Genomic DNA, 121,896 nt, shown 5'->3' with positions numbered 1-121,896 from the left:
GTAAGATCAATAATCTGTGTTTCTCTGATGTGCTCATTAAAGCTATCTTAAGATAATATTCTTTTTCTGTGTACAGCTTCTCCGCTGTGTTAAGCTCTGCTCCATTTCAGTGGTTCTAGCAGGCCACTAAATGGCTTCAGGGGTAAGCTCCACAGATTTGCTATTAACAAAACAGATGAGAATTTAGGAAAATAATTTGCCCTGCCTTCTGTCTGCTGGGAACATGTGAGCCAAAGTTATTCTGAAGAACAAGTGCAAGCATTTTGAACTGTGCAAGGGTTAAAAAGGAGCTGGTTTTCAGTGGATGTGCCGTTTGTTGATTTAAAGCTCTTTGTAAATGATTGCTGGAAACCTGTCATGTGTAACAATACATTTAGAAAGCGTATCACAAGCATGGTTTGCTCCTAAGCAGAGTTCTTATCTATCAGCATCACCACTTTAATTTGAATTCCCGGAGGAACAGATAATTCATTGAGTTGTTTGTCATGGAAAATGGGGAGCTTAGCAATGTATATGAAAAAACAGAGAAAACTAGGTTTTATGAAATTCCAAATTTAGAGGAAGGAGAATGTGAACAAGTTTCTAATCAGAGCACTGGAGATTCACCCTCTCCTTGTTTAATTGCCATGCTAGACAACATGGACATCAGATGTAAGAATAGCATAGAAATTAGCCAGCAAAACTCTTGTTCCTCCCAGCATGGCTTTGATAGGGGAGAAGAAACAGATTCTCCACAAGATGGTCCTGAAGACCAGCAACACTGCGACAAAGATAGAGAGGACAGAGCATTTGAAAGAGCAATGAATACTGAGGGCATTTTCAAAAGTTTTAAAACTACTGTCAGATTTCCCTGCAGCCAGAATTCAGAAGAAAACAACAATTTTCCAAAAGAAGAACATAAGATTTTCCTTATTGTTAAGGTAAGTGCTTTTGCTGAGTATAAATACAATTATTTAGGCTCAGACATTACATAGTTTTCCCCTAACAATTGGGGAAAAGCAATATCTTCATTATAGGATTGTAATTTTACTTTTCTGGCTGGTGAAGGATTGAACCATATTCTTGCATGTTCACATCATGTTGATCCAATAAGAAATAACACCTGCCTCATCCCTATCCAGGATCAAAATGGCAGCAGTTGCCTATAGCTAATGAAAACTGCAATACTATATCTGTTTTTCAGGGAATAAGATTAATTGAGAAAACAGAGAAATTTGTGGTAGTTTGAATGTTTCACCGAGTTGTTAAGCTTCTTTCAAAGTATTAGAGATTTGTAATACCTTTACAAACTTCACATGCATACTGTCAAATCACTTCTCTGCTATATCATAGTTTTTTCCTTTTCTGAATTTATTGTTTGTTGGGAAGAGCATATACTTTACAGTATTTAAGTCAGTGTAGTGCCTTCTCCAGCAGTGTGTGTGGAATGAGAAGGCATAGTGAGTGTCGACTCTCCAACTTATTCTCAGAGTAAAAACAGACCCTTGTTGTCATTCAGTTACTGCAGAGGAAGTGTACAGATGTTAAGGGGATGGATTTGTTGGTGCTCATAGAGGAGCAAAATGAGCAAAAGTCATTTCCTTGATTGCATGTTTGGAACTTAATCTGTTCTATAAATTATGCAGAATGTGTCTTTGCAAGCCTGCTTTCTCTCCTCTATACACAAGTACGCTGGCTGCAATCTTGTACTCACTATCCTTGGAGAAAGCCATTGAACTGAATGGAGTCTACTTCCCAGTAGAGATGCCTACAATCGCACTTTAAATTACCTGGTGATATTTGCGTGGTTTTAGGAAAGATGCTTTTTTTCCCCTACAGATTGATCTCTGTCACAGGATAAGTAATCTGGGAAGAACTTTGGTAAATCTATGGGTTCTTCTTCCATAATTTGAAATAGTAGCTAAGTTATCAGATACAAGGGAGGGCAGAATTCCTCTGCTTCTAAATGGTGGTGCAGAAAAAGGAATTTCCACAAGTTTAAGGCTGAGAAAAGGTTTGGTGGTTGAAGTTCTATCACCTTTTAAAATATGATAGTAATGGCTTTCCTCCATTTTACTGTATTTTTATTAAAGTACACATGAAAGTGTTAATAGATTTAACCTATTAATATTTTTTTAATTACAGAATTTAAAAAGGCTTCATGTTAGTGACATCAAGGAAACAAATCTTTTAGATTTTTAGGGAAGCATAACATTTTCTTTCCTTGGTACATATTTGGTATCTCAATTCTTTACTGTGTCTGTAATATAATTAACAATCCTAAGAACAGAAACATTTTAATATACTATTAGGATAAAAATGATGGAGAATAATGGATGAGGTTGGTTTACCATCAAGGAATAACCAACTAGACAGGTTCTATCCAGGTTTTGAAACTAATATGCACTGCTCTGAAAAACATATAAATGTTCCCTCCAGTTGGTGGTGGAAAAAAAATTATTTCTTATATTTTAATAGTTTGCAGTGCAACTCTATAAAATGTGGTTTGCTTCAGAGGTGATAAGAGTATTCAGGTTATTGCTGAATAAATACAATGATCTGAACAGAACATGTGAGATATAAGTACAATACGCACATGCTAATTTATAGTCTACTCAGCTGTTACAGAAAACTTCCTTCTCCATTATACCAGGACATTATTTATTTAAAACTCATGATTGTCATCTGAATATGCTCTTAAGTATTTTATATGTAACAATGAGCAAATCATGTTTTTTCAGATTATTTCTCTGCTAAACAGTGTAATGAATATAATATTTTACCAAAGGGTTTGGGGGAAGACAATATTAACAAGATCTTTAGCAGCACAGTTCTATTTTTGGTTATTTTGGAATAGCCATGAGATAAGACTGAATTCCATTCTGTACCTAGATAGTCCTCAATTATACTAGTTCATTATTCAGAGACTGTTTGCAGATAGTGGAAGACTAACAAATAGTTTCTGGGTGCTTGAGGCAAGTTTGAACTTGCTAGACATGAACAAAGGTTTCCATGGGTTATGTTTTATATACAAAATGAAATGGTTCCCAGATAAGTTTCTGTCCATAGATCATACTTCCATAATTTCATGAATAGTTATAAGATCCCTAATCCAGTGTTTATTACTGTATGTAAAATAAGTTAACATTAATGCATTGAACAAAACATTTGTATATTAAATGGAGGCATCATATTGTTAATGATTGTTCAATTGTTCAGGGAGAAATAACTACTGCATGCTAAAGTTATGAATGTAAAGAACAAAAGAAAGTACTTTCTAATTTTTTACTCTCTGTTTCTGAAGTGTATAATTCCCTTTCCTAGCAGGAGTTGAGCTATTTTGCAGGTTCAAGCTACATATTGACTAGGCCCTTCAGATATTGCTGAACTAGAACCTATAGTAAGCCGAGCATCTTCAGCTTATCAGGGGCTCCTGTATGCAATTATCACACAGGGATAGGAGGTCAGGAGGAAAGAATGCCAACATCTTGCCAGTCTACTGACTGTTGATAATCGTCTTCTGTCAAGGTTAGTCCCTGGGCTGCTCCCATCCTGCAATAGGCATTGCTGTCTGCCTGTATAAGTGCTTAATGCAACTTCTTTCATTGGTACAGTCCCAGGAGGCTCTTAGGATGGCAAAACTAATTTGAGGACTGCATGTGGCTTGCATGGATTGTCTACTTCTGCTTTATGCCATATCAAATCTTATGCCATACCAAAGTGTGATTAACACTCTACCCTTGTGCTGTGGGTTCCACTGAGGAAGTTAGCCTCTTTCTTCCCAAGAGGAGAATCATTGAAAAGGCAAAGCACGCACTGGCCAAAGAAGGGGCAGTTTGCTTCACGTATTTTAAGACTGTCTTTATTTTTCAGGGACGTAGTTCACACAATACTCAGCCCTATTTTGTTTAACCATGTTTTATTGAAGAAACCTTAATTGACTAGTTCTCACATTATGCTAGGCTAAACTGTGGCTCATGAGCCACAATGACTAGGTTCGCTTACTAAGCCAAAGCCAAACAAATCACTTTATGACTTAGTATAATGTCTGAGCCAGGTAATATATTTTTACAGGGCTTTATGTGTTAAATAGTTCTGGTTCTCAGTGGCTTTCCCCTGGAAATCTGATCAACTTCACGGTGAAGAACCTTGTTCAGTTTATATATAAAGAGAGAGAAAGAGAAAAAGATAAAATGACTGAAGTATTACATTGTTGGATATTATATGAAATTATTGTTGCATATTGCATATTGCTAGAAAGCCAAACAGTACCATTAAGATGAAAAATATAATTTTAATGAACAAGCAAGTTAAAGGAGCCAGTGTGGGGTAGTGGCTAAGGTGTTGGACTAGGAACAGGGAGATCTAAGTTCACCCCAAGCCAGGGAAACTCACTGAGTGATTTTGGGTCCATCATTCTTTCAGCCCAGCCTACCCCACAGGACTGCTGGGGAGGGGGAAATTGAAGGTAAGTGTGGCATTCCCACCATCTCATATTCCTGAAGAAAACATGAACCGGTAACTAACAAATATTCAAAATAAGCTGGTAATGTATAATTTTAATGTGAAACAAAAATTAACGAATTGTGTAAGAAATTATACAAATGTGATTATATCATAACATTAATATGAAATGAAGTAACTGTCATGCACTGATAAAGATGTTTATGCATACAACACCGTGGTTTCAGTATAAAGATATCTGTAGGGTTAATTTGAAAGGAGATGGCAGAGATTGAAGAAATCCTGTTTACAATCTGAGACTGTACAGTTAGGGTTATCTAAGACTTCAGAAAGAAGAAATAGTGGATTTCTTTGTTGTTTTCTTCTTAAAACTGGTTCAGATATTGAGTTTGAAGAGAATCAAACTTGTTATTATCTGTGTAGTATTCATTTATTTATTGTGCAGCTGCTTAAGTGACTGTTTATCAGCTGTCTACATCCATTACTGGCTGAAGTAGTTCCTTATGCTATGTGTTGAGATGTGAAATTTATTTTTAAATTATAAATGATTTAAAGCTGGAGCTGAAATAGAAATAAAATGATTGCCCAAGCATTAAAATTAAAGCTTTTGAATCATGCACTGTTGCATTGCTCATGTTAGACTGTTTTGAAATGCTCAGTAGAGGAAATAAAATGAACTAATTAGTGTGACAAACTGTACGGAAACTTTAGCACAAAAGTATCAAGGTGTGTCATTAAAAATAAATAAGGTCCGATCTCTAAGGAAAACAAGAAAGTAATACATCTTACTAAATCAACATGCAGGATATTATTCATTTATAAAAGGTATGCAGCACCATTCCTACCAGATCATAGTATATCAGAGAATTAAAAGTATGCTTTTGTTTCTTCATAATGCATATTAATTGAAACAAAAACAGAAAAATAGCTCATTTAATTAAATATGGCTTTCCTTTTCTTAACAAATAAACAATCCACAAGGCTTGTAAAATTTTAAATTCACTGATAGAACTTGAGCCTAATTCTCACTGGGATGCCAACCAGGTTTATCACCTCCATTCTTACTGAGATATGGTATCTCAAGTTTATTGCTTCAGATTGGATTGTTCAGTATTAAAACAATCTGAACCACCAAAATTCTGGGTATTAACAACATGAATCCTATGGAGAATCATTACTTTTTTTTTTAATTTTGAGCAAGCTTCTTCCTGTTTATTTTTAATGGACTCAGAAGTGACCTTATCTTTAATGCAATTATTCAGTTATTTTCTAAGCCAGTTCAGTGTTTGGACTTACACACATCTCCCTCTACAGCTGCCCCATATCCACAAAACCACTTATACCCATTTCCTTTAAAGTGGGGGTGCACAACCTCTCTCATTTCAAGGGCCATGCTGAAGAGCCGATCTAACTATTGCTATCTCGCTTTTGTAATACGTTTGCACTAGGGACAGAGGAGATAAGCAAAATCGCTATTGAGCCGAGGCAAAGACCTGAAGGTAGCTTTGTGATTGGACCATGCCACCCGTTAGGGGACATGCGTCATGTCTCAGGCATATATAAAAGCTCCCGATACCTTCATCGTGTGTGGGTCATGCGGTTTCCCAAGAGAAGCCTGTATTGAACACCCAGCTGTTTGCTTGATCAAATAAACTTGTTGGAGTTAAATACGTGTTGTCTGAAGTGTCTGCATTGGGAAGTAAAGGTACTTCAGACGTTGGGACTCTACATTTTTGGCACCCAACATGGGGCTCGAAGGCAAATTCCTTCGGGCCATGAAACCGACCTTTAAGGTCGGTTTGCCTTCGTCTATGGATCCTGGGGAAAACCGCCCTCGGTAAGCAACGACGTGGCGGCGCGCCCCGGACCAATTGTTCGGCCACCTTATTGAGTAGAGGCGGGCGGCAGACCTCGTGGATTCCGAACCCGAACACCAAAACAACATGTATTTTAAAAGGGAAGAAGGGAGGGGGCAGAAAATGCATTGGGACACCAGGATATTCAGTACAGGTAAGGCATTTTTATTTTATATTTCTCCAAGATAGAAAAGGGAGGGGGCGGTGGTTGAAAAGGCCGATGGGCCCACACCTCGAGCTGACGGAAAGGCCTGAGAAACCTCCAAGGGTGGAGAAATAAGGATTTAACAGAGGAAGATGGGTAATGAAGCTTCGAGTTTGAGGAAAAGGACTTGTGGGAAGCCAGGGAAATCGGTGGGTGAGGAAAACACCCCCCTATCATGTATATTAAAGCATTTTAAAGAACTATATCCCCAATTGGTGTATAAAACGAATTTGAAGCCTGACAGTTTGAAGTTCTTGTGCAGCCATGTTTGGCCACGCTACTTCCTAGGGACAGGCCGCAGAAAATGGCCGCCTGGCGGGACCCTATTGGAAGAAATTATACATGATATGGAGGTCTTTTTGGCAACCCAAGGGAAAACGGAGGAACAAGACTATCTGGGATTCTTTTTGAATTTAGCTGAACAAAAGGATCTACAGCATGAGTGTAACGTTAGGGAAAGGGTGGATAAAACGGCTCTAACTTGTCCCGCGCGGGTCCGTTTGGGAATTTCCTCTGCCATATCGTCAGCCCACTGCTCCCCTCCCTCAGGACTCTTTACCCTCTCCTGCCGCGGTAGAGCCCCACGCACCTGGAGAGTCTCTTATTGATTTTTCTAGCCCTCCCCACACTCGTTCCGGCCATCCCTGTGCCTCAACCTCGACGGCTCACTTATTGGCACCCTTGAGGCAAGTGCCGACGGGGGACGGATTGACCTTCATGCATACCCCTTTCTCCACCACCGATCTCTTTAACTGGAAGGAAAGTCTTCCCCTTTACAGGGAATCACCCCAAAGATACATGGATTTAGTGGAGCAGATAATAGCGACCCACTGCCCCACTGTTCCTGATCTCTTTACCTTGTTGTCTGGCCTTTTAGGGGCTGAAGATAAACGATAAGTCCTAAAAGCCGCTAGTGAACATTACGCCCCTTTACAGGCCGCAGCAGCCAAACGGCATGATCCTGACGCTGCCTGGCCATTGCCCCACATGCTTTTGAACCCGACATACGAGGCGGACGCCAATAACCCGCATGGTCTTATGGCCTTTAATCATGCTAGGCAGGGCATCCTCCAGGGGTCCCCAAGACGGTGAATTTCCACCGGGTTCACCAGATATTACAGGAGCTGAAGGAATCTCCCACTGATTTCCTTAATCACCTGAAGGATGGTTTTCGCCAGTACACTGATCTAGACCCGGACGCCCCTGGCAATGAGGTTATCTTAAAAATGACCTTCATAGGGCAGTTGGCCCCAGACGTAAGAAGAAAATTGCAGAAGTTGAAGGCCCCCACCGCAGAGGGCCTAGAGAAACTGATTCAGTTAGCCTTCACTGCATATGCGCTCTGAGGTGAGGAAGAAGAGAAGAAGGAGAAGAAAATGCGCCATCAGGCACATTTATTAGCTGTCGCCCTCCAGAGTCCCCCACACCCCTCTTCGGGCTAAGACCTCCGCCCATGACAGCCTAGACCCCCGATTGTGCAGGGAGGTTTCCAGGCACCCCTCAGGAGAGACCAGTGTGCCCTCTGTAAGCAAGTGGGGCATTGGCGCAATGAATGCCCCTGGAATCGGGGCCACCAGGGCCCACCCCCACGACTTGGGAAGGGAGGGCCATCTCGTCAGATGTTTCAGGGGGAGGTAGAGGACATGCCCAATTCCTTCTGATGTTCCTCCAGGGGCAGCCTTCTTCTCTCCTCCCCCGAGCCCCTGGTGGAGTTGGAAATCAGGGGAAGGTTATGTAAATTCCTCATTGATACGGGAGCAACTTTCAGTGTCCTCTGTGACGCTCCTTCCCAAGCATATTCAGGATGTCAGGTTCCTTTGACCGGGATATCAGGAGAAGATTGGCAAGCCGTCGTGACCACCCCCTTACCGGTGGATTCGAAAATCTGGTACTCCGGAACCCCTGGATTTGCCAAATTCGCTATCCCCCACCAGGCTAAACTGTTGCCTGGGGCACTGCCTGTTGCCATCCAGCAATAGCTCATTTTGCAAAATGCTAGGAAAGGGATTCAGCCCCTCATTTCCTTGTTTCAACAAACTGGCTTACTAGTAGTGTGTGAGTCACCATGGTCCACCCCTATTTTTCCAGTTCCTAAGCCTGACGGAACCTGGAGGTTTGTCCAGGATCTGAGGGAGGTAAATGCCCGAGTGATTCCCCTCCACCGCATGGTTGCCAACCCATATACCATTTTGACTACCCTGACCAGGTCACAAGTCTGGTATACGGTGATAGATTTAAAGGATGCATTCTTTTGCATCCCCCTAGCCAGCCTTTGTTTGCCTTTGAGTGGCAGGAGCCCTATACCCACCAGACCACTCAGTTGACCTGGACCCGGTTACCCCAGGGATATAGGAATAGTCCCATGGTGTTCGCAGCGGCCTTAAGCCGAGATCTTGCAGAATTCTCGGCTGCCCCAGCCTCCCTCCTCCAGTATGGAGATGACCTGCTACTAGCAGCTGAGACGAGAGCGGTATGCACCCAAATTGGGATCGGACTTCTGAACCATCTGGCTGAGCGGGGATACACAGTCTCCAAGGGAAAGGTCCAATGGGTTACCCAGGAGGTTCAGTACTTGGGATATGTGATAAAACAAGGCTTTCGCTCTCTACACCCTAGTCGCTTGAGAGCAGTAGCATCCTTACAAGAGCCCCCAAACCTCAAACAGCTGAGGTCGTTCCTGGGTGTTACTGGGTTCGCCCGTCTGTGGATACCCGGCTACTCCCTGATGGCTAAGCCCTTATACGGCTTGACTCAAAAGGATGTGGCATGGGATTGGACGGGAGAGCACAGACAGGCCTGGGCTAGCCTTAAAAATGCATTAGCTCAAACAGCAGCCCTTGTGCTTCCGGACCAGAGCTGACCCTTTTCTCTCTATGTTACCGAGCGACGAGGATATGCCCTGGGGGTGTTGATTCAACACCTGGGGACGGAGTGGTTACCCATGGCCTGTTTGTCACGGACTCTGGACCCGGTGACCCTTGGTTGGCCCGCTTGCTTAAGGGCTGTGGCGGCCACGGCCATTCTGATCCAGGAGGCCCAGAAGATAGCTCTGGGAGTGCCTATGAGGGAGTACAGCTCCCACTCAGTAGCCACCCTGTTGGAACAGAAATTACCTGCCTGGGCTACTGCGGCCCGGGTATCCAAATACATGAGCTTGATCCTAGAGCAGGAGAATGTTTCCCTGTGCCGCACCAAACAACTCAACCCTGCCACTTTGCTGCCTGTACCCGAAGCACCGAGCCAGCCGCACGATTGCCTCCAGGCCCTCGAGACCGTGGTGAGCATCTGCCCAGATCTAGTCACAGAACCCCTCAAACGGGCGGATGGGTATCTATGGACTGACAGGTCGTTGTTCGTGGAAAATGGAGTTTGTCACACGGGTTTCGCCATCGTTACTGAAGATGGCTTGCTGTACAGGGAAAAGCTGCTGACCCATTTCTCTGCCCAAGCGGCCAAACTGTTGGCGCTCATCAAGGCATGTGAGCTATCTGAGGGATTGCGAGTGACCATTTTTGTTGATAGCCATTTTGCCTTCCTAGCGGCCCATACGCATTGTGCTTTGTGGAAGGCCCGGGGTTTCCACGGGCCTGATGGGAAGCCATTGAAATTCAGGATCCTACTGGAGGGAAACGTTTCCCCATATATTCATAAATTGTCGCAGGTCCTGTCTGATTTGCATTCCCAGGATGCCGCTGCATTACCTCTCCAACATCTATTGTCCATACTGTGTGTGCCCCCTGGATCCTGGGTTCGAGTGAAGGAACTGGATCCAGAGGCAACCGAGCCCAAGTGGTCATCACTGTGACAGGTTCTACTCAGCACCCCTACGGTGGCGAAAGTTGAGGGTCTTAAGTCGTGGGTATATTGCTCCAGGCTTAAGAAGGTTGAACCACCAGCTGAGGAATGGCAGTGTTCTTCGTTGAGCCCGCTCAAACTTAAAATACGACACAGACATTCTGATACCCACTCGACTCTAGGAGAACTCTTTGAAGGGCCTCAGTAGTGTACTTAACTCAGTTGGATGGGGCTTGAGCATCTTTACATGTAAGGAAGGGATAGGGGTTGTGATGTGTTGCATGTTTCTATGTGTTTTTTTCTGAGGTCAGACTCCTTAAGCTTGTAATGTGGGCGAAGGGACTACCACAGTTTCTGGGATCCTTCTGCCTTTATTGGCACCAGGATGTTCAAAAGCCTAAAACTCGTGGGATGGTACCCCATCTTAGGGCTCCTCCTCCGAATACCCTGGAACAGCTCGGAGTGCAGCAGGTGCTATAAGACTCAATGTATAGGGAGGCAAATCTATCGTACCTTCGAATATCATACCCTGATCCAATCCCCTTGCTACTCCATATTGGAGGAATGTACTGATAGTGGCAGACGATACTATCAGGTGCAATTGAAGACCAGTACAGGGAGCATTCATGGAATTCAGTGTCCTAAACCCATTTTGGGTAACCAACACCCTTATTGGGCGTGTAAGACCGTGGGAGGGCAGTGGGGGGCTGGACAGCAAGTGCTCAGAGATATACAGAGGGAAATGGTTGTCCAAAGGGGCAGAGCTAAACCTGGCCCCTCGCCAACCCAGAGATCCCCTCCGCCCCAGCCTTGGAGGGAATTGCTAGAAGAAATCCCTTTACCACCCCCCGAGAAGAACTTATATATAGATTTGGCCCAGCGCATAATCCAAGCCTTAAACCTTACGTCCTGTTGGATCCGTGGAGGTTTAACCAATGGAAGACAGTGGCTGTGGCACCCCATCCCGGTAGAACCTGATGACCTTAACCTCACCTTGGCCCAGAGGCCTCTTACGGGACCACAACAATGGCAAGTTGATCCAGGAATTGAAGGCCTGCATTGCATCCAGCGGGAAGGGAGAGTCCACATAAGATCGAGTTCCTGTAAATTCACCCTCGTCACCGAGACCCAGTCCCAGAACGCCACTTGGGTGCCAAAATTGGCCAATGAAACTACACCCTTTGCCAACTCCCCGATTAGCTACCTATGGGCATCCCCCTGGAACTCATCAATTCCTTGGGATGCTCCCCTGGGGTTTTACTGGATTTGTGCGAAGGAGGCCTTAGAGCAGTTACCTAAGGAATGGGGAGGGTCCTGCTATTTAGGGGCTCTAAGGCCTAACTTCTTCCTCCTTCCTCAGAACAAAGGAGGTGAGTTAGGAGTCCCAATCTTTGACGACCTTAGGCGAGCTAAATGTTCCGCCCCCATTAGCACTGATTTAACGGCGGGAGGAAGGCAAGTCTGGGGAAAGGACGATTGGCCGCTGGAACGTATCATTCAGTATTATGGACCGGCCACTTGGGACCAGCACGAAATAACTTATGGGTACCGGACCCCTATATATATGTTAAATCGTATCATTCGGCTTCAGGCGGTTTTAGAAATCATCACCAACCAAACAGCCGAAGCGCTGATACTGCTGACCCAACAAAGCACCCAGATGCGCACCGCAATCTACCAGAACTGTTTAGCCCTGGATTACCTCTTAGCAGAAGAGGGGGGCGTATGTGGTAGGCTCAATCTCTCCAATTGTTGCTTGGAGATAGATGATAATGGGAAAGCCGTGACCAATATTGCAGATAACATCAGGAAGCTGGCCCACGTGCTGGTCCAAACATGGGTCACCAAATGGCCTGATTGAGGGGGCAGCATTTTCAATGGGGCTTGGTGGAAAAAGGTTGTGTTCATCCTCCTCTGTGCAATGACAGGGCTCCCTTTTCTCCCTTGCATTGTCATGAGTGAGGATGGGAGCCCCCTGCTCGCCATCCTCACTCATGACATGCATAATCCCTTGTTTTATGCGCCTAGTCACCCATGTGGTCCAAGGTATGCAATTTGCTACTATGCCCTCGGACCCCAAGACGGCCGTATCCGGGAGGGGCACGCTTATGCTCATCAGAACTCTACCTCCAGGAGATCCCAAAAGGATACCCAAAGATGTCCAGTGGATGCTGCGACAACAGGGTTCTTGTAGATCTGTAGCTCTCTCTTAACTGAACAAGCATGTCCGGAAAAAGGAAAAGGGTGGAATGAAGAGCGGACCTAACTATTGCTATCTCGCTTTTGTAATACGCTTGCACTAGGGACAGAGGAGATAAGCAAAATCGCTATTGACCTGAAGGTAGCTTTGTGATTGGACCCTGCCACTCCTCAGGGGACATGCGTCATGTCTCAGGCACGTATAAAAGCTCCCGATACCTCCATCGTGGGTGGGTCATGTGGTTTCCCAAGTGAAGCCTGTATTGAGCACCCAGCCATTTGTTTGATCAAATAAACTGTTGTTGAAATTAAATACGTGTTGTCTGAAGTGTCTGCATTGGGAAGTAAAGGTACTTCAGATGTTGGGACTCTACAATGCTAGGTTTAATGTGGCATGTTGAGGGCCACTCCCCAAAAGTGGGCTGAATCAGGGTCTAGTTTGGGATGACATTCAGAACTTTTAAAAGGCAAAATGGGTGCATTGCATTGCAAGTTTTAATGATCCCGTTCCACCTCTTAAAGCCTTCAAGTCACCTTAAAAGCAAATGAGGGCCCAGGTTTTGACCCCATCACTCTGGGGATACTGATGGGTTTCATGCAGCCTTTTTCTTTTTTGCAGCTGTTCTTTAATGGCTCCAGCAAGAATTAGCAATGGTAGTACATGACAAAAGGGAGGGAGGTGTTTAATGTCTACCAGTATGTCTAATTTGGTTTTCACCAACTTGATGTTCTCCAGATATATAGTAATCATTTCGAGAATTCTCAGCAGGTATACAACCATATTCTCAGTTCATCTGGAGAATACTATGTTGGGAAAGGCTGCTGTAGGACACTGAAAGGGTTTTTCTGATAGCTACAGTAGAGCTACATCTCTGACAGTATCAGTGACCTACCTGCCAAATTTGGGCCAGCTCTGAGAACCTCTTCCTTGCTTGCCAGTGGTGCCAAATTTCATGGCAAACTGCTGGGATCTAAGCTGTAGTTAGATGAAAGGCTTAAAATTCAGCTTAGGCTAAAGATGACAAGTAGAAAATGTCTATGGGTGAATTTTATATAAAATTAAGTAATAATACTTCAGTAATAGTTTAGAATGAATTGCTTATCTTCTATGTTCATTTCAAATGCCTCATGTGATGACAGAATGCTTTAGGGTTTTTCTATGTGTGATTCAGAACAATTACCAGTTTGTGGGGGGGAATTGAGATAGACAATGATCTAGCTATTTATCTAGTCTGTTTAGGCTTTCATCATCTCCTCCTGGATTTCTTGGAAGCAAATGACTTCTAGCCACTGCTTCAAGAAGAAGGTTTATTTTATTTAATAATGCAAGCCAAGAAGTATATATTTCTAGCTTTGGCTTCAGTTCCTTTTTGAGTTCAGCCATCAGCATGCCAGAACACAGATTGTGGGACTTCCGTGGTCACCCACCTATTTCCTAAAAGCCACAGGAATTTTCATCCTTTCCTTCCTTATAATGCAACTGTGGCTCTACTACAGGCTGCTATGCCTTTCAAAAGGGTTTGGGAATCAGAGGAGTTGGCACAGAAATACCATACACCTGGCATTTCACAGACAAGCCTGGTTCTTAAACTCTGAATGCCTCATTCAGCCAGGAATTTAAGAAGGTCTAAAATGTCTGGGATTGCTTGTTTATGTTTAAAGTGGGTAGCACAGCCTTGCTCCCAACCACTTCCTCCAACTTTCTTCCTTCTCTTTCCATGTCTGTGTACCATCTTGCTCTAATGGCACAACCTCTTCAGTAAAACATATGCCACTTCAGAGTGTCTTCTTCTTTCTTTAATTACATATGGTAATCGTAACTTGGCACAAAGTAATGAATTCTTCCCTGGTTCTCAGATCTGACCCCAAAATTTGGGTCTCACAAGCTTGCCACATCCTCCAAGAAAACTGCAGTATTTCTTTTTTTTTTAATAAGAATTTTATTAAGTTTGAAAAAAAAGATAAAAACTACAAAAAACTAAAAACTAAAAAAGAAAAAAAAATGCGAGAGATTACATAAAGTGACTTCCGACTTTCAACAACAAGAATATACTGCAATTTCCATATTCAAAACCCTTACTCTATATCAAACCAAAATCACATTATTTCTGTAAATCCTTCCACTGGCACATATACAAATCACTAATGCAATTGCTCCTTCCCCTTATAGAAAAAACAAAAATAATATATAAATCTCTAAATCAATTTCCCTCCCCCCCCCAAAAAGAACATTTATTTGATTCTTTCCTTCCTATCACTATTCTATATATTTCTGTCCACTATAACAAAAATCAAATTATAAAAACATATAAATTGTCTACTTTTATAATTAATAATACTACAACAATCTTATCCCTATTAAACCTAAAAACCAATTATTATTCTACCTTATAGATGCCTTATAAATCTTATACTGTAGATCAAACAAACCTTTTAAAAATCCGTCAAATCTTTAAAGAAAAATGAAATCATATAAGCCTTAATATCAAACCAAATACATATTCTTAATTTTTTTTTATCCCACATCAAAATATAGCAGAATGTTTACTTGTCTCCACATAAGGCATTTTTCATAAAGACATCAAACAGCCCAATTGCCCCCTTTAATAAATCAAACTTCTCAGCAGAAAACCTCCCACAGAATACAGCCATTTCATTCCCTAAACAATCCCTTAGAGAAACAACATCAGTATCTTGCAAGTCAGACTGTAACTCCTTCATCACCAAAGTGTATTTGTCACCTGGTGTTTCTTCAGAGAATCTATTCTCACTGTTGGGAAAAATATCTTCCTCTTGATAACACTCTTCCTCTCCCTCCAGAACATCCACAACCAGCTGACACAGTTTAGAGGAGATATCCCGAGTGTCTTGTAGAATAGCTTGAAAGGTATCATGGAGAATCTGTTTGAAATCACAACGAAGCCAGAATGAAGCTCTGAGAAAATTTCCTTAAGGTCGTCCATGTTTCAGGCAGTAGATTATAGTGCCCCCTGGATACTTGACTAGCACTAATAGAAGCTAGTCAGTTAACAAAAGGCTTCCAAGCGTTATTGGGTGCTACTGACAAAAGAAAAGTTATTAAGTGATATTGACAAAAGAAAAAGTATAGGAACCAACAGTTGGGGGTTCAAGGAAAGTGAACAGAAAAGACTCAAGACAGATTCAACATGTAGGAAAACACTAAATCCTTCAAATTAAATACAAAAATAATAATGGAGAGATAATTATTCTCAGTTGTCCTTAATATTTAAATGGGAAGTAAGCCAGAATTTTTTAAAAAAACTTTTTAAAATTAATCCAGAAATAACAATAAGCACCAAGAGATTTCACTTCTTCTTGTAAAAAGCCTTTCTTGGGGTACATAAACTTAAAAATATATAAACTAGGTGATTTAGAAATGGGGAAGGCTCAACCTAGTGTCCCATTAAGGCTGCAGCACGGTCCAGAAATGATGGCGTCCCCGACTCCCATCATCTATTACCAAATTAGCGCCAATGCTGTTGGCTATCCTCAGCCTACAAGGTGACATTCAGGAGTACAAATAGGATAATTCCGAGCATTTTCTGTCCATGAAAATGCTCTAGGGCATCAGGAAAAACCTGCCTTTGTCCCCCCCATCCAAAAAACAACACCAGTGCTGCCAGGTCGGCCTGCTGAGCTCATGGGCACAGCTGTTCAGTCGGCCATATTCCCACCAGAATCCAAAACTACAGTATGGAGTCTTTGGTGCTCTCTGAGCCTTGTTTCATTGCCAGACTAGGCAACATCTTCAGTGCGAAGAGGGAGTGGCCCTTGCTCTCAGTTTACATTCTGTGGCTTGCCCTGCTTGTCCTTGTGGGGGTGTCGTTCTCTCCTTGGGAGTTCTTTGATTGGGCTGTTGTTTGCTGCTTGGTTGATTGCCTGAGTTAATGGTTCCTTGATTAGGGTGTATTGTGCTGTTTGATGGTTCATCTGGTGTTAATCCTACTGTTGATTTTTGCATATCTGAGTGTTGATTGCTGGCAAGGGAGTGTACTGGTCTTTTGGCTTTTCTATTGTCTCTTTTGAATGGTATGTAAATGTTGTTTACCTCTATGTGTCTGTTGATAGCTCTTTGTCTGAGTGCCAGGCTTCCAGGAGTTCTCTGGCGTTTTTGGATTTGGCTTGGTTTAGGATGTTCACAGTTTCCCAGTTGAAACTATGGTTGAGTCCGTCCATGTGTTGTGAGCTTAAGTTCTCATCGTGTCTTCTGACTGCTAGTTGGGGTTCGTGGATGTGCTCTGCTAGTCTTCTGCCTGTCTGTCCCACATAGTGGCTGTTACAGTCTTTGCATTGTACGTTGTAAATAACTCCTGTTTTTTCTTCTTGGGCTATTGGGTCTTTTGGGTTGCTTAATATGTTTTGAAGAGTTTTAGTTGGTTTATGTGCTACGGTGATGTCATGTGGTTGTAACAATCTGTTGGTGGTTTCTGAGATACACCCCCACCGACACTGGCAGGGCAAACTACTGTATATAAACAGGGAGCAAACCCCACACTCACTCGCACTGGTGATGGTACCTAGCTGCATAGTGAAACGTCTGCAAGCAAACAACCAAGCTCAGTTTTCTCTTCTATTGGACAGTTGCTCATTAAAAGCTGGGAAATCTTTGTCATGGCATTGTGTATCTTTATGGTGGGATATGATCAGGCATACTGAAGCTTACCTGATTCTCGAAGTGAGCCTGATATAAACTGTAAATGCAATTTTAATTGATTTCCACATAATGACTATCATGTGTTAATCAGGCACTTTGTTTTAATTTTAGCAGACCATAAGGAGGCAACCATTTATTGCTAATTTAATACAATGCACATTCAATTATATGGAGATATTTTAGGGGAACCACAACTTTGCTGTCAAGTGCACATGAGGATCTAGTGAAATTCTCCTCATGCAGTAACCGAAGCAAGAATCATCATTGCAAGTGTAACAATATGTGGGAATGACCTTAGGAGATAGGAGGGAAAGCCGCAGACTGGACAATGGGTGTGTAAAAGGTATCTCAGCCTACAGAAGGAGGGAGGGCATGGGAAGCATTTCAGAAGGGACCCTCCCCAGTTTTCTGGAGAGTAAAAGGAAAGGAGGGGAGAAACACTTTCAGTCTTGCAAGATTCTGTTAATGTAACCTTACAATAAAGATAGAGCTAGATAGAAGCACCTGGTTATGCTTCTTGTCTGGACTACCTCAAAGGGCTAACAGAAGGAAGCTGCAAGGCATCTAATGAGATCCATCTATAAGATCTTGCAGGAGTCTCATAATTCATGTGAGATGCTGAAAATCTTCAGGTGTTAATGATCTTACAAGATTGTGGCTATTTCTTTAAAAAGAAAATGAAAATGATTTAATTTTGAGGTTTGCTGGTGCCATTTTAAAATGTTGAGAATCTATCATAAGCTGTGATATAGAATTACGGTTGGACCATACAGTAGTTTATGAAAACAAGCTCTCCACATCCGTCTTCCAGGTTCATACACTTCCCCTCTAATGCCTCTGCAGAGTTTCGTTTCATTTCCACAACAGATTGAACGCAGCCTCAGAATATGGCAGCTCTGGGTAGGCCAATCTTCTTTCAACAAATCCTCCTGTTGCCCTGAGCCGTGTCCCTGTACTGTATATTGCTCAGAGAATAAGGGAGGCTGGAAAAAGGTGTTTCGCTGTTACAGGTTCAATATTCACTACTGCTGGCTTTTCTCTGTTGCCAACAGTAGTGAAGATTTTGCAGAGCTTGAAAACTGCTGGGTCTCCTCTGTTTAGAACTCCTGGAAGAGACGTGTTCCTGTTACAGGGTAGTTGCTGTTAAAATGAATTTATCAGGCAGTAGCATGTGTGGCTTCAGGCTCACCTTCCCAAGAATTAATCTTTGCTCTGGAGCAAGTCTTAGCCTAGGCCTAAGAAATGTGATAGCACCTTAAAGGTTAGGCACAATAAAGCTTTCCTGCACAAAATGTCACAACTCCATTTCCAGAGCTGCTCCTCTGTTTTATTATTAATGGGTTGATGAGATCATATTCAGTTGTCTATTCCTTAGAGGAGAAACTATAATGAAACTCTTGCAAAAGGTGGCCCTAATATTCATTTGTGGTGTGTAATTTTAAACCTTTTAGTACTGGATTGGTAGGGCAACACCCTGTCTGTGCTAAATGATGTTATTTCTTGCACTAACTTGAGAATGCAGTATTTGCTTCCTATTATATTATTTTCAATGTGTTGACCAAAGCAAAATTGATTACCATAGTGTGGCAGAGACTGTTTTGCTGATATTTTTACTTGTTGTTTATTCATTTAGTCACTTCCGACTCTTCGTGGCTTCATGGACCAGCCCACGCCAGAGTTTCCTGTCGGTTGTCAACACCCCCAGCACCCCCAGGGACGAGTCCGTCACCTCTAGAATATCATCCATCCACCTTGCCCTTGTTCGGCCCCTCTTCCTTTTGCCCTCCACTCTCCCTAGCATCAGCATCTTCTCCAGGGTGTCCTGTCTTCTCATTATGTGGCCAAAGTATTTCAGTTTTGCCTTTAATATCATTCCCTCAAGTGAGCAGTCTGGCTTTATTTCCTGGAGGATGGACTGGTTTGATCTTCTTGCAGTCCAAGGCACTCTCAGAATTTTCCTCCAAAAGCATCTCTCTTCCTTCTCTCAGCCTTCCTGATGGTCCAGCTCTTGCAGCCATATGTCACTACGGGGAACACCATTGCTTTAACTATGCGGACCTTTGTTGTCAGTGTGATGTCTCTGCTCTTAACTATTTTATCGAGATTTGTCATTGCTCTTCTCCCAAGGATTAAGCATCTTCTGATTTCCTGACTGCAGTCAGCATCTGCGGTAATACCAAGTCTTTCACTGCTTCTATGTTTTCTCCCTCTATTTGCCAGTTATCAATCAAGCTGGTTGCCATAATCTTGGTTTTTTTGAGGTTTAGTTGCAAGCCAGCTTTTGCACTTTCTTCTTTCACCTTCATCATAAGGCTCCTCAGTTCCTCTTCGCTTTCAGTCATCGAAGTGGTATCATCTGCATATCTGAGACTGTTAATGTTTCTTCCAGCGATTTTAACTCCAGCCTTGGATTCCTCAAGCCCAGCATGTCGCATGATGTGTTCTGCGTACAAGTTGAATAGGTAGGGTGAGAGCATACAGCCCTGCCGTACTCCTTTCCCAATCTTAAACCAGTCCGTTGTTCCGTGGTCTGTTCTTACTGTTGCTACTTGGTCGTTATACAGATTCTTCAGGAGGCATACAAGATGACTTGGTATCCCCATACTGCTAAGAACTTGCCACAATTTGTTATGGTCCACACAGTCAAAGGCTTTAGAATAGTCAGTAAAACAGAAATAGATGTTTTTCTTAAACTCCCTGGCTTTTTCCATTATCCATCAGATATTGGCAATTTGGTCCCTAGTTCCTCTGCCTTTTCTAAACCCAGCTTGTACATCTGGCAATTCTCACTCCATGAATTGCTGAAGTCTACCTTGCAGGATCTTGAGCATTACCTTACTGGCATGTGAAATGAGTGCCACTGTTCGATAGTTTGAACATTCTTTAGTGTTTCCCTTTTTTGGTATGGGGATATAAGTTGATTTTTTCCAGTCTGATAGCCATTCTTGTGTTTTCCAAATTTGCTGGCATAAAGCATGCATTACCTTGACAGCATCATCTTGCAAGATTTTGAACAGTTCAGCTGGGATGCTGTCGTCTCCTGCTGCCTTGTTCTTAGCAATACTTCTTAAGGCCCATTCAACCTCACTCTTCAGGATGTCTGGCTCTAGCTCCCTGACCACATCGTCAAAGCTATCCCCGATATTGTTATCCTTCCTATACAGGTCTTCTGTATATTCTTGCCACCTTTTCTTGATCTCTTCTTCTTCTGTTAGGTCCTTGCCATCTTTGTTTTTGATCATGCCCATTTTTGCCTGGAATTTACCTCCAACGTTTCTAATTTTCTGGAAGAGGTCTCTTGTCCTTCCTATTCTATTGTCTTCTTCCACTTCCACACATTGCTTGTTTAAAAATAATTCCTTATCTCTTCTGGCTAACCTCTGGAATTTTGCATTTAATTGGGCATATCTCCCCCTATCACTGTTGCCTTTGCTTTCCTTCTTTCTTGGGCTACTTCTAGTGTCTCAGCAGACAGCTATTTTGCCTTCTTGGTTTTCTCTTTCTTTGGGATGTATTTTGTTGCTGCCTCCTGAACAATGTTGTGAACTTCTGTCCAGAGTTCTTCCGGGACCCTATCTACTAAGCCCCTTAAATCGATTCTACACCTCCACTGCATATTCCTTAGGAATATTAGTGAGCTCATATCTGGCTGATCTGTGGGTCTTCCCTAATGTCTTTAGTCTGATCCTAAATTGTGCAAGAAGAAGTTCGTGATCTGAACTACAGTCAGCTCCAGGTCTTTTTTTTACCAACTGTATAAACGTCCGCCACCTTTGGCTGCAAAGGATGTAGTCAATCTGATTTCGGTGTTGTCCATCTGGTGAAATCCATGTATAAAGCCGTCTCTTAGGTTGTTGGAAGAGAGTGTTTGTTATGCAGAGTGAGTTGTCTTGGCAAAATTCTATCAGCCTATGTCCTGCTTCATTTTGTTCTCCCAGGCCATGCTTACCTGTAATTCCAGGTGTCATTTGACTGCCCACCTTAGCATTCCAGTCTCCCGTGATGAAAATAACATCTCTTTTAGGCGTGTTGTCCAGTAGGTGCTGCAGATCCCCATAGAACTTCTCTACTTCAGCTTCTTCAGCATCTGTGGTTGGGGCATATATTTGGATCACTGTGATGTTAGATGGCTTGCCCTGAATTCGAATTGAGATCATTCTATCGTTTTTTTGGATTGTATCCAAGCACTGCTTTAGCCACTTTACTATTAATTATGAAGGCTACTCCATTTCTTCTGTGGTCCTCTTGTCCACAGTAGTAGATCTGGTGGTCATTTGATGTGAAGTGGCCCATTCCAGTCCATTTCAGTTCAGTTCAGTGTTATTATAGAAACAAGTCAGGAATTGGCGCCAATAGAAAACAGAAGTAGCAAAATGGATAGAAGAGTTGAAATTTGATAAGGGAAGGTAAAATTTGAAGCTCCTTGAATGTTTGACATGCTGATTTGATGGTCTCTCAATGGACATGTTTCTGAATTTTATACAGGGTTCATACACTATGCTTCTAATGTAAGTCAGATTTGCAGTTGAGCATGCCTTATACTCTGCCTTTTAGCATGTTGATGTGTACAAGCAAGATCCAGAAGATCTTCAGTTTAGATAGTTCCACATGAGCAACATTGGAACAAAGATTTATGCTTCTTCAGGTAGTACTGAATCCCTCTGAAATAAATGCAACATCTGTGTAAGCATTGTTAAAGTTAGATTAAGAAGCTGCCATCTTACATGTAGTTACCTGAAAGTGAATTCTATTGAAATTTGTCAGTTGTGCTGGATACAGCATTCTTTCAACATGATACCAATTAAATGGTGCCTTTGTAATGACTTATTTGTATCTTTTAAATAATCCTTCTGCAGTCATACAAAATAGAATGTTGTTTGCTTCATATCAAGGTACTGGACATTCTCTGCAACGCATAGGACAAGTGCTTTGGGTTGAGATGGGAGCATTAACTTTCACTTTGTTGGGATATATGCAGAACTGCTCAGGTTAAAGTTCTTGAGTTCTTAGGGAGGAACTCAGAAACAACAGATATGTAATTACTGAATGTAGATAACTGCTGAATCCTAGCATTCTTATTTAGTACTACTGCTTAATTAAAAACCTGTTTCCAGAAGAAACATAGACCCCCATAAGCATTTTGACCTGTGCTATTCCTAAAACGCTTTTCCATTTAGCAAACAGACTACAGAATATGTTTTGGATCTGTTTGGTTAGAATTAAAATGAACTGGGTATTTATACCTTGCTCAGTAAGGGACAACAGAGTAAAGCAGGGATAGGAGGGCAATTAGTACAGTCTAACTGAACATATTTCTGATGTAGTTTGTTCATACGTTACAGTATGAACAGTATATTGTGTTTTTGTAGAGGAGTGGAATGATATGAAAAGTTGGATGTCATCCATCTACTGGTGACACTAGACCCCAAACCTTGAATGACTTATTCCAACAATGTCATTTAGATAGAACCTTGAAGTCAACAACCAAGGTATTGAAGAGAAGTCCTAGATATCACTTGCAAAACTTACTTTATTCTTATTTGGTGGACCATCAGCAGTCAGTGATGTGCTTTCACATTATTTTTGAGATCTTACAAAAATGCTATTTTTTTTTCAGAGTAGTGATAGATTCCAAATTAAAGTGGTAGTATTCTGTCAAACAAACATCTTAATGACATGAAGTAGTTGCAAACCTAGCAAAGTTATCCTCTTTTCACTATGTGCATTTAGTTCAGTTGCTTTGGATAGAAGAAAAAAGAAAAAATCCATGTTTATAAGTGGCTGTAATATGAGAGAAGGGAGTATGCAAAGAACAAGCAAAGCAGGATAGTGCATTTTTTTAAAGGAAGGGTGCATGAGCTGAAGAGAATAGATACCATTTTCTCTTTACATTTGCCCCATCCTCAAGAGGCCTAAACAATGCTTTGAGGTTGCTGTTTCAAGCTGGCTGGAGCCTTTTCCTTATGGGAATGCCATTAGTTCATAATGCACTCTCCCTACACACACAGAGGGCGCAGGATGCTTTAGTCTAAACAATGGAAATAGCAGCAAATAACTTAGATAATCATGGAAGTTCCTACCAGCTTGCTTTACTTGTTTATTTATTTGATCAATTTATATGGCTGCCCAACTTGCGAATTCTATCTCTGCATGGCTAACATAAAATGGAAAACCACAACAGCACTAATACATAAAACAAACCACAACAAAAGGATAATGTAACTGAGGCCAGCCCACAATTATTCAATTTCTACCCACTATAGATGGGCTTATCCACCACCCAGGAGAAAAGTCAGATCTTCAAGGTCTTATGGAAGGCCAACAGGTTGGGGCCATCCAAATTTCAGGGGGTATGCTGTTCCAGTGGGCAAGTGCCACAACAGGCAGGGTTTGCCTCCTGGGTATCACCAGATGGCACTGTTTTACAGAGGGGACCCAGACCATGCTCAACCTTTCAGATCTTGTGGGATAGGCAATTGGAGGGAGATAGTCCCACAGATAAACTGGCTCTATGCCATGAAGGGGTTTATAGATGGAATCCAGCAGCTTGATTGCACTCAGAAGCCTACTGGGAGTCAGGTCAGTTCAGTTCACAAAGCAAGGGTATTACACTGGTGTATCAAGGTGTGCCCTTAATGATCCATGTCACCACACTGTGGTTCAGTTACAGCTTCTGGATGGTCTTTAATAACAGTTCCATGTACAGTGCATTGCAACAGTTTGGTTGGGAGATGAACAAAACATGAATGACTATAAGAAGAGCCTCCTGATCCAGGAATGAGCATAATCAATGTACAAGAAGGATTTGTGCAAAGGCTTTCCTGGCCATGGCAGCCACTTGATCTTCAATCAGGAGCTGAAAATCCAAGAGGACAGCCAAGTTGTACACCAGTTCTCTCTAGGGGAATGAAACCCTATCCAGACCTAAAGTTGTAAAGTCTTCTGATGCAGGAGGCTTCATTGCCTGTTCTTCCCCATGTAGACCCCCATAGCCTCTAGAGACTCAGAAAAACCCTTGGCAGAATCACCTGGTTCGCCAGGGATAAAGATATATAGCTGGGATGATACTTAATCCCATGCTGATGGATGATGTCACCTAGCAGTTCATGTAGATGTTAAACAGGAATGGAGAGCATATGGAGCCCTGAGGGACTCTGCAGAACAGGAGTCCAGGGCTAGATCTTTCCCATCCTACCACTGTCCACTGGAACTGGCCCTGAGGGGAGAAGGAGAACCACCACAATCCTGTGCCACCCACTCCCAGCCCCTGGAATCAGTCCAGAAGAAAACCATGATTGATGGTGTTGAAAGCTGCTGAGAGATTAAGGAAGATCAGGATGGATGCTCTACCCCATTCTGATCTGGCCAGAGATCCACAAGCTTGGATCTCTGTATTGCTTACCTCCCTCTCTCTCATTCACGTTGCCTTCCATTCCCTACTGCCCAGTCGGATATTTGGGTTTTACAAAAGTTCCCTTTGATATCAGCATTCAATTAGCACCCTTTGGTGAGTGAGTGAGGCCTTTGGCTTTTTGCTTTCTGTGCCAGGAAAATGTTCTGTATTTGCAACAATCAGAGCAATCACGCTGTTTTTACTTCAACCAAATGTGTTTGGGGAATAAATGAAGACTTGAGGAAGGCTCTCATGCTGTTTTGCAAAAGTGCTGCATGTGAGAATGCTAAAAAGGGGAGTGCAAGAAAGAACTATTTTGACAGAATGGGATTAAAAGAAATGGTTTGTTCTGAGGTACCACGGGCTGCGCATTAACCCCACCCTCCTCTCTTGCACTGGGCTATTTTGGGCTGGCAGCATGAGCCAGAGCTCTGACAGATGAGCACTCGGAAACACAACACAGCACCGTGGCACTTGTTGCTCCCAAGGCCAGTGTAAACCTCTTCTGCTTTGTCTGTCTTGTCCTTTCTGGTTTGTTTTGTTTGCAGTTTCATACTTAGGAAAATTATTGCCTCGGTTGGTGGAAGTTTCAAAAGCAGCAGCAGGAGCAAAGGGATTGTGTAGAGAAAGAGCAGGAAGCCTTGCAAGTCCTCTGGGTAAAAGGAGGCAGAGCTGCTCACGGCCCTGGACCCTGTTCTTGCTTTGCAGAGCAAGGAGGACGGCTCCTTACCGGGGGCCGTCAGAAATGAGCGACTCATCTCCTGCCAATGGGGAAGGAAGGGACCCTGAGATCGAACTCTTCGTCAAGGTAGGTGAGACTTTCTCAAGCCAGCCACCCTTCCCTTTGCAGCCCTCTGGACGTCACGGCGTCCAGCCTTCCGTTGCGTTTTAGGGCAGACTTTCTCCCCTCTCCCTCCCCGCTCTTGTTTGCTGTCCCGCCTGCTGTTGCTCGCGGGGCCGTATCCTGCTCGAACGCCAGGCCAGCCACGGTGGTTTCCTCTCCGACTTTGCTGTGGGGAAAGAAAGCAGAGCGCGAGGCACTCTGGAAGCTTTAGCATCATACCACTCTGCCCAAGGGAGCCCTGCAGGGTGCTAGAGGGAAGCCTTTATGTGTGCAGTCAGACGTGTTAGCACGGAAAGCAATGTGACGCTTGGCACGGGATCACACTTGCATGTATGTAATCCGAGGTTATTTGAAATGTGAATAGTAACATTAGCTGATTAGGCAGACTGCCCCCTCGGATAAGGATGCCAACTGAGGCAAAGTGAAACATTTTTTTAATAGTGTATTTCTGATTACCTATTTACACGTGCAAGCCATTATCGGATAGGTTTGCAGTCATTAGGTAATCAAAAATGCTCACTGTCAGACAAGGGCAACCATATGGGTGGCGGGGGGTGGGGAGAAAGCCTGTGATCTTTCAGACATTGTGAACTTTATCTTTCAGCAGCCATAACCAACAGGGACAATAGTGAGCATTGCTAGATGTGTAGACTTCATGGCATTTTAACCGTCTTCAAATACAAATGGTAACAATAATGAAAAACAACAAGGATGGTATACCATATAGTATACTGCCCTCTAAGCAGGCTGAAGAGCAAGGGAGAAAATGCAGAGAAGGGCAAACAATTGCTCATTCAGAATATGAGGAAGGAGTGCAAAACATATAGTATCATTTCCAATCATACGTGAGCAAAGGCTGTTGAAATCAGAACTGAATCTAAATAAATAGATTCCTCACTGCATGTTCAGATGAGCATTTTAACATTGCGAACCCATTTCAGGGATGGTGCAGATGCTCTGCTCCTTGGAGAACTGCGTTACCACCTAAGGTTAAAATCCCAGTATTAATTTCAAGCCTATTTGCAATCTACATAGTTCTGGTTCCAGAGGAAAAATACAAGTCTTGCACTCCTTCAAGCCTGGTCAGTTATCATGCATGATGTATCTGGTGGGAATTCTCCATGGCAATGCTTAGGACTTTGGAGCTATTGATCAAAAGGCCAGGCAAGCTCCTTCTGCGCTATCCTTCTGCTGATGTGCAAACACCCCCCCCCCCTTTTAAGGAAAATTAGGTAGGCCTTAAGTAACTAGCAGGCTTGACTGCTGAGTTGGATAAGATTGTGTCTTGGTTATACTGCTGGTGGAAACCTATAAAGCAAACACTGGTTTTATTATGATAAGTGTTCAAAAAGGAGTTGGAAGGACAGAAAGAACTGGGATAGACAAGAAGAAAAGCCACTTAAAGTCTGACGACAGAATGGGACCAATTGCATAGACAGTATGGAGCTGTGTCCAGTTCTATATCCTGCCCCAAGCATACTTAGATTCATGGATATATGGGGCTGAAGGGACTTGTATAACATCTGGGAGGGAGGAGGAACTATAAGATTGTAATTATCTGTTGAAAAGAAGGTTGGAAGTCATTTATATATTCTTTAGTTTCTTTTTCTCTCTTTTTTATTTCTTGCACTTCTCTTCACTTATTTTTTATTCTGCAAAAAAATTTTTTAATAAATAAAATGTTCCTCTTGTATTTCACTAATGTAGTGAGTATCTATTGGCATGTCTAGGGATACAGAAGCATAGCTTATAGCTGTTCTTGTCTAGTGTGTGAGTGTGACCACTGGCAGAGATGTACAAAAAGGGATACAGAATTCCCTTTCAAGGTCAAGTGTGCAACTTGCTTTGACCTCCCTCTCGGCCAAAGGAAGAGCATAGAATTGTGTCTTTCTATGGATACAAAATATCTCTGCTGGCTGAGGTATATCATTTTAGTAGGCACTGATGTCTCTAGGAGAACTTCTGGCTAGTCAGCATTAATGGCATATAAGATGCTACCCTCAGCTTGTTGTGTGTACGGTGGAGGAGAAATTCTTATATTAGTACTCCTAGCTCACTTATTCTATTGCTATATACAGTTGCTGAGTCCCCCGCCCTTTTTTTTCTTTGCAGGAGAAAACTTTGAAACACAGAACAAAACTGTGTTCAAAGCAAATAAAGAAATTGACATTTTTAAATTCTGAAGCCAGCAGATTGGCCACACATATTAAAATGGTTCCCTACTGCTGCATTTAGAAGTGACAATCACCAAGAATTTGCTGGATTTTTGTATGTTTGGATATAACTGCAAGAGTCCTGCTGAAGAAGCAAAGCCAATAAATAAATGGCCACCTTATGTGGTTTATTTAGTTTTTTTCAAGAGCCATTTACAAATGAAATGAAAGCTGCTTCTATTATAATGGTACAAATCTGGGCCTACTGGCAGTTGGCACCAAAGCAAAACTAAAAAAATAATGCTCCTAATTTTTTACCTTTAGTTAGAATAAACCAGTCAGCAAAACCTCTCGCCATAACAATGGCAACCTTGGCTAAAAGTAATGCTCTTTCTCCCTTGCCTCACTGATGGGGCATCTTAGGGAAACTAAATTTAGTCAGTTGAGTAGTCAAATATTGCCAAATAATCTACAAGTATCACTCTGTAGGCAGTGGCTTATCCTATTTTAATGGCATCACTTCATTTCATGCTGGTATCCTTTTATTATTGTGAGCAAGGTTTGATTGATTGTGTCATAGCTCTGATTCTTTGAAACCAAGTTGCAGACACAGTGCAAGAAGAGATTCTTCTAAGAAAACTGTATAGTGGATAGCCACTATGATGACTTTGATGGGTTTGTCTGTTACTTTTTTTTACAAGTACCCAAGCTGATAGTCATCGTCACATCTTGTGGTGTAAAGTTGAGTTTGACTGGGTGCTGTGCGAAGAAGTGCTTCAGAGCTTTCACCAAGAGGTGCTGCCCAATCCAGTGCTCTGTTTCATCTTCCTGCAGCAACTGTTATGGGCTGCTATGGATTTTATCTTGACATGAATGTATCTGCTTGCTTGATAGTATTGCATGAAGTTACCTTCTCACTTCAGGCTGTTTACTGTCAAAACACAGAGATGACAGTAAAGCTCTAGTCAATGTCACGAGTAGATGTGTGTAACTTTACAGATTGCAGGAGTCATTCCAGAACAGTAAATGTCACCAGGATCATCTGACATTGCCTCCCAAAATATGCAAGGGGATCAGCAAGGGGCACTGTAGCTCATGAATAACCAGTTGAATGCCATCCCAGCTTGACTGGCAATGCCAGGATTAGGAGATTTGATATTTGATGTCAGGTCTGCCCTGAAATAAATGGCAGATGTAAATATGCCATTGTGGGTCATGGCATGTCATCCAAAATGTCTGAATTAATGTTATAAAATACTGACTTTTTGAAGCTACAATAACAAACGTAGTGAACATGTGGCAAAATTGATCTAGACCAGTGGCACATTCTCAGTGGAAGAATTGTTCAAGAGTACCTACACATTATTGCCCAGCTTTGCTATAAGATCTCCCCCTATGCCTGCAAACATAAGATGGAGGATGTGTTCTTGGGTTGTGATCCACAGTTTGTGTATTTACCCATAAAGGTGGAACTTTTTCCTGCCATTTCTCTGTACAGGCAAGTTCAGAAATATTTTGGGTGGCTTGGTTAGAATAATGACTCAACGATCAGAGAGGCATTGGCAGGAAATTACACTTAGTATAACAGCTGAAGTTGTTCCTAGTGCTCCAATTAACTAATTTATTCATTAGAGTCAGCAAGTGACAACTTTCTTACTGAGGCAGATCTTAACCCTTTGCTTAGCAAGTCCTCTGGAGCAAATAAAAAAGAATCAGTGGATGTGAAGCACGTTTCAAAAATATCAGCACCTTTGAGTTCTTCAGTAACAGCAGTCAATGGGCAGTATAATTGATACCCAAAAAAGGTGCAAATCTTGGGAAATGGAAATTACAAATAAGTTTCTGGGAAAATGTAATCAGCAATTTGCTTATAAAATATTACTGTACGATCAGATTTTTAAATGCTTAGATTACTTGGATTATTGCTCTTCATATGGTTTTCTAACTTACTGATCCTGGCTGATCTCAAGAACCCTAAGCAGAGCGGATCAGAAATAAGGACTAAAAAGTAGTTGGGTGGGAAATCACAGGACGATAGGTTAGACAGGGAAGTTGGAAAGCCATTGTGGAAGAAGGCAGCAGTGAACCACTTCTGTACTGTTTCCAAGTGAATGATACAGCGAGGAGACAAAGTGCCCGTATTAACTTTTATAATATAACTTTTATAATATTATAGCTTTTATAATATACAGTATAACTTTTACAATATTATAACTTTTAATATTATACAACATACTGGTTTAGCAAAATAATAGGTTGGATGCAATTACCATGCTAAGCCATAATGTAGCTTGACTTAGGTTCGGATATTGTATGAAACCCAGCCAACTGTGCCTTTTTCTGTAACCCTGACTTAGTGCAATGTGTGAACTCTGCCATCATGTTTACATTTCAACAGGCCTTCTGTTAATTGGTGCCTGAATGTGGTTTTAACATAATGTAAAAAAGGAAAGAAAGCAATAAGAAAAAGCTAATAATTCCATCAGCAAAGCCTTGCTGTCATGACATGCCCTTAGAACAGGAATTAAACGCTTAGTAGAGGATGCATAAAAAATGTGGGTAACTGGTCTTTTTGCTACAATTTATATCCAAATATTGTTCTTCTTGGAAGCCCAGAGAGAAAGAGGAGGAGGACATTAACATAATAATATGTTTTATTCAGTTGGTAGTTAATCAAAATAATTAACATTAGTCGGTAATCATTAATACATCCTATGACTTTTTGTCTATCCAAGAATCTCTTTCAGATATAACACTAAACCGTGGTTTATCGTTACATGAATGAATCTCTGGCTCATGTATCCTTTGGATGCAGCTGTAGTGAGGAGATTAGAAGCTTTTCCTACCTTTTTCAATTACTCATGGTTAATTGTTATGTCAAAATCTGGAACTGGGGTCAATCTTGACTGCTGTTTAGGGGAATGATGCTGCCTTCCCTTCCCCTTATCCCCATAAATGATAGTGATGATTTTCTAGGGTTTGCCTGGATTCAAACATAACAAATAGACAAGATAAGGTGAAAATAGTGAAAATGGAAGCAAAACTTCTCCTCAAACCTTCCTTTCTTGAAAACCCAACTTTCACTAATAAATGTTTTTCCTAACCACTATATATTTTTTGTCTCCTTCCACTAGCAATACATATTGCTGTTTTAATGCATCCATATTAGAGGCTATTTTCCATATGACTTTTTCACTGATTTGTACAAAAAGTTGGGTGAGGAACAACTGGTGCTACTAGTTCTGTCTGTTACATGCTTGTATCCATATTGATGGATCATGCCATTGCACTTTAAAAGAAATGAGCAGCTTAAAAGAAATTTGCAGAAATTTGAGATTTCTTCTCATTTCCCAGTACTCAGATTCAGTCTTGAATTATATTTACTCTTGGAAATGGGGTTTTCTTCTCATTATTTGGATGCCATGTTTGCATTTTGAAAAAGGGATCTTTTAGAGTCCAGCTTTTTGACATGCGAACTATAAGTAAGCCAAAGATTTATGTGGAGAAAATGGAAATAGGCTTGCAATATGTTAAATTCTGATAACAGAGTATAATTCTGTTCATTCAGAAAGGTGGGCATTTCACATTGCTAACAAATTGGCTACAAATGAGATAAATCTTAGGGCATGTCTGTCACATTTAAGCTGCTCCAGTCCTGTGCTTATGCCAGCTTGATTCTTCATTGATTTTAAAAAATCCTGTTCAGACTGAGATGCTTATACCTTATCCAGTTCAGACAAAAACTACCACATCCTTCCTTTGGATAATTTGGCTGCTGCTGTCCCCCTCCCACCTTTCTTCTGTTCAGGAAAGCAGCGACCAATTGCTTTCCTTCTTGTTAGTATGTCTTACTGGACATAAATACTTTTAAATGGGTGTGTATGTATGTATGTGTGTGAATACACACACGCACACGCACAAAATCAAAGCATCCAAATGTGCATACAGTATACGTAGGCACAACGACCAGACTGAAAACAAAAATCCCTCTCTTGCATTTTTCCTGCTTTTTCTGACTAAAGTCCACTGCAGTGCCTGTTATAGCAGGTGTTTCTCACTTTCTACATGTCCAGATGTTATAACCGTGAGACTAGTGAGGAAGACCTGCTATAACAAAGGGGACAGTGGACTCTGTTGAGGAAGCAGAGGCAAAGGGCTGTTCCTACCTCTGGGAAGTAGCTAATCAATGTGCAGGCTTGGCTAGGAGGCAGTAAAGTGCAGCAGGCCAACCAGACCACAATTCTTGAGATGGCAGAAGCAGGAAAACACTGCTTTGAAAGTGCAGGAAAACATGCTCAGAGTCACGGGCACAGTGGGTAGACAGGGAGTGAGTAGAAGGTATTGTGTGTTTCTACCCTCCAAAAATGGTTGCTGGCCCACACTGGTGATGGGGCAAACTGGCAGAGTAGATATTCTCTTACTATAGTCACTGAAAATCTTTTTCTCTCTTACAGCGCTAAATGTTGCTGGATAATATAATTTATTCAAATATATTTATTTTTATTCATTGAAACAATTTATAAGCTACCACAATTGTTGTGAGAACTGTAGGTGATGCACATGTAATAAATAAACACAACCTACAGTACAGTATAATCCACCCTAGAGGATTATCAGTTGATGTACCGGTAGTTCTCATTTAGCAACTGCCTTGCTTAGTAACCACTTGCAGTTGTGACGATGATGAAAAAGTAAATTTATGACCAATCCTTGCATTTACAACCTTTGCAGGTCTGTAAAGCAAAGGAAATCTGAAGTAAGTTCATAAGCACGGTTGCAGTTTCACTTAGAAATCGTTTCATTAATGACCGAGTTGCCAGGTCCAATTGTAGTTGCTAAATGAGGCCTACCTGTATGTAATCTGAAAAGATAATTTACTCCATCCAAATTTCAATAACAAGGACAGAATGTTAAAGGAAAGGTTGTCTGAGGTCACATACAATTGTTACTTGAGTATAAAGTTCCTTAATGTTCAGTGGGATAATTAGAAATATACTAACCACTGTATTTTTAGTATTTTCCCTTATATTGTCTAGCATGACATTCTTTTTCACAGCTGCCAGAATTCATTCAAATATTGATGACAATCCCAAGAATTCCTTTCTAGAACAATCCTATTCCAATTAAGATATACTAAGACTGGGAGGTGGGGAAGACAGACACATTAGTTCCATACTCTTCACACGATCTTGAGGGTAAGCCTCTGCAACCCTTTGTACCCACTTAAGGTACCTATGTACTTTAGGGGGGTTACGATCTGGCTCCCCATGTTCATTAAACATGTCATAATCATAATGTTGTAACATATGATAAAACACGGAGCCTGCAAAATCTTAGGTTAGACATCTGGCTCCTAGGAGAAGGTCCCAATGAATTCAGTGAAATGGAGCTCTGTGAGACTGTTAAGTACGGATTGATAGAGTTTGAGAAACTGAAACTATCTTAAGGTGCTTCCACATGGGTCCTTTCTGGTGCTCCAGAAGTAGCCCTGCATCCATGTGATCCCACATTGTCATCTTATCTTGGAAGCTGAGCTATTGCGTTTCTGGCTGACTTATTTCAACTTTGGTGTATCTCGAATCACTGAAAAGGCAACTTTTCCCAATTTACAGTTGGGAAGCTCTGCAGAATTCCTTACTGGCAGGATGCTATTAATAGAACATAAGAATAATGCCTTGGTGACTTTACCTCTCGTAACAACGTTCTCCATCTTGGAAATCACTGAGCAAATGCAGACCACCTCAACTAAAACATGAACAGGGGTAGACCACTGACTGAACACTTTGCATTCTCCTGTTGGATCCCTGGATGGAAGGACGGATTAGCTTGTATTACTCTTAATGTTTTGAGGTTGGTGGCAGTGAAGATGACAGTGGGTTGGTTTCAAACGGGACTGGAAAATAGAAATAATGGCAGTAGGGAAATTCTGAGGCTCATGGCAAATTTCTGGATAGCTCAAGAGTGTTGTTCACATGTGCTGGAAGAATATTTTAACTAGCCTCTTCTTGGTTATAACATGGGATAACATTTACTTTACAAAAGCAAGACAATTTTTTTGAAAATGCTGATAAAAGGAAAAGATCTGATATTTTAAACAGTTGGTATATCTTCTGAGGTAAAATATGGAGCCCAAAGCAGTTCTAAAAATATTTGGCTAAACACACTGTATCATCACCATACGCTTTATTGTAATCTTGAAAAGCGTGACCGGCTGCTTATGCTTTATGTTCTTAAAAGCAACTAACCCTGACTGTGATTTTTGTGGCCCGTCTTTCAGGAGCTTTGCTTGAGGCTTGTGGGTCTGCCTCCCCCTTCCTGCTTATTGCAAGTGCTGCTGCAATTGCTAGATGAATGCTTGCTTTTGTTTCCCGCTTTTTTCTAGACTGTTCCCTCTGTGGCAGTCCGCTGGCAGGTAGTGCTACTATTTTCTCTTTATGTGGCTGACTGGACAAATTACTTTAAAAAGATGCGGGTGAATATCAGAAAAGGAAATGCATTTTGTGTGGCTATTGAAATGAGCGTTCTTACAGATTATTACATAAGCACCATTTATAGGGGTCTTGTGGTGGGCAATGAAAAACCATTTAACATGTAAATTGGGAACTACTGTGCAGTAGAAAGTTCTCACAGGTAGTAAAAGCATGAGAAAAGGCACTCTTTAATATTAATCCCCAAATTCTTTTTAATTCTTCATCGAGCATAATTCCAATTTTAGCTCTGGATAGGGTGATAGTGTCCCTAAAGAAGCATTTCTGCCATCTAGGGGTCCTCCTGAACTTGCAGCTGCTGTTGGAGCAGCAGTTGGAGACCATGGCTGGTTTACCAGGTGCAACCTTTCCTGAATCAGGAGGTTCTGATTAAAATGATTCAGGCCCTTGTCATCTCTACATGCAATTTGCACTACATGTGGCTTCCTTGAAGGTGACTCAGGAGCTGCGATGATACATAACACAACTGCCTACCTGCCTGCTGAGCAGTGCAAACTAGCATGATGGAGTGATAACAATATTGTGGGGGCTCCATTGGCTGCCAGTTTGCTTCCAGACCAATTTGAAATGCTAATGATTACATATAAAACCCTCTAAGTCTCAAGTCTTTGTTACCTTTGGGACTGTCTGCTCCAGGTAGAATCTGCCTGCTCTCAATGCATGCAGGCCAAAGGACATTCTATGGGTTGCAGCTGTCAGCCCTCCAAGGTAGACCAAGTCAGGAAACAGACAGTGCAGGGATTCCAGGAATGCTACTTTATTGTTGCAGGGAAGAATAACATAATATTGAAAGCCTGCCAGAATTTCCCTCTGCCCCCTTTGGTGCCAGACAGAATCAAGGCAGGGTTATTTTGAGTCTCACATTCCCTGCTTTCCCAGGAATCAGTTGTTGTTTACTTTCTCTTAATGATCTCATTAAAAGAAGACCATTCCTTTGTCAAGGCTATCTCTGAACTCCTTGGCTACATTAATAGTGGACCGGATAAGTGCCTATAGACTGAAAATAGAAGTGCCATGGAGAAATGAGCAAAGATCTTGTTACTCAATTTGTTTTGAACAAGAATGTGGTCGCAAAGATCAAGCACACAGTTTGAGAATAATCTTGAATACAGAATTATGTCAGATGATACACTCCAGACTGCTGATGTAAATGGAGAAAAACTAGTAAGGAACATTGATGTTTACTGCATTCATCTTTCCCTCTATACTGTCTTTGATATTATATCCATTTCCTGATGTCTTTTGGGTTGATACTAGGGCAGCCAAGGCTTGATTTGGCATAAGCTTGTTCCTCGTCTGTTCTGTCTACAGCACTATTCTGTTTGTCAATACACCATGAGCAAGTGGAAAGACTCTGAAATATCCACAATGGAGGAATGGTTGGTGAAAATGACAAAATTTGCAGGGATGGCAAAATTGACTTGTTTGATTAGAGAAAAAACAGTAACTACATTTATTAGTGACTGGAAAGCTTTTATGGACTTTTTGCCAATGGAAAAAAATGAACTTGTGATTTGTAGGTTTGATGATTAGAAAGAGTAGAATATGGAAAGAAGGGAGCCATGACATAACCTTAGAGAGAGAGGGTAAAATATAAATGCATTTATAACTGCTGTAAAGACAATCAGAAGCGACTTCTTTATATCTTTTCTCTTTCTTTTGTCTCTTTTCTTTTCTTTATTTCTTATTTACTTATCACTTTTCTTTTACTTCTACTTTCCCTTTTCTTTAAATTTGTATTGTTTTTATTCTGTAAAAAAATCTTTAATACAAATTAATTAAAAAAAACCAAGAGCAATTGTGGTGGCGGTGGTAATTTGCTAAATGTAACATTGTATAAACCTATCCATGCTGCTATATACCTGCATATCTCTTGCAATAAAGTACAATTTTCATTGCACACTCAGTGTGACATTTCCCTTCAGATGGGCTGGACTGCCAGTGCCTGAATTCCAAGCCTTTTAGAATTCTGGAACCTGAAGTCCACCACATCTGAAAGACAACAGATTGCGAAGAAACCATGTTATTTCTTAGGGCTCTTAAATCAGCACATCTTAGGGACAACAGAATTGTACCTTTATGTTTCAGAATTCAAAGCTGAACATAGTTTGTCCAAAGCAAGTTACACTGAAATCAGGACAGAATTTTGAGGAAATGTTTGCTATAAGGATGCCAGATTAAATGCTTGTTTGATTGTAAATAAAACATTCTATTTCATTATTTGCAATAGCTGCACATTCATGCTGTTTCTAATTGTGCAAACAGGGTCATGGAATTTCAATAAATAATTCAGTATCTTCTCCTATTACATTTTCAGAGTTAACTTTCAGTACTTGGTTGCCATTGATTTCAGTTAGTCCAAAATAGTGTTTAAAATGATGGAAATGTGGCTGAGATTCATTCACAATTGCAAGGATACTCACAAAGCAAGAGGCCCAGGGATTCTACACATTAACTGAATTTCAGATGTGCATAATTTTTTCTACAAGGCTGTTGCTAGTGAATTCCAGAATTGCTTTGTGAGATAAAAGAAAGTTTTACTACCACCATGAAGCATCTCGGCCAAAAGTCACTACTACAATTTGTTCTCATATGAAGAGTGATTTTTTTTTTTGCAACTCAGTGCATCTTCAAATTAATGTAAGAATTATTACAATAAATAAAGATAATAATGCTCACTGCGTACTTACTTAACCTATATAGAAAATGCTGATATTTCTGCCTTTTCTTGACACTAAGTTTTCTGTTGTCCAGCTAGTTTGATGTCTTTTCCCTGCTGCTAATGTCCACATCATAGTGATACAGGATGCAGAATGCATGATGGTCATCCTTTCTATTCCTTCTTATAAGTATGTGTTCTTTGGACCATTCTGAATTCAGTCTTTTTTTTTTTTTGACAGTGCCATTTTTAGCAGAAATTGCCCATGGTTCGCTAAGCCTTTCCCTACTTGCACCTAACCATGATATAAATGTGGCCTGGCAATCTCTTTTCTCTGCCAGGCCCTGATGACATTGCCATCATCTCACCCCCAACCCACATTTAAAGCAGTTGTTCTTAGCTGTTCTGGTATTCAAATAATGTTTGTCCCTTCAGGCAACAAACCAAAGTAGTTTTGCTGAGGCTTGTTGCCAGCTTAGTACCAGACTGGCGAAGCTGACATGTTCACCAGCTACTTGGTGTTGCAGTCAGATGACCCCCGTGGGGGTAGGATCAGCACATCGCTTCAGGTTGCTGTGGGCACAGCTCCTCTCTTCTGATCCCTGGGCACTGCCTTCAGAGCCATTCTGATTTGGACATTGGGAGAATCTGGTTCTTTTATCTAGATTTTCCAGCATAATTTTATACACCTGGCCACCCTGTGACACTGTAGTTCATATGGGGGCAAGGAGCTTTCTACTAAGGCTGGCTAAATCCTATCTGAAGAACTGCTTCCTTCAAGTAGAACCAGCCCATCCAATATGTTTAGCCAGAGTGGAACTGTTAAAGAGTCTCAATCTCAGATCAGGGAAGAAGGAGCAAGAACCTTCTGCTTCTCTGTATACACCTGTACGACAAAATGCTCTTCCTCCTGAGATTCAAATGGCGCCTTCTCTGACAATTTTCTGGACTAAAGGTATAATTATTTTGCAGAGTTCTGAAGAGCTGAAGAGAAGATCATGTAATGAAATGCCAGGTTTAGTGAGGATGAGGATGCTTTTATATGATGCTTTTGTTTTATATACTTTTGTTAGCTGCAGAGGATTTTTAGAAATCAGCAGTATAGAAGTAATAATTCATAAATAATAAATACTGAATAATTTCCAGAGTTCCAGTCACCCACTAAGGGATGTTGGGACTTTTTCTGGGGCTGAGGTAATAAAGTGACCTTCAGGTGCACTGTGTTCAAAATTGGCCTTTTTGTTTTTAAAATTCCTTTTTAAAATACCCAGCAGTTATAATAACTGATACCCCCAGCAGTTGCAAAGGATGTATGAGCCTCCTACAGTTGTTGAAAGGGTGCTTTGAAAATGGGGACTAGAAATGCCTCTGGAAAGCCATAGAAAAATTGTTGCCCGAAGTCCTGCCCCTCCACCATGGTGAAATTCAGTGGGGCCAGTTTTACTTTTTGCTTTTTGAAATGCCTTTTGAAAATGCCCGCATCATTTGACCAATGGGGAAAAAAAGCAATGAAAACGTAGGATATAATTTTTATGAATAAATATTCATTTTTATTTTATCATCCCAACTTTTCTCCAAAGAGGAACATCCATATATACATCATAGTATATGTTAGGGTTGTACAAGCCAGTTGGAGGGGTGCTTTGCAAAGCACTCTTTGGAACCTGCCATTCAGAGCATTATTGTGGCTGCATCTCTTTAGTGTGGCTTTGAAGTGGCTGCAATAACATTAGAGGTGGCTGCCATGACACTCCAAACAGCAAGTTACCCTATGCAGGGAGGAAGAAGATCAGTGAATCGTACATGCAATGATTCTTTCCCAAAGCCTTGGATTTAGTTTGCTGGAGAAGGGGCGGGAGGGGGGTGGGCACTACAATCTGTTCTAATTTCCTATTTCTCTACTTCACCTGGGAGGCGTCCTGCTTTTGTAACAGTCTATCATTGTTTATCAAGTGTCAAAACGTGCTCTGCTGTTTTGACTGTACTGAGGTTGGCCTGAACTGTAAATAATAAAATAAAATGATGTATCAGTGTTTTCTAAAATGAAAGCTTTACTTATGCTTTCACAGGGAAAAAAGCTACGGTAGTATGAATTTCAACTCCGTGTCTGAGCAGGAAAACTTCAGCGGTTGTGGATTTGCAGAAGGTGGGAGATGGTCCATTAATAATTGGGAACAAGTGGTTGTTTCCTATAGGTTCTGGTGCTATTTTCTTACCATAAATTATTTCCCTATACTTTTGCTTTTTATTTGCATGGGTCTGAAAGCCTGATTCAATCAATCGGTTGCAAATTTCCACTGTATTTTCTTCCCTCTCTTTTATTTTCCAGTGCTTAGCTGTCTTCCTTGAATAGTATCAGAACTGTTCTGTTTAAACCTTTATAAATCTTCTCACTTTTTCCACTGTTTGTAACATGGTTTGTAACATGGTATAATTCAGTCTTTGGAAAGGGACACGAGAGATTGTTTCCTTGTAGGACTTAGTTCTGCTATCCTGTTATCAGAGATTTTTCTGTATATAAAGCACTATATTGATTATTTTTAGCTTAGCAAAAAAGGTGGTTAATTTATTCCTGTTAATCCCAATTATAACAATTCTTGCTCTCTTTTTAGGGAGTTAATCCTCACCCCATCTTAATTTAATATTGTTGATTACTTTAAAGTATTTATTAGATTTAGATAAAATATTTAAAATTCCAAATAAAACTTCAGTAACTGTGGACCTTTCTAGGGAGTACAATCCTACCCCAAACCTGCTTGAGCCTAGCAACAGAATTTCCATTTTACTTTGAGTTTAATTATATTAGCCCACATTCTGGCCTATTATTAATTTCTAATGCTAGTTCAACAGTTTAACTGTTGCATCTGGCCCTGATTTGAAACTCCCCCCCCTCCCCGCCCAGCAGGTTGAACTGGCAGAATCCATAGGAGGGAAGCCATGAGGTTCGGCACTGGTCTCCTACCGCCCCCTTCTGGAACTGACTCTCCAAGTATGAAAGGGGCCACTTAAGGACAGTGTCTCAGTTCCCAGCCCAGGCAGGTAATCAGAGCAATCAGAGAAAGGGTCCAAATCAAGGCTACTTTCCGGGTAGCCTGCAATATTACTCTGATTAACAAAAAAGCTAAATTGCAGTAAATATTAACCCCCAATTCTTAAAATCAAGCAGCAACCATCATCTTCTACAGTAAACTGCAAGCAAAATTCCTGAAGATTTTCCACTCATCAAATGTGTTGCATTTTTTCTGCAAGAATTTAGCATTAATGTTTCATCCATTCAAATGGGAGCAATGCTGTTCCTGTGGATGGGACAGATACACTTCACCCAAGGGGCCTTTTTGGAAAAGTAATACAAAACAAGCCTTTCCTTTTAGAGCTAAATCTTTAATTTTCAAATTAGTTCAGAGAACATTACTCAAATCACAGATGGAAGGGGTGCAAAATGGGGGGAAAAGGTTGCTAACTTCACTGGTTTATATAAGCAGTGTTTCTCAACCTCAGCAGCTGGCTGGGGAATTCTGGGAGTTGAAGTCCATACATCTTAAAGTTGCTGAGGTTGAGAAACACTAATATAAGGGGTGGGATGAGAAGGAGCCTCAGTCCCAGAAAATGGCTCTTTGGAGCTAAGGATCTTTTGCTTGTTAGGTTCTTGCTCAGTGATGGGTAATTTCCAGTTTAGTCTGCACCCAGCTCACTCCTAGTCAATCCCTACATCCAGATCAGAGCAAGACGCATGCCATTCAATTCAACTAGCAAAACTATAGTTTGATGTTTCTTTATGAAACATCAGCAAAGATAAAAAGTAGTTCACTGGCAAAATGGGAAAAAAGGCAGGCAAAAGAGGGATAGACATGAACAACAGCAAGAATTTACATTATCTCTATGTCAAAAGCATGCAGAACTTTCCAGAAACAGTACTGGGAGTAATTAGGAGGACAGTGTCCAAAGAAGCAGCTTTTGGTTATTCTAGCTTTAATTCTTTTAGAATATAACAGTAGCAGAACAGAGATGGAAAGTGGGATGCCAGGTGATCCTTCCTCTATTCTGCACCATTAAAGAAACAATTCGGTGGGTGGGGATGAAGTATCCAACACTTTTTTCCTCAGACAGATATTTTGGGAGGGTGCAGCTTTCCCTCTCCCATGCAAACTCTTTAACACTCTTTTTTCTAACAACATTTGGACAGGAGTGTACCTGCATGTATACACAACTAAACAACATGTAACTTGAAAAATGTTACAGTGCTAATTAAAAGGGTGACCTTTTGATACTGTTTAATAGTTGAAAGCAATTGGTATTCATTGGTGACAGGTAATGCTGTCTAGGCTGCCATTCTATGACCTTTGAGACCACAGCAGTGGTGAGTCCCCCCTCCCCCCAAGGTGAGAGGTTTCTTCCCTTCGGCAACTGATGCTTTCTGAGATTGGAAAATTCCAACCTTGGAAAGTTATGAAAGGAGATGTGGAGGGATAGGATGAGAGGTGCTTTGGATCCAAACCTTGTGCAGCCTCCTGCCACATCCCCAAATAAGGCAGAAATGTAGACAGCATGAAAGCTGCCCTAAATTAATCTCTCTTTTCCTGCAAGGGGATCTATATTTTAGGAGAGAGTAGAGAAATGCAAACATTTCTCTATCCTCATTTCCATCCCTTTGGTCTGCAGCTGACAGAGAATTGGATATATCGGCATGCTTTGACCTTGGCATGAGCCTGTGGCTGCCAATACCAAGGAACATTTCATAGTTGACACACAGTCACCCTTACTTGCAGTCTGCATTTGCTTTGGATGAAGCCTCAGTTAGGAACCAAAGTGGACACATCAAAGATGTTCTGCTCTCTTCCAATATGTCTTCTATCAAAGCTTTGGAATCGTTTCAGAGCTTCAAAGGGTGCTTTTTCAATTCTTTTCTTGTCCACTCAACATATTTCTGAACTGCCACCCAACTCTCCATAGAAAGAAAATATCAAGTGGGGAGCAAGGAAAGAGGAGAAGAACATGGTCAGGTGACCAGCAACTGTAGCATCCAGCCAGATAACTCAGTTCAGTTCAAATTTATTTATGGTCACAGGCCAAAATTCTGTTTAAAGCATCAAACAGCAAAACATACAATAAAACTAAAGTGTTTAAAAGGTAAAATGTGTAATTAATTGCCTTATAACATAGAAAGCTATCAGGTCTTACTTACACCCAAAGTTTCTTTGTAGTGATCATGATTGAACAATATATTTTGCTACCTCTTTCGAGTTTTCAAAGGATTTATCAGCTAATAGGGACAATGTATTCTGTTTCCTAGAATAACTAGAGCAGTTTACAAGGGGTGGGACTTATTCTGAGGGCCCTGTATGGACAGCTCAGCAAATGGGTGATAACTGATTCAAGCACACCTTCTATGCAGGGACAGATGTGGTCTTCATCTCCCTTCTAGAACCTTGATGATAAAGCATGGAGCCTCGTGAAAGTAAATGCTCTATGTTGAGGAACAGCAAAGATGTCATAAACATTCTTAGGAATGGAGAAAAAAAACAGTATTACAGTGGTAATAAATTCTGCTTCTGTTGTTCTGTAAGTCTCCATCTAGGACATGTTGTTCAAACCTCTTCTACAACCCTCAGAACCCAGTGTTCTCAAGGACTGAGCTGAGAATCCACAATAAGGCAAATCTATGATTTTTTTTCCATGAGAAATCAAGCTCGTCAACAAAGATTACCTAGTTTAAGAATCTCTCCCCACCCCCCACACAAATAATTTTAGCCAGTATTTCAGAACTTAACTTTACTAAGGCTCTGCAATGTGCTTTTGAGAAGGTTGGTAAAATGGTATGTCTGAAGGAGTGTTCCTAGCTGAGTTGACTCTTCTAGGAGCAGAAACTTTGAAAGAGTTGTGGCAGTGATAGCAGTTTGGTAACTTTGTGTAATCAGCTTCAATTCCTTCCTAAGACCGTGTATTCTAATATTCATTCTTCCTGTTGTTTCTAAAGTTCTTGTATAAAAATTAGCTAAGTCATTTTCCTTCATCCTTCTGACCCTAGTTGCATTTGATTTAAATTTGGGGTTAAATTTGTCTAGGGCAGTACTTCTGATAATAATACTGTACTAATATAGTTCCTGCCTGCCGGTGCCTGTGTACTTTTTGTGTATGTTGAACACACAGAGACACATAGCGTTACTGTGGTCACAAGCAATACCTTAGTGCTTGCTTTCCAGATTCAGTGAAAGTGTACACATTCCATTATAGATAAAGCAGCAGCCTGGCACCTTTAGAAAATCAATTTTAAAAAATCTCATTTGTCTAAAATCGGCCAGGCAGGCTTCTCTCTTCAGTATGCTTCAGCAGGCTTCAGTGTCTTCAGATGCCATTCATTTCTGCCAAAATGAGTTTAAAACAAATAGCTATTTCTATAGAAAAGCCTACCCCTATTTGAAATGTTCTGATTTCATTCCTCAAGAAAAGGCATGCAGGAAAGCAAATTTTATCCAAATCTGGAAAAGTTCAAAAAATACAAATTTATTACTATGATCAAAGATCAGCATAAGTCCCCCCCCCTCCATGTTCTTTGATTTCTGTCAGTAATCCTAAATTTTCTTATATAAAGTTATCTTCAGCAAGTTAAAAATTCCTCATTAGTTTTGAACTTGAGATGTCTGACGAAACAAAGAGAAGCCAGCAAGATAACCTTCATTTTTAAATAACAATCCTGTGTTTGATCCTTTGCATGCATGACTCTGCAGGGTAGCTTTAAGTCATCATGAAAGAAAGCAAAAGAGGACAATCCACATTAATGTGGCTCTTCTGCTTGATCGTTGATTTCACTGGGGTTCAAGAGGGCCAAGGCTGTTACAAAACAATAGGTATCTGATACTGAATTTCAAAAAAAATCTCAGTGGGGCTCCCTGGGAGAGGATAACCTGGAGATATTGTATTCTGGTCAACTCTTTGTTTAATATCTTCCATACAAACTATGAACAAGCTTTCTTTTTGTCCCACTCCGATGTTTTACCCTCAGTGATCTTGGAAGGAAAATACAGTAACATCTCTGATTCCAAACACATCTGTCCACCTAATGCTAAAGGAATTGTCTGCAGGAAGTTTTTTTTTTTTGACATCGATACATGATACCTTTTTCTTTTTCGTTAAAATTCAGGGTAATTTTTTTTTGTTAAAATTCAGTGCATATTACCAGATCAGTATGTAGGTTGATTGATTGATTGATTGATTGATTGATTATGTGCCATCAAGTCCGTGTCAACTCTTAGAGACCACATAGATGGTCTATGGCAACCTGTCCCTAACTTGGTCCTTCAGGTCTTCCAGTGGTGCACCCATTGCCAATGTGACTAAGTCCATCCGCCTTGTTGCTGCTTGTCCTCTTCTCTTTTCTGCCACATTTCCCAGCGTTAGAGTCTTTTCCAGGGAGTTAGGTCTTCACATAATGTGTCCAAAGTAGGATAATTTGAGCTTGGTCCAATTAGATGAAAAAAACTTTATGTTCCATAAGTGTCTTATTTTACAGTTGTTTTCCTGTTCTTGAGCCCATGCTCAGCTGTTTTCGTGGACAAAACTGATCTCTAATTTTCTTGCTTTTAATATTTGATAATAAAACCACATATTTTCTTTGAAAGGAGAAAAAATATACATAAAAGATGCTTTTAATAATTTTGTTTTGAACATCCAATTCTACCTCCAACTTAGACTTATCAGTACAAAATCATATCAGGAAACAAGACAGGGCTAGCCTGTTCATGAGAACTGTTTCAGACAAAGGGAATGCATATTCAGCTAGCCAACTGCCATGGAGAAAATTTACATTAGAGAGGGAGGGAGAAGAGCAGTAAACCAAAAGGAGACTGATGATGCTTGGAGAAAGGAGAAAGAATGCAGCATGTGGGGGAAGGGCAGGAAGCCAAAAGCACTAACAAAATAGTGAACTAGCAAAATGGTGAATAGGAGGAACAGGTTCCTAAGAGCACTGCAAATTCAAAGGGCAGAAAGAGAGGCATGATCTCAGGTCATGAGAGAGCTTGAATCAGGCAGGAGTAAGGATACGGAAGTGTAAGTAAAAACAGGCGGGTCTTCCTAACAACAGTTTCACCATACCACAACAATGCCCCATATACAATGATTTATTTGTCCCAGTGAATCATCTAGTGTGCAATCTAATATTTGCATGTACTTCTCCTTTTTCCCTCAGGAACCTTCTCCTTTGTACAATCATTCAGATATCCAGACACATCACTCTTCTTTTTCCTGGAGGAGGGAGGTTTTTTGTGTGACCTTTTAAGGGACTGTTTTCTCCACCTTTCCAAATGTGTCCATACTTTGGCCCATCTCTACAATATGGCTGTGGCCTTCAAGAGACTTACTTAGCTCAAGCGTTCATTCAAGCATTCTCTCTCCTCACCCCACCTCGCATTCGGAGACCACTTTTGAACAGCTGATGGCGTTCCCAAGCCTTCTGTTTACTTTCCATGGGCTCGGTTGCTCTTTTGATCAGCGCTCTTTCCCTGTCACTCCTATTTAGTCAGATTTTAAAACTTCTGTTTACAATCCATGCAAGGTTCAGACACCAGCTGTCAAAGGATTTTCATTTGTTGACATTAAACAAATCAATAAATTGTTCATTGCATGGGGGGAGGGGGAGACAAAGGACAAGCACGTTCTTTCCCTGTCTCCTAGGGGGAGGGGACAAAGTGTTTTTTATTTGCTATTCCTGGGGTCCCATATGCCAAATGAAATGGAAAAAGGACCTGCGAACAGACAGCAAGGGAACGATTGGTCAGCTTGGAAGGAGCAACAATTAACTGATCAACATAGACATCTAACATCTTCGCATTTGTGTAGGAATTTTTTAAATGAATGTTCTCTTTCTCTCTTCTCCTAAAAAGCCTAATTTTCCCTATTTTTTTTTTCTTTTGCCTGAATTTGACTTGAAGCCTAATGTTATATCTGCTTAATAGCTGTTTATGGAATCTGATCCAGTCTCTCCAAGTCTTGAGAATGCTCGCTACCAGCTTATAATACATTGGCTGGCAATGATGTGTAATAATACCTCTGTACTAGTGGGAGTTTTGTTTGGGAAAAAAAAACCCAGAATGGAATTAATCAACAGCATCCATTTAGTTGTCTTAAAGGAATCCAGTGTTTGCTTTTATTTTTAAGCCAGGCTTTTTTTCTCTTAAAGTAATTAATTGTTTAATTCTCATCTCAATTTCCTATTATTTCCAGGCTGGCGTAGATGGAGAAAGCATTGGGAACTGTCCATTCTCACAGCGACTTTTCATGATACTTTGGCTCAAAGGGGTTGTATTCAATGTAACCACAGTTGACCTGAAAAGGTAAATGTTATCAATTAAAGTAATTTTATAAGTTTTTGGCATTCTTGGCAAGGATCTTTATGTAATAACTTGAAATTAATTTATTTGGAATCTTGATTTTCTCATGATGATAAGAAAATCTTACTTTTTTTAATTATATGGGGCTTATTAAGATATGCTACCCAGAAAAAGATAAAGAACTGAACCATTACAAAAGGGAAATAATATGACCAGTAACAGCATATGTGATTAAAGATCTCTTAATGTATGTTTATTGGTTTCCACAGAAAGCCAGCTGATTTACATAATTTAGCTCCTGGGACCCACCCACCATTCCTGACTTTTAACGGAGAAGTCAAGACAGATGTCAACAAGATTGAGGAATTTTTGGAGGAAACCCTTTCACCTCCAAAGTAATATACATTATCTTTGTTTTTGGAATATTTTATTAGAGTTAGGATAAGATTGCCAGGCACCATATCGAAGTAAATGATGAATGTACTAGTACTTTTGTTTAAAATTTGCCTTTCCCATAGCTTGTCAATAGGTTACAATTCTAAATCTACATCTCCTTTCCCCCCTCTCCATCCTATGAACTCATATTTATCTGAGTTTAAGTTGATGGCCAGAAACCCTAGCTATGAGGTCTCCTATTTTTAAAAATCTTCATCTGAAGTATCTTGTTTCAAATTAAGCCACAGTGACTGGGCCTCCAATTGGGATATAATCTCAGTTTCTATCATCCAGATAGACTACATAATTAGTTCACCTTTCCAGTAGCTGAATGTCATCGTTCAAGCATATTAGAGCCATCATATGTAAGCATGAATATTTATGTAATGCTGAGTTGTGGGATACTTCTTTCCCCAATATATAACATGACATCACTCACCACCATTTTTATTGCATGGTCTGTAGGGTAGATGCATTTGATTTCAGGAGTTACAAGTTGCAAAGTTCTATTCAATAGTCTTTGGTGGCAGCTGGGGGCAAATGCTTGAAATGTGATGAATCTCTTAAGATTCTGATCCTCAGCCCACAGGGAACTTTTTAAGTATTACAATGCACTTTTCAGCATTCTATTTCTATACAGACCTTTAATCACGCATCTCTTTAAGAGCACACATACTGGGAGCCCCACTCTGCTCTCTCTGTTGTTACACTGAAAAGGACTATTATAGCTTGGATTGATTTTCTCCAGAGGGAATTAAGCAACAGGCTGCATTTACAATGAAATGAAGCTGTTTACTGCCAAACTCCTCCATATCAATTGAGGATATATGGCTTGTTCTGATGTAAAATTACAGTTCTTTGGTTCCTTTGACTTTAAGCATTGGTGCAATTAACCTTGTCATAAAACCATGGCAGTGTGACTTGAAACTGGTTGGCTTCCTGTGGCACCAATCATTTTCAGCGGGGTCCTGTAAGGCTGACATGCTGAGATAAGAGGCAGTTTTAAAATAATAATTGATCTACAGAAATGTTGCTTCATGTTCAAACAGCACTTGCCAGGAACAGAATGGGTCTTTTAGTCGTGTGTCTTTTTGTGCATGTATTTGTGGAGTCTTGTTTTTACTTTCCTAGGAATATTATTTTAAAAACCATCTTTCTCTTTTTGCAGATATCCTAAGCTTGCAGCCAAGCATCGTGAATCCAATACTGCAGGCATAGATATATTCTCCAAATTCTCTGCATTTATAAAAAACACAAAGCAGCAGGACAATAACAGTAAGTTGTGGGAGGAGAACTCACTGCCACTGCGTCATCTGCAGTTCTCGATACTGTTTTTCTTCTGATTATTAGCAGTTGGCATTCTCGTAGTTCTCCATGTCAAATGTATGCATCCTGCCCCCCTCACCCTGCTCCCCAATCCTCAGCCTTCTCAGTGTGAATGCTGCAACCTGTTTGTACTCCCTCACTTTTTGGCAGTTCCCTATTCATATGAAAATGGTCAACTGAATGGACATTTTTAGTTGGCTCATGTATCCATAGCATATGTTATAGATAAGAGAGGAAATATTATTTTCATTTGTCAAATTGTAGTGGGCAGTTGCAGATCATCATTTTAGTTTTGTTCATTTCTCATGCTGCTTTCTTACAGTAATTTGGATGTAGGTTTTGAGAAATGGGAGTAGTTGCTGATGATAAAATTCCTTTCGCTGAGTCAATGAATGTAGGTTTTGATTGCTAGATTTCTAAGCTGCAGGGACTTTTCTTCCAAGTGCCAGCTGTAGGGTTGTGACAGAATAATACTGACCGCTCAGCTAACCAGACCTTTGGGTGAACCTTGTTTAAAAAGGATTATTAACTGTTGTGGGGGGCTCTTAAACTGTCCTGATGGGGCAGAGTGCTGCAGAGAATGGAGGATGCCAATGACTTCCTCTTTTACACAGGTTGAAGGAAGGAATTTGTCAGCTTCAAAAAATCTAAAAATCCATTTGATATGTGGTCCTCAAATAGAGGACATAACAGATATTAAACTGATAAGAAGAGAACTTACACTTGATCTTAGCCGAAAGGCCGAGAAGCAATGGAATTTGTCAGTTTCATGTTCTGAATTATTTGATGTTTTATTTATAATTTTTGTTTACCCTTTTTCATGAAGAAATTGTGCTTGTTGGCAAATTCTCAACACATTCCAAGCATCCCTATTCTCAGATGGTAGAAGAAGGAACATAATTCTGTTCAAATGGGAATAATACGAATGTGGTGGTGATTCCATGTTAGAGTTCATGATAGCAAGGGGTGAAAACTGGGTGTATACAGACACTCACTTTGGAAATCAGTTTGATACAGCCCAGAGGACTAAGAGACAGGATCCCAAGGTAGACACTGATAAGGAGAAATGGGAGTGGGGAGTAGTTGCTGATGATAAAATTCCTTTTGCTCACTTGAGGTCTACAGGAATTTATGTAATAGTTTCCTGGATTTTCAGTCCTTTCTCTCTTTTGTTTGATTAGCTTTGCTGCCTTGAAATATACAAGTTGAAAGGTCTGGAGCAGCCTGGCTAGGACTGTAAACCCAGAAGCAAACACATATCAAAGTTCCACAACTTTTAAGGATCTTGAAAGTGAAGGAATTGATTCCAGATTTTCAAGTTGTGGCAAACTGTGTTTAAAGAAAGTGTGCATATTTATTATTTCAAGCCAGTTCAATTACAGCCAACTTGATTCTGTCTACCCCCAACATCACCCAAATCATTTTAATAACAGGTTTTCCTAAGGCATGATCTTCACCACATACCATCATATACTATGCTTTGACATTCTCTGTATAGTCCTAGTGCTGTGGTTGACATAACTAGAATTTTTTTTTCATTTCTGGTCCAAGAACAAAGAATTCTGAGAAGATACAAATGGGAGGATACTTGAAATCAGTTTCTTAGAATCTTCTCTTAGAATGTCAGCTCTTTGATTTCTTTTTCTTCTATTTTTATCCCACCTTTTTATATATAACTCAAAGGGGTGAACATACCTAATGTTTTCCCCATCACCACAACTCTGTGAGGTGTGTTGGGCTGAGAGGGAGGGACTGCCCAAAGTCACCTAGCCAGCTTTCATGACTAAGAGAAGCCTAGAACTGACAGTCTCCTGGTTTCTAGGCCAGCACCTTAACACTACATCAAACTTGCTCTCAGTATGATAGACCTAAGGGCTATCTACTACAGACTAATAGTGGTTTAATGATTCTCCTTCTATCCAGCTGGGAACCAGAGAATTATTGTTCTATAAGGAGGAGAAGGGATGTGTAGCAGAATTTTGAGAAACTCCAAATAAAATAAAGTAAAATGGAATAAAAATATCAGGATGGTTAAGGGGAAAACATAAAACCAGGCACACATGCAGAGAAAATTCTTCCATTTCTCAGTAATAAGCCAGTTTTTCTACTGTGTATGTTATGAATGTTGAGCGACATTGAGGTCAGTTTCAATCAGCCCACAACTGAGCCCTTGAAGGAACAAGGCCTGGCATTTCACTTGCAAGCCCAGTGACAAATGGGAATGAAGGAGAGGGGCTGCTGGACTAACAGGATCAGCTGGAACCCATCTTGGTGCACGGCCCACATAGCTTTTACTCTTTTCACAATAAAATTCACCATTTTATATGCTTGATTTGATTCTGCTGCTACAGTTAGCAGACCGAAGTCGGTAATCTTGGTGTAGCAGATAAATGTAGCCTTTTAGAACACTACTAGATAGACTGAACAGCTACAAGTTATTTGTACTTATCAGGTATATTTTAAATACTGTTTATTTGCTGCTAAGAAGGAAGGTATATAGTAACAAGCTGTTTCCAGTTGACTAATCCTTTTTAATGCCGTACTTACCTTGGCTTGGAGAACTAGCCCTTTGATTTCATTGGAGACTGTTTTTCAATTTGCTTCTGAAATTACCTTAAAGGGTGCCCAGTGTGGGTGGCCGCATTCATTAAGGTATTTCACTGAGCTATTTTCACTGCAAACTGAACTGGTCGACCACCTGCATGATTTCATTCAGTGGAATTTCCAGCTGTCTGACCAGAGGAATCTTCACGTCTGGCCTGGATTCAGATCAAGGGCCCCAAAATAAAAGAACATTAAATCATTAATTAACATTGGATTAAAATTTTCCTTCTCCTCATGTTGTTCTAACAAATCTTATGGCTACGTCAGAAAAGGAAGAATTGTCTGCTGCTATATAGAGCAAAGTGGGGATGTTAGCCAAAGGGTGTGGGACATGATTCCCCATGTACTTGCATGAGTTTTACTCCAGTTCAGGTCTACTGACTTGGATGCATTTGAAGGATAGTGGCCAATGAATATTTAGATTCTGCTTATGCTACAGTACTTCTTAATTAAGCAGTTGCTGGGATCACACATGGAACTATGCCATGATTGGTTTGAACTTGAATGCCACAAGATCCAGGTTCACACAACAGGTTAAGCCAAAGACAACCAATTGTGTTCTGGCTTAGTGCAATGCTTGAACCACAGTGTATGTCACAGTTATCAACTTCCTAAACCATTTATGATAACTAGAAGTTGGGTTAACAGGCCTAATTAGGGCTGTACTCTTCTGAGTTTCATGGAGTGGAGAATTCTATCAAATACAATTTTTCCTGTCACCACAACCTGAGATGAAAAGAGCTGGGCCTGGAGAAATTCTCTACTGGATCCTTGCCAGAATTTAGATTTGGCAACCTTGCAGAAGGAGTGTGTGCATAATGAATTAAGGTGGTCAGAATCTAAGCATTTTTATTTTCAGGAAAAAGGTTTGAGGTTTCAGTGTATGGATTTGATTTTCAGACCTTGCAAAATAATTCATTTTTCCAAATTGAATCACTGAAGCACAAACATGGATATCTCTTCCCCCTTTCCCCACCCAAATATTTTTCAAGACTTTTGTGTTTTATTCTCTGTTAGGTGTCTGAGCACAGCAGGACCCAGAAATGAAGGAATTATGAAGGTGAAATGTTGAGGGTCACGTGTGCATGTCCTATGCCAGGCCAGAGGGGCAAGCCACACAAAAATGGTAGCCCTCTCACCACTGATCCTATTCAGCAAGCAATAGAGGGTGCCAGAGAGTCAAAACAAGGAGGTCAATTCAAAAGAGGAGCAAAATCTGTATCTTGGTTGATGTTTTTTGTTTGGCCACATTTTTCACCTTGATGGTCAAAGCTTATAGAACTCTCTCTCTCACACACACACACACTCATGTGCAATATAATTGCTGACGTGGGACCTCCTATGGGAAAGAAACAGGGTCCTCTGATCTCTCAGCAATTTTTGATAGTGTGGGATTCTCCCGGCGCACATCTATGGGTTGGGGTTCTGTTTCCAGCGTCAGTCTCAACTCTGTCTAAGAGAGTCACTACTCTCAGAGTTACTATTCTCTAAGTAACTCTGCCTTGGCATCCTTGTGGTAAGCAGTAGGCTGCCACAAGGCACTACTTTGTTCTCAGTGTTTTTTAATATCTATTTGAAACTGCTGGGAGCAAATCTCAGGACTGGTTGGACCAGACAACATCAATATGCTGATGCAACCCAGCTTGACCTCTTTGAGGCTGTGCCTATTCTGAATCGGTATTGGGTGCAGTGATAGAATGGATGGGGCCAATAAACTGAGTTTGAATCCTGACAGGATGGAGGCCTTGTGGTTACATGGTTCTACTCTAAACAAATGAGTTTTTACTCCCCCAGAAAGAGCAGGTGCCTGGTTTGGGGATGTTCCTAAAGTCATCAACAGTCAATCCCTTCACCCAGGCCTTCCCTCTATGGATGTTACATAAATAGTTCCCCCTCCACTATCTGATCTCGTATGGTTTTAACTTTTTATTGTATTAATGGATTTCATTTATTTTATTTTGAACTACTTTTCGATTTAGGAAGGTAACAGCAACAGCAACAACATGGCAGGCTGAAACTTTCTCTGGCAAGTACCTATACACAGTGTTAAAGAAAAGAAGGCTTGAGGGGAGCATGGGTTTCCCTTCTGTGCCTGGCCTGCTTGTGACTTGAGAATGTACAAGCTTATAGGCAGGCATGGGAAAATGAACAGATTTACCCAAATCTCTCAGAGATATTACTTGCCTGGAGAAAGGCAAGTAATAATAAACTGCTCTTGTGTAGAAAGGAATTGTTTTTCATTTTTAATTCCTTTTCTTTGGTTTATGGTTATTCTTTAGCTCTTACATGGAAAAAATTATCAGGCCCTCTGGGGAGAGAATGAGAACATTGATGAAATTGATAATTGATGTAAGCTTCCATGAGCCAGAATGGTAAATTTTAAATTAAATAAATAAAATAGCCTCTGTTCCGGTAAATTAATACATAGCATCATAAATTATAAATAAATAAGAGCCTTGGCTAAATCCTTGAGCCATTAACCATAAATATGTTTAAATTTCAGCTGCCAGTTTTCAGTTTCTTTGGTGCCTTTGAAAATATTTTTATATTATTACCTGTGATGTATTCTGTATTTAATATGAATCTGAGTTATATCACTTATGTTGCTCATATTGCATTTAACCAAAAGGAAGATGACTCTGAATTTATTCCTATTCCTCATACCCCAAGGAAGAGTATGCAGAAAACAACCTATATGAATGTATGTATGTGTTATATACAACCATAATAAGCTGCGCACTGAAAGAAGCAAGGCCAGGACAAGTAATTTTTTTTTTCAATTCAGTTACTGTTTAATTATCTGCAGAAGGAGATATCCCATTTATAAAATTAACAGACCCACAAGGACCCCTCCCTCCCTCCCCACTTTTAAAAATTATGGAGGACTCCAAAAGAGCTTTTCTTTGTATGGGTTATATTTATCAATATTTACTGCATTAAAAATTAAAATGGACGCATTCACTGCTACTATCGCTTCTCATGATTGCTTGATGGGATTTCAATATTGTATTATTTTTCAACATAAGCTGGCAAATAATTTTAACTTTTGTGGACCCCTGAGAGGGTCTTGGGGGACTCCAGGGGTCCTTGGACCACACTTTGGGAAACACTGCTATAGATAATTGATCCTAAAAGCTATCCACTGCTTCAGTATCTTCACTGTTGATTTTAAGGCTGGTCCCTGTACTTGTTGTCATTAGTTTGGTCTTTCTATTTAATCATAGTCCCATTTTTTTCCACTGTGCTCCTTTTATTAGTAGAACTTGCAGATTGTTTGCATTTTCAGCTATCAGTAGCGTCATCAGCGTAGCACAAGGTTATTGTTATTTCTTCCTCTTTTAAAACTACACTCATTATTTTGCAATCCAACCTCCCTCAATATACAATCTATTCAGCATACAGGTTGAATAAATAAGAAGGGAGTATACAGCTTTGTTCCACTCCTTTGCTGACCTGGGGCCAATCTGCATAGCCATGATTGTCCAGACTGTGGTTTCTTCTTCTTTGTATAGGTTTCTTCTTATGACAGTGAAATGTCCTGGGATTCCCACTTTCCAAAGGACATTCCACAGCTTGACAGTTTGACACAACTGAAGACTTTTCTACAGTCAATGAAGCACATATTGACACCTTTTTGTTATTCTTTGGCTTTCTCAGTTATCTAGCATACATCAGCAATAAAGTCTCTTGTTCTTTGGCCTTTTCTAAAGCCAGCTTGAATATCTGGCTTTAGAAAAGGTAAAAAAAACCTTTCCATGTAAGGCTGTTATCTGTTTTAGATGGTCCTAAAATAGCATGTGAAAGTAAGAGTATTGTGTTTACACACTCTGTTAAGTCATCTTCCTTTAGTGTAGGTATGTAGACTGACCTCTTTTAATCTGTTTGCTACTGTGTTCTCCAGATTTGCTGGCGTATTTTGGTTAGAATCTTTACTGTTTCTTCTTCTGCTGCTTGTCATATTTCTGTGGATATTCCATCAATTGCTGTAGCTCTTTGACATGGTAGTGACCAGAGGGCTGACCTAACTTCATCTTCCTCTACTAGATGTTCTTGTAAATAGGTATCTTGGATGTTGACATCTGTATTGAACAAAAGTTCAGTACGTGCCTTCTATCTTCCATCTTCTTTGAATCAGTTACTATAATTGTAGTACTGCTTATTGTAACTTCTAACAGCTCCCTGAAATTCTTTGTTAGGTTCCTTCCTGAGATTTTGTCCTTCTTTGCTTCAGCTTCTCTGCTTTCTTGACAATTTACACCATTATACTGGTGTAGGCTTTCATGGCTGGCCTCAGTTTACACCATTTGTTCTGACATCCCCTTTACTTTCTTCTGTTTCTTGGTCTTTGGTAGTTCTGTTGATTACCAGGAGGCAGACACTACATGACTTTGGTTGTTGGCCGTTCCTGTCCACATTTATCCTTAACAACTTCTTTGATTTCATTTCACAGTTCCTCTAATTCCCTATTTATGATGTTCAGGACTTCAAAGTGATTCCTGATGTTCTTCTTGAAAATGATGGGTATATGCTGAAGATCATATTGTGGAAACTGATTGGCTTTGTTCTTCCACTTTAGTTGTCTTGGAATTTGCACATGAGCAGTTTGTGATCTGTTGCATAGTCAGCCTCTGGTCTTCCTTAGTAGCATGTTAAGTGCTATCTGACCTGAGGGGCCCATCATTCCGCACTACATTTTCAATCACTTTATATTGTCTATCCATGTGGTTTTCTTGGTAAAATACAGGAATGGTTTATAATTGTCTTCTGCTGTGCAGTATGAATTGGTGCCTTTGCTATTGTCACTAAAGTGATCATCTACCTCCAGCTTCTTAAATCATGCTGTCTGATATATAGTAGGTGCCTGCTTGCTTTAGCTGGGCAGCTGAGATGACCTTCATGCTTTGGGTGACACTGCTAGGAGTATATACTGTTGGCATACACTCCTGACATTCTTTCTGTTCATTCATTCCTCCCGGGAACACACACACACACACACAACACTATGGGGAAGCCTAACTGGACTTGAGGAGGATATAAAATTATTGATACAATACTGAGAAATGCTGTTTTTAAAACTGTAATTGCTGGGTCTCTGTCAGGTAGTTTGGTATATACCTGTGACTTTCTTGTATGTGTAAAAGTATGAAGAACTTATGTCTACTCTGGGGTCATAAAAATCCCTTTCAATGGTATGATACAGCATTGCTTCAATAAGTAGCACGAATCACTCTACAATGCCAAATATTCTGGGTTTCCAGCAGGGAAGATGTAGAAGCATAATATCCCCTAAAACGTCTTTTAATGGTTCTGCATCATCTTATGTAGCCTTATTCTTTGTACATTAAAAACAATATACACCCGTGAAATACAAGAGCCATTCAAACCCTGCCAGAATGACTTAAAAGCAATTCTGACTGCTGCTAGAACTCAAGGGGGCAGCATAGTCTAGGCCAAACACCTTAGGAGCGATTCCATTCTCTCTTGGTTACAGTCTAGCATGTTTAGAAAAATTCTAGTTACTTTGGATGTCTGATTTTCAAGGTATCCCCTGTTGTTCTTTGATCATTTAAATTACACTGCACACTGTGTAAACACACAGCAGCTTAATTTGGAATGCTGTAATGATCATCTTTCATTTATAAATTGCAGAGGCTTTATATTTGGGGCTTGATTTTCCTTTATTGCATTAGTACTTGGTATGTGGTGTAAAGAAAGGAAGCAGATAAAGGCACAAACTATCAAACATGGTTTCTTTAAAGAAACAGACCAACAAACCAAGATTGCTAGTGACAGTTTCTTTAGAAGGCCAAGTGTGGGCTAGAATAAATTCAAGGTTTGCCTCAGGATGCTTTAGCCTCCAGTTAGTTCTCTATTTCAAGCCCAATTTGGGCTTAGTGACAGTTCTACAGGAATCCCTTGGGGCATACCTAGCTTTTGGAAGCCCAGGCAAGTTGTTTGGCCTGGGATCACATGAAGTTGTTCAGTTGCTGAGTAATACCCCAGTGGGAAAGCTGTCCTTGTGCATATTAAAAACTCTGCAAATCCTGTGATGTGTGTATGTGTGTGTGTGAGAGAGAGGGAGGGAGGGAGAGAGAGAGAGAGAGAGAGAGAGAAAGGGAGTGCAGTTTCCTTCACCGTATATGCTTTTGCTATAAAAATGTACCTTATCTGCTTTATGCATGAATTAGCACTCTGCTAATATTACATCTATTTAGCCCTTTGTTCATGAATTCTCTCTCAGATGGTGTATATGTAGTCACTTCCCCTGAAAAGCTGGCCTTCTCAATCATTCCTTCTAATACAATTCCTTACACAGAGGATGGCAACTTTTTACCCCCAGGGGTAAATATGCACATCATATTTTTGGGAGGATCAAAGACTATAGTGCTACTGTAAAACTGGGTAGGCTGCATCCTGCAAATGAGCAGGACAGTTTCAGGAGTTTTGGGGGTTACATTGCAACTGTGTGTTTCTCTCAGAAGGGTAGATTTTTGGCATCTAAAGTCAAAAAGTGTTGGGGGTTCATTAGGCATCTGTTCCTAACTACAGTGATGCTAACATGGCAAAATGTGTATCACAAAGTCATGATGCAAGCACCACCCTTTCATGCTTGCTTCACAAGGTCACACACAAATACGTGTGTAAATAAAATAAAATAAAACAAAACAAAACAAAACAAAACATCTCCCTGCCTTTGAACATGTACTCGATGACTGAACTCCTTTCTGCCTCAAGTTGCTTCCCAACCAATATCAGAAGAACTGGCTGCTTCTGAAACTACAGAAGATGGCCATCCTGAACCTAATAGGAACCTTAAGATGCTGAGTTGGGGATAAATGTGACTTTTGACCAGCACTTTTTGCCAGAATGGTGCAAATTTAAATCTGAATATTGGTTGGTTAGTTTCAGCTTTAACAAAGATGTGGTGGTTTTGAAATCTGGTTAACTGATGAAGTGGAATTGTTCTATTTTTGAATCTTGCATTTCTTTTCCAGCTTGCTATTCCCTGCATACCAAAAAATTCTAATAGGCCTCATGCAATATCAAATGCAATGAATCTGGAAGTGATCAAGGAAGGTGGTTTTGGTTTTTTTAACTTTTTTTTTAAGAAGAATAAATCTCAGGTTTTTGTGTGTGAGGCTGTGAATATTTATGAACAATTTCCCTCTTTCGCTCCTTGTATATTGCATCCAGTTCATTTGTATGTGTTACGGGATGAATTTTGTGTGGTTGAAAAGAGCAATAAAAAGAAAAAGCATCAATCAGTGGGCTAAGGTAGCAGCAGTCACGATTCATTTTGTACACATGGCCCTGCGTGGCAATTAAGTAGCCTGTAGATTTACAGAGATAATTTCAGTTGCAGATTGAAAGGAAGACTAGTTGCCTTTCTTTAAAAACAGTTCTGGATTATTGGCATGACTAAAATAATGTTCTCTTATATTGGTGTGACAGATTTTATTGTCTCCATCGTTACAAATTCTCTTGACACTTAGCTGTAATATGGATCAATTCCTGCACTGAATTCAGAGTACTCACCTTTGTTTGAATTTGTTGTAAAATTGACCCAAGATTTTTTTTTTATCATCAACCCACCGAAAGTGGCTTGTCAGATTTGTATTTAGCTTGTGCTTTATATGGTAACATGAAGATCAAAATTCAGGTAACTCCTGGATAACTTTCAGGAATGTCACTTCTTTCAACCTAATGGTTGTATAGAGCATATCCATCTACTGGAGCTGTGGTCGGAAAGAAATGGGTAGCCCCTGATGCTGCTGGATTATTGGCATTATGTACTTTATTTATTTATTTGTTTATTAATCAAATTTATCACCACCCATCTCCCCCCAAGGCGGGACATTAGGCAATGTACTTCCCTTGTAGTAGGTTGGTTGCCAATTTGCAGGATGTTGATTGGTTGCCAATTTGCAGGATGCTGGTTTAAAAAATCCCTTTCCAGATTACAACCCTATCCTCTATTTTGGCCACAGTGATGGCCTGATATTCTGTCCAGACCACATTCACCATAGCCCCTGATTAGTGGATTCCCTTTCTTCTTTGCTCCTTTTGGACCATTTCAAGGAAAGGAAGGAAAGAATCACAGTTTTACCATTTTCTCTGGTCAGTTTCAACAAGAACAGACCCATGTTTCATTCTTCCTCTGTTCCATCAATGAACTTGTTAGGGGAAAAAAAGGAAAAGATTGATCCACCTTTTCAATATGCGATAGCTAAAGCTTCTGCAGAACTACCTTTTGTTGATTGTTTTGATACGCTATTGCTTAATTTCCCCACTGAAAGGAACTCTTGCCTCATACTCCCTCCTAGCTCTGAATTTCAGGTCTTGAAAGGGAAACACTAGTTTGATGGGTTTGCAGCTCCCCTTCAGTACCTTGAACAAAGGGGCAGAGTCAGTTCCCTCCTGGTTTTTTAGCAGGGGATGAGCAGGGATGCAATGCCTATGCTAGTAGGCCATCCATCTTTCCTCCCTCCCTCCCTTTCTTTTTTCTTTTCTTTAATAAAATAGAATAAAGAGAAGGAGGGGAAACTTTTTTTCTTTCTCTTGTGTGGAGGGAGTGAGGGAGAAGAGGAAAGGAATTTTGTTGCTGCCAAATCTGAGGCATCTTGGGGCAAAGCATTGATTTGCTGCTCCTTAGAATTTCAAGCTGATAGAAGGGAAGACAATCGTGGTTAGCCTCCCAGCTGCTTCTGAGGGCTGAGGGAGTTAAAAACGATGGCAACATGCCAAAACCTGTGAAGTTTCTCATGGTGTATGTTACAGTTAAATAGGAGTGCCTCAGAATGAACTGTAATGAGGAACCAGATCACTGGTAAAGATGAAAGAGTCCATTCCTCCAGGTGATTGTCAAGAAACTGAAAGTCTCCTGAGAAGATGGTTGCTCTTGGTCCCTGCTTCAGGCTCTGTATTTCTTACTCCCATCCCACTTCCATTTGGCAATCTCCAAGTGGAAATAGGAAGCAGATGGTCAAAAGTAGACAAAAATCTTAACAGAGAAGGGCCACTGATGGTTGAGCCAGGATTTCAAAAATCAAATTGAGTTAAATTAAGTTAAATAAATAAGTTGATTTTGGAAGGGGTGTTAAAACAAAATAATATGATTTCTTCCTGACTGTGAGAGAAAAATCTTTCATTCTTCAGGTGTTATTATTCTAAAACCCAATTGATTTTTTAGGATTTCCAAGGTTGCTCACATAATAGCATTTTAGGTTCATTGCCATCATTGCCATTTAATATGTGGCCCGTGAAGAAAAATGCAGCTGAAGGAAATTATCCTGACAGGAGAATGTCAGTGTAAAAATTCAGTTTGTGAGCTGACTAAAAAGAGATAGTCACACTTTTGTTTGAGAACCTGGCAACACTTCAGTCCCTTTTTAGCTTTGCTTTTAAAAATGACAAGTATGACCCAGCAACAACATATGCAGTGCAGTGCCCTCTTCTAAGTTACTTCTGGCCATGGCATCATATGGGCCAAGGTCCAGGTCTTAGTGGGATCACCCAGCTCTGAAAGTGGAAAGCCTTTCAAGAATCAGAAAGGAAGAAAGAGCATGTTCTTTGTTTTTTTTCCCTCTCTTTCTACCCAAGCCTTCCCCTATTCTGTTATATGGCTTTAGTCTTTGTTCAAAATATGGGAAAGGAGGCCATGGAGACAGAGAGGCTGGCATGGCTGCAGAAGGCCCCCCTCATCCCCACCCCCCGGTAAAATGTACTGGCTCTTCCAATTGGGGGAGGGGAAAACATTGGCCATTATCTGCTTTCTTCCCAGAGTGGAAGGGGAATGAATGCAAATCCCAGTGCTGCAAGCAGAGCATTCCCTGCACATGCCACACACAAAAATTGTTTCAATTTCCCCCCCCCCCCTCTAATTGACAACCAGACGGTAGCTCCTGAACATGTTTTGTTTTCCAAGAACACTGAGAAGCGGAAGGGGGTGGGGGAGGAGTTGATTACCCTGAGTCTTTAAAATGGACTTGATGAGCTTTTAGCCTGATCCAGATTTGTTATGTTCTTAGGTTTTAAAAATTAAATTCAGAAAGGATACACATAAACATGCATGAACGTGTGCGCGCGCGCACACAGAGATTAACGTTCATGGATTGGAAGCAGTAGTCGAAAAAGTAGATCCCCGGCTGTGGCTTGATCTCTTTAGTTTTGTCAGTTTGTCCCTCTCTGCACACTAATGCTCTGCTCAGCTTAGCTTCTCCCTCCAGAGTGAAGCTTTGCATCCAAGGACACAGGCAAAACCCCGGTTGGTGGCTGAGCCTGAGAGCTGAGCCTCTCCCTCTCCTTTACCAGCAGCCTTGGCTATAGCCATTTTTGTTTGTGTTTGAGAAAGAGGCTCAGACCCCTGGATAATTAGGGGAGGGGTTCTAGGAGCTTCTGATTGCTTGTTCCTTGGTTCTTGGGTGTTTTTCAAGAATTGTTAAAATATCCATTTCTTCTGGTATATTGTTTCATTAGAAGCAAGATAAGAAAGACCATGTGTGCCCCTTTAGGCATGAATATGAGCATGACACTTTTGTAGGTTCTGCTGTATGTAAGAGCCTCCTGAAATCAATCATTCTAAGCCTGGATCCCCAACAAAACCAATAGAATTTTTTAATAATCTGATTTTAGATTTTGGCATCATTTCAGGTCTGAATTAGAGGTTCAGTTTGGGTTTTCCTTTCAGGGTTTTTTCCATTAAAAATTACTGATAAATAATTGCATTATTCAGATATTATGGCTCATTTTTAATGGGAATCTTGCCCAGGCAAATGGACATAGAATTCCAGTCTTAATACAAGTTTGTTTGTAGATGAATAAGGATCTTCATGGCAGGGGAGATACCTTGGTCGTGACTCTTGGGTAGCATCTTGTTATTGTGAATCTGATGCCGCATCAATTGTATGGTATTGATACTTCTTTGTAAAACATTACCATTCCAGTGGCTAGAATTTTAGCACCACATATTCCTTTCCAAATTGTTTGGTATGAAATGATGGTAAACAAATATTAAACTTGGTATCAGCGCTCCTTTTTATGTGAAGAAAGTATTTTGCATAATAGTATTTTAGAAAGAGAAGGCAGTCCTGGAAAGGGAAATGAAACCTAGTTTGCATTTGGAAATATGTCCAAAAATAACAACTCTATAATACAGTGCAGATGCAATATCCCAGTGGTGCTTAACCTGCATAAGGCAGAAGCTTACTGTTGCAGTCTTGAGGACCCAGAATTGCAGTAGAATGTCCAGTATGTCAGGCAATGATAGAATTTTGGACTACAGCCATTGAAATCTGGGTTTAAATTTCTATTTAGACTGGAATTGGCCTGGCCCAGTAATAAGTTTCTCCCAACACTAAACCTCATATTCAGGAATTTGTTTGCAGCAGAAGCTCATAGACATGGCATGGTTAGACAAGTTGCTTTATTGTAGACAAGATAGTAATTATGTATGCAAAGAAGATCTGCCCACTGCTAAACAGAGGAATTACGCTCTATACATGCCTCCTCCAAGAATTAAATTCTTGGCCTTCAACTTTGCCGAGTATGAGTGGTCACTGAAGGTGGCCTGAAATTGTAACATCTGAGTAGAAGTGTGAACCTGGTTAAGGTAAGCAAACTCAGCCATTGGTAGACTATCAGGCCAATTTGTTGCTGGTGATTTGTTCAGCAATGACACTATTTGTCTAAGATGGCATTTGTCCTCTATGTTTTTTCATCCAACTGTGGAGAAATATCTGCAGGATTGGAGGATTTTGTCAAAATGATGAAAGAAGCATCATGCTATCATAAAGCAAGCTCCACCCCCCTTTCACATGTGCATGCAATGCCTTGATAGATGTACAAATGGAGTGTAAATTCGTGTCACAGTGGCATGATGCTGCTTTAATAATTCCACCCCCTGACACCCCCGACACCCCCTCCCCCTGTGGATGCTTCTGTGACTGGGTGATGAACAGAAAACAGCTGGAGATTTATATCCAATCAATTTATATCCAATAGTTATCCAACTAGGGTTCTCCAAAAATTTGCCATGAATTCTGTACTTCTATCAGAAATGAAATGATTATGCAACTCAAGGTTTCAGAAAACTTGTTGAATAAACAGATCAGCCATTTTAGGAGAGGAGGGAAGGCACTCTGGGAAAAGATCAGCTGCCACCAGAATGGCATCCAGGCCCTTGGCATATGGTAGATGAGTAATAAAATCCAAAGAAACTATATCTCAGGGCCTCTGTGAGGAGGGAATGGATACAACATACAGCCACTTTGCTGGTGGGAAGCTTGGCATGGTAACTGGTGTGGCAACAACAAACATAGCCCTTGACATCTGCTCTAACAGAAGGCCACCAAAATCACAGAGAAGGAGATTGGCTGTTTTAAATACTGCAATATTTTCAGCTGGCTGACACTTATGGCAAAGTGGAAATACTTTTTCCCTCAAACATAGTACAATATTAGAAGGGGTATCAGAGTAGGGTGGCAAAGTTTTCTGGATGCAGAATGAACATATATTTGTTTTATGATTCAATCCTCATTCATTCTCTCAAACAGCCTAAATGTACTTCTTTCATATTAATCACTTATTCTTGCAGTCAGTCCACATTCATTCAGCATCATTCATTCTTGACCCAACCTTGTTTTATCATGCATATTTCTTAAGGACCCCATTCCCATTGCATACAACTTGCTTTTACATTTCTCCTGATATATCCAGCTCTCATTTTCATGTAACAAAGTGGGCAGATGCCATTTTGACTTCTTTAGAAAAACATTCATTTCTCACAACAGACCACATTCCATCCACAGTCTTTCTACATTTGCACATTTTAACATTTTTCCATCCATTTTCCCATCTTTACTCAACATTCTACCAAGGTTTGTTGTTGTTTATTCGTTTAGTCGCTTCCGACTCTTCGTGACTTCATGGACCAGCCCACGCCAGAGCTTCCTGTCGGTCGTCAACACCCCCAGCTCCCCCAGGGACGAGTCCGTCACCTCTAGAATATCATCCATCCATCTTGCCCTTGGTCGGCCCCTCTTCCTTTTGCCTTCCACTCTCCCTAGCATCAGCATCTTCTCCAGGGTGTCCTGTCTTCTCATTATGTGGCCAAAGTATTTCAGTTTTGCCTTTAATATCATTCCCTCAAGTGAGCAGTCTGGCTTTATTTCCTGGAGGATGGACTGGTTTGATCTTCTTGCAGTCCAAGGCACTCTCAGAATTTTCCTCCAACACCACAGTTCAAAAGCATCGATCTTCCTTCGCTCAGCCTTCCTTATGGTCCAGCTCTCACAGCCATATGTTACTACAGGGAACACCATTGCTTTAACTATGCGGGCCTTTGTTGTCAGTGTGATGTCTCTGCTCTTAACTATTTTATCGAGATTTGTCATTGCTCTTCTCCCAAGGATTAAGCGTCTTCTGATTTCCTGACTGCAGTCAGCATCTGCAGTAATCTTTGCACCTAGGAATACAAAGTCTTTCACTGCTTCTACATTTTCTCCCTCTATTTGCCAGTTATCGATCAAGCTGGTTGCCATAATCTTGGTTTTTTTGAGGTTTAGCTGCAAACCAGCTTTTGCACTTTCTTCTTTCACCTTCATCATAAGGCTCCTCAGTTCCTCTTCACTTTCAGCCATCAAAGTGGTATCATCTGCATATCTGAGATTGTTAATGTTTCTTCCAGCGATTTTAACTCCAGCCTTGGATTCCTCAAGCCCAGCATGTCGCATGATGTGTTCTGTGTACAAGTTGAATAGGTAGGGTGAGAGTATACAGCCCTGCCGTATTCCTTTCCCAATCTTAAACCAGTCCGTTGTTCCGTGGTCTGTTCTTACTGTTGCTACTTGGTCGTTATACAGATTCTTCAGGAGGCATACAAGATGACTTGGTATCCCCATACCACTAAGAACTTGCCACAATTTGTTATGGTCCACACAGTCAAAGGCTTTAGAATAGTCAATAAAACAGAAATAGATGTTTTTCTGAAACTCCCTGGCTTTTTCCATTATCCAGCGGATATTGGCAATTTGGTCTCTAGTTCCTCTGCCTTTTCTAAACCCAGATTGTACATCTGGCAATTCTCGCTCCATGAACTGCTGAAGTCTACCTTGCAGGATCTTGAGCATTACCTTACTGGCATGTGAAATGAGTGCCACTGTTCGATAGTTTGAACATTCTTTAGTGTTTCCCTTTTTTGGTATGGGGATATAAGTTGATTTTTTCCAATCTGATGGCCATTCTTGTGTTTTCCAAATTTGCTGGCATATAGCATGCATTACCTTGACAGCATCATCTTGCAAGATTTTGAACAGTTCAGCTGGAATGCCGTCGTCTCCTGCTGCCTTGTTATTAGCAATGCTTCTTAAGGCCCACTCAACCTCACTCTTCAGGATGTCTGGCTCTAGCTCACTGACCACACCATCAAAGCTATCCCCGATATTGTTATCCTTCCTATACAGGTCTTCTGTATATTCTTGCCACCTTTTCTTGATCTCTTCTTCTTCTGTTAGGTCCTTGCCATCTTTGTTTTTGATCATACCCATTTTTGCCTGGAATTTACCTCCAATGTTTCTAATTTTCTGGAAGAGGTCTCTTGTCCTTCCTATTCTATTGTCTTCTTCCACTTCCACGCATTGCTTGTTTAAAAATAATTCCTTATCTCTTCTGGCTAACCTCTGGAATTTTGCATTTAATTGGGCATATCTCCCCCTATCGCTGTTGCCTTTTGCTTTCCTTCTTTCTTGGGCTACTTCTAGTGTCTCAGCAGACAGCCATTTTGCCTTCTTGGTTTTCTCTTTCTTTGGGATGTATTTTGTTGCCGCCTCCTGAACAATGCTGCCAACTTCTGTCCAGAGTTCTTCCGGGACCCTATCTACTAAGTCCAGTCCCTGAAATCTATTCTTCACCTCCACTGCATATTCCTGAGGAATATTCGTGAGCTCATATCTAGCTGATCTGTGGGTCTTCCCTAATCTCTTTAGTCTGATCCTAAATTGTGCAAGAAGAAGTTCATGGTCTGAACTACAGTCAGCTCCAGGCCTAGTTTTTACCAACTGTACAGATGTCCGCCACCTTTGGCTGCAAAGGATGTAATCAATCTGATTTCGGTGTTGTCCATCTGGTGAAGTCCATGTGTAAAACCGTCTCTTAGGTTGTTGGAAGAGAGTGTTTGTTATGCAGGGTGAATTGTCTTGGCAAAATTCTATCAGCCTATGTCCTGCTTCGTTTTGTTCTCCCAGGCCATACTTACCTGTAATTCGAGGTGTCATTTGACTGCCCACCTTAGCATTCCAGTCTCCTGTGATGAAAATAACATCTCTTTTAGGCGTGTTGTCCAGTAGGTGCTGCAGATCCTCATAGAACTGCTCTACTTCAGCTTCTTCAGCATTTGTGGTTGGGGCGTATATTTGGATCACTGTGATGTTAGATGGCTTGCCCTGAATTCGAATTGAGATCATTCTGTCGTTTTTGGGGTTGTATCCAAGCACTGCTTTAGCCACTTTACTATTAATTATGAAGGCTACTCCATTTCTTCTGTGGTCCTCTTGTCCACAGTAGTAGATCTGGTGGTCATTTGATGTGAAGTGGCCCATTCCAGTCCATTTCAGTTCACTGACGCCCAGAATGTCTATCTTTAATCTTGACATCTCACCAATAACTACATCCAATTTGCCCTGGCTCATAGATCTTACATTCCAGGTTCCAATGGTGTGTTGATCCTTAGAACATCGGATTCGCCGTTCACCACCAGCGCCGTCGGCCGCTAACCGTCCTTTCGGCTTTGAGCTAGCTGCGTCATCACGACTGGGGCTAGTTGAGCTCATCCTCTGTTCCTCCCCAGTAGCATTTTGACCATCTTCCGACCTGGGGGTCTCATCTTCCGATGGTATACCGACATATCTCTGGTTGTACTGATCCATTTAGTTTTCACGGCAAGAATACTGGGGTGGGTTGCCATTACCTTCCCCAGGGATCGCATTTAGTCTGACCTCTCTGTCATGACCTTCCCGTCTTGGGTGGCCCTTCACGGTTTAGCTCATGGCATCATTGAGGTGCTCAAGCTCCAGCACCACGACAAGGTAACGATCCTTTGCGGAGTCTACCAAGGTACACAGATTCATTTATTTGCTTTAATTGTTTGTCATTTAGCATAATTTGCCGTTGTCCACTCCATTTTCCCTGTTAAACACAAATACTTGGTCCTTGATATATTGATATGTAGGTCCATGCTCCTTGTTGCATTATACAGTCTGTGCATGTGACATTCACTGCAAATCATTCTTCGCATTGAAAAAACATGCCATCACCTGCATCTAAAAGTACATGTATATTTCTGTCCACAACCAAAACACCTCTACCCTCACTACAATAATTCATTTGACATTTGGCATCAATACATTAAAAAGCTAAAGGACAACACACATCTTTCCCTGGTAATTTTTTATCTATTTACATAGTATTCCATTCTCATCCTGCATTCATATTTTGCTCCCACTGCTTTTATTTTCAGCAATCAACCTTCAACTCCATATTCAGTGTTCCATAATTTACCCCCATTCACTTTATCATAATTTTCTCTAAACCAACAAACGTACAATAAAGTTTCTTTCTCATATTCAAACATTTTTCAGTGACCCACTGAGGAGCAAAAATTTGGTCTGCACAGCCTCTGCTTAGCATAAAGACATACTGCACTTCCCAAATTTTGCTCATTGTCACCTCTTGTACCCTTTTGATCAAAATCCTGCCACGCGTCTTCCCAAGTACATGTAACAATCTAAACCCCAAGCAGTTTTTGTATTCACTTGTGCCTTTCCCCTTTGAATAGGAGAACAGTGACAACATTCTTTCAATCATCAGACACAGGTTCATCCTTCTCACACATGCTAACCAAGTCACACAGCCGTTGCCTGAGCAAACCATATCCATATTTTAGCATTTGACAATTTACCATCTACATCTGCAGGCTTACGTATTTCCACATTTCCACATCATTTATGACTTGCTTTTCAGCCCCCCTCCCCCATACTAAGCATTTGTTTCAATTTCATTCTTTGACATTTCATTACCATCTTTATATAAATCTCCCAAGGACTCCTTTCAGCTTTACTTCAGTTTCACCTCAAACAATTTTATCAATTTTATTTTAATTCTATTCACCCTGCTCAAGATTCCTTGTTTAGCTTCGAAAGCATTTTTTATTTCCATCAAAATCACTCTGCCTTTTCTCTGCCTCTTAATTTTAACAATTCCTTGCTCTCTTTAACTATTTTTTGTAATGATTTTGTTCTCTCTACACAAACCATACAATATTTTTATTCATTATTTGCAGCAATCGTTCTCTCGTATGCATTTTTTCTCATCCATATCCTCTTTTACTTAATTCCACCAAAAATTCTTTTTCATCCTTCTCATTAGCATAACCCTGCACACTTCTATAGCATTCTGTTCCAAGCAGCTTCTACATCTTCTTGCAATAGCTCTGCTTTAAACTCCAGTTTCACTCACTTCTGTAAAAAAAAAAATCTTTTCCCAAGTTCCAGTCTTGCAACTTTAACAAAATGTTATACTCCACGTTCAGAATCTCTTCTCACCCCTGGTTCTTTCTTCACCAATTCCCTTAGTCTTTCATCATAAACAATCAAATCAATCATGCTTTTAGATTTATATTCATTCCTTTGCCATATATGTATTAAGAGATGTATGCTTGCGTTTGAAACAAACAAACCATTCATTAAGCAAATTCTCCCCAATCACCATTTGTATTCATTCTTGAGTAACCAAATAGCCCAATTTATACTCTCTTTCTCATTCCCACCAATTTCTTATTTCATCTAGCAGAATTGGTTTTTTTTTTCTCTGCATGGGATTCATTCAGAATGTTGAATAGATTTTCTCAAAACTAATTTCTGTTTTTTCCATTATCACTGTTCACTGGACTGCAACATAGAATTGTTACCAACCTATGGATTCCTAATCTGATTCATTCCCATTACAATTGAGGGAATACCGATTTATTACTTTTTGACATACAAGTTAGCTGTTTCATTCATAATAAAAATTTCTTTGCCTGTTTTCATTAAATCCACTCCACAAGATCATCTTCACTATTATATCCTTCCCATTTTTCTTTGTTTCACAGTTACACAATATTTCTGCTTTTTTCATTTAATGTGTTAATTTATGCTCTTTACCATTTACTATTCTTACATTTCAAATCACAATCTTCCATATACTGTGGTCATCACCAGGTAGATCCATAGAATTTGACTTCTACAACCATCATAGCCTTGGTCAACCAAGGCTTCCACATAATGCTTTTTAATACTACAGAGAAGGTGTACAGTGGGTTATCAGCCTTGGTTATATCCATGTTACATGCAACATTCCGTGGTAACTGTAAGTTGGTTAAGTTTTGCTTAGTTAGAATTTCTATTAAAAGGCTTGTGGTCTGACTCTTATGCTGGTTAAGGGTACACGCACACAAACACATTTTCTATATTTTTATTCTATTTTGTTCAATCTCTTATAACTATATACTCTATATTACATAGAGTATTATCACTAATCTTCCTTTGTAACCTGCTGCTTCTTGTGTACAGTTTTTGGCCTCTGGCCATAAATCAATAAAGTAAGCAAAATAGTGATGTTTATGATAGGTTTTCTTCATCCAGTTTGACTGATTTTATCTGTGTTTTGACCTGAATTGGATTTACTTTTTTTGAAAAAAGTTGCATAGTCAATGTGGTTTACATTTTTTGGGATGTCACTTTGCTGTGTTCTGTTTTCAATCCTTGGCAATGCAAAATATTGGTAATCATGACAACAGTAGGGTGGATGTTTATAGGTTAAAGGTAAAGGTAAAGGTTTCCCTTGACATTAAGTCCAGTCGTTTCTGACTCTAGGGGGCGGTGCTCATCTCTGTTTCAAAGCCGAAGAGCCGGCGTTTGTCCGTAGACACTTCTGTGGTCATGTGGCTGGCATGACTAAAGGGAACGCCGTTACCTGCCCGCTGAAGCAGTACCTATTAACCTACTCACATTTGCATGTTTTCGAACTGCTAGGTAGGCCACTCCAATACTGCAGGCATTGTCACCACTGCAGTTCAAATCTTTCTCCAATTGGCCACAGACTTCAGTATAGAATTGATTTTAACAGCTTCTTCTTTTTAATTATTAAGATCTCGAGAGAGGGTTAACAAAGGCTTTGAAGAAGCTGGATGACTATCTGAGAAATCCTTTGCCTGAAGAGATACATGAAAGCAACACAGAAGAGGAAAGAGTGTCAAAACGCAGGTTCCTTGATGGGGATGAACTGACCCTTGCCGACTGTAACCTCCTGCCGAAGCTTCATGTGGTCAAGGTGAAATGGTCTCATATTCATGACAGATGTGAAAATCAAATGCCAACAGTAGTTAGTTGCTACCAAGGTCCATTTATATTACATGCTCTCAACTTCTGTTAGGGGAGAGAAGTTCAGAATAGCCTTACATAGATAATTAGGTGTCTTTGGATGAGTTGAAGAGCCTGTAAACTTAAAGCAATAAAGGTATTAGCCAAACATACTGAACTAGGAGGACTGATAAAACCAGGAGTGCAGCTGTTAATTCTGATTGAGATTTTCAAAACAACAGTTATGGATCCCTCATTGGCTCCAGTGCTGCCTGCCAAACTACCTAGAACCTACCCAAATATGTAAATAGCCATTTTTTTTTCTATCACAGATGGAATAAGAGCAACCTCAGAAAAATATATCTTTTCATTAGTTCCCACCCAGGAAATACCAGTTTACCATTAAGCAGTGAACTTGAGAAAGGGTAGGCATTTTAATATCTGTAGATGGAAACTTGTCTGCTCCCAGAATTTAACTAGGGTAACGCCTGGATAATGCTCATATGGGAGACCTCCATGGAATACCAGGGCTGTAAGCTCGACAGTTCCACATTATTGCCAAGACAACTACATACCTGTGTGCCTTAAGTCATCTGGACTTGTGCTTGACTCAAAGGAATGAAGCTTCCAAACTGTATATGAGTCAGCAGTGTGATATGGCTGAAAAAAATAGAGGTTCTACATCTTGGGAAATAAGAGTGGCTGTAAGCACTGGCACCTTTAGTTCCAATAAAAACCCATCTCATGTACAAAAGTGAAATGCAGATTCTAAGTTTAATGAAATGTGCACAGAGCAAGAGAAAAGCCACGACTGAGAAAAGAGCACCAAATGGCTTCACTAAAAGTCTCTATAGTCCATCCCTCCCTTTCTTCACAGATCAATTCCCATCTATCTCTCAACGGTCCTTTTTTTTCCGGACACAAATGTCTCCAGCGGCGTGACCCTGATTGCAGGCAATTAGCTGAAACAACAGCAATTCGCATTCCTGCCAGCCACCTTTCCCCCTCCTTTCTTGACACACAGTAAATTATCGTGGCAGGCACACATGATCAAATGATGCAACCATCCTTGGATCGGGGGTGGGGGGAGGAGCCTGACAGTGGCACTTTAATATTTGAAGTGGCACTTTTAATATTTTAGGTGGTCAGAGTCCACCTCAAATATTGTATCTTGTTCTGGTGACTACTTCTTAAAAAGTTTGAAACAAATTGGAACAAATTCAGGAGGCAGAACAGGGATAGTTCTTAATCTTTATCATGGCCTTAAGCCAGAGAATTCTCTTTCTCTTTCTCTTTCCCTCCCTATACCTAAAATCTATAGATATAAATAAAAGTCAGCCCAAAAAAATAAAATAACATCATCATCTTAAAACCCTAAAAACAATAAAATAACGTAACAATAATAATGGTGATCACCAAAATCAGTAGTATTCTTCAGTCATATGTAGGATGAATAGAACAAATAGAGGCACAGAACTGAGCAACCTGGGAATATTCATCGGTCAGAAGAACTGACAGGTAAGCTTTGTTTCCCTGGTGGGGTATTTCTTCATCCCTGGGATAAGAACAGGGATGACCATCGGACTAGAAGCCAAGTCCTATGTAGAGAAAATGAAGGAACTGGAGTGTTTAGTCTTGGGGAAAGAACACTGTGTGGGAATACAAGAACATTCTTCACGTAGCAGAAGGTATAGAAAACATTTTCTGACAGCAAGAGCAATTAAATAATGGAACTAATTACTCAGAGAGGCAGTGGGATATACTGAAACGGCCATTTATTATAGACGCTTCAGTTTGAAGTCCTGCAAAAGATTGGGCTTGATATCTTAAGTGGCCCCTTCCATCTCTATCATTCTGTGTCCCTTCTGACATACAATGTATCCTGGAAAATGTTGGCTTCATAATTCATGCAGCTTCATAATTCAAGCATATTTTTCCAAGTTAAATATTTTTTTTACATGGGACTGAAACAACCTTTCCAGAATGTACAAATTTGAAAAATCTCCGAACACCTATTTTTACAGGAGTTTATGGCAGTTTCTGGACTAAAATAGAAAGTCATGTCAAACATTTTGGCATGGGTAAGGGAGCCTTCCTCAACTAACTGTCCTCCAGATGTGTGAACATCAGTGCCAAGAATTTCTCAGCCAGCTCGACCTTGTTGAGGATTCTGTGACTTGAAGTCCACACATCTGGAAGGAGTTGAGCTTGGGGGAGGTTTGGCTTCATGATTTGGAACAGGCCAAAGGTCATCATTTAGGCTTATTTCAGTGAAAGATAAGCCAAAGGTTCCAAAGCATCCTATGGGCGAAGCATTTTCTTTTTGAAATTTAGTAGAAAAAATTAAAAAGATGAATGATTGAGGACATAAAAGTTGTTATGAAAATTATGCAATTTACCCGCACTTTAGACAGTATGGCAGGCATGTCAAAGCAAATGGAAGATGCACAATAACTGGCAAAACTTGTTTACTTTGAATTATACAGGACCATGGTTATTCTGCTGTCACAGTGCATATTTAAAGGATTTTATAGTGTAAAGATATAAATAGGGCAGAAGATGCTTCAGATTCTGTAAAAGGCATCTAATTAACATTGGTATTTGGCAAGTAAATTCACAGACACCTCTTCATGCTTTTCAGGAAGATAAATTATGTAAAGTAAACCAGTCTGTCTAAATGTGTTCATTGTACATGTTTTTTAATTGCTGAGGTTTCCACAGATAGAGATAATTATATATACCAGAGACAGTTAATACTATTATCATTTAGTTAGGTTCATTTGAAACTATTAGTCAAGGCTCTTGAAGGCTTCATTGGCAGAATTAAGCACATCCTTAACTCTCTCCTGGTTTAGTTCTTTTCTATCAGAATTAATACATCATGTCCATGGTTAGTTTTACGGTTTCTAATTTATTGTATTGTTAATATTGCATTGAAGTAGCGAAAGCACTATTGTAACACAAGTCCTACTCTTTTTGTACGTGCATGTGATGAAGCAACACATGTACAAAGGGTGGGAAAGCTCGGTTGCAATGGCACAACACGGCTTTTGTAATTCTGTCTGCCCTCACCCCTCATGCAGGCTTATGGGTCTCATCATTATATCTGTATAAGCAAATCTGACCTGTAATGATTTCATGTTACTACATGAAAGTACCAATTTCTTATTTAACTTTTTTTTTTTTTGGTGCCTTCGAGCCAGTGTTGACACCTGGAAGCTGCCTGGATGAATTCCTATAGTTTTCTAGGCGATATTTCTAGAAATGGATTGCAACTGCCTTCTTCCTAAGGCTGACAGAGAGTGACTAGCCCAAAGGTCATCCACCTGGGTTCATGCCTAAGGTGGAAGTAGAACTCATGGTCTTCCAGTTTCTAGTCTGATGCTTTAACCACTACACCAAACTGGTTCTTGTTCTTTCGCTATAGATACTGTTTCATTTGATTTGTATGGCCACCCATCTGACCTAAGTGACTCTGGGCAGCTCACAGCAATGCAATAAAAAACAAGTTCAAAACCAATATATAAACATATAAAACCATCAATAATGACTTAAAAAAAATAACCATGGTCAGTGGCAAAATTCATCCTCGTGTCAAGCTCAACAAAGCCATTATAAAATGTTATTTCCTTTTGTATTAAAAACCTCCATTTTCATTCTAGATTGTAACAAAGAAATATCGAAATTATGAATTCCCAGCAGAGATGACAAGACTTTGGCAATACCTGAATAATGCTTATGCTCGGGATGAATTCATCAACACTTGTGCTGCAGACAAAGAGATTGAAATAGCTTATGCAGAAGTAGCTAAACGGCTTTGCAAATCCTAATCAGAATCAGCAAGATCCATTTCTCCAGAGAATTCCTGTTTCATAGATGCTTCTCCATAAATGCCTTCAAATGCCTTCATGTATGTATGAATGGATGAGTATTTGATAACTTTGATAAAGTTGATAACTTTTCTAGATGGCATCTTGGGTGATATTTCACTGATGAAATACTGGGTGAAGACAGTGTGGAACAGAGAAAGCACAACCAAACTATTATGTTTTATAATTTATGATTTGGCTGGCGTACTGGGGGAGAAAAAAACCCTTACCTTTTCCTAGAGAAAATGTTGGATAGTGAAGGACAGGAGAAAACATTCCTGAAATCTTTACCAATAAACTGGAACAAATACTATATGATCAGTATTTTGATACCTTTTGGTTTCAGTCATATACCATGACTAAAAATTTAAAGGCAAATATAAACTATAATTTTGCCTTGTTTCTTTGCAACTTTTTCATGGACACTTACTATGATCTATTTGAAAATACACTGCAAGTAGAGTTGGAAAGCTTAAATCTGGAGGGAAGATAGGGATGACAGTAAGAAAATGTATATCTTAAGCAGAGGGTTGCTTTAGGACTATTTAGCATAACTTAGGGCCTTCCAAAACATGTTCCATCCACCCCAGATAGCATGGCCTGTGTTAAAGCTAATAGGAATCATAATCCAAGTTTATCTGGTGTGGTACTATTTGCTAATCTCTACAGCTTTAGAAGAAAGGCTTAAAGGTCTCTTTGAAAGCACAATCTTTCAACCTAGGTTTAGGTAAAAGTAAAATAATGCCACTGAACAAGACTGAATGAATACTAAAATTAGAGATATTCATGCGTCTGATTTTCTTCCATGTAGATGATGGAAGCGTTGAAATAGCAATTAAAATTTTTATGTGTCTTCATGACTTGGGAGATGTTAGAAGGAGGGATAGAAGGAATAGGGACCTAGTTCATCTTGAAAAGATAAGTAGTTCCCTGATCAAGTTATCATCAGGAGGCTACTTGCCAAGGTTTCTCCCAATAAAGATTTCTCCCAATAAATGCTAGATGCTGTATTCCAAAAACATTGCTATTTTCTGTCTCTGCATTTCCATTTTGACAGATACATAATAAATGACCTCAAACTGGTAGCTAACCTCCATCTGACCTATTTTATATCATGATACGTTCATTGATCTCACAAATGTTCTGAACTTTATTATTTTGTGATACATGCAGCCTTTGCCGAAAGAGTTGCACTTTAAGTCAATAACTGCTTTGTTCTGTCAATTGCTCACTACTGTATTATTTTCTTATAATGAAATGTAGAGGTTGTAGTTCATATTCTCTGGCACTCTGCAAGAGAAAAAATTGAATATGATATAGCAGGACTGCCAAATAAGTTGGACAACATCCACTTGCACTCCTTTAACTTCAGTAAAGGAGACATTTGATTTTTCTACTATTTTCTTTAAGCCATATAGAAAAAGAAAGATTTTTCTTTGTAAAATAATGGCAAATCTTTTAATTGAGATCAGGCTCATATACGTAAGTGATGTGATGTAGAAAACTAGGGAACTGGCCTTAAGTTCTAGCCAGCTGTGACGTTCAAGGGGCAGATCAGAAGAAATCACATTCATGCTCTCCAATCTTGTGAAAATAAATGATGGAATACTCATGTGATAAATAAGTATGCACAACTCCAAATATCAAGGAGCAGACTTATTGACTAATGTATCTGTTTTTATGTAAAACTAAACTGAATTGCCCATGCACCACCTGAAAGCCTTGGATGCTGTGCCCAGGTCCTCTCCCAATGTTGCTTCTGAATTGGAATTTTCAGTGTGATGGAAGGGATTTGTTAAAAATTACATGAGGATTAAAATAATGTTAAATATATGTTATCAAATTAATTTAGTTTTAACTTAATTTACATTTTAAGTGTGTCTGTGTGTGTATGGCTAAATGAATGAATAAAAATATATTTCGTTCATTCATTGATTCTGAATGAAAATATAATTCATTCATTCATTCATTCATTCACTCTGCCCTATTTTTTTCCTGGTCCAGTAAAAGTACAGCCCCAGCATGCTCTCAAGACCAAGTACAACTCTCAGCCTTCAAAAAGTGATGCATCCTGAGGGTGCTTCCATATGGAGGGCTCTGGGCTAGCAATGAAATACAATATATCACTAATTCATCTTATCCTGCTTAAGTGATATTTCTGTGGAAAGCAAAAAGATAATAGAAACAATGGAAAGCAGTGTGAGTGGGAAAGATAACAGGTGCCTGATGGTGACACCCATACATTCTGTTAATAAGGCAGGGAGCTAGCACAGTAAAAGGCTTTCCTTGGAACATCTAAGGATTCAAAATATTTTTTTTCTTTTAAAAGTAGCTGCAGAAGTAGCCCTAAAATTGCAGTTATGTAAGCAAGCGAAGAAAGTGCAGATTCCATCAGCTTCTCCTTTGATGCAATTCTCACATACTTCCCATTGATTGCAATAAAGTTCCTCTGGAATTCACAATAATCTAAAATGAGCCCTTCCATCCAAAATCTTGGCTGCAGAAAACAAAGCTGTACTGTGTCCATTTTTTACATCCAGCATTTTGTTTTCACTGAACTTTTTTGAAAATCCAGTTTTCCTTCTGAATGGACAAATTAAAGATAGGCTGAGCTCCCGTTGCTCGTCCCAGCTTCTGCACACCAAGCAGTTCGAAAACATGCAAATGTGAGTAGATTAATTGGTACCGCTTCGGCGGGAAGGTAACGGCGTTCCGTGAGTCATACTGGCCACATGACCCGGAAGTGTCTATGACAACGCCGGCTCCAAGGCTTTGAAACGGAGATGAGCACCGCCCCCTAGAGTCGGACACGACTGGACTTTACGTCAAGGGAAACCTTTACCTTTACCTAGACTAGAGGGCAATGATTTTCTAACATTGCAGAGAAATCAGCTGGCTCAGAAAATACAAGTAATAGCCAGAAAAGTTTAGTGAGATCACAAAAATTCATGTAAAAAAGAAGAGAAACCGGACCGGAATTATTTCTATTTTAAATATATGAAGGGATGGTTCAGGCTTTTCCAAATCAGCGTTCAGAAACAGTTGATCCTATACAACTATTATAATAAGCATGGCCTGTTTTTATGTAAAGAATAGTGATATCAGTATTTCTCCTTTTTAAAGTATCAGGCTCCACTTCTGAAATTGCTAATCAGTTAGGCTTTGTAAGTAAACTTAGGTCTGATGACTTAGTATTTGTGATATCAAGTGAAGGCTTGCATGTATGAAATAAGAAAACACAAATTAATCAGCATAGTTATAATTTTCATTTCCCCTGATACAAAGAAAATTGGTTCAATCCAAAAAGTTCACACATTTGTCCATGTATGATCAAGAGAAAAGTAATCAAATTAATTATATTAATGTGTGAATCATCTCCCCTTTTTTTGGAATTAAAACTGCCTCTTTGCTTGAGCGCTATCTGAAAAAACAAGCCAAGGAGAGAGGATTAAAATGTAATGTCAGTGGCATTGACTCTTCAGTACCTCACCGCCTCTGGAGCATAGAGATTTCTTCTGGATCCCCTCTTCGTCTATCACTCTGCCTGTTTTTGGTTTAAAATATTGCTGATCTCAGATAGCTTCCTTCTCCCTTGAACATGTATGTAGCAGCATGTAGTTAGCTACTTTAGGTGCTAGGCTTTGCCTGTTCCTATTATGTATTTCCTTAAATAACTCTGTTATTTATAAATAAACCTGTTTCACTTATTCTTGCCCCCACTCTCAGGAATGCTCATACAGAGGCAGAAAGAATTCCTTCCAATAGGGAGCCCTAGGCAGTTTGTATTTCCTCCTGTCCCCTGAAGCATTCCTTGAAGCCCCTTTAGTTCTCTGGAGACAAATCCTCAAAAATGCCTCTCGGGCAGAAAAGAGATTTGTCAGAACTTTCACACACAGGGTCCTCAGCTGAATTGAAAGCAGGGTTGGGGAATTTATGTCCCTTTTCTTTCCCAGATGTTACTGGACTCCCAACTCCCATCACATTCACTAACATGGATAATGATTGCAGGTGTCCAGCTACAATCTGAGGGTTAGAAGTTCCTCAACTCTGTTCTATGGCCTTCTGGGAATGGGAGAAGCTCTTCCAGTCATGGAAGGAATGCTTATTATCCTAGCTATAATTTTAAAATGTCCTTCAGCACTTCTTGGAAGCAGACCTCCCTCTGCTGAATTTGATAGCCTTGCCTTGCCATTTATCATGCAATTGGCTGCTGATACAAGGAGTTCTGAAGCCTAAAACATCTGATAATCTCTTTACTTTATACATACTACTTCCTTGTACTCTGTCAGAAATCTAAATATATCATTTAGTGAAGTGGCACAAAAGGTTTCTACCAAATCCTCTAATTCTCTCACTTCCTAGCTGTTATTCTCCTCTTCCTCCAATGTCAAAGCTTTCTTCCTTGATATATAAGTTATTGTCCACCTGGTTCTCTTTATTTAGCTATTTCCCCAGATTTGTCCACTAGCTTAGCCAGAAAGTTTAATATTCCTAAAACCTGGCTGCTTCACTATCTCATCTCATCTCATCTCATCTCAGACCTAAACATCTCTTCATCCAGTTTATTGGAATGAGGAGAACAACTGTGTATTACAGTTTCACAAGTTTAGCGTGAAGAACATGGTAGGTGTACAGATGTTGCGGAAGCATGCATGTACTAAAAAGTGTATTATTCCTTTGGCAGAAAAGGTGCAATAAATTAAACAAATGATGTTGACAATTGGTGGGGGTACATATTCATTTTTTCATTTTTAATAGCAAGTATGTTATAGTCATCCTGTTCCAAAACAAGTATCTGCTAAAGGCCCAAAGTATATTTTATGCTGCTGAGAGAAGGTTAAGATCCTAGTCTTCCACATCCAAGCCAGAATTGGCTACAGTACACACTATGTTTACTAAACAGATACTGTAATGCCATCCCAGTAATTAAGTAAACCATGGTTCCTGTAAATCAAATACTGAATACTATGCTTGAGTTTTTAGTGCTTTGAAATGGAATCTGATAAAGATAAGGTAATGTGCTATTACTCTATATACCATTTTCACACTTTTCTGCTTCTTTATTGGAGCAAGCTATTAAAAATATGGATTTAAACTAATTTTTATGAGGAACTAGCTTTCTTAAAAATGGCTACCTAATTTAGTATACCCCAAAGGCTTAGATAGTAATTGGGAAAATGTACACATTTCTAACATGTGTTTATTTTCAGCTTCTGATTGACTTCAAACAGAATTTCAGCTCCTTGTTTCCTTTCCTTTCCTTTCCTTTCCTTTCCTTTCCTTTCCTTTCCTTTCCTTTCCTTTCCTTTCCTTTCCTTTCCTTTCCTTTCCTTTCCTTTCCTTTCCTTTCCTTTCCTTTCTTTTCCTTTCCATTCCATTCCATTGTTAATGTGAAGTAGTATGTGTTAATCCTGCTGAAGATTGTTTATCTATGTTGGCAAAGTAAGATTTCTGAAAAGAATCTAAATGGTGAGACAGACAGTATGGATTAACAATAACTTTGTTCATAAATTTCTCACAAGATGTAAAAGATGCAGATCAGAGGGGAAAGTAGCCAACAATATGGATTTAATCATTGATGTTTCAGAAAATGCAGACCAAATGTCTGTAAAAATGTCAATTGTAGCCAAACATTTCTTAGATATTTGTTTCAAAGACACCAGAACTTCACACAGTATTTCATTCCTAACTGGGATCCACATTGATCTCTGTTTTTGTATTAGTTTTAAAACTGCTAGTGGACACCTTTTTCTGATGGAGTACTTGAGCTGTTGACAACCTAGGATATCTAAAAAGCCAGGCCATAACATTTCAAGGAATTTGAAATAAGTTCCATGGTAAACACCTTTTGCAAGGATTTCCATGGGGTAGCTGTAGCCTGTCACAGCAACAACAATAAAAACACATGTTGGCATCTTAAAGACTAACAGATGTGTTATAGCGTATGTTTTTTGTGGACTACAGTCCACCTCAGACACATCTGGGAAAGTGGACTCTAGTCCATGAAAGCTTTTAGTATAATAAATCTGTTGGTCTTTAAGGTGGCATAAGACTATCTGATTTTTAACTATGTTGAATTCCTGGAAGCATGCAATCCCAAGATTTGAACAACTTTCTAATGCTGTGCATTTTTCTTATACTGTGTGTATATTTGGAGAATCTATGAAGCTGTGTTTACTTTCTAACTCACTCAGTAGTTCCAATTGCCAACCCCCTTCCAATGGCTTAAGACCATAATTGGATTCAGCCAGTGTAACTTGTTTCTGAGTAAACATGTATAGGAATGCATTTTTGTGATATGCTTAGTATGTATAATAAGAAGTAGGTCCTATTTAGTTCAGTGGGATTTACTGTCAGATAACATGTGGAGGACTGTAGTCTCACACCCTCCAATGATGTCATCATGAGACCAATAGGATTCCTGTGGTTCCTCATTAATGGTGAAGAAAAAATGTTTAAATACTATGGAGGCTCTGCCTGAGCCACAAATTGGTTCTCTGCTGCAGTTTGAGATCTTCAGTAGAGGCAATACTATTCGTTGGGTTGACATTAAGTTATTTTGCATCAATAATTTACTCTAATGATATATATACAGTGTGTATGTGTGTGTGTATGTATGTGTGTGTGTGTGTGTATGTGTATGTGTGTGTGTATATAAATATATTCAATAGATTACTTTCATTACCTTAATGAAAAACAGAAGAATATGGTCCTCTATAAATGTAGGAAGTAGACCTCCAATAGCCTCAATATTTAGATATTCTTCTTGTATAATATTTGCATCAGCAAGATTGTATTTTTTTATAAAACATTTTGAAGATATTCAGTGAATCCAAATACTTAGAAGCCCTTGATAACAATGATTACTGTAGTCTAGTGTTATAATATTTATTCTGAAAGTTAAATATGAACCTATAGGTGGAAGAAAGTGCTGTATGTACAAGAAGAATATTACTGAAGGACAGATTTTTCACTTTCAAGCATGCCATAACAACAAGAAGACATAACAGATATGCTGGAAATTTTTAATCCAAGTCAGTAATCAATTATAACATAAATAAGTTTATATAACAAGATCATGGATAAGGCAGAATGACACTGGATTCTATTAATGTTCTTAATCACAGATCCCTTATCAAAATATGATATAAAAAGTAAAGTTTGATTAGAGGAGAAAATACTTGTTGTTTATTCGTTTAGTCGCTTCCGACTCTTCGTGACTTCATGGACCAGCCCATGCCAGAGCTTCCTGTCAGTCGTCAACACCCCCAGCTCCCCCAGGGACGAGTCCGTCACCTCTAGAATATCATCCATCCACCTTGCCCTTGGTCGGCCCCTCTTCCTTTTGCCTTCCACTCTCCCTAGTATCAGCATCTTCTCCAGGGTGTCCTGTCTTCTCATTATGTGGCCGAAGTCTTTCAGTTTTGCCTTTAATACCATTCCCTCAAGTGAGCAGTCTGGCTTTATTTCCTGGAGGATGGACTGGTTTGATCTTCTTGCAGTCCAAGGCACTCTCAGAATTTTCCTCCAACACCACAGTTCCAAAGCATCTCTCTTCCTTCTCTCAGCCTTCCTTATGGTCCAGCTCTCGCAGCCATATGTTACTACAGGGAACACCATTGCTTTAACTATACGGACCTTTGTTGTCAGTGTGATGTCTCTGCTCTTAACTATTTTATCGAGATTTGTCATTGCTCTTCTCCCAAGGATTAAGCGTCTTCTGATTTCCTGACTGCAGTCAGCATCTGCAGTAATCTTCGTGCCTAGAAATACGAAGTCTTTCACTGCTTCTACATTTTCTCCCTCTATTTGCCAGTTATCAATCAAGCTGGTTGCCATAATCTTGGTTTTTTTGAGGTTTAGTTGCAAGCCAGCTTTTGCACTTTCTTCTTTCACCTTCATCATAAGGCTCCTCAGTTCCTCTTCACTTTCAGCCATCAAAGTGGTATCATCTGCATATCTGAGATTGTTAATGTTTCTTCCAGCGATTTTAACTCCAGCCTTGGATTCCTCAAGCCCAGCATGTCGCATGATGTGTTCTGTGTACAAGTTGAATAGGTAGGGTGAGAGTATACAGCCCTGCCGTATTCCTTTCCCAATCTTAAACCAGTCCGTTGTTCCGTGGTCTGTTCTTACTGTTGCTACTTGGTCGTTATACAGATTCTTCAGGAGGCATACAAGATGACTTGGTATCCCCATACCACTAAGAACTTGCCACAATTTGTTATGGTCCACACAGTCAAAGGCTTTAGAATAGTCGATAAAACAGAAATAGATGTTTTTCTGAAACTCCCTGGCTTTTTCCATTATCCATCGGATATTGGCAATTTGGTCCCTAGTTCCTCTGCCTTTTCTAAACCCAGCTTGTACATCGGGCAATTCTTGCTCCATGAATTGCTAAAGTCTACCTTGCAGGATCTTGAGCATTACCTTACTGGCATGTGAAATGAGTGCCACTGTTCGATAGTTTGAACATTCTTTAGTGTTTCCCTTTTTTGGTATGGGGATATAAGTTGATTTTTTCCAATCTGATGGCCATTCTTGTGTTTCCCAAATTTGCTGGCATATAGCATGCATTACCTTGACAGCATCATCTTGCAAGATTTTGAACAGTTCAGCTGGGATGCCGTCGTCTCCTTCTGCCTTGTTATTAGCAATGCTTCTTAAGGCCCATTCAACCTCACTCTTCAGGATGTCTGGCTCTAGCTCCCTGGCCACACCGTCAAAGCTATCCCCGATATTGTTATCCTTCCTATACAGGTCTTCTGTATATTCTTGCCACCTTTTCTTGATCTCTTCTTCTTCTGTTAGGTCCTTGCCATCTTTGTTTTGGATCATGCCCATTTTTGCCTGGAATTTACCTCCGATGTTTCTAATTTTCTGGAAGAGGTCTCTTGTCCTTTCTATTCTATTGTCTTCTTCCACTTCCGCGCATTGCTTGTTTAAAAATAATTCCTTATCTGTTCTGGCTAACCTCTGGAATTTTGCATTTAATTGGGCATATCTCCCCCTATCACTGTTGCCTTTTGCTTTCCTTCTTTCTTGGGCTACTTCTAGTGTCTCAGCAGACAGCCATTTTGCCTTCTTGGTTTTCTCTTTCTTCGGGATGTATTTTGTTGCCGCCTCTTGAACAATGTTGCGGATTTCTGTCCATAGTTCTTCTGGGACCCTATCTACTAAGTCCAGTCCCTTAAATCGATTCTTCACCTCCACTGCATATTCCTTAGGAATATTAGTGAGCTCATATCTAGCTGATCTGTGGGTCTTCCCTAATCTCTTTAGTCTGATCCTAAATTGTGCAAGAAGAAGTTCGTGATCGGAACTACAGTCAGCTCCAGGTCTTTTTTTTACTGACTGTATAGATGTCTGCCACCTTTGGCTGCAAAGGATGTAGTCAATCTGATTTCGGTGTTGTCCATCTGGTGACGTCCATGTATAAAGCCGTCTCTTAGGTTGTTGGAAGAGAGTGTTTGTTATGCACATTGAGTTGTCTTGGCAAACTTCTATCAGCCTATGTCCTGCTTCGTTTTGTTCTCCCAGGCCATGCTTACCTGTAATTCCAGGTGTCATTTGACTGCCCACCTTAGCATTCCAGTCTCCCGTGATGAAAATAACATCTCTTTTAGGCGTGTTGTCCAGTAGGTGCTGCAGATCCTCATAGAACTGCTCTACTTCAGCTTCTTCAGCATCTGTGGTTGGGGCGTATATTTGGATCACTGTGATGTTAGATGGCTTGCCCTGAATTCGAATTGAGATCATTCTATCATTTTTTGGATTGTATCCGAGCACTGCTTTAGCCACTTTACTATTAATTATGAAGGCTACTCCATTTCTTCTGTGGTCCTCTTGTCCACAGTAGTAGATCTGGTGGTCATTTGATGTGAAGTGGCCCATTCCAGTCCATTTCAGTTCACTGACGCCCAGAATGTCTATCTTTAATCTTGACATCTCACCAATAACCACATCCAATTTGCCCTGCCTCATAGCTCTTACATTCCAGGTTCCAATGGTGTATTGATCCTTAGAACATCGGATTCGCCATTCACCACCAGCACCGTTGGCCACTAGCCATCCTTTCGACTTTGAGCTAGCTGTGTCATCACGTCTGGGTTTAGTTGAACTCCTCCTCTGTTCCTCCCCAGTAGCATTTTGACCATCTTCCAACCTGGGGGTCTCATCTTCCAATGATATACCGACATATCTCTGGTTGTACTGATCCATTTAGTTTTCACGGCAAGAATACTGAGGTGGGTTGCCATTACCTTCCCCAGGGATCGCATTTAGTCTGACCTCTCTGTCATGACCTTCCCGTCTTGGGTGGCCCTTCACGGTTTAGCTCATGGCATCATTGAGGTGCTCAAGCTCCAGCACCACGACAAGGTAACGATCCTTTGCTGAAGGAGAAAATACTACCAGCAAGGAAAAGTAACTGTAGTTTTCTATAAAAAGAAGTTTCTTTGTCCACAGCATATAATACTAGCTCTGACGGGGTTTCATTCTTAGTTAGAAACCAATAGATTACTTATATTTGAAGCTTCATGTCTGGCTCAGAAAGAAACTGTTGTTCTGGGAAATCTAAGTCTCATTTTATAATATGAGACTCTCTATAATAATACAAGATACTCACAAGCTAAGCATTAGAACTATTTTGTATGTAGATCGTACACTAGTCACTATGGAATGGATTTAGTAAAATGAGCAAGCAAAACCTTAGTATAGAAGAACTGAAATAATCTATTTTGAGTATAACAGGAGATACTTTACATATTATAACTTAAGGCAGTTTAAAGAACTATTGTATTAGGTTTTGTGTACATTTTAAGAGAGAAAGCCACCCCATTCATAAGCTATATTATCTGAAGCATTCAGCATGGGAGTGATTTGGATTATTCTCCACTTCACTTGGTTCTAGTGACATAACCTTCTGTAAATTTCCATCTGTTCAATGGGAGACAAATGCAGAAGGAAAGGTGTGAGTTGTTCATGCAATGGGTTCCATGCAAGCCAGGACCTAACTCATATGGAAGCACACAAGAATATAATAGTACAAACAAAGGCTTTCTCCCTGGTGGGCGATCAAACTGAATGCCCAGCTGCTGACAGGGAACTGATGTCATTTGAATGATGTTGGCAAGAACAGGACTTTACGTGAGGGCACTGCTGATGTAATGCACGACTGGGGCAAAAAAGGCAGAGAAAAGCAATGCAAGGAGACAGAAAAATGCAAAAGATGAAAAATAAGAATCAGGGTTTAGATATGGCCTGGTATCATTTTAAGTATATTGCTTTCATCAGCTAAAACTTTATATGCAAGACAAAAGTTCCAATTGTATAACATTTTTTTCCTTGGATGATAACCTACTGAATCCAGAAGATCTTATTTTGGGTTAGCAACACATAGAATTACATTTAAAATGTTTCAATGGAAATATACAAAAATTAATGGCCAGATTGCTGGAAGATAGAAATAATTTACTGCAAAATAAGAACTGAGATGCCATAGTATATCAGGATATTGCCAAATAGCTTTCCAGTCGTTCTGAGAGATGGTGTATAAAACAGAAAGCCCTCAATGGCATAAGATCCAGCCATTTTTAAATGTTCTAAATATTCCAGAAATAATAGATGTTTATTAAACAGTTTTGGACAGCTTCTGTAACACAAGAAGGTATAGAAACTATTCCCATCTTGTAGGTTAAAAAAATTAAAAGGAACCATGGTTGGCTTCCCAAAATATTTCTGTCAAACTTTTGAGAGTTGTGTGGCATTATATTTATAATAAACTGACCAACAGTATGGGGTAGGCACTATATGGCAAGGGATCCTGGGAATTGTAGTTCAGCAAGATCTGGAGGGCTAGAGTCTCCTGATCCTATAACAATACCTGAACTGAAGCATTATAGCGATTTTGTATCTTAATACAACTTTAGAAACACCAGCATCTTGCAGACAAATACCACTATTATTATACACTTCATTCGTACGTTTCACTGTTTATAGACATAATGAAAAAATATTAAAGGCTGTAACGCAAAGTAAATATGATAGACAGACAGACAGACAGGTTTTTTAGTGTGATCGGCAGCTATTTGGGGGAAAAATACTACGTAGGGGGGGAAAAAGTCCCTTACTAATGTGAAGCCAGGTGGAACAGGTTTTGTTCAGGAACTGGTCATTTCTGTCCATTTCATGAAAAATAAGACAGGGGAGAATAACTTTTCCCACATGGATTTCCTACCCCAGGGTATGAAATCTGAATAATCCTAGAATACCTGAGATGTCCTCTTAGAGATCATACAGTTGTACCTTAACATGGATTTATTAATTTCCTGTCTTAAACTGATATTATTCTAGTTGCAAAATATGTGGATGGTTGGCTTTCAAGTGCTTGGCAAACTTTGAACGATGATAAAAGTTACTAATTATAATATACTCATGGGAAAATAAATATTCTTCACATCACTTACGTACTTTTTTTGTGCTGGAACAAAACTAAACCATATGAAGGAGTTGGCCAAGAAATGTTAAATATTGTTTAACAGATATTCTAGTTTTTAAGAAATGCTATAAATGTAATCTGTCTGAAGTCTTTTATACTAATGGAAAAAAGTAATTGTTAGCACACTCAAAGTCAATAGAAATTTTCAGTACTGTTTTCAGAGGCTCTGGACTTTTAAAAATAGTTTAGTAATGAAATTTTCTCTCTTAATAGCCACTAAAGCACAGGAGTATTTTTCTTTAATTTGGAACCTGTGGGCCCAACTCTAATGAAAACTGCTGAGCAATGCCAAAGAGGTTGCTCTAGAAAAACGTCCAGGCCTCCTTACCGCCACTGTATGTGGAGCATTTGCTACTTTAGAACATTATAAAATATTATTTAGAAAGTGAGCACTGGAAATTGGCTACCAGTCAGAGATAACATATGCCTGAAGCACACTCTAAGTTGGCCTGGTTCTAAAGTGATGTACAGTACTTGTCCCCTGTTACATTTTCTATTTATAACAACAGCACAACCCCATTTTATAATAGCACAAAAAGCATAATAGGAGCATGCATTAAGCTTGGAGGTTTAAGGAAGGTGGGAGATGGGTTGAATTTATGATGGGGAAATTAACTACTGTGGCTGATAATGGAAAATATTTTTGTACCTCATACAGACCTGTCCCTGTCGGTTATCATGTTCCGCCGAAACAGCAGCTTGTGTATTTATAAAGCTTAAAAGTATATATAATTGGAGAAAATCTGGGTAGTTAAAATATTTATATTAATTATTGTAAAATTGTGTCTCTGATAGTTTTGTTAGGAGTTACTTCTAGGAGGGATAAGCAAAGTGAAAAATGTATTCTAAACTAGGAAAGAAACCAAGAGCTTTTAAGTGAAACATAGGCTTCTGCTCTGAAATGGGTGATGCACTATACATACATACATACATACATACATATATACATACTGTACACACACACACACACACACACACACACACTTCCAAATTACTCTTTGTAATTAAGTCTGATAAGGAAAAAAAAGGTTACTTATCAAGAAAGAAAATAAAATGAGATCTAACTGTTTTGGGTAGTGGTTTTAGAAGCACTGCTGACAGCCAGAATGGAAGGAGTTGACCATCAGATGAAATAGGCCAAACGCTATAAAGTAGCACAATATTGGGTAATTTCTGTCTCTTTGAGTCATAATAAAATAGCCTACAAGAAGGGGATGGTGTAGCCCTGATATCTGCATACAAATGGGCTCAGAGGCAAGGAAGGATCAGTTGGGCTGTTGGCTAGACTGGTAGTTAAAAAACATCTTGAGAGAAGGCAGTGGCAAACAACTTCCATATTATTGCCAGATAAACTACATGGATACATCCATACAGTCACCCCAGCATCAAGCTTGATTCAGAGACTACTTAGATAAATACGGGAAAGAAAGTTAAATTCATGATTTAATGTAAGCTGAGCAGAATCCAGCCTTGCCACAAACCTGTTATTTGCTACTGTCATTGTTTCACACTGGAAGTTTGCTACTGGATATCTTGGTCTTGTTGATACAGTAAAATCACTGGTGTTTTAAGGACTATCAAGTTGCCTTTAAAACTATTGCTACATGTTTATAATCTGACAGATCTGAACTACTGTAAGTAATATATTTGAAAAATGAAATATCCAACGGCAAAACAATGTATTTTTACATTTAGAACAGCTGAGTTCATTTTGCTTTGAAACTACAGTAAATATAAAATTCGTTTCCATATCTAAAAAGGACTATTTTTAAAGTGTCAATATTTGTATGTATGTATTGAAAGATAAAACAGAACTTTCCAAAACTGAGGTTTTTATAGTACTTGCCCCTTTCCTGATTAGCAGTAAATGATTTCAATAAAAGGGTTTATTTTCTCATATTAACCAAGCAGTTGTCAGTCTTCTTCAACCATTTCTGTTTTTTTCCCCCCAGTAATATTTTGCTTTACAGTAAATTATATTATGTTGAGGTTTCTTATCAGAAAAAATGGAAAACTAAACTAAACTGAATAAGTCAAACTGAATCATCTGGAATTCTTAAAAGAAAGGACTCTTCCTTAATAACATAACTTTTCTCTTTTATACAGTATCTAGGCAAGGAACTATGAATCAAAAAGGCCCAGCAGTAGTATGACATTACTTAGCACTGATTTTAGTGCTGACAGAAAGCAGTTTAACCTCCTTCTGGTCAGCAGAGAAAGTTTAAGTAGATGCTTGAGAAAGAAAGAAAAATGGCAAGAATATGAATGATATGAACTATTAACACACTTGCTATACATGTACTTTCATTGGTTATGCTTTCCATGTAGTGCATGGGGTTAATGAAAAGATTAATACAAGTCTATTATGGTTACTCTGTTTAAGGCTGTGCAGTACTTTGGATTGAGATCCAAAAAGGGGCTTCAGAGCATCAAGAGACACAAATGTAGCACTGTCTGCAGCATATCCTGATCCCAGGAAAAGATACGGTTGTTTAAAGAGTTGCAGGTAGATGCTATTTTGAAGCCCCAATGTGCTCTTAAACAGTTTTTACAAATTATTTCAGAAGAACTCTGTGGTCCTAACTTTTGCCAGGGTGTAGCTTATGGCTATCTGTCATGATACTGAACAATCAACCCTAATTTTGAGTAATACTCTATCAGGCCCCGTGTAGATATCTTCCAAGAGAGCACAAGTTCCTGGATCGTGGCTCTTGGGACGCATATTTTACAGCAGCAGTATGACTTTTCATTACCCAAGGAAGCTACAACTTTGTTGACATTTTAGTCATGTAGCACAATTGTTGTGGCAGGTACAATTTTTTTTTGTTCAATTTGGCTTCCCCTTAGAAAGAATCATCCCTAAATCATGTGTTCTGCCACATGGTATATTCTCACAGTTTCCTACATGGGTGATAATTTTCTTGCTTCCTTGTGACAACTGTCAAGCAAAACCCTCCTTATGAATTTCTGCCAAGAATCTTAAGGCGTGGCTTGCTCTGTAAAAAAACAGTTACTACCTCTTACCCCAAAAGTGTAGAGATGCCAATAATATATTAGAAGGAAGTAAATGCCAAAATCAAACTTGTTAATTAGAAATATTCCAAAGGGATCTAACATTTTTCCTAGTATCAGAGGTTTAATAGAGTCTCCATCCCTTACAGAACCATGACATTAAATATCAAAATCCCATTCTGCTGAAACTATTAAATATCTCATTTAGTTTTCCAGGATATAAGCTGTACTGCAAATAATTTACATATTGTGTTGCAAAAAAATCTGAATAAATCGTGCGGTTTTGCATAGGCAAAATGGCAATGAGATGCTTGAGAATGTATGCTCTTTCCAATTCACACCAAATTTGCCATCTTGCTGCCATCCCCATTTGGAGTGAGTCACCTCATATGGCACAGAGTGGTAGGCAGCAGTATTGCAACCAAAACTCTCCCCATAACCTGAGTTCAATCCCAGCAGAAGCTGGATTCTTGGGTAGCCGGCTCAGGTCGACTCAGCCTTCCTTCCTTCTGAGGTCAGTAAAATGAGTACCCAGCTTGCTGGAGAAGGTGACGACTGGGGAAGGCAATGGCAAACCACCCAGCTATAGTCTGCCAAGAAAACGTCGCGAAAGCAGCATCCCTCCAAAGGGTCAGACATGACTTGGTGCTTGCACAGGGGACCTTTCACCTTTCACCTTTTCACCTCATAGAAGGATACATTGGAAGAGACCATTCAGGCCATTGATTTCAGGTCCCTGCTCATTTCAGAAATCCGGTTAAGCATTTCTGACAGAAATATGTCCAGTCGCTGCTTGAACATATCCAGACAAAGAGCCTACCATTTCCCTCCATAATCCAGTCCACTGTCAAACTGCTTTTACCATGAAGAAACAGGAGCTTTGACTTTCTGTCAGGGCAATCACTGAACTGTTCTGAAACAGTAAAGAAGGGAATACTATATGGTGTACACATAAACCACCATCACAATAACCCCACCCCCCACTATTTGCTTTCTGATAGGTTTTTCTATTACTGTAGATTAAGATTGTGGATTCCTTCTGAGGTGCAGATGTCAACAGGCATAACCTTAAATCACTAACATCCTTCATGGCCTTAGGATTTGCTAGTTCCATATGTAGCCTCTTGGCTCATTCAGCTGGCTCAGATTCAAAACCTTGTTCTATCCCTGGTTCAGGCCATTTTTTATAGGAAGGGAGGAATCTTTCAACACTGAGCCAATAGGGAGGTAATATTTAGGAGGACCCATAGCTCATCTTACTTCTGTGGTAGAATACCAAAACAAGCCTGACCTTTACTGCTCACATGCAATCACATACATACTAAAATGGTACCTCTCTGTTGCTACTTTCATTTTGAGCTCACCCACCCCAACTGTGATACAGGTCATACAACAGCAGCAACTAAATCCCACTCACTGCTTAGCAGACCAGCTTGTGTCCATCTTGCGATGTGTCACTTTCCTATCTGTGTTTTGTTTTTTCTCCTCGTCTCCTTTTTCTTCCCTTGGCTGATTTCTGCCCTTTACCCGTGCCCCCTCAAGCTTTGCAATACATTAGTATAGAGTCAGGTTTGACGGCTGCCCCAGATTTGTAATTCTCTTCTGATTTATCAGGGCCACTGATGGGCAACCAGCTGATTTAGTGCTGCACAAATATCCAGGAATGCCATGTAAGGCCATTATTAATAACAATCATAATAACTCGTAGTGTCCCTTCTCAGAGCTTTTGATGGCCATGCCACTCCATTTAGCATTTTAACAGTGGCATGTGGCCTCTACATGGCACCTGGTTAGAGCTGATAGATTTGAGCAGGCTAGCCAAGAAAAGGTTATTTGTCAAGCATTCCATCGTTACAGTGTGCTGTTTAGAAAACTCCAGGTCAGACCAATTCCAGCTGTATTCCTGTCCATGACTGAACCTTGTCACATTATTAAGCTGTCAGCAGGGTCCTAGTGTGAGTTATATTTCTAGTGGGAATCCTATGCACACGCTCAGGGCACTCCAGTGGAAACAGTCTGAGGTAACCATTGCCATAATTATTTCCCTAAAATGGAAATGCTTGAGAGCCACCAAGGTAAGGCATCTGTGAGGATATTCATCTCAGGGAAATACGTGAATCAAGTAAGTAAGAATCAAAGTAATGCTTTTTATAAAGAATATGAATTTGGATAGATATAGGTCAATAAACATTTTATAAATTATAAGCCTGCTCTGCTCTTCCTCTCAGAAGCTCAGGGCAGCTTAAAACCAACCTCAGGGGTACTCTAACACATTTTGCTACCTGAAGGAAAAGAGGACATCTCATCACCCCCAGTTTCAGATATTGCAACCACTGGAACTGGTAAATCTAAAATAAGGTAAGATCTTTGGATGTTCTCTTGAGTTGCTAAAGGACTGTCAGAATATTAGCAATGTTGGAGATAGAAGAACATGCCCTGTGTCTTCTAGGAAAAGCAAGCTAAATGTCAGCAGAGGGTGAGTACTGTTGTTCTGTCCTGGGATCCCTCACCATCTTGCCCCCAAATATCTACTGTTTGAAGCAACCATATTCTATCATGTCTCCAAGACTCCCACTAAGTCCAGTTGACCCCACTGGGAAACTACGGGACAATGGAGGTGTGATTTATGAACCTCATTAAGGCTTGATAAGATTGAGAGCCAGTTTGGTGCAGTGGTTAAGGCACCAGGCTAGAAACTGGGAGACTGTGAGTTCTAGTCCTGCCTTAGGCACAAAGCCAGCTGGGTGACCTTGGGCCAGTCAGTTTCAACCCTAGGAAGGAATCAATGGCAAACCACTTCTGAAAAACCTGCCAAGCAAACTACAGGGAGTCCAGGCAGTCTCTGAGAATTGGACTTGATTGAACGGATAAAAAAAAAAAAAGGGCTTGGTGGGATTGAAGGATTTACTATGGTCCAGATGAGGGCTCCTTGGCTGGTCCACCTGCAGGGTTCCCTAAAAGGAAGGGGATGTCTGAATAATAATTTTCTTCCTCTTCAGAAGTTTCTTCAGAGCCTGGGTCAGGTTAAATGTAGGCCTAGGTCTGGCCCTGGTATCCATGCCTATACATTAATTTCATATTGATATCATATTTGATATTTCTGTCAAGAAATATAAGCAAGTATTGTATGAAAAAACTGTATTTCGTATTTTTCTAATCACGAAAGAAATACTCTCCAGTGAACTTATCACAACAAATGTGCTTTTCATGTGCAAGGAGACAATTCACAGAAACACAGATATGGGTAGTCCTCAAGTTGCAGCCACACGTTCAGCAACCATTTGAAGTTATGGTGGCACTGAACAAATGGTACTTACACCTGGTCCCTGAAGTTATGGCCGTTGCAGTGCCCCTGTAGTCATGTGAACAAAATTTGGGTGCTTGGCAGCAGCTTACAACAGCAGGGGCACATCCACTTATCTCCCCTCCATTTCTGCTCTTTTGGCCCCCTGGGCTCTGCAGCCCCAGCTGACCTTCACTGTCTGCTTGCTCTTGCTGATGACCAAGCACACCTGGCCTGGTCCTTTGCAAGGCAGTTGCTGGCTGAGTGAGGCCTTTTTCCTGAGGTTGCACACAGTGGTTTCCTCGTGAGACTTCAGAAAGAAGGCCTCACGTGGCCAGCAGCTGCCTTGCGAAGGGCCGGGCCGGGCCAGGCCAGGCGTGCTTGGTCAGCAGCAGGAGCAAGAAGATGGCAAAGTCAGCTGGGGTGGAGAAGCGCAGGGTGGCAGGGGCCTTGGAGTGCAGGGCAGCAAGGGCAGCTGCAGCTGGGGCTTCATGCCACAGGGCTGGGCTGGGCTGGGCTGGGCTAGGGCAGCTGCAGTTTCATCCTATGCTGCAGCTCAGGGGCTTTTTGCAGCCCCAGAGCCATGTGGTTCTGGGGCTGCTTGCCCCCCCCCCCCACTAGGCAGGGTGCAAGATGGCCAAAAGGGCAGAGATGGGGGGGAATAGGCTGGTGGGGGGAGTTGAAGGGGAGACAGTCCCTAAACTTGGAAGAACCAAAGCTCAGGGTTGGGAGGGACCAAGCCAGGAATGGCCTGGATTTGGGTGGGTCCTTGTCTAACAACCAGTGGGATTCAGTTAATGATGGCAATGGGAAGTGCTGGGATTGTTGTCACTAAGCAATGTGGTCACGTGATGTTGCGCTTTACAACTGCATTGCTTAGTGATGGAAATTCCAGTCCCAATTGCCATCTTAACTCGAGGACTACCTGTAGTTGTTTGGTCTAATTTATTTATTCGATTTAGGTGCTGCCCAACTCCCAAACGATCTTGGAGGCTCTCAATATAAGATGCAAATTAAGAAATGAAATAGCACAGTACAATAAACAAGATGGAAATCCAGCCACTCAGTTTAAAAAAAAAATCTGCAAAATACATGGCACAAGGGGCTGCATAGCACAAGATCTGGAATTTGCATCCTGGGATGTCTGCCCCAGTTCTTTTCTAAAAATTCCAAAGCAGGCAGCTGGCAAGTTCTGACAGATTTAGCTGCAGCAATAGAGAGTCCTATGTCTGCAGACTGTTTTCTGGGGTTGACCCCAGATCCCAGAAAAACAACTTTAAATGTACTTTGAAGTTAACTCCAGCATACCTCTTATGCTGAACCATAGAATCACAGAACTAGAAGGAACCCTTGCCACCCTGCACTCCAAGGCCCCTGCCACCCTGCGCTTCTCCACCCCAGCTGACTTTGCCATCTTCTTGCTCCTGCTGCTGACCAAGCACGCCTGGCCTGGCCCTTTGCAAGGTAGCTGCTGGCCACATGAGGCCTTCTTTGTGTTGCCAAGGGACCAGTTTTGAAAATACCATCTCCCTGAGAGATGAGCATTCAGCCCCTTTGCTTCATAGTTCAGGAAAGTAGAGCCAGCCATCTCCAAAACGAGGCTGTTGCTTCCCTGCAATTTCCACCTACACTCACAAGAATATATCTACTTTTGGTCTATCATTGCCCTTAATTTCAGATCGTTATGTGAGAACAGAGGGGTTACTCACAATTGATGTATAAGGTAGTGTGGCAAAACAGTAGCAGAAATGAAAGCTAACTAATGAGGAAGCTAACTAATGCTTAGGTTTGTGCTTTCATTTCTCAAGAGAAATGCAGCATGGCTATGAAATTGGGACCATTGCACTGAACAGTTACATGATCCAAATGACTCATTCTACCATAAATCTCAACCAAGGAGAAGTGGTCGGGAGCTGCATTTAAACTGGTGTAGAATCCCTGTGTAGAAGCACCTTCATGCTTTTGCAAATCTGTTAAATTCAGCTTGTGAAACTTCAGAATTCTTTTTTAGAGAATACACAAAAGTACATTTCAGGGAACAGGAATTGCAATCTGTCTCCTGGACTTATATATAAGATCTCTGCTATTGCACTGGATCAGTGAAATGTTCTATGTTTATCTAAGTAAACAGATAATGGACTTTGAAGAAACGATTTTTGAAAGACGATTTGCAGCCCGAAATGTTCTTAAATAATGTTCTTCACAATTTAAACTTATTAAATTGATACTAATAATCTTTTTTTTTAGTTTGCTTGCCATTAGGAAAAAAAATATTTAAAGCATCATATCCTTTTCAACATGATGGAACAGATTTAACATTTACAAAAGTGGCCTGTCCAGCTGCAACAATCTTTTTGTTTCAGTCAGTTAATGTATTCCTTTAATTTTGCTAAATTAAAACCTGCAGATAGGTAAAGAGACTCAAAGAAAAAAGTGCCAGATCATCTCCCTCCCTCCCTCCCTCCCTCCCTCCCTCCCTCCCTCTCTATCTCTTAAAAGACACAAATTAAATTAAAGCTGTTGTAGGCAAACAGAGAATGCACAAAAGCACAATGGAATAGCAGATTCATTTTCTGACTATATTAACTGTATGTAAACAAAATGGAACAAGAATGCTTGAGAGGGAAATATCAGTGGCAGAAAGTTCTCTCCACTGACTGTATTAACATTTGAGTAGAGGAGGTGCCCGGAAGTACTCTGGCTGGCAGTACTGAAGGGGCCTCCTTTGGTAACAAGCCACCAAATCTAATAGACAGAAGGCCTGTGAGGTTGGTACTAGTCAGTGGCAAAGACTGGGTCCACCATTGCCACTTGATTCCTTGAACTGGGGGTTCAAAAAGTCCTGCCCCCCCCCCAGCTGTAGAGGGCCAAAAAGAAAAAGAAACTCCTATTTTATGTTTGAGGGTTGAGATAGGGCTACTAAATCTGGGCTGCAAAAACCAGCTGATCACTAGATAGCACTTCTAGTACCTTGCTATCTCTTGTGGTTACTCAGATTCTTTCAGCCTGGCCCTGGTAGCCCTAAATAAGGGGGTAAATGGGGTTAAGGCATCATTTCATCCATTAATGTCATAACAATGAAAATATTGAGGGAGGCTTTTGAAGAATGGAATCAGAAATGAGTAGCCACAATATCAACAATTTCAGTAATGATGTCTGCTTCTATGGATAGACTATGCCCAAAATACTGTAACTTATTAAAGAAATGACAAATGTAGAACAAATTTTATCTGACCAGATAGAGATGGTATTGAAAGTAGATTTAACAACTGACAGGCCAAGAAAATGACTTTGAAAAGGATGATTCCCTGGATCTACAAAAGAAACTGGCTGATGTTTTAAAATTTAAAAGGGAAATACAAATGACAAACCAAGAGAGTGACCTGGACAATTTTTTCCTATTGGATTTACAAAAGAGGCTTATTAAAGCCTTGAAGTACTCTGTGCAATGGGACAAAGGAGAAATGAAGAGAAATCAAATCCTATGACAATATTTGAATGAACTGAAGATTAAGACTGTTGGAAGTAAAAGGAAGGAATATAAAGTTGGTTTATTTGATCAAGGCTAGAACAAAGTATGTTGTTATTTTTGGCAACCCTTTTATGGACTTCCTGCTGACACCAGGACTGAAAAGATGATGCTTCGGGGATTTGTCTGTGGATAAGAGACAGGATATGGGATGAAGAGAATGTTATTTGTAACCTTAGGGGGGTGAAGAGTCACTAAATTTGTTTATACTTGTTGTGATGAAGGTTGGAAGTCACTTCTTTATATATTTCTTTTCTCTTTCTTTATTATATGCTTTCTTCTCTCTTTTTTCTTCACTTTTTATCCTTTCTTTCTCTTCTCTTTCTTTAGTTTGTGTTAGATTTTATTATTATATCACAATTCTTAATAAAATTATATAAAAAGACAAGTGAAGAGGCATAATAATGATTTTTCCCATGATAGTTTTTTTTTAAAAAAAATCAGAATCTGAAGGAAAAAGACTGCCATTTTCTCTATAGGTGCCTCAGCATTGTCGTACATGGTCTATACTGATTTGCTATATGGTCTGAAAGAACGGGACACAAACTCTTTTGTCATGATAGTTACTTGAAGCCTCTCAACATTCAGGTTTTATCTCTTCTTCTCCCTCCCTGAACAATGTCAAGATGTCCTTTGCTCCAGTCCTGCAACTTGGCAACTGCTTTCACAAAGAGATTGACAACAAAGAAATCTATGATTACTGTTACATTTCTGTATCTTTGGACTAGACACATTTGTCAAAACTGCTATAAAAGAAATGCAAATCTAAAGAATTTCAGTCACCAGAACAGGGGGAGGAAAGTAAACACTGTCTGGCAGCTTCTATGGCTTTTGATCATATTTGCCACATTCTTAGTTGTCTTATAGAGGGATCACATATAGATTTATTGCAAGAGATTTCCATGCATGTCTCTCATTTTCTTTGTTCCATGGTGTACAATTTCCTGAAAAGATGTATCTGATAAAACAATGTTAAATTTCTGGATAAATCCCAGTTAAAAGCATCTGAATTCCCTTAATAGAAAAAAGATCCAAAATCTACTTTACTGGCTTGTACATAAATTTGCAGCATGATTATTTATCTTGCTTAGCTTTCATCCCAAAGGTATGGCTAATAATACTACTCAGGAAACTAAACATGTTGGAATGAAATCACCTTGTTTACTGCTGGCACTCAAATCACATGGAAGATTCAACAAAAGAGTAAACAAAATGTATTCCTGTCTTTCTTAATCACTGGACTCATAATTATTACTCCTCAAGAGGATTCTGAAGGTGAGTTCACTGCTGATTATTACTATTATGATAAGCAGTTCAATGGACTTACGCAGTCAACTCATACTGTATGTCATTGGCAAAAATTCTTTTTAAAGAAAAAGTTAGGATGTTGTATTGCAAATGACTGTATGATCACAGAACTGACAGAAATCTGAAGACATTCCTGCCTGCTCTGATGATCCACTTGTCCTGTCCATCCTGTTTCCAATTCCATGTTAATTCCTCTCTCTTCAATGCCTTAATATCCATTGAGAAGTCAATGTCAGAGGTCCAATTTAGGAAATAGAGGGCTTTCTATCAGCAATTAAGACAGAAATCTAAATATGTAGAGGTGGTTCAATGACTTTTCAGAAATTAAATTTCAGAGGCTGGTCTTCAAACAGATGCAGAGAATATTCTGGGTTTAAGTTTTCTCAATCTATGGCCAGGAAATAATTTCCCGGAGGTTAGTTTGGCTGGAGGCTGAGAAGCAGGGGAAGGGAGGGAGAAATGAAGTACTTGCTATCCGCTGTAATATAAAACTTGGCTCACATGCTTGAATGATCTGGTGTTATTTGCTCAATAGACACCTTTCATGCAATGCAGCTGTTTTTGGTTTATGGCACAATGCCTGATGAATGGTGTAGGCAAATGAGTACTGAACCCAGGCAAAAATATGTTCCCTACTTTGGCTGGGGGGAGGGGGGGTTGGATCTGATAAGGTTTCGGATACATTGATATATTACCCAAGATCACAGGTCCCGATATCTATTCTATAAGCAGAGGCTGGAAATTTTTCAAGTGATGCACCTCTTCCACAGGATGTTTTAATTTCTTACTTTATTGGAGCACTGCAAGATACATCCACAGGAAAACAGCACCAAACTATTTGAATAACATCTAAATTAAGCCAACCCTCCCCTTTCTTTTCAGTCTGTACAAATGGTTTTATATTGTTTAAGGCTGACTCAGTGGAAGATTCCCCACTGTCATCAGCGCGGGAAGCTGAAGTGTGCTGGAACAGTAAAATTTAAGCAAGAGATCTAGGAGGAAAGTCCAAATTACAGATGCCAAGCAATAGCCACCTCTGCCTGTTGCACTGCAGAAGGGAAGCCACAAACCCATGGTGCTGCATGTTGAATGCCTTAGACAGAGAGGTTGTGGCTAACCTGGCTCCTTGGGTTTTGTAAACGATTCAGTCCCAATTCACTGGCTACTGTTCTCTGCACTAAATGTATTATTTTGCTATCAATAAACAGCTGCAAAGTCAAATTAGTATTGTTTACTGTCAAATTAACATGGAAAGTGATATGTTCTGCTTTGTGTTTATAGCTCCTGCACAGCCCATTCCATCAGAGAATTGACTAAATGAGAACGGACAACTTCCAGTGGTAGATGCTCTTTGAGATCAAACAGAAGGCAAATGTTGTTTGTCTTATAGAATAAATAGTATCTTTTCAGGTTCATGTGTTCAGAATAACAACTATTATATTTCAACAGCTGCTTTTTATTTTGCAACTAATTGAATGTCTCGCTCTCCAGTCAACTCACAGACCATTGTTTCCATTCCTCTGCTGACTCAGAGGAAGGGAGAATGTGCTCCACGCGGAATGTGGGCCCTGGGATGTGGGTGTGCCTCTGGGGTGGGGAAAAGAGTGGCACACACTCTCATCCATCTCTTACATCCTGAGCTCCTGAAGCCCTTCCAGCTTTTCAGCAAGAATGTCTTTGGGATGTGTGTGTGTGGAGAGGGGAGTGTAATTTTCTGAAGAAATTACCTACTGATAGATTCCAAAGAGATCTCTGACATTACCAAAAGAGCTATCTTCTGAATATTTCTATTTCTATTGACAGTCTTAAGCTATTTTGCCATTCATATTTTCCATTCTTTGAACTTCAGAGCCCTCTTTAATTGTAACACCACTCAATGTACAGTGCTTCTGGTGATGCAACCAGTGTGGTGTGTTTTTTCACAACAGCACTTTAATCATTTGTTAATCTTTACATAAGAGCTGCCCCTGAAAATCCTTTCTGTGTGATGAGGCTCCTTACCATAGAACACAAGTGCAAACAATGACAGAGTGATAGAGGTATCTGTCTAACCAAAGTCCTAGACAAGTATTCAATGCTGATCATCAACTCTAATGTACTGTAATCTATGGGAGCTATACAGGTAGTCCTCACTTAACAACCACAGTTGAGACCAGAATTTTGGTTGCTAAGAGAAGCGGTCATTAAGCAAATCTGACCCAATTTTATGACCTTTTTCACCAGGTCATAAAATTGATCACCCCTGCCATTAAGTGAACCACATGTAGTTAAGCAAATCATGCAGTTCCCCATTGATTTTGCTTGCCAGAAGCTGGCCAGGAAGGTCGAAAATGGTGATCATGTAACCATGGGATGCTGCAATGGTCATAAATGAAAACCAGTTGCCAAGCACCCAAATCGTGATCATGTGACTGTGGGGATGCTGCGACGGTCATAAGTGTGAAAATTGGTAGTAAGTCAGTTTTGTCAGCATCACTGTAAGTCTGAACCATCACTAAAGAATGGTCATTAAGTGAGGACTATCTGTAAAAGAAAACTTCAAGAAATTACCTGCTGGATCTGGCCAATGGCCCACCTACCTGAGCATTCTGTTTTCCTTAGTGGCCAACCAGAGATTACTGGAAAATTTATATACAAGTGATGAGGACAAGAATCCCCTCCTGCTTTCGTTTGCCAGAAATAGGAAATGAGATCGTAGTGCCTCTGATCCTGGAGGCAGATATACTTCTTTTCAATTACTTCTATTTGTTTGTTTGTTTGTTTGTTTGTTTGTCAAATTTCTCTGCCACCCATCTCGTACACAACGACTCTTTTCAAAACAGAATGTTTTCAAAACATGTTTTATGGGTTACAGGATGTTATATGGATTACTGAAGACCAGGCCACTATGCTTCTGTTGAATATAGTCCAACAGATTCAGTCACTGAATAGTAATGAAGGAATGAGAGCACTGGAGACTTGCAATAGTAGATAACTCCAGCCTGAACATTTTAGCAGGACTGCTTGTTAGTGAGCAGTGAGATCTGGAGTTTTAGGAGCAATACCCTTAAACATCTACAAGCAGGCTTAAAATTGCTGCTTCTAGTTGGGCTCTTACTCAGCAGCAACAGGAACACCAAGGAACCTCTCTGGCTATGTGAGAAATTGATGGATTCAAATGTGTGTTTATAGGATATAAAAGACACTTGTAGTGGCTTTCCCAGAGCAAGACTTTTAAACATGCATCTTCATGAAAATCATCATCATCATCATCACCATCATCATCTTAGCAATTATGCCCTTTTAGTGCATAGGCTACTACAATAGCCTGTGGATGGCTTGGAAGTAACGTAGAACTATCAACTCAGTTTTGCAGAAAAAAGGATATGTAGTGGAGAATGTGGCTTGGTTATATAAACAGTAACAACGCACTCGGAATCTGTAGTCTGCACATAACCACCTCGACCACCAGGCTCCTCTGACTGGAATACAGCATAATAAAGAAAAACATCAGAATAAAGTCCTACAATAGCTACTATGATCTAATTTGTCTACAAACACTGTTTTGTAGCTGTCATCAAACATATTTGTCTACAAATGCTATTTTGTAGCTGTCATCAAACATACATAAGAAAATGACACAAATTTAATATGCATTTTAACGCATACAGTATATTTCTCATTGAATTATTACATATGGTACATGGAAAAAGAGGAATAAAAATGTAAACAAGAATATATAGAAAATAAACTTAAGGAACTTTTGAGTACATATGCAAGACAATCTTTACCAAAACTATATGTAACTTTTGTCGGTTAAATTGAAACTTAATTCTTTCTGTACGCTTGATATAGAATATAGAAAAATACATAAAGCAAAGGTACTGGAAGTGAGGACAAGAACTAGTAAATTACTGGCTTCTTCACTGAAACAGCAACAAAAAAGTAATATAATTTCTACTATTAAGAAAACTGAGGGCAGAGTATGTAATGATTCGGAGCCAATAAATCACATTTAAAAAAAATTTATACTTGACTTTTAAATTCTGATTCAAATTTTAGAGATGAAGAATTTTGTAAATAATACAGCTCTTCCAAAAATTACATATGATCAAGCTGATTATTTACCTGTATCATTATATCTTCAGGTCTTCAGGAAATAATTTAACTACTCAATCTATCCTATTTTGACTCCTGAATTGTTGGAGGTTTATAATGTTGCTTTTTTGAATAAATTTTTTCTAATTTCTTTTAGTGAGGCTTATATGATTGTATGTTAAGGTTAGTAAAGTTTCTCCTGGTTGTGCAAGCCATTGCTGATTTCCTTCTTAAATATTGATGCGCTGTAATAGTGACCTTGACACAGAGATTACATATAATATTACATTTGATTGTCCATCCTGCACTATCTGGCTTTATAAACTGTGACAGGCCTTAGATAATTGCAGATATCAATATTATTTTTGATATTTTGCTGTCAAAAATGTGGACAAGTTTTGGCCAAATATGAATTTCCTTCTTTATTTATTAATTGGATTTACAATGTGATATTCTAAGCCAAGATGATTACAAATGGAATTATTTCTTCTTTTTAATTTTAATTCTTATCAGTTAACCTTTTATTTAGCAATAATACAGTATATAGAGATATTGATAGATAGATAAATAGATAGAGATAGAAAGCTAGATATTCATTTCCCTCTTTTAAAAGGTACATCAACAGTATTCTGTGCTTTTATTTTTTTATTTTTAGTCTTTTTTAATCCTTTTACTTTATTTAAAACAAAGGTGTGTTTTCAAAAACGATATCTATGAATGAATAGATAATTACTGAGGTTATACAATTATAGAGCCAGTTTGGTCTAGTGATAAGGTGCCGGGCTAGAAACCAGGAGACTGAGAGTTCTAGTCCTGCCTTAGGCATGAAAGCCAGCTGGGTGACCTTGGGCCAGTTGCGCTCTCTCAGCCCAGCTCACAGAGTTGCTGTTGTGGGGAAAATAGGAGGAGGAAGGAGGATTAGGTATGTTTGCTTTCTTGAGTTATTTATAAAAATAATAAAGGCGGGATATAAATAAATAAATAATTGCTCAATGTAATTTTAGTAAAAAATACCAAGCAGAGCGTATTAAGTTATTTTTGTGATATAAAAAAGAAGTATAAATTTTTGAGCTGAATGCTAACACCTCTACTATATTATTGTTTATAAATGTTAAAAAAGAAGAAAAAGAAAAGAAAAACTTCCCTAAAAATAATATAGATAAATATTTAATTGCTGACTTCCCCCTTCTTTGTACTCCATCTGATTTGCAATACTGTATCTGTTGGTGTAAGCTTTAGAAACCGTACTAAATGTTTGTATTTACCTTGGTATTTAATTTAAATACATATTACCTTTGCTGTGTAATATGTAATATATATGGAAACCCTTCTTGCTCAAATTTAGTTCAACTCTTGTTATGCATATATAGTGTTAGTTTTGCCATGGCTGCATATTCTTCAAGTTTAAGTTCCCAGTCTGATATTGAGTATACTATGTCTTTTTTCAACTTGAATTGTTTCTTCTTTGATCAAAACATTTCATTAAATTAATCAAGGATATACTTTATCAATTCTTCATTGTAATTTGATATTGGAACCACTGGCCTGTTATATCAGACAACTGAAAGACATTCGGGACATAAAAATCACTCGGATTGCACACAGATTCTTACTATAGCACAATAGTATATTATATCTTAAAACTGATCATTATTAACGTTTTACTTAAAACTGCGTTGATATAACACAACAGTCTGGTAAATTAACAGGTTATTAAATTAAATAAGACTAAGTCTGATACGCTTCTTATAGGCCCTAATGTATTTTTGGAAATCTGTAAAAAAAAAAGGGGGGGGGCTTCAATGGTGTTTGAATTCTCTGAAATACCTTGGAATAATTACCTCAATGCTTTTTAAAACTGTTGTGGATTTAAATATCTCAAACTGTTTACCTCAGGTTAATGCTGATATAAATAGATGGTTAACAGTTCTGATATGCTTATAGAGAGACATAAATGTTGTAAAAATGACTATTACTTCCAGACTTATATAAGTACTTAGAGGGATCCCCTGTTTGTATCTTTAATGCATTTCACATGGATGGATAATTTATTAAGAAACTTTTTATGGGAAGGACAAACCCTTAGATTTCCCTTATCAAAATTATTATTATCAAATGATGTTTTGGGGGTAGGAAGTGATTTTTCTGACTTTTAGCTTTATCACTGGCATGCATTTTGACTTTTGACTCTATGGAATCCAAGCAATCAAATCCCAAAACCATTATCTGCACAATTAGAAATTATTAATAAACTATCTGATATCATGGCAGAGACTTGATTCTTTTAGTCATTAAAACCATAAAGTATATTGGGAAGATTTTGGATGGAAGTACAATTTTTATCCTTACTTACATTATAAAGTATAATCCCAGTTTGGAAATCACAGATAATTTTTCAAAATTTATGGGCTAATAGGGATATTAATAATTTAAATCAATTTATTGTCTGACTTTTTAAAAACATTTTAATTTTTGCAAGCAAAAGCTGGGTTGCCCAGATGACAGTGGAATGACCGCGGCTTCTGATTTCACAATTTGGTCCAGATGCATTAATAACATTTGAAACTCTCGAATTACTAACAAAACTGAAATTTGCTTCAGATGATTCTAAGTCTACAGTATTTTTATTTAAGAGTGTTATTAAGGTAATCATTTATTATTTGGAAGAAAACATTTGGAATATACTATTTTAAACAAATCAATGCTTAAGAGTCTTTAAAATATTAAGTATGTTTTTTATGAATTTAAGAGGAAACTGATTCAACAAAAATATTTTTTTTCATGCTTATTGGACACCCCCAAGAATGTTTAAAAAAAGTTGTTTGTCAACTTTGTTATGCATATTAGTGTAAATGATGTAAGAGACACTTAAACATATGATATGGGCTTGTTCTACTGTGGTTTTGCTTTGGTTTGCTATCCATACATTTGGTGCTATGGTTTTGGGAAGAGTAATATGGATTAAAGATATGAATGTGATTTTTAATTGGATTTTATTAATATATGAAGAACTGTGGGTTTACACATGAGCTGTAAAAAAAAGGATTACTCTTTTACAATGAGAAAGCAGTGCCACTACAGATTTACAATTTTGGCTTGCTTATGAACCAGCTCTGTAATGGAAGGCTGATCAATATTTTTCAGTGTGGCCAAGGTTTAATGCTTTGTTTAAAAACTGAGCATTTGCTTTTGTTCCTCCCTTTTCCTTTCTTCTGTCTTTTCTTTTTGAAGATTTTTTCCCTTTCTTTCTATATACTAAAGCAATAATGTTTTTAATTTGTTTTTTTAAAGAACAGCCAAGCCTTTGAAATAAAATCCTCCTCTTGCCAACTGAGTTTCAAGAAATGAGTCTGCTAGACTGGGCACACTGTGCTGATCATGTACCACTGCCTTCCTTGGGAAGACCGGGGAAAGCATTGGCACTGTCAAAATCCTCCAACATCATAAAATATTAGAGGAAGAACACTGACAGTGGTCTTTTTTCTGTCTGTCCCTCTGCATAGCCAGAGAAGCACCTGGGGGTGGGGGTGGGGGTTAGCAGAAGCAGAAAGACTGAACCATGTCATGAATGCTCTAATAAACTTTTTCCAACTGTATATAACTGGCTATAGAGAATCCATGTGGTGACTACTTCATTAAAAGCACAAAAGTGTAAAAATAATTAAGGTGGCCAAGATACCAAGGTAAAGGTGATACTTAGTAATGTATCTTCTGTTTCATCTTTGTAAATGCACCCAGCAGTTCATGGGATTTGCAGGGCTCTCATTTTTGTTGGTTTGATGAAACCTACAGAGTACAGTACTCATAAAAATGGTCTTTTGTTTCCATTTCCTATTTCAATCCATTGTTGCAGCACACCCCAGTTACCATGATTGACCCTTTGAGAGATCCTTTTCCCCAAACAAAGACTGCTACTGCTAGACGGAGCAAAGACTAGCCCCAAACTTTGTGAAACTGGCTCAGAAAGTACGTTTTGTATTATCCCAGAAAAAGCATTTTAGGGTAACAGTTGGGAACCAGATTAATAAACACACCAATCGTGAAAATACTGGCTGAAATGTGAGCTTTTCACCTTCAAATTTAAAAAGAAAAATGCAAAAAACTCACTCCACTTGTACATTTTCATTTTCCTGTACACTAACATCTAAATCTGCTAACAGGTTTCTGCTTCAAAAATGTAACTGCAAATTTGAGTGATCATCTAAATTATGTTTGTGCAGTTTTTTAGAGACTAAGAGCTGCAAGTGACTTTTGAATAGCATACCAGGTATAAATAAAAATTGAGTATATATTGAATTTAAAATAAAGAAACCAGTAAATATAACATCCCCTTAATATTTCCCTCACTGTCACATTATAGTTTTTGATGTGATAGCAAGGAAGATACAATATTAAAGGCTGTCCACTGCTCCTGAGCTTCCTGCTTACCCATCTACAGTCCTTTAGAAAGTATCTTGCCCAGCAATAACTGATGTAGTTGTACCCTCTTTCTGCTGCAAAATTACTGAGAATCCATCTAAAAATGGCCATAGTTCCTACTGCATCTTAAACCTCAGTGTATCCTTAAATTGCAGCAAAAGAGCTCCAAGATTAAGGTGCATGAAGGCTAAGTCTTGCATAAGCCCAGTACCCATCATGCAAGAGTGCAGAATTGTCTCCTGTTTATTATTTATCTATCTATCTATCTATGGATCAAATTTATATAGCAGAGGGCAAACATTAAGGAGGTGCCTTGACTTAGAGTTCCCATGTTTTTAATGCATTAGTATATTTGTAAGCACCTTAAATGTTTCTTTTCTATTATTAAACTAACAGTTTTTAATCCTTTCGTTCCTTTTCATTTTGGATGGAGACAGCTTCAATTACTCAGATTGTTCTTTGGCTCTGAATATCAAGCCCAGTCCCATGGGCTGGCAAGCTCTGAGACTGGTTTGGCTGCATCTTCCTTCTTTCACATAAGCTCAAAGCTATTAAATTTAAAGCAAATATTCAGTGTTTCATCCACCAAATCAGAGAACACATTTTAAAAAGCTATAAATGACCAATCCAAATGGAACTACAGAAACTTTTCTGTCCTGAGGCATTTGGAAAGCTGGTTTGTGGGGGGGAATAGCTGTGATAGCTGTACAAGGCCTTAGGAAGAGGGTTTCCTGATCAATATTTATTTGCCTTGCAGTATGTAAATTTCATACACATCTCAATATTTTTTTAAAAATAGACATGCACATTCTTTAGCATTTCCATTACACAGCAAGAGCCCCAAAAATACATGTGTCATTTTTTATTCTGTAAATATTTTCTTCTTTGCATCAGTATCCCCCTTGCAATTCTTCCAGGACCTCTGTAGCGCTGCATTGCTCCTTCCTAGCCCATGAAGGTGCCGCCTTTCCACGGCCCATTGCTGCTAAGAGCCTTCAGTCTGGAACTAATTGGAACCACCCGCCACTGTCCGTGCTGACTTCAAAAAGCATCTAATGATACCGCCCCAGAACTGTTTGCTCAGTGTCAGTCTGAATTTACTTCCACACCATTTTGTTTTGCTTTAATTTGACATTATTTCTGTATTTATTTTACCTAATAAGCAACCCATTTAACTCTAAAAGTTTCATTCAGGAAGGCTAAGGAAGAAATTAGGAATGGGTGAAGCTTAGAATAACCACTGACCTGCTCGATTACTTTGCAGTACTGTGTGAACAAGGATGTCACATCAGCCACAGAGATTAAATTGATAAGGGATAGAGGGATCTGCCACTCAGTGGAACTGCGAATGCTGTTTTAACTTTTTTGTGAAAGGCAGCAAGCAGCGGAGCGCTTCTCTTTTAAAGTGTCGGCTATTTATTCACAAGCATTCTGTTTTCCCTTTCCATTAATGGAAGAGTTAGTGAACACACGAAAAGGTGGAAGGTTTTTATTCCTATGTAGCATCACTATTTTGAAATAATTTTGAAATGAAAAAAGCACACTAAGCTGATTTTTTTAAAACCAGATTTTCATCCTTGTTTACGTCTGGGGGGTTGGGTGGACAGCAGGAGTCCCAACACCATCACATAAGGATAACAGTGTGGAACAGAGAGCAATGCATTGGTCTGGCAGAGGCCGAGGATATCATCTACTATGCCAAACATTACACACACACACACACACAAACACACACAAATGTATATCTCTCCACATGAGGCACAGCTTCCCTGACTTAAGTCCCCATTTCTTATCACCCATTGCTTTGTCTAACTTATGGGATTATTTCTACTTATAAACAACAAACTGTACACTAAACTAAATTTTCCAATTGCACTTCACCCTGAATTTGATGGGAGATCACATATTAACAACCTCTTTTTCTAAGCTGTTTCTTCCTTACACCAGAGATTATTCCAAGCTGCAGCAAAATGGCATATTTAAAAGGTATTCTGCACTACCAATTTTAGGTTTTATTGCCTTTTAGACTATAGATTCTGTTTGTCTGGCCAAAGGCCCAGTTCTCTAATATGAACAAATATATTTTTCCTTGTCCATTACACAAGTCAGAAGCCAGTTGTTACAGGAAAACTTGTATCAAATAAAGCAGATTTATCTTTTGTGTATTGACATTGCCTTAAACTGTCAACAGTGCTATGCCACAGGAATCTGATTCATAGACATTACAGAAATGGATTTTGGCAGTCATTCTCAGATGGCCACATGATCCAACTGGTACACTGCTACAGAATCATGAAAAATACATCCTTTGTGGTTGTTGAAAGGGCAGTGGGTTCACATAATGACATTCGAAGGAAGACAATTTCTACTGTGGAGAAATTGACCAAAGCTGTGTGGTAGATGAGGCGGGTTCTTCCAGCTTCAAAGTCTAAAAAGCCACTTAACAAATAATATCCACTTCCTTCTGCCTTACTAAATTTACCCACCAGAATGGTTGGGGTTTGTTCATTTTTTTTACCATGAGTGACCCAACAGACAAACTCTTTTACTGGAAGAATGGTAAGAGATGTGCCATGAAATTGGATGTGCCAATAATTATATTGGCTCTTGCATTTGTCAAGAAAAAACAGCTCTTCACTTTCTAATTATAAAAAGAATTGTTTTAAGTATCTGGTGGCTATTTTAGAAGTTAACTGGATATTCAGATGAAAGGGTACATAGTCTTTCTTTTTAACCACCAGCAAACAAGTACTTAATCATAACTATTAATAAGGGTGCCTCAACCTGATTCATCAGCCATTTGTTGAACTAGTAGCACTCCAGAGAAAGAAAGCCTTGTATGGTAACTGGGCCATGCAGCAGTCAAATAAATACTTTCTGCCGTGCTACACTCAGCTACTGTCTTCTGAAATGGACTGCCTCCTTTCGGAGAAGCACTGAAGATGAGCATGACCAGATGCCTTACTTGCTCAGTGTGCCAGAGGAGGACGAGGGCACCTATAAAATCAATGAGTTTATGAATAGATCAGCAAGAGGACCCTTGTCTGACAAGCTAAAGCTTATTCTGTTCTCTTTTGTTCACCGATCACACTGATTTGGAAGGAGAAGCACAGTGGAACTTGAGTTGAAATGGAAGGAAATGAGGAAAAACTAGGTGCTAGGCCCTATGTTTGATGGATGCATGTGTGTTTTTATGTCCCCTTGTATGTACATATGCTTACATATACAGATTGATATAAGAGAAAGACAGAAAGAGAGAGAGAGAGAGAGAGAGAGAGAGAGAGAATGAATGAATGAATGAATGAATGAATGAATGAATGAATGAATGAATGAATGAGGAACTTCTGGGGCATAAGCAGTGCCCTTTTGGGCTCAAACACAACTTTCCTGTGAAGTGAGCCTTTGATTTGTACATGGCACAGATTAACAAATGCAGGCTGTAGACCAGCCCCACCCACTTACATAGTGGTCTTCACCTTCTATGTAAGGCTTACTTGCTTTCCAAGCTTGCTGTTTTAGACGTACTTCTTGCTTTGCTCCTCCATTGTACAAACATGGGGTTTGCACTGATCTTTGACTCTTCTGGCCTATTCTTTATCTTGCACTCTTGCTTTTGCTTTGACTTTGACTTGCTTTTCAATGTTGGTTATTGGCTTGTCTCCAGCTTCAGGTTCTTGGCTCACCTCAGATATGGCCCAGCCCCCAAAGTGACACTTGAAGTCATTTTGGTTTTTCACATTCCCTTAAGCTCAAGGAAAGCGAATAGTCAGAGTTGGACAGAAACAGAAATCTCTATATCTAAGGCTTTGACAAAGCTATATTAAACAACTGAGTACTGCATATTTCTCCCACAAAAAACCAAACAGATTCTATAAATCTGCATTTTACAGCTACTTATATTCTGTCCTGTTCAGACTATGAGGCGGCCAGGCAGGATTATTATCAAAACAACACTTTATTAAGACAACTATTTACAACAATAAGTCCATGTGATAAATGAAGTAAGACTGTTTCCGATCAAGACCACCCAGGCATCAATGGAAGAACAGGCAGGGTTGCAGGATCACACGGTAGCAGAACCACAGGGCAGGATTTGCTGACTGGAGCTGTGGGACTGGATGATTCTAGGAAGCTTGGAGCATGGCAAGGCTGGACTGGAGATCTTGAGCTAGGCTGAGAGCTAGGAACAAGGCTGGAAATGCATCTGGAATGCACCAAATGGCGGCAGTGAGGTCTGGAACTGGACGCGAGGCTGAGATTGCAAGAATCGGCAGGAAGAAGGTCCTCTATGGCAGCTTGCGCAGCGGGAAGGTCCTTGATGGTAGGAAACCCAGGCGCTGATTCACCTCTGGCTACAGACAAGGTTTCTGATGCAGGTAGGGACTCTTCTGCTGGGGCTGCGAGTTTTAAGGATCGGTTGTCTCCAGCAGCTTGCTCTTCGCTCATCTGCCATTTATGCCAATCCTTCGTGTGCCTGTTCCCATCTGCAGCCAATCAGGCTGCCTTCTCCTTTGCACGCTTTTCTGCACGTCTTTCCTGCGTGCTGATTGGAGGATTCAAATCCTCCTCCAAAGACTGGCCAATCATTCTCCTGCACTGCTGAGTCACCTCTGGGTTTTACTTTCCCAGCTTCTACCTGGTAAGTTTCCATTTCCCCTTCTGACTCAGAATGAGTTTTGCTTTCTGAGTCAGAGGCTGGCTGAAAGCTCACATATTCCAGGCAAGGGAATATTCACTGAGGCAAGGTTTACTCTTAGGAAAAAAAGAACTTTGTAAATTTTATAAAATGAATTAAAACTGATATTGGGCTATATTTTCATTGCAGCCACCACCTCAGTTAAAGTCTGGATTGCAAAAGCTAAGGGAGGTATTCTGCCAAGTAAGCCAGAAGCTTATACTTGTACAACAGCCCTTCGGCTACTAAGCGAACTTTTGTATAATGCAAATAAGGCATGCTATTTAATATATTAAAAACAATTCCCACCTCCACCCAGAGGTGGAGACAATATTTAGACAGCCATGTTTCTTGCATATCAGCAGCTGTGGCAGTCTCAGTGGTAACTCACACAAAATGTATGTTGGTGGGATTCATTCTGGCATCGGCCAACCACGCAGATGCTCAATGAGGGTTGGGGCTGGTATGACTTGTTTCAGTCTTATCCACCACTGCATGCAATGAGGCCCCAAGAGAAAATGGCTAGCCCCCAGGAAGAAGCCCACTGATATAGGCAGATTAAGCAGAAAAATAGTTTTATTTGCCTCTTCCTGGAGGAAAATAAGATAATTGTGACACTTAGAACTGTCTGCTTAGGAACAAAATAGGGAAAGAAAGGCCTTTTCTTAACTGGCTAGCTCTGTGGAGCAAAAAGAAGGTTTCTTGAAAGCTTTAAAGAAATGGAAGATGAGAGAGCTATTTATAGAAGTGCCCAATGGTAGGTACATTTCCATATCCACAAGTTAAGGCCTGTGTATGGCATTTTATTCTTCTTTTTAAAGTACTTGTATAGCAACTACATAAGACATTGCAATGAGTAATTAAATACAAATGAATTATATTACATAATTACATAACTAAAATACTACCAAAAATGCAGATAACATTAAAAACACTATCCATGTTAACCACAACTTCAAACTGGAATGTGACAACAGGATGTCTGGCTTAATGGGAGTATTTCAAATTATAGCTTCCATTCTCATCAGACCTGTAAGAAATCATTTCATTTTAAATGGTGGAAAAATAACAACACTGCCTTTGTCAGACAGCTTTCAGAGTGTCAGGAACCAGGCCAAGAACCACACTGAGCCGATATTTCCAACTCTAGTTCTTTATTGTTCTCAGCTTATAGACAGAATCTTGCCAGACTAAGGCTGCTCAGATAACCTAAGGGAAAACAACCCAGAAGGGCTCTAGGGCAGAGCTACCCTGAACCTCTTAACCTTCCCAGCAACAGAGTCTGGGCTGCAAAGCCACTTTTCAGTCTGGAATGAGTTCTTTCCCTGGGAACCAGCGGCAGCGCTGGAATCTACCACTCAGAGAGAGAGCGAGTTCAGTTGCTGAGGGGCTCCAATGATCCATCATTCTCAGGCCGTTCCCACATACTACCCATTTTGCCTTCAGCCCCATACAGTAATCATGTTTTTACTACTCTTTGATGCCCAGCAGCCAATGGGATTCCAGCAGCCAATGGGAGGAGAATCAAAACCAGGAGGCAGCCAGTCTCCTCTCCTTACTTCACTCTTCACCTGGCCATGTTAGTTTTTCACAGCAAGAGGAAGAAACATGAAGGCAAGTGAAAAAACTAAGATGCCGTGTGTGCGTGCGTGCATGCATGTGTGTGTGTGTGTGTGTGTAATCTCATGGATGAGAGGTGGGATGAGGTGAAGGTTCCTGCCCCTAGGAAAACACCCTCCTTTGCAGCTGTAGAGGAAACACTGCAGAACTGTTGATGCAGCAGTTCGTCTGGAGGGAGCCCGTCTGAGCTTGCTGATAGCTTGGAGATGATTCCCAGTGCTGTGGTTCTGACCCTCTGTGCTGATTATTTCTGGCTCCATCACAAAACTTTGCTATTAATTTCATATGTATTTAATATCTTAATAACTGTGAAAAAAAGCCTTTTAGCATATGGATGGAGAATCTATGAAAGTCCAGTATTGCTGAACTACAACTCCAGACAGCGAGCACAGCCATGCTCGCTGGGACTGCTGTGAGTTGATGTTCAGCAACATCTGGAGGGCCTTGGGTTCTCATTCTTGCTTTAGTAAATGAAAATATGATAATAATCTTGAACTGATTTTTTTAAGCCCCAAATCCAGGCAGCAAAGTCAACAAAGTGAGCTTTGCCATTTTGTGTCAACCTGGTCCCAGTTTGACTCAATCAAAGTATCTTTAGACTAGACTTTCAGGCTGCAGATGTGCGCTGCAGCCAAATACAACTATGTATTTCAGTAAGCATGATAATAACAGGGTATAGATATGAAGCAGCCATGACTGAAGCACAAGTCATACTTTTATGAGAATAGAAGACACATGTTTGGGGCTACTTTTATGAGAAATGAAGGGATGAAATGATGCTTCTCTTGCAAGTCCCTGGTCTTATGTTTTCTTAGTGCCAGGAATGATTTATTTCTTGTAAACAATTTTGTTCAAATGGGACATCCAATTACTACAGAACTTTGTTTGGTATGAAAACTAGCTGCACAGAAAAATATATTGCCTTAGCAAGGTTTTTTGAGTTGTCAGCTCAAAGATGTGGCCAAACATGCATTCCTTTGCTCAAAATACCCTCAAGATGCTTCACAACATCATAATGTCAAGAGAAGATTATAGTCATCACTCCAAGTGAGGCATGACTTAGAGGCAGGATATGGCGAGAAGACATTTCCAACAACAGCACAGCGTGGAAACTGAAGTGCTGGAAGTCTTCTCCTTAGCTGGAAAACGAAGCATCTCAGAGTTCTGCCTTTTAGAGAAAAAAGCTTGGCTTTGGCTAGAAACACTAGAAAAAGACACTTTAGATCAACCCTTACACTTTGGGCACAGTACATTTCATCACGTGCTTCATTTGTGGCTTTTTATTTAAGATACTATATATAAAAATCTATCTTTTAAAAATGAGAATTTTCAATAACTTTTAAAGCAGAAAGTGGTTTGCATGCTTTGCAAAAAGATTGCTCTGTGCATACCTCAGATATTTTGGACAGTATGGAAACATTTAGCAATTGTAGAATGAAGAGAATCGGCTCCAATGAAAAATGTATAAAATGAAACATAGAAGAACTGGTGATGTTGCAGTAACCATGTTTAATTCTTTCTCTGCAAAATTTTCTATACTGTGAATAAACTGAAGCACTAAATAGTGTAGCTAGATTATTCAAACAATTGATGGATTTGTTTACCGGCTAAGTTTCATGCATGTTTCTGTATTCCTGTGATTTTATGCAACTCCATCATGAATTCCTCTTCTTTCAAGCAGTACAGAGTCTTATGGTCCCTAAAAATGCATTTTTAGGACAGAGCCTTTCCTGTAGTCCTTCACTGGAGAATGTCACTGATGCTGCCTTTTCCATGAGGCACTTGGGGGCTCTTTGGTGATCAATAGTCAGCTGGGGTTTTAAGCCCTCACATAAGCAAGTTTGTAATTCTTCTAAAATTTTAATGTTACATATTAGAGAATATGTAACATACTAGTATGGGTGCATAAAATAGGGTTTTGGATATACCGCAGTGGCATCTGCTTCTTTTGTAAGCCACAAATAATTGTTCATTCTTTGTTTCCTTTATTACAATATATTTTGCTTGTTGTTCAGTTTATATACATATATATGATCAGAGATATATATATATCGTCATACATATATATCATACATATATATCATTCAGAGCATACATATATGTGATCAGATTCCTTCAAAGCCCCATTCGTTGTTCCAACTTCAGTCATTTTTTTTTTCAGTTCATACCCAAACTCCTCTTAACATCTCCAGTTACTGAGTTTCTGCTCTTTTCCATCCCTATTTTCCACTTCACAACCAGCAGCTTCAGGGTTCCTTCACATATAATTAGATGTCTTTCTGCAATTGTAGGGTTTCAGCAATTTCAAGACAATCTTTCAGTAATGGCACTAAATGGTTCTGATTACAGAAATGCTAGTTGGGAGGGAGGCTCAATGTGCCAATTTTGGTAAAATATCTTTGTTTAGAACAAACAAACAAAAATGTCCAATTTATTCCAAATCATGCACTAGAAGTAAAACTGTCTTGTGTCACATGGGTTTGGGATTGACTCTTAATCTGCTGATGCCACTTCTACCAAACTGCAGCTTCCAAAAAAATTGGCAACCACAATCTTAGAATACTCAGTATCATCATAGTGTGTTTTATATATTTATCTGCAGGAACAACTGCATAGTATTTCAGGGTGGAATGTAAGAACTGTACCTTCTTCCAGAATCTTTCTCCTAAGTATTCCATTTCTCCCCCACCCCCAGTAGTCAGTCAGCCTCTTAAGGAAGCTAGCTGGGATTTCCCAGTTCTCAGAGATAGTGTCCTTAAAAGAGTTAATCCTTCCCAGTCAAAACAATCAGAGAAGAATGGGATCCAAGATATGTAAACTATTATTAAACAAGACAACAGGAAATACTGAAACTTTTGAAATAATTTGGGAAAGAAAATACTAGCTACAAAGCAGTGGGATCTGTCCTAACTGCTGTAGAGGGAATAATGGCAAAGGCGCATTGGCAGAACTGCTCAAAAATAAAAATAAAGGAATAGCTTTAAAAAAGAAATGCAAAGGTACTACTTTACTGGTTTTATCAGTATGATACATCCTCAAAGGGCACAAGGAATTTTATAATTTTATAAATTTTATAAAAATGCACACATAGGATCTGAGGAAACCAATGAATATTTATTGCCTATCTTATTACATCAATAAGGCTTTTGATCATCTGGGAAGATCATCCATTTTATCTTGGATTACAACCCATCCTCCAAAGAGTTCCTCAACTCTGTAATGCTTCTGGGCCTGACATTGCTTATTGGTGATCTGTTGGCAGCTTAACGAAGAGCAGTTTTGCACAGCTACTGTAAGTCTATCTTGGAGAAGGCAGGCCTGACCAGTATCAAGGATCACATGCATGGTAGTTAATTACGGGCTTTGCCCTACATGGGGCTTCCTTTACACAGTATTAGAAGCTTCCATAGTACACAGTGCTTAAGGTTTGTTTGTTTTTAATTTGGCTCCCAATTCATTTCCAACTGCAATTTAAATGCTGGCTATAACCACTAAAGTTCTTGCAATGGGCCAAATGTATAAATACAGTTAGGGCTACCATATTGGGGCTGCAGATATCCAGGCAATCATTGGATGGCAGCAACGATATGACTGTTGGCTGCACCCTAGCTGACATTCTAATTTTTGAGGCCCAGATGTGGTAGCCCCAATAAAATAACTATTCTATCTCTGCTGTGTGTGGCTAGATCTCAGGAGCTCCAGAAGAAGGGCATAGAAGCCTTTGCAAACAGGATAGCATATTCTTATATATAGTTTTGCTTCCATTGTTTATTTTTTTTCCTTAAAAGTGTAAACAATTCCAAACTAGCCCTGTATTGCTCTGTAAAAATAAACACACTAGCTCAACCCATGTTTTCATCGTCTGCAGTTACGAATGTAAACAGGCCAATTCCAAAACATTTATGAGGGTTAACTTTATATTAAATTCATCCCATAACTGTAGCTATGTACAAACTTTATTATTATTATTTATTTATTTATCAGCTTAGTTTCCTATTCTTAACCATAGCCCTTTCAGATAACTAAATAACAACAGCTCTTTCAGATAATGGTTTCCAAGCAGCTTGCCATCAGTATCAAGTAGCACTTGGGGGATGGGAGAACTTGGGAGCCCTCCAGAGGTGCCTTGGGGCTGGGGCTCCCTATCAGCCATGGTCTCTCGACCTCTTCCCTTGCAGTGTGTCTTTTTCCACACATCTTCCCTTTTCTTGAGATCTTTGCAAGAGGCCTCCCTTTATGTTCTACAGCTGATGGTGAAACAGGAAATGATACCGAGGCTACTGAGTGACACCGAGGCTGAGGAATTCTCTAAAAATGCAATTACTTAAAAAGAAACATTCAAGGAATAAAACCAGCAACATTTTAAAAATTCAGGTTGACCAAGAAGGAAATATGGAAATGGATCCCTGCAAAGCACAGCTTTCATTTGGTGAAATTGGACCAGATAAATTACACCAGGGTTTCTCAACCAGGACTCCGTGGAACTCTTGGGTTCCACGAGAGTCACCAGGGGTTCCCTGGGAGATCGCGATTTATTTCAAAAATTATTTCAGGTTTGGTCAACTTCACATTAAAGAGGTAAATTTCATTCTTTATTTTTAGTTTAAGAACACTGTTAATGCATATATACAGGGCTACACAAGAAACGATGATCATAATTTTGTAACTTCTGGCCTATATCTGAGCCTGAATGTGCAGGGGCTCCCTGAGGTCTGAAAAATATTTCAAGCGTTCGTCCAGGGTCAAAAAGTTGGCTGAATTACACTGATCTCAGTGGGATGTTTTGTGTGAATTTGCATAGTTGGTTTAAAAATATCAAACAACCTGGTTTTCTATGTCCACACACTGAAGTTTATACTTTCAGTTTACTGAAACAAGCCAGATCTCCATCTGTGAAAACCCTAACAGACCAAAGATGCAGACACATAAACTGAAACTGCATTCACAGATCCCCCTGAGCCATGGTATGGCTTAGTTGCACTGAACCACAATTGTGCCCACTGTGCTTTCTGTAAATGGGTGTGACTACCAAACTATGGGCTGCTCTGCAATTAGTTTGTGTATTGCCACATGAAGAAGAGCCTTTGCTGTGTTCTGAGAAGACATTCAACTGGGTGAAATCAAGTTTCTTGATGGCTCTCTAGATAGAAAGATGGGATATAAATTGAATAAATAATAGTTAAGATTACTGTAAAGTCTGATCCATCTAGAGCCTAATTAGTTACAAGCAGTTCCTCTGGTGGCTTATGAATTGTTTTCAAAGCCTTCAGAGGAAACTGTAACCTACAGACCTGTACAGATTATGTCTATCGCCTGCAGGTGACTCTGAATGCAACTATTGGAAGCTGATTTCTTAAGATACAGAGCATAACAGAAATCTGCTTTATTTTTGGAATTTCATTGAGTTGTTAAGTTACTCCTCAAAAGTCCAGATTGTGAACAAGTCTCCAATGCAAGAAGCCATGAAGGAAAACGTTATGAAAGAAGTATGATCCACAAGAAGAGTGCCCTTACAAAGCTTCTTAAACACTCACCTGCTATGAAAACCTTTAATTGAAGATCTATTTGAGTCCCCTTCTAAATTCCTGTAATGGGCTGCATTATATTATAAGTGTATTTCTAGCCCTGAAACAAAAACTTGCAAAGTCCTCCAAGTCTCTGCCATTTTCTTTGAACATAATACAAATGCTACTGAGAACTGCAAAGGTTAATCCATTACAACAAGGCAATTAGATTTAGTGACTGTTCGAAAGATAAAAGCAGTGGGTCATAATCAATCCTGAGAACCTTGACATGATAAATGTCCACAATTTCCTCTTACTCACTGAGTATGACAAAGCATGTTAGGGTGGAATGATTACAATTTTGTGTCAGAAAAGCTGGAGAATTTTTATATTTATTAAACAACTTACTTGTGAAAAAGCAATCTTGTCCTCATTCTCAGATTTGACAGACACCTTGCGATAAGAATGCCAGTTGAACAGGAGGGGGGAAGATGTAAAGATATTTTCTCAAAAGTCCAATGTACTTGAAATATTATTCAGAATTCTTGACCACAGAGCATTTGAGTAAATGGCACCATAAGAATGTAAAGTGGCACAGCATCATAGCATTTCAGTGCAGATGGATTTCTCTATGGCTAGTGTCCAAAGAGGCAGAGATTGAAGGATATATTTCAAGAAAGATGTTACAGTAATTTTGCAGAAAGTCAAGGTTACAGGAAGATACTGACCACCCTACCAAATATGTGTCTCTAGGACACCAGAAAAGTGCAACTTCAGCTTGATAAATACAATTTTTTGCCCAGACCACAGAAAGTTCACCACTTCTTAGTTGAGGCATCAAGTCCTTGTGGCTCGTTTTCCAGGTCAGCTTCCAGTCAGAGGGCTGGATATTGGGAAGATGTTGTATCCCGTGGTAAGGCCTTTTAGGCAAGTATTTGCCAATGAAATACTGTTTTGGTATCTCATACCTTTTTGAGCAACTTGAGAAATCCCTTACATTTCAGGGTGGCTTTGAAGACTTCCACTGAGAAAAAATGATCCATCTGTTTTTCATGGAATATGACCAAACAGTTGCTATTTCAGCAGCTTTATCCTATTGATATTATGGTCAGAAATATCCTTCTCCAAAGGGGTAGCAGTGCGAAGGAATACTGAAAATTACTCAATCAACTCTGAAGGCTCTGCTCACCAAAGAGCTCCAGGTGACATATTCCTTTATCCTGATATTGAATCAATCACCTCTGCTTTTAAAGTCATCTAAACTTAGTGCATTTTTTCCTTAAAATAATCAGGAAATAAAAAGGGATCCTCAAATACGTTGCAATTTCTACAAGCAGTTATCTTTATGTGGCTTCATCTAGCCTCAGTTTCTAAGTATTGTTGTGTTTGTATTGCTGAAACTATATATGGCAATTGTAGAGGGAAAACCACGTCAGTCAACAGTAACCAAAAATCAGGAGCTGTCTGGTAGCACCCTTTACGACTAACCAATTTTATTAAAAGGCATAAGCATTTTGTAAGCCGTAGCTCGCTCCATGGAATGGTTAAACTGATATAGGGTTTGAAAGGGTGGTAATACAACTGCAGGTTTAATGTAAGACAGATTATAAGTACATTATCAATTAGCAACTGTAATGTGTTGTTTGTATTTGTTAAGACCTTCTGAGATTGCCCGAAACCTTTTGAAGTATGCAAGTTCAGCAGTCTCTTGCTTTATGATGCTAAGATAGTTTTGTTCTTCAAAAATTTAAAATTGAGTAGAAGATTTGATATCTCTTTAACCTTCTTTTGAGCCCTAATGTCAAGCTTGTGCCCATTAATTCTTTTGCACAAAGCCTGGCCTCTTTTTTTCCTATGTAGAATCCAGAGGGGCATTCCTGGCAGATGATGATGTATATCATATTGGAGGAAGTGTGTGGGAAGTGTGTGTGAAGGCACTTCCAATCTTGTGGGTGAAGTCATTTGGGCCTGTAATGGTGCTGTTGGTGTAAATGTGGGGGCAAAGTGGACATCTGGGTTATTTACAGGGTCTGGCTTCCATGTTAATATCATTTTTTTAAAAAAATTCTCATTATATGTGAGACTTGATTTCAGATTGGGTAGTTGTCCGCAACTATGGATCTGTCCCCCAGTGTGTGACAGAGTGTGGTGTTCTTGGCCAGTATGGGATGCAGCTTATTAATAATATGAGTGGCTTAAACTATGAGCTGTAGGTGACAATCAGTGGTCTTCTATTGTTCTGTTTCTGTGGTTTGTCTTTTGATAGGTCCTTTCTGGAAATCATTCTGACTCTATTGATTTGTCTATTGTTCTAATTGGGTGGGTAGTTCAGTCTTCTGAATGCTTGGCTTAATTCCATCAGTTGAGCATCTCTGTCAAGTGGTTCAGAACAAATGCATAGAACTTGGCCATTATTGATAGATTGGGTGGGGTGACATGGCATGCTGTGTTGATACCAGCGATGATGTTTCTGATGCCTTGAGGTTTGTAGTGCCGCAACATCCATGAGAGCTAAAATGGTCTTGTTAGGGAGGTTGCCAATGGATGTATTATGGCAATTAGTTCATTGTTCTTCAGCTAAAATCCAGTTAATTCATACAGTGATACTGGAAAGTAAATGAATTATTTGGCATTACAGAACATTTTAGTGTACTCTTAAAGCTGTCCCCCACAAGTTCTACTTGTAGTGGTGGCGGCGGGGTGTTCCTGAGAGGGATGAGTGAAGAATATTGGGAGTGTATTCCAAGAGTATATATTCCCAGAAGGGTCACCCAAAGTGTGAAGGTCATCTCAGTTGCCCAGCTAAAGCAAGCAGGCACCTATATTGGGCAGTAGCTATATCAGAAGATGCCAGAGGACAATGATCACTTTAGTGACAATGGCAAAGGCATCAATTTATACTGTGCAGAAGAAGGCAGTGGTAAACTGTTCTGTACTTTACCAAGAAAGCTACATGGATAGAAAATGTAAAGTGGTTTACAATATAGTACCAAATGATGAGCTGCTCAGGTTGGATGGCACTCAACATGCTACTGAAGAAGAGCTGAAGATCCTCCAGAGTACTAATTGTATTTATTATGTGGCTAGATTAAATCCTCTGGGACATCTAGTTGCTGATGTTGCCATGCAGGAAAAGAGAATTTGAAACTGCAAAGATAGAATTACAGTGGGAATATGGAATGTGAAAAGCATGAACACAGGAAAGCTCAACACAGTGAAAGATGAAATGAATCCACTATTACATTAACATCTTAAGCATCAGCAAATTGAGATGGACTGGAATTGGACTCTTTCACTCAGAACATCATACTGTTTATATTCAGGGGCATGAAAAACAAAAAAAGGATCAGCATTGCTTTCATAGTTAGGAAGGGTATAGCGAGAACAGTACTTGGCTACAATGTAATCAATGACCAAATAGTATCAATTAGACTTCATGGACAACCCTTTAATATGACAATTAAGGTTGATGGGTTTTATAATCAAGTTCAGTTTGAAACTACAAAACATGCAAACAAAATGTGATGCTTGTGGATGGAAACCAGAATGCCAAAGTTGGAAATATTAAGGAGAAAAATGTAGCTGGGCTCTATAGCCTAGGAAGCCAAAATGATGCAAGAGAATGATTTGTCTGTTTCTACCGGTCCAATTATTTCTTCATTGCTATCACAGTTTTCAAACAAACAAAACAAGCAAAACCATACCTATATAAACTGACATCACCAGATACAGTACACAGAAAACAAATGGACTATAACATTGGTGCAAGTGGGTGGAAGAGCTCAATTATAACAGCAAAGACATGGGCAGGTGCTGACTGTGAAACAGATCACAAACTGCTGAAGTGCAAGTTCCAAATTAAGCTAGAGCAGCAGAAGAAAGCCAACCAGTTTCTATGACAGGATCTTGAGCATATACCCATCATTTTCAAGGAAAACCTCCAGAATTGCTTTGAAATCCTGAACCTCGTGGATAGGGAACCAAAGGCACTGTGGAATGAACTTAAGAAGTTGTTAAGGATGAATGTGGAAAGCTCAAGAAGTGGAAGAAAGCAAACTGTCAGAAGAAATGGTGGAAATTGCCAAGGAAAAAAGAGAAGTCAAAGCCAAGACAAGATCACAGGAAGGAACTTAACAAAGCATTTCAGACAGCTGTTAGAAGAGACAAAAAGCAATATTAAAACATCTGTAAAGGTATCAAAGACGAAAACCAACATGGAAAAACAAGATAAATAATCCAAAAGAAAACTCAGAAAGAAGTTCCAACCTTGGACTGGTATGCTAAAGGATGCTGATAGACAGAGAGTGAT

General features: G+C 39.7%; 1 protein-coding gene and 1 non-coding gene across 4 annotated transcripts; one reads left to right on the top strand and one right to left on the bottom strand.

The window, feature by feature from the left end:
* Positions 1-424: 424 nt before the first annotated feature.
* CLIC5 (chloride intracellular channel 5) lies at positions 425-74,056 on the top strand. 3 transcript variants are annotated; one of them, XM_063317514.1, is made up of 6 exons: positions 425-920; positions 45,930-46,039; positions 46,306-46,431; positions 47,640-47,746; positions 69,582-69,763; positions 73,455-74,056. In XM_063317514.1, the coding sequence occupies exons 1-6, from the start codon at positions 486-488 to the stop codon at positions 73,620-73,622; spliced, it is 1,128 nt and encodes a 375-aa protein (XP_063173584.1). In that variant the 5' UTR covers positions 425-485; the 3' UTR covers positions 73,623-74,056. The 3 variants fall into 3 exon arrangements, with proteins under 3 accessions (XP_063173584.1, XP_063173604.1, XP_063173593.1); XM_063317534.1 differs by lacking the exon at positions 425-920 and adding an exon at positions 24,983-25,060; XM_063317523.1 differs by lacking the exon at positions 425-920 and adding an exon at positions 25,141-25,374.
* LOC134488732 (U2 spliceosomal RNA) lies at positions 48,363-48,550 on the bottom strand. Its single transcript, XR_010067043.1, has one exon. It is a non-coding gene; the product is annotated as a U2 spliceosomal RNA (small nuclear RNA).
* Positions 74,057-121,896: the final 47,840 nt, after the last annotated feature.

The sequence above is a fragment of the Candoia aspera genome, chromosome 1 (assembly GCF_035149785.1).
Source record: "Candoia aspera isolate rCanAsp1 chromosome 1, rCanAsp1.hap2, whole genome shotgun sequence".
NCBI classification, from domain to species: domain Eukaryota; kingdom Metazoa; phylum Chordata; class Lepidosauria; order Squamata; family Boidae; genus Candoia; species Candoia aspera.
The sequence above is the reverse complement of the archived record's forward strand: the minus strand, read 5'-3'. Positions and strand labels throughout refer to the sequence as shown.

Coding starts and splice junctions, on each gene's coding strand:
- CLIC5 (XM_063317514.1), top strand. CDS start 486: ATGGAAAATGGGGAGCTTAGCAATGTATATGAAAAAACAGAGAAAACT. Junction 46,040..46,305: donor ACCACAGTTGACCTGAAAAG/GTAAATGTTATC, acceptor TGGTTTCCACAG/AAAGCCAGCTGATTTACATA. Junction 69,764..73,454: donor CGAAGCTTCATGTGGTCAAG/GTGAAATGGTCT, acceptor TTTTCATTCTAG/ATTGTAACAAAGAAATATCG.